Below are 121,896 nucleotides of genomic sequence, written 5' to 3' on the forward strand. Positions count from 1 at the left end.
AAAGGAATTTCCTCTGTTTAGCTTTCGGCTGATTTATGCAGTTTTGCTGTTAATTATTTTTCAATTAAAGGTATTATTGATACATTGGAGAGATTTTAAATTATGTCGTTTGGGAAATGCTCTTCTGCTTTGAAACTTCCCAGTACTTGTTTTATATCTTGAAAGACTGTTTCCTTGAAAATGAAAATGGTATTATGTGTCTGTGATGTTGCCCTAAATATTGTGATCTTTTTTGTGGCGCTGTGCTTACCTATTAGATATGTAGAGAGCTGCATTTCTGACATGTAAGACACACTAGAGTGAGAGCTATCTGTTAATGGCAGTATGGTGTACTTCTGTAGGGCATTTTTATCTGAGGCTTTAAAACAGTCTGTAGTTACACTACAGAAGTGTAGACATTTAACAAACACATACAGATACGAATGGCCTCTGTTCTATGGATGGGAACAGAGACTGTAACCTTGGTAAGATCTGACTGCAAACCAGTAGTGGCCTCAAAGCTTGGGTTTGCGTTTGTGTACTCTTAATCTCTTGTACAGTGTTGCCTGAAAAACAGCACATACGTAAGCGTCAAGACAGACTTGTTCCTGAAAGTTAAATGCTTTTTCTTTTCCTCAAGTAGTGACTTCAAAAGAGACAAGTAAAACAGTAACTTCAGAGTTTAATACATTTTATTTTGTTTTTCCATAAATTGCTGTTTTTTTTTTTTTATGAATTTACAGTGTTGATTTACCTAACTTAGAGTCTTATGTTCTGTAAAGTATCTGTGAAGACTGTGTATGTCTATAAAGATCCTCTCTGACCTTTTTTTGTTGTATTCTTTGTTGTTTAGAGAACGAAAGTATCTTTTGGGTTGTTTGGTTTTTGTTTTTTTTTTTTTTTTTCCCACTTCCTTTTGTAGATAGGAAAGGCAAGAGAGGTGTTACAGAAGAGCTACATCTTATAGGGAATACACAGTTTTTTGTCTCACTTCAAAAGGATGTTTGGACACAATACGTCATTCCTCTGGTTGTACCCTTGTAGTTTGTGACTTGTGGAGGTACGTTTTAGGCAGTAGCAAGGTGTTTGGTATTGAACAAGATGTGTATGGCAAGATGATATCTAATCTGTCTTCGTTGTAAAGAAATTTTTTTTTCCTTCATATGACACTTGTTGTGGAAAGGCCTGAAAAGGATCTCTGCCTCAATGGGCTTTGTTCCTAGTAGCTTTTCTAATTATGGTAACTTTTTTTGCAGACAAGAAAGAGCCATGGAATTTACATTTCACGGTTCTTAGAACTGAATTTGTGCATGATATTCTGTGGAAATTCACAGAAGAGAGTAAGGTTTGTTAAAATTAGGGAAATGGCCTTCATATTACTATTACTTTTTTCAAAACTCTTTATGGCTGTGTTTCTCATTTCTTCCAGATTATAAAAACTTCCAAGGCTTACATGTAATTCTTAGGGTGAGAGTTTCTCCCATTAAAGAGTACTTTGTGTAGCCTTTGCTTAAGTCAGCTAACTCTAGTCCTTGAGTATGCAGTGGCGTTATGCAGTGGTGAGGCAATTTCCTGGCAAGCTTATCTTATCTAATGAGGGATACAGATTTATTGTACCTCTTCCATCAGTGGTAGCTCCCTTTTCTCCTAGGTCAATCACTGCTGGACAAATATTTACCAAGAAGCAGACAAATTTTTTTGTAAAGGGGTTCACAAGTTTGGTGGGGAAATTCAGTATGACAACAGGAAGGAACCACGTGCATAGTAAGTTTAAAAGATCAGTCTTGAATAATAGAAGAGTATTACAAGGTTCTAGATAAAGAAAATGGTTACTTGTTGAGCAATTTGCTCTCAGCATCAACTTTTTTTTATTAAAAAAACCCAAATAAGTTAATATTTAGTAACTTCAGCTCCTGTTGGTTGCTACTGTTATTTGGCTTAGTGATGTAATTAAGTAGTCTATTGAGCAAACTACATGAGACTTTTTAGAGACTGAAATTGGATCTCCTTTCTGTTGAGATCTAGAATCCTCTAATGAGGAAACACTTAACTTCTCAAAGCTTCTTGGTCCTGATGTTTGTCTTCAGAAGCCCTACTGGAAAGATGGAAACTGGAAGTGGTTGTCCCAATCAACTCCTCAAGGTTTCTGAACAGCCATTGAAGAAATAGGAAAATCATGGCCTAAGCTGGGTAAACAAATTATCCCGATAGAACTTGTGCAGCTTGCACTCCATAGACCAAATGTTCTTAAAACATGAAGGTCATTAGACTGTGCTTATTTAATGCACATGAGAAACTATTCCTAATATTTTAGAAGAAGAACTGAGGGGGGGAATATAATTTGACTATTCTAGGAACAGAATAGCCTAAGCAAGAAGGGACTGTTTCTTCAGAACAAAAGTGAAGAAGGAACAATATGACTAGTGAGGAACCCATTGTATTAACCCGAAAAAATGAAACGCACCTGTCAAACCAAAAATGGTGGGAGTAAAAAAATCAATACAAGTGATGGATGACAGCTGAGGAAGAAAAAGTAAAAGGAAAAATCAATCTGAAAAGACATTCCAAAAAGGCAGTAAACCCAGAAAAATATGTGAAAATAAGAGCGGAAGCTTAACTGCTGTATTTCACATCTCATAGGACTATTGAGCTTCTTTGAAGTACTGTGGTATTACTGACCCAGTCATTCAAAGAGTGATCGTACACAATGAGGCAAAATTCCACATTTGTTTTCAAGAATAGAATTTCGGCAACAGCCCTATGCCAGTTTGCCTGTTGTCATTCTCTTGAAAACGAAGCTGATGTGTGGATCTATACTAAGGTCTTAGCAGTAGGAGTTCCCTTATTAGCGTGTTTCTCCAAGAGTCACTTCTCCTTCGACTTTCTCAGCATCTAACTCATTTGTTTTCTTTATGTTTATTTGCTGATTCCAAAAGCTTGTTGTTTCCTTCCCATTATCTGCTATCTAATCTCACTATACAGCCTCTCTTTTTGTTCCACAGAAGCCTTTCAGTTGTTCATATTGCTACGTAATTATCCCATATGAAGATCTTGCAAATTCTTTTGCAAGAAAAGAAAGGTCACTGATTTTGCTGTTGGTCAAGATATGGATTGAATAGTTTCTTGATATGACCTGGTTTTGTTCTCTGACAGACTGTTTGGCCCACTGAAAGAATGAGTCATGAAAATTATTTAATTTTTTACAAAGAGGGAAGAATGCTAGAGGAATACCTTTTTTTGACACAATCTACAATCCAGTAACACTTCATCATAGAATCACAGAATGGTTTGGGTCGTAAAGGACCTTAAGATCATGTAGTTCCAACCCCCTGCCATGGGCAGGGACACCTCGCCCTAGACCATGTTGCCCAAGGCTCTGTCCAACCTGGTCTTGAATATTGCCATGGATGGAACATTTACCAGTTCTCTGGGCAACCTGTTCTGGTGCCTCACTTCCCTCACAATAAAGAACTTCTTCCTTATATCTAACCTGAACTTCCCCCTGTGTAAGTTTAAACCCATTCCCCCTTGTCCTATTGCTACAGTTCCTGATGAAGAATCCCTGTCCGTCATCCTTGTAGGCCCCCATCAGATACTGGAAAGCTGCTTATGAGGTCTCCATGCAGCTTCTCTTCTGCAGGCTGAACAGCCCCAACTTTCTCAGCCTGTCTTCATAGGAGAGGTGCTCCAGCCCCCTTAATATCATCCTCTGGACATCCATGGCTGTCCTCTGGACTTAAAACTGGTTTTGAACAGCCATATGAGGGACTCATGCAACTTAGGGAAATCTTGGGAGTCTTGGGTCTGCTGCTGGCCTCTATAGGCAAATTCTATGCTTAATTGGCAATTACAAACTTTCAAAGATAATTTCACTTTTTAATTTTGGTTGTTATGGTTCACAAGTTTCTTTTTATGTCTCCTAGCAGGTGGCTGGGCAGAAATGTGTGTGCAGTACACATACACAGGTGCAGTCAGCCAGATAGAGAAACCCTTATTTTTACATCACTTTTTGCAGGCTTTTTGCATGTATGGAGAAGAGTTATGGCCACCTTAAGGTCACTTAGAGTCTAACAATGCATTGCCAGAATTAATGAATGTTAGCACTTGGCCAAATGGCCAACTTTTGTTAATGAATTCTATTTCCCCTAAATTTTGCTGTACTGAAAGCCTCTTTTTTTTTTTTTTTTCTTCCCTGTTCTGGGGAGCATTGATTTGTTTCTGTGCACTACGCTGTGATTTGCACTGTCTTGGTATATATAGCAGGTTAATAATTGTGTAATCCTCATTTCTTTCCATGAGTATACTGAAAAGAAAATAAGATCTTTTCAGCATAGGGTGATTTGTTGGATAACATCTTTAGCTTTTGATATATTGGTGCATTGACCAGCTGAAAAAAAACCCTTAGAATGTATCAGAGATCAAACCAGGTATGCAAACCAGAAGCAGGTTGTTCCAAGCTGTTAGAAGTGCACTTTGGATGAATGAGAGGGTTTTTTCCCATGCATATTTAGAGAACAAAAGAAGTGTTGTTTTGAAGTCTGCAATGTAAATGAGAATAGAAATAATTCAGTTCTTAATAGTGGATAAAACTTGACTTCTCTGGTCTAATTTGCTTTGTATCCAGCTGGTTCTGAAAAAGGAACAATCGTTTCAACTGAAAATCACTGTCATCTTCAATCAAATGTAAAACTTCACTCATTTCAGGGAAAAAAAAAGCATTTTTGAGCTGCTTTAGCAGATTAGGGATATATTAAACTCGATTTTGGACAAATGGATGCTGATCCCATTCCTTCTTTCAAAACACAGCTCCTAGGCTCTTGCTCTTCCCTCTCTGAAGATTTTAAGTTGAAGCACTTTAAGGATGTCAGCTGCTAAACTGTTTAATGGGAAGAAAGAAGGACAACATGTCTGTGTATTCACAGAAGGGATGTGTCCCCCTCCAGCTCTTTCAGAAATGACAAATGTCCGAGCTGCAGTTTTTGTTGTTGATTTTCTGTTTTTCCTGTTTTAAATAAAGTTTAAGTGCTGCCTTTTGGTACTCAGAAGAATAACCCCTCATGTAAAATGCCTTCTAACTTCATCTTGTCTTTTGCAAGCACCTATTAGTAGGATTTTTTTCCTTACTATTTTTTTCATTTCCTAGCAAGAGTTTTTTCTGATTGGGAGGCTTTTCCTCTAGTTTTGGCCTTTCATTTCATTTAAATAGTAGAACTTAAAATACAGGTTTTTTTTTTGTTTCTGTTTGGGGGGGGGGGGGGGTGTTGTTTTTTTTTTTTTGTCTCCTAGGTTGTGTTGGTTGGTTTTTGTTTTGTTTTGTTTGTTTGTAATTCCCCAACTTGGAATTTTGAGTTTGCAGTGATTTCTTGAACCAACACAATCAGGTTTTGGATGGAGGGTGGAGGTGAGGGCAGAACATTCCTAGCTTTATAGCTTTCATCATCACCACTTTAAAAATAGAACTTTTGATTTTGGTTTGGAATCTATGGCATTTGGAAATGTAAGCTTTTGTATCTACGTAGCAAGTTCCTGGGGAGCGTAAAGAGTTCCCTCCTTGCTGGGATGGCTCCCCGAGATGTGTATATTCTGAGTAGTGATAAAATTAATCTTCACTGGCTTTTAACCAGAATCCTACATGTGATCCAGAGGCTGAACAAAGTTATGTGCTTCATCGTCATCATGCAGAGGGAATTCTTTCCGAAGCAGCAAATGGGATGTTCCTGAAGTCAGCTTTAAATATGGAAATTTTTACGCCTGAGCTACTAACTGCATGAGGTTCTGAGTTGACTGTTGTAAGATACGGAGTGAGGAGAGCACAACTGTAAGCTGCATGTTACTGAGTTACTCCATTCATAAAATAATTGAACATAACCTTTTGCTGCCTTTTATCCCTATGATTAACTATTAAGTAATCCAATCACTGTGGTGTTTGTTAGCCAAGCTGAAAGATTGTACTGAAACTAAATATGTGAAGGATGATTTTCTTTTTTTTTTATTTCTTTCTGTCAAGAATGACAGAAATACAATAAAGACTGTTCATTAAAATCACTTAGTGAACAGTACCTATTTCTACTGCTTTAAATTTAAACAAGAAACTGCTGGAAATCTATTGAAACCTGGACTAAGTATTCCTTGAAATGCTAAATTACCTTTTAAAAATAGTAAGTTTTACTCTGCTTTGAAAATACTCCATTTATTTTATGCAGTGAGTATTACACTGTGGGTTGAGAAAGAGGGAGTAGGAGAAAACAATCCAGGTAACTACTTGTCTTCACCTGTGTACTAAGATGAACTTGCAAGGGCACATTCTCAGGCTGTATTTGTTCTAAAACAGTGACACAGGTAGACACAAACCAGTTATTCACTGGCAGCTTTGTTTCCTAACCTTTCTTATGGCTCCAGCATACTTTTAAAATGTAACTATTGAGAAATAACTTGAAAGGAGGGGTGTGCATTTAAACTAGTTTCCAGTGTACATACTAAGATGGTCATCATCACACTGCATTTTTTTCTGAATCATTCACCAATTGGTATTACAAACTAAGTGAAAGTTCAAAATGCAGGTAAACACGTGTCAGGTTTTATAAGCTGTAACTTTAATCAAAGCAAAGTCTTCCTTGCTGTGAAATTAATGCATTATGTATAATGGGGCCTATTGAATTGATGCCATCATGTTCTGTAAGTTACCTGTTCATTTACATAATGAATATAAATCAGCCTTTCTTTAGGAACATAGTTCAAGTACATGAGCAAAATGAAGTAAGAAAGAATTATTTAAATCAGCCTCTTTTTTGAGGTCTTTAGGCACGACTGCATAAAAATTACTTAATCATTATTTAAATAGGCTCAGACTGGTCATTGTTATCTTTTTGGCTCAGGCTGATCATAGTCACTTTTGTGGCCTGCCACTAATGTAGCTTCTGGATTAATATCTGAACATGTGTTATGCCGAGTCTCTCTAAACTGGTATGATGATTACACCATGCATGCTTTGCCTAAAGGGATACAGTGCAGACATGCATCCGTTCGGTCTTCCAGTTACCTCCTCAATCCTTGCTAGCCAGTGTTTGCCAGATTTAAGAAATGACTAATGTTTAATAAAGAGCTCAAGAGTCCATTCCTGTTTGATAGCAGAAATTAACATTAGGGATTAGATCCAGATTACTGTTATTTTTTTTATAATGGGATTCATGTCCAGTCTACATTTTGATTATAGGCATTAATATATATAATATATATATATTTTACATCTAAGCTTCGGTATGAGTCAGTCTCTAATGTATGGCCAGAGCTGTATAGATCAGTGGTGGGGATTATAAGTAACTGTTGAGGTTCTGGGAATGTCTCTGTGCTTGTTTGATGTTATGTGGAAATTGACATAGATAAACTTTAATATTTAGCTATTTGCCATCTGCTTTAACTACTCTCAGATGACTCCTGTAGCACTTCTCCCTGCCCCCAAACCTAACAAAACCCAACCCCCAAAGCGTGAGATAACCTACAGCTTCGTGTAGCATCTGGATGCTCCTTGACGCTAAGCCGGTGTCCCCCAGTTCAGACTTAGAGCACCCTCTGCTGTTCTGACCTTAGGGCTCTTCCCAGAAGAGACTGACACTTGTTTCAAGTTGTCTTTTCAAATGGAGAAACTTAAGTTGGTTATTTTGAGGCGGTGTGAACTTCTGTTTTTATTTGTGACTGAGCCCTGCTTTATGGAGATTAAACTAGAATCTTAATGGAAGAAAAATTGCTCCACTCTCCTTTCAATTTCTTTGTCAAGCTAATTTTACTAACAATCAATACAGGAAAGTAGTTTAATTACATTGGCACAGCTCCCATATGTGATTAACCTTAGTATAACTTGGCGATAGTTTAAGTAGGTAAGGAGTCATAAAGAAACAGAACTGAAATTACCCTTCAGGGTCACAGAGCCCACTCTCCTACTGTTGCAAGTAATCAGGTCATATACTCCCCTTCATAACCAATTTATCAATCACCATTTTTAAAAGTACTAAATTTCTCACTCACCAGCAACTCCTACTAGAAAGCTGTCCTAGAATGTCTCTCTTTGGTTAAAAATCTTGTAGTTTTTTCCAGTGTTAAGTGAGCATGTGTGTCAGTGTTGGTTTGTCCAAATAGCTTTCTGTAATTAAACTGATTCAAACCTTAATGCATGTGAAACATTTTCAAAAGAACCTGCAATCACTTGCAATATATTTAAGTGGGCAAGTGCTAAAGTAAGTGTCTGCTAATGTGACCTGCTCATTAGTTTTTGTATCTTTCTATCACAATGCTTATTGTAACTCAGATCCTCTATGTAATGTTAATGATACTTCCTAGGCCTTATGCACAGCACTGGATTCCCAACACATTAGGAACCTATTTAATCAACCAGTGTGAGAAGTAGGTTGAGAAATGTATTTATGGTTCTTTGTAGGCTTTTCCATTTTCTTTGCCCTGATTGTTTCTTCTCAGAAATGAGAAGTTGCAGCTTTCAGTGGAGCACCAGCTGACTTGATCAGACTGTGACCTTGATGAGATGTTTTTTTTTTTCCTGCTTGAGATACTCTTGATTGAAGCTGGTTTTCCTTGTCTGTGTCTTTCAATATTTGAGATTTGTTTTTTGCATTCACTGATGTGAACTCAAATGTATGCCTCTTAAAAATATACTGAGTCATTTTGATTTATTAAAGTGACAGTGAAGTACCACCGGTTACGAATTACAACTCCCAAAACTTTTGGTTAATCTCTTCAGAAAGTACCTTTAAGCTTGACATATTGCGCAACACTCCCGAGGCTTAAAGTCTTCAAAGCTCTTTCACTAAAAGTTCAAATAAACAGAAAACACTTTGCAGTACACCTTTGCTGACTCCATGTTACCTCAAAATAAGCAAGAGCAAGATCCAGGTTAGTAGGCTTCTTATGGAGGAACCTCTTTTGCTAACCTTACCTTGAAAATTCACAGATGAACACGTGAACAGTATAATGCATGAAAAATGGTCTTGGACAGGAGTATTTCAGCCCATGTAAAGGCCAAAGCATCTTTAAGCTAGAAAGTTACCAGCAATCTAAACGGACCAGAAAAGAATAGCTAATTTAAACAGAAATGCAATATTCTACAGAAGCTTAAGTTGTTTGGCTTTTAAAATTATTTTTTTTTAATTCCATATAACTTTAAATGTACTACACACAATCTAATTTCTGTTTCTTTTTTTCCCCTCCTTTTATTTTGTTATGCTTTGTTTTCTTCTCTTCCTTGTACCAGGCTTTTGCATTATGGTGACAAAGTGACTGGTTGTAATAAGAGACTGCTCCACTCATCCCAGTTTTCCTTGGAGAGAGGCACTCACTGTTTGCTGTGATTGTTGATTTAATGCCTGGGAAGAATGAGGTTTTTTGGACCACTTCCTCATCACTCTCTCGCTAAGGGAGCCTGCGTCATTGAGAAATGTTTAACCTTCTGGCCTTTAAGTGGGACTGGAAACTTTGCTGCAAAATCCAGAAGCTAAAACTAGATCTTGCAAATATTATTTATGCGGACTACTCTTTCCTTTGATTTAATTAGGACAGGAGATTGCAGAGCTTGATTTAGAGTTTTGAGTAGCTTATAATTTGGAGAGTAAGCAGGAGAGAAAAATAAGTTCTTTAGAGAAGAATGGCAAGTAACTGGTTGAGGAGAGGAGGAGGGAAGAGTTCGGGGTAGAAGATGGAAAAGTGTGGGAAGACTGTGTGGGGAAAGGCTGTCCTAACATCATAATCCTGGCATTGTCAAATGCTTATGTAGTCCTCTCTAATTTTTGTAAGGAGGCTTGCTGTGCATAATTTAATTCATATAGCACAATGGTTTCCAGATGCTGATAGCAGAAGCACATCCTAAAAAAGCATTGTAGAACGGGAGTTTTCAGACTTAACCTTCAAGCATGAGTTGCTTGTGGATAACCAGGGGCCTAAACTGTGGTGGGAGCTCTTATTTCTAGAGATTTGATGTATTAGCAGATACTGCCTTTCCCTGTAAACTTCGGTATGACTACTGTATGTCTGATTTTCCCAGACTGTCCACGTTTTTCCTTCCCCCTCCTCTCTACTCTGGACCATGGGGGTTTTCCTAAGACTTGCACAGAATTTCCAGATGTCTGGCTGCCCTGCTTGGAACTACGCTCCATTAACAGAGAGGGCAAGAAGACATTCAGAAATCCCAGACGCTTCTCCAGCATAATCATAATAAATCTGATATATCTTGAAAATGTTGTGCTTTTGCAACTTAAGTATAGTGTGCTTGTAGCACAAAGAGTAATCCTGACATGTCCACAGAGGGCTGGATTTATTGTGCATGGTCTGGCAATCTACACAGCATTTGCTTGTGTGTTTATCTTCAGGATATTCCAAACCAAACCATGGCAGCTCTGTCTCTTGGGGTCCAATCACTTGATGGTAAAGAGGTTGAAACTAAAATGAAGAAGCTTGACTCAAGGGTGAAACAACAGGAGCCGATTTGTCATGACAGTGGAAGGGAGGAAAAGGGGCTGTACTTTCTAAAAAGTTTTTTGCTGGATGACTGAGCTGAATTAAGTTGCTGCACTTCCATATGAAACCTGCAGCCATCAGAAGAAGGAATGATGAGAAGTGAAACAAGATGCTAGATTATTTCATCTATCTTGGGTAACATCCCTCAAACTGTACTGAATAGTGAAACTGAGGAAGGTAGAAAACCAATTTTAACTGTGAAGTCATTGGTAGGATGAGAAAACTGCTGAACACTAGATCATGAAGTCAGTAAACAGTGATAGTGTCTGGGCAGTAGGGCTAGGAGAGAAAAAAAGATCAGGCAGCAAGGAAGAATATATAATTAAGAAATGTATGAAATTAGAAGTGGGTGATTTTTTTTTTTTTAGGAGAATATTAAAATGTGTATTTTTCCAGTATGAAGTTTTCCATGTTGGAATTTTGCTTGGTTTTACTCAGAGGTTGCTACATATCTGTTAATGGACAAGGAAGCCACTGGAAAAAGGGTTGTTACTTACCTGTTACAGAATGGTTGAGGTTGGAATGGGTCTCTGGAAGTCATCTTCTCCAAATCCTCTGCTTAACTGGGGCCACGTAGAGCCAGTTATCTAGGACTATGTTCAGACAGCTTTTGAATATCTTCAAGGATGGAGACTCCACAACCTCTTTGGGCAACCTGTGCAAGTACCTAGTCATCCTCTGTTGTGGTTTAACCCTAGCCAACAACTAAGCACCGCACAGCCACTTGCTCACTGCCCACAAGCAGGCAGGTGTTCAGCCATCTCCAGGAAAGCAGGGCTCCATCACGTGTAGTTGTTACTTGGGAAGACAAATGCCATAATTAATGTCCCCCCTCTTTCCTTCTTCCCTCAGCTTTATATGCTGAGCATGACACCCTATAGTATCCCTTTAGTCGGTTGGGGTCAGCTGTCACAGCAGTGTCTCCTTACAATTTTTTGTGCACCCCCAGCCTACTCATTAGCAGAGCAATATGAAGAGCAGAAAAGGCCTTACCTCTGTGTAAGCACTGCTTAGCAATAATAAAACCATCCCTCTGTTATTAACACTGTCCAGTGCAAATCCAAAACATAGCCCAGTGCTAGGTTCTATGAAGAAAATGAACTCTATCCGAGCCAAAACCAGCACACCCTCACAGTAAAAAGTATTGTTTCCTGGTGTTTAGAGGGGACCTCCTGAGTTTCAGTTTGGTGAAGCACAAGCCCCTGGTCCTGTCACTGGGCACCACTTGAAGGAGCCTGGCTCCATCATGCTTTTACCCTCCCTTCATGTATTTGTATACGCTGATAAGATCCCCCTGAGCCTTCTCCAGGCTGAACAGTCCCAGCTCTCTCAGCCTCCTCTCATACAAAAGATGAGCCAGTGCACCTATTATCTTCATGACCCTTTGTGGGGCTTTCTTCAGTGTGTTCATGTCTGTTTTGTACTGGGGAGCTCAGTAATGGGCCCAGTGTTCAAGGTGCTCATCAGTGCTGAGTGGAGAAGGATCACCTCCTTCAGACTTGCTGAGAACATTTTTCCTAATGCTGGTGAGGATACCTTCCTTAGCCGCCTTTGTCCCAAGGGCACACTGCTGGCTCATGTTCAACTTGATGTCCACCAGGATTCTCAGGCCCTTTTCTGTCAAGCTGCTTTCCATCCATGCAGCCTCCAACATATGCTGGTGCACCCTCTGGGCCTGGCCACTTGGACAGTTTTCAGTCCATCTCGCCATCTCTTCATCTAGCTCATATTTCCATCAGCTTTTCTATGAGGATCTTATAGGAGACAGTGTCAAAAGCCTCACTAAATCAGGGTGGACAATAGCTCCTCTCCTCTCATCTGCATATCTATCCACATTGTAGTTTAAACCTAAAGACAGTTTTGCCCAATATCTGTCTTGCTCAGGCAAAAATATTTTCTGATAGGAGAGAATGGTGAGTTTATAGTAAACTCTGGACTGACTATAGCATAGTTGCCAAAAGTAAGCATATGGCAGTGTCTATAATGTTAAAATTGTTTTTGTTCTAAAGATTTGTTTGTAAGTGACTTCTGTTCAGCCAACTGTTAGGTCTGTGGGGAGTAAGCAGCCAAGTCCTGTCAGATCATAAGAACTGGCAGGCATATAAACCCCATATCTTTTTCAGTTGCATGTTTGTCTATCTAATTAAATCATCAACCTGTTTGCTTTTCTGTAGTCCCTCTTTAATGGTTCTTTTCTTGTGTCTGGATTCATAAAATAGATTCAGCAGCCAAGAAAGGATGCTAGGATTTCTAATTCCATTTCTGACACACAGACTCTGTGTTGCATATAAATCTTTCTACTTAATTTAACCTAGTTTATCAAACCAAAGGGGTTTTAATAGAATTAAATTGTTTAGAATCAATAAATGCACAGTTCTGACTGATGACTTCTTGTAGCTCATACCAAAGTGACAGAAAATCTTAAAGGGGTGCCAGGCAGCTGGAGAAAGACAGTGACCAAAGAGACTTCTCTTTTTTTCTCTTTTTTTTTTTCTCATACTGTTTCAGGTGAGCTCACAGATTTATGAGGAGGGAAGCAGAAACAGAAAGCTGAGGCCCGAATCAGAACATAATGTTCCAAGTACATTAGAGTTATAAGCACTTCAGCTCCATTCCTTTCAATGTATTTAAGCCAGTTGGGGATTAGAACTCCTAAGATTTGGCAGGTTTTGCTGGAGCAGCAGAAGGGGATAAACCCTCCCCATACCTTGTCATTTTTGTTTTGATTTCATAGCTGGGATTAGCAGAACTCTTGGATATGAGATAAAATTTGTTTTAGAAGTAATCATGCTCCTTGCAAAGGAGGCCTGTGTCTTTGTTTCCCCCATTCCCCTTCTTTTGGGTAACCACATAGGTCAGATCAAACCACATGCAGTATTTTATTGTGCTTTCCCTACCTCTAAAATCTTTTCTGCCTTAAACTTTTGCCAGTGATGGTAGTATCACAAACTCTTAACAAAATAGCTGTCTCACATATGTGAAAGGTCTTTGGCAGAGCTTTGTTACATGGCTACATGTAGGCCAAGTTTAGGGCATAAAGCTACGGTGTTACGTGTTGTAGCAATTCCCTGTGCATGTGAACTTACACTGAGGTACGAAGTAGTCAAAGCAAGGTAGCTCACCCTGGGTTTCACTGCAAGGACCTCTTGGCTTTATGGCTCTGTCTGTGCAAAGTAACTGTTTCTTGCTTAAGCCTGGGTTTTGGTGAGCTTTTTTCCCATCCAGACGTGGTTCTTTTCAAATGCTTAGAAAATGGGATTTATCATGAACTGTGTTTTAGGTCTGTTCAAGTTGTTTGGGAAAACCACTATCTTTGGTCTGGTTCCTATGAGTATTGTGACCAAAGCATTGGAGAGAGGTACAGATGATGTATGAACTGGGAGTTGTACATTCCATACCAAGAGATGTCTTCTGTTATAACTCTGAACAGCTTCAAGTAAAATAAACCTTTGGATTGGTTAATGCAGAATACGATTTACTTACAGATACACTCTATGGAGAAGGAATGGTAGTACTGTCAGAGCTTCATCCTGCTGAAGTGATAGGCAAGTGAGTCCCAAGAAGGAAGTGAATCCTATGAAAGCATTAAAGGACTCTCCTACAAAAGCATAACCAGGATATTTTTCCTGCTAATCAAAAGCTGACTAATTTAGTGGCATGCTGCAGGTAAAGACTATCCCCAGTCCAGCCTCTCCAGTGCTTTATGTTGCATTTAAGGTCTGAAATGTCTGTACATGTGGGCGGGGGATGAGTACATACTAGGTCCTTAAAGCACTTTAAAGAATCAGTACAGTCTGTTCAATGAGATTAAATGGTTGTGTTCCTTGACATTGTCTTGGGCTTATTTTATGTTGTAGCTAAAGATTAAAACTCAAACATCCTATACCTTTTATATTGGAAACATAAATTCAGTTGTTGAAGCTGCCATGAAAGCTTGAGATTGGCATCTACCCAGAGAGTAGTTGAGTTTCAGCACTAAATGAGGAGTTAGAGCATTTGACATTGGGGTGATTTATAGACCTTTGGCAATGCAAGAACTGAATTTTGCATTCCAAGGATGCAATTATTTCCTGTCTCAAATAATCCTGACAATAGCTGTTTCTTGCCATGGGGCGAGATGAGCATCTGTGACAATAGAAAAAGAGACTACCACTTTCAGTGACAGCTAAACACAGAATTGGCTTAGAAGTTGCGTACAACTTCCATCTCCTACTTGATGTCATCCAAGCCTTTATTACTGCCTGACTGTGACAAAGTACTTGAACCATTTTTAGAGAGAAATTAACAGTTAAAAAACCCCACATCTGAAATTAATAACATTGACTACTAACATTAAATGAATGGGATGCTTTATGGTCTTTTTAGAATTACACCTCCATTAGCACAGTTGAGAAGTCTTCTGCAACCATAAAGGGTAAATAGAGACTTTAATAAAAATCTAGATTTTGGGATTGCAGTTTTGTATCAGATTAACCAAGGATAATTGTCATATTGTGCCTCAACAATGTTGTTATTGTCCTATTACTGATGTATCTGGAGAAGCAACAGGAGCTTTCTGGGCAAAGTCGCAATCCTGTAGTGAGGGTATACTTGGTAGCTGTTCTGCTAGTATGAACTGAGAAGAAAATTAAGGGTTTGCTAATCCTTTCACAAGCAGTGCATGAACACTGAGTGCAGTCTGGCTGTTTCCTCGCTTGCTTAGGTAGTTTAAAAATAGACTGCATTTCCAAGTACTTGCAGGTAGCACATTTGTGCAGCAGGGGAGGGTTTGATAGAGACAAAACCTTTCATTGCCAGGAGCTGAAAAAGATGTGGGAGGGGGAAGTGTGGGATATCTTTGCTCCACAACCACAGGAATTAGTGATGTAACTTCTCAGACTCTTAGACATGCCTTAGCATGAGGGGAAGGGTTTCTTTCTCCCATCTTTTCCCAATTATCCCATTCTAAAAAGAAATGGGTGTTTTAAGGCAAATTCAGATTGCCTCCTTTTTCACCCTGCTCTGCTCACTACCCCACTTGATCTGGCCAGAACTTCGTCTTTTTTCATTCTCTTGATAGCGAAACCAAATGTTTTGGGTTTTGCTGTTTTCACTTGTTCATAGTGGTTTAAATTGAAGCCTTGAATACCTACAAGAAGAAATGTTTTGAGAAGTCTGTTCTCTTGCTTATTCTTCACTGGGCATAGTATATACTTACTTACATGTCAGTCTTCCTGCACTTCTGGATGTTCTGCCTGTGTGCAGTTGTGGGAGTGGGGAAATGCACATCTGCATGTGTTGAAGCACATCTGCCTACCCCTGGAGTCATTAAAGTTATTTGGGGTGCATGTGGGTGAATTAGCAGACCTAACTGTAGGTGGGAAGGCTGGTAAGATTCAGATTGTTGAATCTTGGGTGCCTGTCTCTGGCTTGAAGCCTTTGACTTTTTTTATAACAGGTAAGCTATGACTCTTAGGTAAGAGCAAGGAACTGTAACTCTTACTTCCTTTGGTCTTAAGTAATTATTTTAGAGCAAGATAGTTAATAGCTGAACAAAATGAATACAGGGGAATTCTGTTGCAATTCCAGCTGGAGCAGCTCTCAGTTAAGTCCTCTTGGAGATACCCGCTCCACGTTTGACTTGTCATACTTGATGTGTAAGTTCTCACTGTGAAGCTTGTTGGCTTAGCAAAGGTAATGTGAGATAATCTTTCTAACTTTGCACTGGAACAGAGTGAGAGCATTCATACAATCAACAACTGGGGGCTCAGCAGGGGATGGTAACTTGACGAAGGGCTAGTAACTTCGCACTATAGAGAGGTATGCAACAGTCTTTCCATCTAAACAGAATTTATCAAGCAAAATGGTAAAAATAAATGTGTTGGGGCATGGGTTTTTAACTTACTTGCTTGGTTTTTTTTGGGCTATATGCACAGTGGACTGTGGTTGTTCAGATATAAAACTTCCTTCTCTTAATTCCTCTGCTTTCATTCTGCCCTCTGTTGTGGGCAGAGTCCTTCCACTACATTAGCCAGAGAAATCCAGCAGCTAGTTGCATTTCTTATCTTGGATGGAAATCTCTTTAATAGGCAACACCATTTTGTAGTCAAGGGGTGTATGTGCAGCTTTCTAGAGGACCACACTGACAGAACTGTTGCCAGCAGTTTGCAAAAGAAAATCCAACTCAAAAAAAAACCCCAAGCTAAAACCAAAAGGTGAATTTAATTAACTTGTCTTTAAAAGCTGCACCGCTTTCTTTGGCTATGTAGATGATGTGTTCTGAGTGGGTGTACTGCCATATAGTAATGCTAGGAGCATGTGCTGCATAATGTTTTTTTTCATATGATCCTGAGTAGGAAGACTTCTGGACCATTTCCTTCTCTTTATCACCTCAGCTTCCCCAGTACCACAGGTCCTGAAAGGATGGAGGAGGAGGAGAGGCATGAACCATAAGTGGCCCAACATCTCTGCTTCCCTTCCTCTCTCTCCTTCCCCTCTTGTTTGCCCTTGTAGCAATATTTCTGTAGTTGTTTTGCAGATGATCTTTGGCCAACAACACTTGACCAAGTGAGTTTTTGCTTTGGGGAGAGGAGAGATCGGAAAAGCAAAGGTTTTGGCTTCGTTATTTTTCATCTCCTTCCTCCTCAGGTCTGCAGCCCGTGGATGAGTGGCAGGGCTGAGTGACTCGGTATGTTAGGAAGAAGGGTATGGGACATCATGGCTGCTGTCTCTCCACACCTCACTTATAATGTTGACTTGCCTTGCTGGTTGGAAACTGCTTATCTGCAGAGTTAATAAAATGCAGATCAGCATTGCATTCCTTGAGCTGAACTGATTTTTCTTGTGTGTTTTGCAGATAGGGATCATGGATTTCATGTGCATGTTTTCAGGGAAAGGCAAAGTGACATCTTGGCTGAGTCCCAAGGAATGGGGTGGGTGGCAGAGTTTATAGATGTACTGGGGGGTTGAATTGGCTCTAGCTGCTGTGTAAAGTTCATGCTGGCAGCTGAAAGATGCAGAGAGAAGCACTTTCAGAATTAGAGACAGTGAGGTAATGAGAAAGTGACATAGGAAAGGAAGTGGGGGGGGGGGGGGGGGGGGAGGGCTCAAAACGCGCCTTGACATCATCTGATAGGTTTTCCAGCCTGTGCAGCAGCTATTTTTGTGCTTTCAACTCACAGTACTTACAGCTCAATGACAGCCAACTTGCCAAAAGTGGGGGTGGTGGTATATCCCAGAGTGGGTTGGGGGACTGAAGAGCCGCTCAGAAGCTATGGCAAAGGTCCAGCTTCTCAGGCATCCCTGCTGCTGTTGCCTTTTTTTACATCTGCATGGTTGTTTACCTTTGGCTACCTGTCATGTCTAGGAGTTTTCTGAATGCTGACTGGCAGAGCAAGCTATCATCAGCTAGTTGAAGAGATAAGAGCAAGAATAAGCTTCAGCCTCTTTCTGAGAACTGGAGAACCAAGAATACACAGTGCTCCCAGCTTGAAGTTTCTACCCCTTTCTCAAGGTCACTGTTGGTGGGAGGCAGGATCCTGGGAATATGCAAAGCAAACTCACATTACATATAATGTGATCCTTAGCTGAGAAAAAGTAAGTGACACAAGTGTCAGTGTGCCATAAGTCTCTATTTGTTTTGAAGGATAAAATGAAGAGAGTCATAAGACATCAAAGGTTTACAGCGGTGTAGGTGCAGCATTCTGTTATTTTTCCAGCTTTTAGCTGCTTGCTAGAAATATCAGAGACAGATCTTAAATATAGTGGGTTCATATTTCTTCCTGAGGGTTCATCTGGCTTAGACCTCTACCGAGATCTTTCTTATATTGTCAGAGTGAGCATATATTCCAGCTGTTTGTCATTTTTTAGCAGTGCATTGTTTATATTTCATCACTACACTGTGTGCATGCAGATCCTTGCAGGCATTATGTCATCTGAGATTATTATTGGGGGAAGACAGGCACAGAACCTGAATTAAGCTGCAAGGAGGACTGGAGGTGGAAGGAGGAAAAACATACACATTGTAAGTTTGTGTGGGATGTTTTAAGCACATTTGCTCTCTGCTCATTAGCTTGAATGTAAAGAATACTTTATTTTTGTGGGGTAAAACTAATGATGCAATTCTGCGTTACAAAACATTAGCTGAGTTTATCCGAAGTCTAGCCTATGTCAAGACTTCTCTCTCTTTTCAGCTGTGTTCACCAGCCACCAGCTGTGGTGCTCATCCCACCTGTTGGTATTGGTGTTTGGTAGGTTGCATTGGCTCATTAAGATACCATATAAATGTCAGAATTGGTATTAAGGAGGATAATTGGTATTAGGGAGTTCCGAAGGAATTACAGACCAGTCAGTCCCACTTCTGTGCCTGGCAAAATCTTGGAGCAGATTCTCCTGGAAGGCATGCTAAGGAACATGAAAATCAACAAGGTGCTTGGGGACAGCCAGCATGGCTTCACTAGGGGGAAATCCTGCCTGACCAATGTGGTGGCCTTCTATGATGGGGCTACAGAACTGATGGACAGGGTAGAGCAGTTGATGTCATCCTCCTGGACTTGTGCAAAGTGTTTGACACTGACCCACACGACATCCTTGTCTCTAAATCGGTGAGACATCAATTTGATAGGTGAACCACTCAGTGGATAAAGAACTGGCTGGATGACTGCACGCAAAGAGTTGTGTTCAATGGCTCAATGTCCAGCTGGAGACCAGTAACGAGTGGTGTCCCTCAGGGATTGGTGTTGGGACCGGTCTTGTTTAACATCTTTGTCGCTGACATGGACAGTGGGATTGAGTGTGCCCTCAGCAAGTTTGCTGATGACACCAAGCTGTGTGGTTCAGTTGATAGGCTGAAGGGCAGGAATGCCATCCGTAGGGATGTGGACACACTTGTGAGGTGGGCAGATGCCAGCCTTACGAAGCTTAACCATGCCAAGTGCAAGGTCCTACGCCTGGGTCGGAGCAATCCCAGTCACAGCTACAGGTTGGGCAGAGAAGAGATTCAGAGCAGCCCTGCAGAGAAGGACTTGCAGGTATTGGTCGATGAAAAAACTGAACATGAGCCAGCTGCAGTGTGCGCTCACAGCCCAGAAAGCCAATCGTATCCTGGGCTGCATCAAAAGGAGCGTGACCAGCAGGTCTAAGGAGGTGATCCTGCCCCTCTACTCTGCTCTTGTGAGACCTCACTTGGAGTATTGCATGCAGTTCTGGTGTCCTCAACATAAAAAGGACATAGAACTGTTGGAACAAGTCCAGAGGAGGACCACGAGGATGATCAGGGGGCTTGAGCACCTCCCGTATGAAGACAGGCTGAGGAAGTTGGGGCTGTTCAGCCTGGAGAAGAGAAGGCTGCGTGGAGACCTCATAGCGGCCTTCCAGTATCTGAAGGGGGCCTACAAGGATGCTGGAGAGGGACTCTTCATTAGGAACTGTAGTGGTAGGACAAGGGGTAACAGGTTAAAACTTAAACAGGGGAAGTTTAGATTGGATATAAGGAGGAAACTCTTTACTGTGAGGGTGGTGAGGCACTGGAATGGGTTGCCCAGGGAAGTTGTGAATGCTCCATCCCTGGCGGTGTTCAAGGCCAGGTTGGACAAAGCCTTGGGTGACATGGTATAGTGAAAGGTGTCCCTGCCCATGGCAGGGGGGTTGGAACTAGATGATCTTAAGGTCCTTTTCAACCCTAACTATTCTGTGACTCTATGATTCTTTGGTAAGATAGAACTCCATGGCTGGCAGAAGGGAAAGAGAAGGTGAATTAGTAGTGATCCTTTTGATAGTACAAATCTTTAAGCTGTAGCATCTTACAGTTCTGATGCTAACTTTGCACACACAAATTTTTCTGTGCTCTTGGAATATGAAGGTCAAATACCTACAGCAGGGTTTTAGAACTTACGCAGGAGGTGGCTCACTCTTCCATATTTCTCTTCTAGCATAGAATGGGAATTTGAAAAAGCTGCTGCTTATATGCTGCCTTGGCTTTTGAGGATAGAAAAATGAGAGAAGAAAAAGTTAATGAATTCATTCACATTAGTTCAAAATAGTAACTAATTAGAACTGACATTAAAATGCAAGTATTGCATTCTGTGCGTACCAGGCCTCAGAACCACCAGCAGCATCTGCACACCTGATGTTTCTTTGTATTTCTGTATGAGGGTGTAAGTAGTAATGCAGCAACTGAAGGAAAAATACATCCCCATAGTCTGTATCTCATTTCATACTTGAAAGTCAAAGGATGTAAGACTCAGCGGGTGTCTCATGGACAGATTATAAATACAGGGCCCAATGTTTTCCAAACCAGAAATCTGTGGCAAATGTCTAGGTCCTGTTGGTAAAGGTGATCTTTCTGCCAATAGCACTGGTGCCAATTCCAGGGTGAATGTTGTGCAAGACATGGAATGTTGGACATTGCATTGGTGTGGGTTGATCCTATTTTCTGGAGTGGTTAAGCGTCTGAATCTGTTGTTGGAAATCCTACCTCAGCTGTGAAACAGATTTTCCCATCTCCCTTGCTGATTTCCAAAGTATCAAAGTTACTCATCAGGCCTTACTTCTTACAGTGCATTGCTATTTCTGCCCATGTGATCACTGATCAGACTTTCAGATCTCTTATCAGTACATCAGGATCCAACAAAACAAATTAAACTTTAGTTTAACTTTTTGATGCTCATCAACATCTGGCAGTAGTGTCAGTGTTTTTTGCAAGACAGTTTGCTCTTGCTGTTTACTCATCTATCAGAATCCATTTTTTGCAAGGAGGTATCCTGCAAGTGCTTGCTTGTCTGTTGAAGATACCCTCCAACGTGGGCCCCGTGGAGTTTGTCTTCATACAGCATGGAGGACATTATCCAAGTCCTTTTCGGAGTGTTCTGACCCAACTTTTTGGGGTTTAGAATAACTGCTACTTCTTTTAGACACCAGATAACACTGTAGGACAAATTTGATGCTGAAGGACAAGATTTTAGAATATCTTACTCAGCAAATAAAAGAGAGGATCAAATCTTCATCAAGTTGCAGTTGTCAGTTATAGCAGCAGAGGATTGGTTATATGATCAAATTGCCCAACTGGCAGTATATTTCATGTATTATTAGCTACTTGGTGCCTCTTTCAGGTTGGCAAAGTAATAGTAGTCTTTGACCTCTGTAGCTGAATCTTGTAATTTCTACCATCCAGATGGTGCATTGGTTGCCAGAAAAAGTAAGATTCAGTCTGGCACAGGGTAGTTGCTCTTTAGTCATTGTGGTAATTGTGGGACCTGTCTGCACAGAGTACCAGATCTGATCCAATGTGCAGTTTTGTGCTGCTACTGAAAGAGGAGATCTGGACAGTGTGTTTCTTTCTATTCTCCTTCATCCTGGCTTTAGCACCCTTGTGGTTTGCCAGGTCAGCTTCCGAAGGCAACTTTCCAGAGTCACAACTGCTAATGCTCACACAAAAATGAGCTCATCTATTTATACAGTAATTTGACCTTATTGGCCAAAGTTCATTGTGAAACTGAATCTTTACCTGACTTTTACAAATCCTAAATTTAAGCTTCAGAGTTTGTGTTGAGTATATGTTGGTAATTTAGGAATAACTTCATTACAGATCTTGTCACCCAAGGTATTTTTTTACCCTCAGGAACTTCAGAGTTTGGATTCTTTCCTGAGTGAAGGTTGAACACGTCGAAGTAAGAAGAGTACTGTTGAAGGTACTCAGAAATGTCGCTGGTGCCATCTAGCATCATTATTTAGTAAACATGTAAAATTCTGTATATTAGTTTTTAGTTTTTAACTTAAACACGTTAGATTGTTCTGTTCCACTAGTGCAACCTATGGCAGAGTTGAAGTCATGCTTTTAAGATTTGGTTGAACACCACTTTTCCTAGAGATTAGCTTCGTTATTAATGACTTTTTTTCCTTGTGGTTGTTATTCCAGCCTTGCTTTGTAAAGTGACTTGGATACCTCCCAAACTATTTGGGGATGAGAAATTTTTGTCTTGACTGGGGACAGGGGCACGGACAGAAGATGAAATGGAGACTGTTTCTATACTGTTTAGAGTATTCACCTTTTTTATTTTTGTGATGTCGATGTGGCTGTCTTTGTTTCCGGCTTGCAGGATGACAAAAATTTCTGTTCATCTTTTTTTTTTCTGTAAAGATGCCAGAATACATTTTTTCAGGTATGTGTATTCACTGGACAACTCTTTTATTTTTGCATCTTTTATGATACATGCTTAGCGACATTAAAAACCAACAATGCCATCAACTGTACTGGTGAAAGTATCTCCTGGCTGTTGCTCAGATAGAGCATGACATTTTTTCTGGCCACTTCCAATTCTAGTACTGTGCTGGGCAATATGTATAACCAAAGTTTGCCAACCCTATGGCATCTGTTTATGATACACATGAAATAAGCTCTACGTGAGACAAATGCCTCAATGCAAGTACAGATTTTGAAGTTGCAGTGCTTGTAGTAGAAGCTTGTTGATTGGGTGCTGCTGATTATCTTCAGGTAGGTGTTTCTACTAGGTAGAGAGAAAGGATTTAAGAAAAGGTGAGGCGAGAATGTGTGCTTGTACAGAAGTAGCCTGCTGTCACCTGTATATGTTCTCAGAGCAAATGCATGTAAGAATTCTGTTTCTCAGATTATTCGTTTAGTTTTCTCCACAGCTAGAATGCTATTTCCTGTTTAATCAGGAAGGGAGAAAAAGCAGCATGGCTTGTGCACCAGGAGTGGTGGTGTTCTCCTAGCTGTGTGTACGGCGTGCTTACAGTTGGGAGGTGCAGAGAGGGTAGTGCTCAATCACATGATAGTGCCTGTCTGGCAGGTGTCTGTAGTGTGAGCAGAGAAACCAACTGTTCACTATTTTGGGTAAATGAGGTTGGCTCTTACTGCAAGTGGCCCCATGAAGGAGTCCACGCATCTGTTGATAAGCACTGCTCTGCATACTGGGATCCTGAATGCTTATAGCCGCTTGCTGAAACAGTGGAGTTTCTGACTGAGCTTTGAGATAGTAGGAAGAAAAGTTTTGCCAAGAACCTTGCTGATTTTAATCTTTAGATGTTGGCTGTCAGGATTTGTCTGTGCCTCAAGTACCTCTCTGTTCCTATGCAATCACAGCCTTGGAATCTAGCAGTAAACTGATTTTTTTGGTTCACTTTACCACTTGGTGCAGTGACTGAAACCTGGTAGAGAGGGACTGTGGTAAGGGTTTCTTGTGAGGATTAAGCACCCCTTCCACTATCCTGGGACGCCTCCTGTGTTACAGCATCTGTCTTCAGGTCCAGGGATTTCCTCTAATATGTTGGATAAAGCCAAGACACTGCAGCCTGCCTATGTTGGGATTGTGCCGCTTGCAGAGACTGTGTCAAAGCAAGGGAAGAGCTATTCAAGCACGTATCAAGATTCATACCACAGTTTACGAGAAGGTTAGCAGGCTCTGCTTTCTTTGTTGTAGACATTGTATAATTAGTTTGTGGTTTATTTGTTTGCATATTGAACCTGCCTGCTTTTTCTTTTCTGGGCAGTAGTCCAGATTACGGGTTTCCCACTGACTCCTGTGACCCGTTGTCCCCGAGCGCGCTCATAAGCATGTCACTGGACAAGGTTGGAGCTCTGTATGTAGTGACTTGCAGTGCTGGACCTTGGGACAATTCCACTTGCATTTGGAAGTTTTAATTTCAGAATTTAAATTTCTTCCTCTCCTCTGTGTCTATAGGGCTCTTGTGAGCAATGTTTTAAGGCTGTTTCATTAAAGGTGTAAAGGCTTGTTCTGGAGTGGCAACTCTGCCTTGAAGGAAATAGAATATCATGTTTTAAGTTTCAGTGTGGTGGTGTTTGGAGAATGTGAAAGGAGTGGGGTGTGTGTATGTAAGTGTGATTCTGTTTTAGTTAATGGTATTCTCCTGCAGATACATGTGATTTTCAATGGGTGTATGACAATTCTGAAACATTATATGGATAGTTGGAGGTCAGATTTAAGGGAGTGATATCTATGAGGAAGAAGATCTGGAAGAATTGAAGAAGAAAGCGAAGATGAAAACAGACAGTGGTCCATTCATAGTGTGCAGCGTAATAAATAGCAACAAACAGGAACCTGGAAAAGATTGCAGAGAAGAATGGCAGAACATAATAAAATGCCAGTGGCAAATATAACAAGATTCATGTTTTGTCAGGAACACTGGGCCCATCTAGCTACAGGTGAAATTTGAATGGAAACTTGCAGGAGTGAACCAGGATCTTGAGCTCAGTGGCCTCAGAAATAAGGTGATAGGGAATTTCAGCTCCAAGTACTGTGAACTGAAACGAGTGGAAAATCGCTTTCAGTGGCATTTGGGACAGAAAAGTAAAGGGTGGTAGGAGTTGAGGACAGAAAGCCAGATAAAATAAGGCAGTGTTTGTTGTGGAAAGATAGCCAGTGTGTGGAAGATGATTGTGTTTAGAAGATTTTTCTCTCGTATGCAGCTCCAGGCCTGCTGAGGCTGCCAAACAAAACTGTTAAGTTTCTACCCGCTATTGTCACTTCCCCTACCAAGCCTCTTTAATATATATCAAGCATTAGTTTGTTACTAGATTTTTAAAATATACTTGCCTTTTTTCTTTTTTTCTTTTTCTCTTTTTTTTTTTTTCCATTGGAATGCTGTTTGTTGAACAAATATGGAAAAAGAAAAGAAAACTGAAGTCACAGTCCTCAAAGTCAAGTTTGGGAGTTATAAATCCATTGGTATAGGCAGTATTCCCAGATTATTTTGCTCGGGAGGCAAAGAACTGCAGCACATCAATCTTCAGAAGAAAAAAACAAACCAAATAAAAGAAGTCAGAACTTGCGTCTGTCTTGTATTTGCAAGGCATTAATTTTCACAGAAGGTGAGCACTCTGCATTTAGATGTGCCAGGATACAACTTTTATCCAGTCCCTACAGTCACTATCCACAGGCCCTACAGGGGGATAACATGTGGAACTACAAAAATGCAATTCTGTCATACTTTCATTATTATAAAAAATGTTTGTAGGTGTCTCAAGTTGAAGTGAATTAAGGTAATTGAATTCTTGTATAATTCTGAGTATTGAAAAAGCTGTGTTGACTCTGCAAAGTCTAGCAATATCATCAGCCTACCCTATGTCTAATGCATGGTACTCTATGTGATGAGGAAAGCGGCTTTATACCAGCTGCCAAATGAAAGGTAGGGAAGAGAAATAGATTCTTCCAGCGTCTTTCATTTCAGAAGAGAAAAGAATAACCCTTTGCTCCATTCAAGTCTCCTGCAGTCTTGGGGTGCCTGTTGTATTTGTGCTGTAGTGTGCACTGTGTTTTCCAGAGCCGAATCTTCAGGCAGTGGAGAAGCAGATGCAGTCGTGTGAAACCTTAAGGAAGCTCTTCAAGTCCAGAATTAGCATTCAGCTGAAACTATAATGATTGTAGTACCCTAAAAATGTGACGGTTTAGTTTTATTATCAGTTGGGACATCTTCCTCGCTCTTTACCACACACAGGTGAATTAGTGCTGGTCTGCTTTCTCCTTTTAATAAAGCCAGGCAAATAAGGGATGTTTGTATTACACCGACAGTGCTCATACCTTAATGAATCTCATGAGAAGCAGCTGCCTGGAACAGACTTTGTTTTATTTCCTTGCTTCTAGAAAACAGATGGCCTCCTAAATCTGATTTATAATTTTTTTTTTAAATTGGGACTGGACATTGAAGTTTGGGAACTGGTGATCTTTTCCACACAGAAATGGATTTAACATGGGGAAGTCAAAAAACATATGCTTGTATTTTTAAAAGTATGTGTTGGGGCAGTTATTTGTAAAATTCCTAGAATTCAGGAATCTATAAACATGTTTTCTATTCAAGAATGCCTTGAAATGATTTAGTTTTTAAATACCAGAGCCCAGTTTGCAGTTTCTAGACCAGTCAACACAACAGTATGATAGCCCCTCATAGGAGATACAAAGAGAGAATTGCAGAAAGCTGCTTAAAAACCAGTTAGCATTCATGTGAGTCTAGCTTAGAATTAAGTACTTCCGCAAGTAAATTTCAACAGTAAATTCCAACTTTTCCACTTCTGTCCTTCATTCATTGCTCTTAAATGAAACACTTTTTTGGGTCAAGTCCTCCCTTAAAAAATGTTCAGTGTGACTCAGGGGGTGACACTGAAACTCACCTGTCTTTTTCCAAGATTTGTGTCTCAGGGGCCAGACACACGAACAAGTTCCTGCATGCCATCCGATCTGCTGTAGCTGTGTGCACATTCTTAGTCCACAGCAAATGGCAGGTAATTTGAGTTAGCTTAGCCTTTGATTAAACTATTAATATCTGTTCAGTACTTTGAAGAGATCAAGAGTCATGCAAGTGTTGTTAACATACAGCTTTCTTCATGAGTGACCTAGACCTTATTGTCACAAATGCCACTGACCAGTTAGAGCTGGTCAGTGGCCATTCCTCTTCCAGTAGAGGGCAGAAGAACCTGCATGAGTAGACTTGGAAGCTTTCCACACCAAGGAGATCCCCAGCAAGAGAGCAGCCCCTGCCTCTGAGGCACCTGCACAGGAACGTAGGGTGACCTTTTCCTGTAAAGATTGGTCTGTGTCTTTCTACTTCAGAGTGGACAGGAAGGTACTGTGGGGGATGTCAAAGCAGTGTCTCGTGCAAATGCATGGGCAATGCAGGTCAGAAAACAGTCACAAAATGTAACAGACGCATCTCCGTATTATGGCCAGATATGACCCACAAATCAGAATTATTTATATAAATAGTGCTCTGATCTGGAAAGACATAAAAACCAATCTGCTGGCACTTCCTGTGGCAAATCCAGAGGTGCACCAGACATATGTAGCCTCGTGCTGCAGCTAGTGTTTGCAAATGTGTGGCACAGTGACTGTGACTATGCTTAAAAGTTAGGTGGTGCTATGAAGGAAAGATAATGATATATTAATGTGAGGTGGATCAAAGTTGGCAGTAAGATGGCAATTTAAATTTAGTTCTGCTTAATTCCCGGTGTGCCTTGTTCAACTGGGAAAAGTAGAGGTGTTTCAGGGTATTTGCTAACTTTATGACATGAGTGGGAAGCTTAGGAAAAGGGCTAACACTGAATGACCAGGGCTTTTATAAGTCAGTCCTTATCAGTGGAAGGAGAGTCATAGCATTATCCCTGGAGTCCTGCTGCCTTAATGTGTTTTTGGTTTTTTGGATATGACATGTTTTTCTCTCTTGGAGTTTACTGAACTATTCCTGTCAGTGTAATGATCCCCAGCTGTTGCTTTAGCCCTAGCTATTTTCATTCTGGGAACGGGAGGAGGAGGAGGAAGAGGAAGAGAGGGACAGAGAAAGGCTAGCTTATTTGCCACACTGTGATCTATTTGTCAAAAACCAATTACTATAATACTTTCTTTAGCACAAACTAATGCAGAAAGAGTTGTGGATTCAGGTCTGCAGGAGCAAGAAGATGTAAGGACTCAATACATGCAGAAAACAAAAAGAATAGAAACTGGGTGCGGTGTGATGAGTACAGCTGTCAATAGCATTTATGCAGGCAATGCTTTGAACTAGTAATGATACCAAGTAAAATCTGCAGTAAGTACTTTCCTGTTCTGCCAACTGAATTTTTTTCACAGTTGAGCTGAGCTTCATATTCAGTGGCAGTGATGCTTGGGTAGTGGTAATGCCAGCAACTGGGAAACATATTAATAAAGCTTGGAAAAACTTGTGTGGCTTTTTAATTATTCATTATTTGATAATTAGCTGCTGTTAATTTTTTTAGAAGAAAATATCTGTATTTATACTTTTAAACAACAAATGACTGATGTTTCCATGGAACTGAAAAGCAGATGCCTTTTTGAAAGCAGAACTAGGATAGTTAAGCTCAGATTGCCTGTTTTGCATCCAGAAACAACTTCTGCAGTTAACATGCTTGTTCAAAGTCTTTGCCAGACAGATGTCAGTGTGACTCTCCTGCCTAAAGAAGATAAGGGTCAATGACAGTTGTGGTTTCTGCTCATGTTTTTGGATCCACATCAGGTTGCCTGTGTAAATCTTATCTTGGTACTTCTATCATCTGTAAGGTCTGTCAGTAGTCACCTCAGATTTTTCAGTGTTCTGTCACACCTGCAAGTCATTGATCAACACTTATCGAATATCTGTACCAAAAATAAGTGCCTGCTTAGGTCTTTCCTTTCGTGAGTCAACTCCCATCTACCCAGTCTTTTCTGAGCATTGAATTACTGATTTTGTCACCTGCTGCATCAATAAATTTTGATCCAAAATGTTAAAGCAGCACATTTCTTGGCAAGAACCTCTGCAGCCTGTGGTAGAAAATGGGATATGGGTCCTGACATAGCTTAGGTTTACCAAATGAAAACATGCAGAGAGCCTATAGGGAAAATCGTCTTTTTTTTTTCTTGCAGTGGGCCTGTAAGTGGATGCATAATCTGCTGAATGGCATTAACCTGGAACAAAACTCATGGTTTTCTTTTATGTAGGCTAGTGGAAGTAGATACAGTATTTTTTCCTGGTGGTATGTAAAATTTACTTATCTATTATCTCTCCAAATGAAGAGCTTACCTACAATAGCTGAAGTACATTCCAAATGTCGATTACTAGTAAGAACTACAAAATGGTTTTTGCTTATCAGGTGGGTAGAAGAGCTGTGGAGGTGACCTACTGTCAAAGTTCATTATGTATGTAATATAGTAAGTGTTCTTCCAAGAAAACAAAGCCGATGAAGCTAACAAGAAATGTGAAAGAAAGTCAGTAATAAGGAAGGGGATATATTGCTTTCAGACATGGCTTCTTTCCAAAATTGACAGTGAAAATTAGTGAAATCCAGGCTTTCTGGGCAATCCTATTTTTATACCTTTCAGAAGTAAACAGCTGTAAAGAAAATATTTTGGAAAAAAAAAAACAACAAAACCCCAATCCTGTTTGAAAGTTTTCAGTAGAAGTGCCCATAATGGATTTTTCTCCATAGTAGGTCCAGGGATCATCTGTTGCAGCAATGCTTATAAAGATCTCATTCCATGGTCTCCATTCCCAAAGACAGCTCATGGGTCTGACACCATTCTGAGGGTATTTTCCATAACGTCTCTGCTGCACATTTAACATCTGTTTAGTAACCTTCTTCACTGAAACACTTGCCAGGGCACAAACATTGGAGGTGGGTCTAAGTGGTACTCTCTGGGTGACAGAAGGAAGAGATCTGCTTCAGCCTTTCTTTGTGTGAAGTTTCCCCAGCTTAATGCTGCTACGTGTTCCTCTAGTATTAACGGCATGGAGACTGTAGTGGTGTTTTTTTGTCGGACTTGAATGTGGCAGTGGCTCTGTTCTTTGATTACTCATCTCTGCAAATTTCACAGCAGTGCTGGAAACCAGGATGTACGCAATCCCTTTGAGTGTTTTGGGCAGTATTACAAGCAGCATGTTACCTGTCCTTGCAAACAGCTGTGGGGTTTTCTTGCTTATTTTAGTGAGTGCTATTTCTAATGCTCTTTTTCTTCACTTTCGCTTTCCTGCACTTTCATGCCTGTTTCTGTGTTATACTTACAGGTGAAAGCCCTTCTATGCCTGCTTGCAGTTCACACCATTTTTCATGCTCTGATGTCAGATTGTCCCTTTTCAGAAGTGGAAGACAACATTTTAGAAGTAGATGCTAAGCTAGTAGTACCTTTGTGCCTCACTAAGAGACTTCTTTTACTGCTGCTAATAATAGCTGTCACATTGACTGCAGGCAGTTTAAAACGAGGATTGTATCTTCAGGGCTGACATGTGACAGTGAATCTAACTACAGAGGTTGCAAACATAGTCACCACGTAGCTATCTCCCTTGTGTTTCTGCTGGAGGGAGCAACAGAAAGGAAATGAGTCTGCCCTTCACTTGCTTTTGTTCAGTATATTAGCAAAAGCCCACCTCTGTTAGCAGTTGGAGAGAACCACTGCATGCAGTGAGTATGGGAGTACCTGCTGCTGCCGGCGGTCTCCTCTGTGTCCTTCAGTTAGAGGAGTGAGCCAGCAGTAGCATTTTAAACATCTGCAGAATTTGTCCACCAGTCTGAAGTCAGTGGTCATGCAGGCCATTCTGGGCTTCTGGGTTTTTTTAGTTTGCTGATTGACCTGTTACACAGAATTATATTATTTAGATATTTATAGCTATGATAGCACTTAAGAACCACATTAAGCCTCATAGCTGAATTTGTTTTCAATGCTGTGGATCTTCCCTTGTGGAAAAACCCAAGAAAGTTCATCCTGGAGATCTTTAGTTCAGAGTTTTGAGAGAAAGTAAATATCCAAAGAGAAAGTAAAAAGTAGTAGGTCATTGTTGTATGATCAGAGTTTAAAAGAGTTTGAGGGGATTTGATGTGCGTTTTTGTATGTAATAGGAATTATGGGGATCAGAATTTTGTATGTAATAGGAATACTGGGCTGCTGTGAAAGAACTGTTTTTTAATGTACAGGGATATGATGGCCATAGCTTGTAAATTTTTTACAAGTAGAAATGGGATTGTAATAAAATTGTCCTTAAACTATAAAGAAGGTACCAAACTGTTGCAGTACCAAGGCTGGGATCTTTATTTGAACCTCAGATGCCATGACTGTGGCATGTGTTCTTCGCACTCTTTGGGAAAACAGCAAAGATGTTTCTCACTACCATGAATTAAAGAAATGTAATTCCTTGTCACATCCACCTGAAATGCTTGCTAAGAGAGGATGCTGGGGCTTGGACAGAAGCTCGTGGCAGGAATGCTAACTGGATAGACAATGCTGATTCTTTATTTTACATATAATATGCATGTTGGGCAAAACTACTTTTGTTCTGTGTCTCTTGAAATAACTGGCAGCACAATCAACTGGCTGAAGCTGGCTGATTCTCAAGCTAGCTAAATTAAAATGAGAAGGGCCAGCTTTCCAGGTTTCCTATATAACTGGTTAATTACTTCTTCTAAAGAACTTCTGGTTTTGTGTTTAAATTTGCATACTTCTGAGTCCTTTTTTCTACCATTTGTGGAAAACCACATTTGCTCCCATTTGCATTTAGTTTCAGTAAACCACATATCTTTAGATGGTTAAGAATCTGAAATGGTCTTGGAAATACAGAATTATTCCACGTTTAAGTGGGAAACCCAGAAACAGAGCTCATATGTCAAGGTGTCCCAGCTGTTACCACAGAAGTTCTGTGGTTTCTTGACCATTAGATGATTTCTGTGGAGGGAACTCTTCTATCTGCAGAGGGTGCAGTGTGGCAGAAGGAAGGCTGAATTACTGGGCCAACAACACAGTCTCTGAGAAATATTTGAGGAAGTTTTTGGCCTTGATGTGAGAGGCTGTTAGTACGCTGGAGCACTGTGCTGTAGCAGAAATTGCAGTATGGGAGGTGAGTTATGAAGGAAAAATATTAGGCCATGTCTCTTATTGATGGAAGAGGCATTCAAGGATTTCCACATCAATTTTAGTATTATAAACATGTCCAGTCATGTGTTTTATGGATGTATCTGGGCACTGTCTCAAGACTTGATATTTTTCTGCTTATCAGAAGCACACAAAAACATACTATCCCTTGAACTCAGAGGTTTAAATAAAATGAAAAATTGTTCAGATTCTGATGTATCTTCAAACATGGGTTTTTTTTTCTTTTTTTTCTATATAATTTTTCAGAACAAATATAAACAACTCTTATGTCTCATCTGTAATGAAAATTAAAAGGTTGGAGGTCTTTCTTATTACAGGCAGAGATACCTCTTTCTTTACTAGCAAAAAAATGAAAAAGGTTCAAACTTGTTTTTCGCTTGTATCTTGCCTTTTGTACTGTCACATTAGTAGACAGCTGTAGATCTGATTATTTGATTATATCTACCCATTCCTTCTTTTTCCTTCATTTGTTCCCATCTGCCACATCATATTAAATTATCTGGGAGCATTTCTTCCCAGGGGCTTCCCTGCAAAGTGGTTAAGGGCAGTGTTAGTTCCTCCTTGTTCATTGTTTCATGGAAATATATAAATCAGTAGTCTGTGACTCAAGTTTACACAGGGAGTTGGGAAATTTTCCCTGTTTCCCCCTCCCCTCAAAACTCCTCTTCCAGCTATAAGTAGTAACAATGGATATATAGATGGCATCAGCAAGTGCTGATTACAGCTAATATTTACTGTTATGATACTGGTGCATCAATTTTAGATAGACCTTTCCACCTAGGCATTTTGTTATAGGTCATCTTGTTGAATCATGCTTGGTAGCCAAATTCCATAGATATGGGTATGTGCCTAGTTATTCACGTGCTTAGTTTTCATCTAACCAGTATTACTGGGGCAAAATGGTTTTATAAGAATCAGTACCCTGCGCAGAAAGCAAACCAGCTTTTCCTGTTAACAAGCTTTTTTTCATGTTGCATATCTTACTAAATATACCAGGTTATAGATGTATTTCAGGTTAATTTCTTAAAGTCCTGTTTTAACAGTTTCAGTGACTGCTGAAATGAACTACTAGATGTAGTAAGATTTCATTATAAGAGTGGGCTTTTATGCATTCAATGGAAAGACCTGTGTACTAAGAGTAATACATTTATTTGATTTAAAAAGTTTGGTATTAAAGAAGACAAAACTGGTGTGAGCCAGCAACATTTTGGTAATATGTGAGGATGGAAGTAGATCCTTTGGCTTTTGATTGTGTATTTGCTTCTGATTCTATATTCTTTGGGGACCAGCCTCTTCTGTAGGTTGAGATCTTTGATTCAGCTAAATTACCCGTATCAAAGAATCTGTATTTATCTGTCTCCACTAAGCTATTTAATGCCTCATAATATTGGCTTGTTAAAAGATAATACATTCAACTATGGCATCATCCTTTGAGAACATTTAGAAAAAATAATTCCTATTTCACATTTCTCTTCCAGCAGCATTGTCCCAGCAAAAAGGTGCTATTGACCTGTACCTTGGGTTCTTTTTTGTTTCCAGTAGTCAAAACTAGTCTCCTGGAATACAGTCATATAGACAGTACATCTTGTCTGTCAGCGGGCGTGTGTCATGCCCGTGTCATAAGCTGTATGTCATGTCAATGATTTTACATGACCCAAGAGCATTCTGAGCTGTAGAAACTTTGAAGAGTGTGATTTTATCAAGAAACAAGCCCTTCGTGTCCTGAGGGTGAGAGTCAGTTAATTTTCTCTCTTCTTCCACTTTTTGTGTTCTTAAATCATAGAATCATAGAATAGTTAGGGTTGGAAAGGACCTTAAGATCATCTAGTTCCAACCCCCCCTGCCATGGGCAGGGACACCTCACACTAAACCATATCACCCAAGGCCTCATCCAACCTAGTCTTGAACACTGCCAGGGATGGAGCATTCACAACCTCCCTCGGCAACCTATTCCAGTGCCTCACCACCCTAACAGGAAAGAATTTCCTCCTTAGGTCCAATCTAAACTTCCCCTGAATGACCAGTTGCTCTGTATAGTTTTCTGTACTTTTCAGCTGCTCTTAAAAGCTTCTGGGCATTTGAGAGTCTAAAGGCTTTTGGAATTGCTGGATGGAGAAAAACAACCCTGGTATTATGTGATCACATGACAACCTGGAATTATTGCTAGCACATCTACTGTGAAATATTTTGAAAGTTGTTTTGGAGGTGAAGGATCTACTCAGTTTTTAAGGGTCTCTTGATAGAGGTTTTAGGCCTACATCAGGCAGAACTGTACCCCTGTTCTTGCATGTACAAACTGTTAATGCTCTCAAAAACTTACTAAGAAGATAAGAAATAAAAGGTGATCATGAAAAAGTTTCAAGTCCTCTCTGCTGGATCTGCCTTGGATGCAGCTGTGTGGCTTTTTCTATTAAACCTCCTGTTTGGCTTTGTACCTGCAGTCATCTCTGTTGGACATAGCTGGGTAAGGAGTTTATCAGTGCTCCTCAAACTGGTGTGAGACACCTGCACATCTAAACCTATTGCAGCAGAACATGCAAATTTCTGCTAAGATTTCTTTCAAGAAATTCACTTTCATCATTCATGTGACCTGCAGTAGGGAACCACTCCTGGTCCTGGTTTGTTTCCTGTTCAGGATCTGCTCCGCAGACCTCCTCTTTGGGTGTAGGGACAATCATCCCAATCCTACTTCTCACAAAGAGAAGACCACAGCATGAATATAATATAAGTGGCTTTTGCCTCTAGTGTGAAAGGTTCTTGTAAGAGTTTTAAGAGACCAAAACAAATTCTCTTTCTGTTCTTTACGCTCTCAAACTCCATTTTCTCTGTAGTATGGTTGCTAAGGAAGAGCTGGGGAAACTGCCTGCATTTTAATAGCAGCTGCAGTAGAGAAAAGAGGTAGTGGAATGTGAGATAGTCTCAAATAGTAAATAAATAAATTTCTGCTTAACTGTCCTTTTGCCCAGGCTTGCTCCAAGCTGTTCTGTAAAATGGATTGAGATGAATACAGCCGTATGGCTGCTATACAAACAATGCAGTGGATGCTTGCAAATTGTGAGGATCAGCAGTGTATCCGCTGCTTCTCCTTCATCCCACAGAGGGACATGATTTTTTGGCATCCCCTTCTCAGGGTAGCAAACTGTCGTATAATCCCTGCAGTTTGGGTGTCATTTACAGTCTGTTTCACTTAAATGCTTCTCTGTTAACTGCACAGTCTGCTTAAATGCAAAGCCAGCATGTATTCCCCATCAGCAGTTAGTGGATTAAAATGCTGTTAGGCTCAAAAAATTGCCTTTAAAAAGGGCACGAAAAGTTGGCTTTTCTTTGTTGGTAACCCCATTCTAGCACATTCTATGTGATATGGGGGGTGTTTTTGATGGCGCCATTAAAACGCAGCTCTGAAAAAAATATGTCATCCACCTCAGGAATTTGAGTTATTTTCAAAATTAATTTTGACCACTGTATACTCACTTGCTCATTGATCACAAATGATGAGAGCTGAATTTTTCTTACAGCATCTTGTATATGCTACAAAAGATTTGGTAATCCTAACCGCCTTTTGCTGCTTCTGTACAGAAAGGTGTTGCAACTGGAGTTTAGCAGATGTTGCCCTTGCTGGTGTATGAACTAGAATCTAATCTGGCTTCTTGCTGAAGCGTGAAATGGCTAATGGGAGTCAACATTTGTTTTGTAAGCAGGCATAGCTGAAAAATGCTCACAAACCAGTTTTAGTGTGAGGGAAGGGTTTTTACACCACGTCTCCAAGGAACTGAACTCAGTCATAAATGTAGGGTATAATTGAAACAATTAAAACAATGGCTGATGTGCTGCATATTCCAAAGCTGAATTTGGCATTGATACTGGTCAAATGTGACTATTTAATCAGAAACTAGGAAAAAATTACCTTCTCAATGTAATTGGAAGGGCTGCTGCTGGCCAAGTGGTAAGTGGAAAGGCGGCTTCACCCGTCAGAGCAGTAGTTACATGGCACTATGACATTTCAGTTAGAGGCCCCAGTTCTCCACAAACAGCTGTGATGATTTTGTTCAGCGATATCCCATGTTGTCAAAGTTGTCTTTTATGGCTGCATATTATAATTAAGTTGGTTCCATATAGGCTGTTGGTTTCATCTAATGGTGTTATACACACGTATGAAAGACTGAAAAATATGTGTGAGCTGCAAATGGTGGCCTAGTGCCATGTTTCCTTGGGCAGTGGTCTCTGACCTTCACAAAGTAAACCCAGTCAGACCTGCTCAGTGCTAGGCCAGTGAAAATTCTCTTAAAAAATCTGCATTGCTACTGAAAGGTAGAGGAGTTATGAACTAACTGGCAGGTTTCCATGCCAGCTTATACTGTATTCATGCTTTCTTGTGAAGTTAAGTGGATGCTGTAGCACAGGACTTTCAAATGGGTTATGCAGAGGTGCTGAACAGTGTACAAAGAAATGACCATGACCCCTTATATTCATAGAGTGCATAGTTTGCTTTTTGCTGATTTTACTTACGCTTGCACTTTCCTCAGCTTAGATAATGAAGTTAGGCTAATTTCACTTGTTCTTTGGTAGTTTCTCTTTCTAATCACATGGTTTATTGATCGGGTTGCAAGGATTAATGTCTCTGTCAAGCAGACTGCTTTCACTGAATTTACAAAATCGATAAATCATGTCTGAGCATACAGGCTAACTGGTTAATATGTGTTTTTTGTCTCGTGCTTGCCTTTTTGCATGGGTATCCCAGGCCAGATCCCAGGGAGTTCTGCCTCCCTCAGCTCCTCTATAGGGTTTCATTTGGCTACAACAGCCTTCCTCCCTTCCTGTTCTGCACTGCTGCTTATGCTGTCTCTGTTGTAATCCACCATATGGCTGTGCTTAATCATTACTTTGGCTGGGCAACCTTGAGTAGCACTTGGGATTCCTGAGAAAAAAAGGTTTTGTAGAGATGTGAGCAGAGTCCCTTTGGCAGTAAGTCTGTATTCAATATAACATGCATAGAGCCTCACCACAGGCTGCAGTTCAAAGCTGTTTGCTTCTTTTCATGAGCTTTCAAGAAACAAGAAATGCAGAATATTTAAGAATTTTTTTTGGTCATAAACTTGTCCTGGTATGTGACATAGTCATAAAATGAGATTGTATTTTGTTTTCTCTTAAAGTGCTGAGATGCAGAGGCTGTAGTCTAGGTTTTTTGTAGTAGGTCTAGTCACACTGTTGAACTCCAAGTGTGGTTTAGAAATAGAAGGGCTTTCAGAGATGTATGTGGAAGGGCAGGCATGCCAATGCAGATTTAGATGACGAGCTGCAAAAAACAACTTAGCTCATTGTAAATATTTGTTCTTGCTACTGCCTACTACTACTGCACCCCTGGACTACGACTAGAGTTAAGTGTCCTGAAAGCATTCATATGCATGCAGCCTCTGTATGTATTAAGCATACAGAGCTGCCACCAGCCATTAGTAGGCAGAAGTAAGCTCTGGTCTTGGAATAGATCTATGGTGTCTCTATTAAGGCAGTTTTATGACAAGAGAAAAAAAAATAAATCATGACTTGCTGTAGCTCACTGCCAGTGTAACTCTGTTGATAGTAGCTGTACCTTGATGTTATTTGTCTCTTAGAGCACTGCCCCTCTTCAGTTCTCTACCCCTCCTCTTAAACTGCTGACTGCAGCCCTTTATACCAGCTCCCACATTTCTCTGGAATATTTTATTAATTCTTGGAACAGTTTATTAGAGATACAAAAATGTTGTTCAAACTTTGTATTTCAGAATTTTTCTTATTTGTGAAATAAATAATGCTCAATTTCAAGTAGGAAAATCAGACAGGCATACAAAGCCCTCAGAATGTTACACAGACTGTGTCATAAGTTGAATGAAAGAGGTGAATAGAAGGGTACCAGTATGGAACTTACTTTCAAGCCTGCAGGCATATACTCTCCTTTGTGTGACCTGATTTATTCTTAATTTGAAAATTATTTTTAAGGTCAAATACAGGGAGAAAGGAGAAGAAAATTGTTGGTCTGTGACTGAAAGGCACTCCAGTCTGAGTAACTTTGAATTTCTCTGGTCATTCTAGACCTTGGCTGAGCTCCATGTACAGCAGCCTTGGATTGGCGCTTGGGACATCTGTTAATCTATATATAGGATTCACACACTTGCACACGTAAACAGGTGATCTCCTAAATATATGAAATGGCATTGGGAACTCCAAGTACTTATTTAAGCCAAAATGAATTCAGGAGTGAACTGAGGTAATCCTTGTTGCCCTCTTCTCTGCCACAAAAGTAAGCTGTATGGGAAAAAAAGTGCATCATGTGCTGATTATAATTTGTGCTTAATATATTTGTACATGTATTCAGAAATCCCAGGAATTACTTACTACTAATTAAAAGTATCCTGAAAATAACCTTTTTCCTATTCTCCAGCTTAGTTCTCTGGACAGTTGCTGGTTTCTTGCTGTGAAGAGACATGGTGTTTAAAAATAAAAGGTGCATATTATGGCTAGAGAAAAAAGGTAGTAAATGGTAACTGATACAGAAATAAGATATATTTAGAAAATTCATAAGGGAAGCTGAAGTCAGGAAGGGAATTTAAAGTCATTTGATGAAGTCTCTAGCTGCTAGTCTGGCTGAGACTGATTTCTGATAAATCTGGGAGCAGCTGGGAGAGACTTCAGAAGAGCTGAAGACCAGCAGTGTTTTGCATCACTACTGAAAAAGGGCATGTGAGTAAAGAGTGGCTCATCTGGTATCAGTTCCAGGAAAAATACTATGGAAAATTTGATAAATAATTTAGATGGCATAAGAATAGCAGTATAATCAGACTATTCAGCTTTTCAGTTTGTGAAAACAGGTCTGCTCAAATATGATTTTGTTGTTTGGATACATGAAAGTTGGTTGCTAGAGGTGTTGTCTGGGTGTTATAACACTTTATAACATCTTCAACTTAGTAACATGGTATATTTATTTTGGGTTTCAAAAGTACCTTTGAATTTAATGAAGGACTGCTGAAGTGGATTAAGAACTGACTGTAATCCAAGAAAGCAGAAAAGCGTTTCTAGTTGGGATCAGCCCAGTGGAGTTTGGAAACAAATTCAAGATGGTAACAGTGTGAATAGAGCAAAAATTAGTGGAGGCATAAATAATGACATTTAAAAAATGGAAAATTATATAGATAATTTAGGCAAACTATTGTCAGTTTGGGCAAAATGTGCATAAATACACGTGAAGGCAGAGTTATGTACCAAGGAACAAAAAATGTCAGTCACACCCGCGTTAGCAAGTTTTTAGTTGAAAATCCCTGACTCTGTGAGGTGAAAGGTAAAATAGTTGGTATAGTTGGAAATGGAAGGGAAAATAGATGGTCCTAGTGAGTAAATAGCAAAGTGGCAAAAAGGGCTAACATCTGTTGCTAGATGTGTAAATGGGAAGACACAAGTAAGAGTAATGATGACATTATCTCCACTTAAAGCTGGGGAGATGGGTCTGATGCTGTAGGTCTGTGCCTTGCCTGTATAAATTTAGCAAGATGTGCTAATTTAGGGTATGGAAATGAGTCCCTGAAATGGCTCACTAGTGGAAATAATGCCATACAGCCAGAGATTTAATGTGCCGTTACCTAATAGGGCTGAAATCACTTAGTGGCATACAGCTGCTGAAAGGATGATGTCTCACACCCACCTTATGTTAGTGTTAACAAATACCTGGATATACATACAGTCATCCTCTTCAACTCACTAATGAGACAGAAAGCTATTCCCTGTTTTGATTGGGCTGTGCTGTCTGTTGTGGCATTGAGTCCAGCCACCAGTCAGGGAACATGAGAGATGATGTGGTGAGTGAGAGATTTGACTCTTGCAGCAAGCTGTTAGATCAAGTGCTTTTGTAGATGTGTCATCACCTGATGAGGGTTTTGATCACCTCAAACAAATCGAGCAAATAAAGAGCTCTGTGAACAGGCCGACTATGAGACTGTATTAGCCCTCACACTTGCACAGAAGTAGGAGTGTGATCGCATGCTGGGTGAGAGGAAGAGTGTGGGACTGCCACTTCTGTTTGCAGGTTCATGGCCAAACAAAGGGCCTGTTCCTTCCCCTGTGTTCCCCTCCTCCTCATTCTGGCTCTTAGCTGATCCCACACAGAATTAGCATGGTGCTCTCTTCACATCCTCCCTCCCTCTCTCCTTTTCCCATACTAAAGGCAGTAGTTTTCTGCCCAGGATGCATATATTAAGAAATGTTAGTTTGGTTTAAGAAAGAGAAGAGAGGTGACTTGGTTGTACACTGTGCACACACAAGTCCCTCCACAGGTAGGAAGTATATTCTGTCATGAGCAGTACATCAAGAGCCAATGGAAGTGGAATCTAGAAAAATCCAAGTGAGAACTTGAGTGTGCATTTAAGTTAGGGTGGTTAGCTGCTGTGCAAACAACCAAGGAAGAGAATGGATCCCTTGTTAAGTTCATATGAAGACCAGAACCCTCACTCGAAGATGTATTGTAGTGAAATGGGAGGTTGAAAGAAACAGGTAAAACGTGATGATGTGTGTAAGTAGACAAAGTGGCATCTTCTCCTTAAATTTCTTTGATCCCTATGTTAGGGAGTGTCAGTATAAATTTGGATATAATGTATGAGATTAATGTATAGGACAAACAAAGTACTTGAGAAAGGAAGTATAAGGGTTATAATGAGATTGCATAGTTAGACCTTAGAGCAGTTTTGTGCTCTGGTGGTTCTGCTACTTTTGTGTGGACTTCTCTTATGCTGAGTGCACCACAGACATAAGAAAAATGAAAACAGGGAAGATGCCATGCCATTAATTTTATTTTATGTTGAGAATACTTAGGAGCTTGAGCTTGATTGCAAATGGTATTCAGTATCTATTGATGCTCACTCCGGTTCTCCTAAATTGTGTGTGTCTGCACATTCATGTAATGTTTTTTTTCTTCAGTTTTGAGAGGTCCCTTGCATATGGAAACTGTCTTTGGCTGTAAGAACAATCTCTAGAATGTTGCTTTGATTGTATAGTTTAAAGGGAAGCTGCTGTTATAATCTGAATATTAAAATGATGACTGTTCCAGAGATTTGCATTAGAGAAAAAAAAAATGCATTTCACACAGGTCATGTGTATGTTCTGTTATGCTAAAATAAATAGGAAAAATTCTAGTGGTGATGGATTCTTTTTGCTACAGAACAAGGGCACTTCTAGATACATCCATGATATTTCATGAGATGATTCTGAGTTGAGCAAGGAAATCAGCCTTGTAATTTCAAGTAATGACCAATAATTTTGTCATATCAATTTAATCTGCACATGGTAATTAGAGTTTTCAGGAGGCATTAGCAGCTGGGGTGTCACTTGTTTATTGGAGCACTGTCAGCCAGTGTTTCTCTTTGTTTGTTTTCTCATCTTAATGGTTTGGAAAGAAGTTGGTGCTCTAGAAAGAATTGAGAAACAGGCCCGGCTTTGTGGATTTTTATCACCCTGCCAAGACCCTGTGCAACTTCCTCTCTGTTACCCACAGCAGAATACGGAAACCTGACTGCTGACAGCCACTTCTGCAATTGCAGTGGGGCAGGGGAGCGGGCTGGGAGGTGGGCTCTTAATTTCTGCTGCTTGCTGTTGCCTTGGCATCCAAAGAGGAAAACAAGATGTGCCTGAAGATGTGTTTTCAGTTGTTTCTTGCACTGATGGGTTTCCTTCTTTTCCCTCTCTCTGCTGTCCTGCAGTGCTGCAGTTGAAGCTCCAGCAGCGACGCACACGGGAGGAGCTGGTGAGCCAAGGGATCATGCCGCGTAAGTGTCACTTAAACTCTTTGTCTTAGTGTTTTTATACATGTTTTTGAGAGGAGAATGGTTTCACATATGATTTGAAAGATCAGGTTCTCTGTTTCTGCATGAAAAACATCGTATGTAACAGCTCCACCCTGTCCCACCCAACTTGGTCCTTCTGAAGTGTTGGTGCACTAGGTACAGGGCCATCTCCAATACTGAGGAAGCTGTAAACATAACTGTACTTGAAAACAATATTTGTATTTGATTACAGTGCACAACAGTCCTATGATGAACATGCTATGTTAGAAGTGCCTTATATATTTGACACATGCTGGTAATCAGTCTTCTAACAGGCTTCCTGCTTCTGCAGTTTCTGTTCTTGTTTGCCAGCTCTGCAGACCTCTTCGCCAGTTTTAACTTAGTATGTACTTATTCCATAAACCAGCTGAAAACAGGCAGTGGTACAAGATGTTAACCTACAAGGGGCCCTGTTTACGTTTGCAGCTAGAAAACATACCTAGAAAGAGCCCTATGGGCATCAGCCATTCCCCTTTCTGCAGGGGAAGGCAAAATCTGTGGAGCCAAAGAACTTTTCTGGGTGGACACGTACCCTAATGTTAAGCTTTAATATATTCATTGTGAGGTTGGAGAAGGGGGCTTTGGTTTGGTTTGGTTTTTTTCCTCCTTCCCCCCAGAATGCAAAAGGATATCTGACATATAGTTTTGTTTTGCTGTGGTACCTCCAGACTAGATGACTTACAGGTAACAACTTGAAATATGACCAAAGAGCAAATGTTTTATTTCTGAGGTCCTCTTATTTTCACTGAACAGCTTTAATAAAAGGCAATGGATCAGGTATGTTTTCTTCTTTCAAAAACCTTTCCTCTTCCCCATTTCACAAGCCTTACTTGAAAACAGCATAGTAATGAGGCGTTTCTCATTGCTTCTATTTCTGGGGTGCACACTGTAATATGACACAGTGATGTGACTTAGGCTTTGCTGAAAGTGTAAGGTTAGGCTGTCAACTCCCTCTGAATGAAAAGAAACTGTCAACAGCGCTCTTGTCAGCTGAAGTGGCTCACTGGGAGGCAGTGAAATGCTCAAGATGTTTCTGAGACCCCTACTTAGAATTCTGTTAACAAATAAAAAAGAAAAGATTGTCTTGTCTGGATATAGTGCATCATGCCTGTCTTGTTTTTACCTGGGGAATTTCTATACGTGCTTCTACTGATTACACTTACTTTTGAATGAAAGACTAGTGTCCCAGGGCCTGTACCCTTTTAATAATACTTACCAGAAGAAAGTGTTCCTGACTTCTTTGTGGTCTCCTGCTTTAGGTGGGTATGTATGCAAATACTGTATATTCAGTACTGGCTTTCTTCAAAGTGTGGCTGGCCAAACTTGTGATTCCTGAGAGGGGTCTGTTTTACGGGTCCTTTGAAAACGGGGCCCTTGCAAGTAATTCAGGTAAGGCACCCAGAGTGATTAGTCAGTCTTAAATTTGCTTAAAATACAGCCTAAATAACTAGTCTTTGCAGACTTGTGCCCTTTGTTGCTTCATTTAAGTCTCTTATATGTAGGTTAAATGTTGGACCAAGGAAGAATGCTCAGTGAAATATCATTGTGAAAATACTGGTGACACATGAAAAGACCTTTTCTGCAGTGGAGAAAAAACACTTTAGTAGATCTATTCTAAACATGATTTGAAATTAGTTCTTCCAAGTCATGGTATCATTTCCCCATATCTGCCAATTGGAAATAACTACACATAGGGAAATGGTTACAATATTATTTGTCTGGGCCATTTTTAATGAGAAGATCAGATGTGAGAATGATTGTGATACTTAAAGCAGAAGTCCCTTTTTTAACCTGAGAAATGCATAGGGTGACTAGGGGCCATGTTCCTCCTGAAGGCATCTCAGAGCCACGACAGCTTTTCTTCTACTTTCAGCAGTTTAGAATAGACATTTTTACTTACTACTGGCAATATGCAAGTTGTTCATTTATCAGTCTGCCCTCTACCTGCATCTGTGGAAACACATAGGTACTTAATCTTGTTCTCTGCCATCTACTACTAAACATGGCTGTACTGAGCCCCGTGTCTACCCCTTGGGTACGTTAGGAACCAAGCCCCACACAGCCCTTCATGGTGACTGAGCAAAAAATATAAAAGCGGGAATCCAGAGGATGGTTTGGTGTTGAAATGAGCTGGATCACTTTTTCCATGTGAAATGCTGATTGGTTTCTAGGCTTAATTTTTCATCTGGAGATCCTTCACAGTCTTGAAAGAATTGTGGTAGTTGTGGCTGTATCTACATTAACATTATAGGTTGTGTCAGGAAGGTGCTTTTTAAGTGAAGCTCCTAATTGCACCTGCCTTCTGTGTGTTGCTTTGCACCATGAAATTAAGCTTGAGAGTTGGATTAAACTGGGATGAAAGTGAAGAGGAAAGTATTCTGCCTACAGCTAATAGGCTTTCAGTCCATGCATCGAGACTGTAACTTGCCGGACACCACACCTCCCGTTTCACCTTTACGTATAGAGTGTGGATGTCAGTTCCTCAGCATCAAATGTTTTTTCTATGCAGATTTGGACTTACTGTGCTATTCTACATGTTCATTTAGCTTTGCCTTTAATACAGATCAGTTCCTGGATCTCGTAACCAAACAGATGTGCAAAACTCTATTAACCAAGTGTGATAAGTTTTTGTATTACATTAAAAGCTACCTAGTGTGCAAACTCACTTTGGTACCTTTGGTTCCCCTGACTCCAGTATAAGTCTTACATGGTGTTTAGATTCAACTTGGTGTCCTGGAAGAGAAATTTTATTTTAGGCTTCCATCAACACAAGACTTTTGGACACTGTAAAGGAGTGGAAGGAGACACATTTGTGTCACATTAAAATGAGAGTTACACTACTTCTCTTTTGCTTGTTCAGAGCAGAGCTGGGAATTGCTTACTTTTTTCCCATGTGGAATTTTATTTATACGGTAGAGAGGAAAGGCAAATGTCTCAACATTTTTTTAACCAGTACACTTAATCTCGTTTGAATAACCTTTCCAACCCACCAGCCACCTACAGTAGAGCTTGCTTTACTAAAATATTAGTGTATTACTAAAAAATTAGTGTACTAAAAATAGTGTATTATAATAAGAAATGAAACATTTATAAGCAATGACAGAGGATTCAAAATAATTGGGTTTATACTTCAGTAATTCTTCTTGCTTTTCTGTTACTACTTTGTGTAACCTTTTACTAGTAGCAGGATTCATTAGTTGAAGATTAAAATTCTCAATTGCCTCTAGGAAAGAGGTGGGAAGCAAATCTTCTCTTGCATCTGACATACCTGTGATTTGAGCTAGAAGGACTGTACTTAGAAGCACAGAGAGCCGAGTTTTCATATGTATTCAGGTTTTGGCCTATTTTCTGATAGTGCAAACTGACAAGGTTTTTTGCTATATTTGCATTTTTTATAGCTATGCAGAGGTGATTTTCATCTTGTCCTTATAAAATGGGAGCTAAGCAAATTCTGCTGTCTGTGCTCAACTCTGTCATGCTGTAGAAGAACAGTCAGATGCTGTCAGTTTTTACAGTGTCAAATTTAAAAGTTACAGCTATTTGAAGTTTTTGTTGGGGGGTTATTAAATACCCAGTTTTCTGCCCTTGAAAGGAATGTCTAAAACAGTAGCAAATGTGCATCAGTGAAGAAAGATGTGTGGAAAGTATCTTGAACTAAAACAGCAAAAATTTTTAGGGGAGAGACGTTTACGAAATGAAGCACTCTTCTGCTTTGCAAAATCTGTTGTGCTTTTTCTCTTTTGCAAAGTTTAGGCTTCACATGCCCATTGTTTTATCCATTGGGATTGTGATCTGTGGCTTCTGGCTGCAAACATAAAATACAGGCAAGCATGAAAGGTTGTCGTGTGGCACAGTCCAGCGGGAAGGCTGTTGTTGTGACCATCAGATTCACCTAAGCAGGTGAAACGGTAGAATATAATTTCTGGGAGTGTGTCTTCTGTTGCTTTATAGCACTGCTTGGTGACTGTCTGAAAGGGCAGCCTTTGAAAAGGGCATCGTCTGGACTGAAAGCTAGGAGGGAGGCTGATACATGAAGAGAATTTGTAGGAGCTTCTTTTTCGCTCCAGTGGATCTGGTGTTTGCCAGTTTTTATGCTCACACAAAATATATATGTAGATATACTGCATCCTGGAAAACAAACACCACAGAATCCAAAAAGAATGGAGTTTGTGCTGTTTTCTAATGTGACTCTTTTTACAGATGCGGAGGTGTTCCCATGCTGTAGATCTGAATTACCAGCACTCTGATGCTGTTTTCTGCTTGGACATGCAGCCTGTTAGTTGCGTGAGCATATTTCGGAATATAAGATTTGTGAATCTTGTGCTGCTGGTTTCAGACCCTCCTGGGGAGTGTGTATTTTATCTCTGGACTACATGAGGGGAGTGTGCCATAGTTCAATTGCAACACATCATACAATTCAGAATGATTGTAATAGAGTAGGTGGCCTAATGATTACAATCTTATTAGGCTGCTCGTATCACTAGCTGCGTTTTTAGATTTGTTTTGTGGCAGTCAGGTTAATGGATAAAATTTAGTATTTGTTATAAAACTAAAATACAGTATTTGCTTTGGGGGGGGGGGGGCTCTGTGAGACATTGCTTATAATTAATTCAAAAGGAATTGCCATTTACTGCAAGTGATTTAAGGATACAGAACACAGTTTATGCATTGGCATATCAGTGTTGATCATCATCTAGGAAAAGCTTGTAACTGGTCTTCTGCATCCAGCACAGCTACCATCACAAGAAAACAAGGATCTTTGAGGTATTAATTTCAGGAAGTGAAGTGCTTACCACCTGTAAGTTATAAGTTAAAGTTTCTAAAGTTATATTTGTAGACTTTAACTTCAGGTGCAGTTCTTAATGTCTCAATAATATTTCATCTTCCACCTAAAGGCTAGGTTAGAAGGTGAACTGCTATGCTTATGTGGAGGTTTACTGATTCACAAGTGTGGCAGAGTGGCTGCACAGCTGATACTTAAAGATTGTTGTGTGTTATATTTGAATTGCAGATAAACCACTTGCATTAACACCCCAAAAGAGCTCTTCCTGCTCTCTGCTGCGTAACATGTGCCCATCATTCTCTCACTGCTTTACATATCAGGTCTTTATAATGATGTTCCCTATAGTTTTTGGAATATACTTACGGTAACAAAACAAAAATATGAATGTTTACTTCCCTGCCATCTAGTGCCTGCTCTTCAGCCCGTTGGTAATTGCTTTACTTTCATACCTTTTTTTTTGAAAAAACAAGTTGAAACTGTACTTTCATTTAGGATAGGCAGTTATGGACCATAAATATCATTACTCCCAGACTTGTTTAATAAAATGTCCAAACCTGTAAAGTCTTTTAGATCTAAAAATAATAACACTTTTTCTTTAATCTTCCATTTAACCTCTGAAACCTTGCTATTTCCTGGTTCATTGTGTATAAAATGGGACCTCAGATGTAGAGGCTGCAGTGAGACTTTTGATATACTTGATGTTATGCTCTGAGAGTAAGGCTGGAGCACTAAGCAGGTATTGTAAAACCTGCTTTTGTTTGTAAAATAGACAAGAGCTGTAGAGGGCACTTGCAGATGTATTTCTGTTTGTGGCATGTAGCACAAAGATTTGTAACTGGTTTTATTTTAATTGATCAGCTACCCGTAACTTGCCTCCCAGAAATTATTTGGTGCTTTTTTGACTTTGATCTCTTGAAGTACAATTTCAAAGCATTGAGGCTTGTGTGGAGAAGTCTGTTCATTTGAGCTGACAGCCTTATTGTCTGGAGCCTAACAACTGCACCTGGTTTGTTTATATTTTTAGGTAGCTGTCTGTGATTATTTTCCATGTGCTTATAACATCTGTGATTAATAAGACATGGTTGGAGTAGGAAAGTTCATTGTGTTAGTAATGAAGTGTGCTCTTTGTCCTTTGTGAAGTTGCAGAAAGAAAAGGCCGTGCTTAGGGGTTTGATAGGCTGCGTTTAGTCCTTGATCCCTGCAATGACAAAATATTTAACTCTGCCAGTTGCAAGAGAAACATAATAATTCAGGGGAGTAAAGTCTGGTATGTAATAGAGCTTTTTTCTCCCTTTGTGTTCCCACAGTTCATTCGTTGGCTGGGAATGGTCTTTCCTTTTTCTTCTCATGGCCCCACACTTCCCCCAGCCTGGGCACTCCATAAAGTTGTCAGAAAAGGTTGCAAAGGGTGATTATCCGTCCAAGAAGCAGACATGAAGTCTGTTTTAGGAATGCATGGATCAAACGGATCCTGGTAGAAGTTCCTTGTCTAGCTTGTCCTTTTCAGCTTGGAGGTGGCACAGTCCTGATTGTAATGAAGCTTTATCTTTTTTATTTTTCATTTCAGGATCTAAGTAATGTCTTCTGAATGCTAAGAGTTAATGGCAATGGACAGAGTGGGTTATACATTATCTGCACTTGCTGTAAATGTTCTTTGACACAAAGCTGTAGTCATCTGTAGATCTGATAACTGTTACCATAGGTGACAGTTTACATTTTGCTCCTGAAGAGGATGAACTTTCTGAGAAATTACACACCTGTTGGAGTTTAAATTAACTCAGTGTGGGCCCTGAAAAAATCTTAGCCCTTTCATGTTTGCTGTGACAAACCTACACTTGAGGCTTTTCACACAGTTAAATGAAAATCTTCAGCTGCATCGTAAGGGAGATACCGCTGTAATAAAGTTACTGACAGTTTTGCTGAGTTATGGATGTGGGCTGTGGAGAGGTGCTTGTTTCAGGTGTTGGAAGCACCTGACAGCTGAGCTGAGGCCGGGTACCACAGTCCTGCCTGTACATTTGCTTGTTCAGCCAGGTCAAGCCCAGTTCAGGGAGCTGGAAAAGTAGTAGTTTTGGGGAAGAGTTGCTCCGTGAGCCAGTACAGGTTGTACTGGCTGTACAGGCTCATGTAATAGAGAGGACTTGATAAAGTTGTAGCACTGTAACTGTAATGTCATGCTTTGCCAGGGCAAACATTTGCAACATGGTTGAGAAACTTTATCCAGCCTTCTTCTGTTTGAGACTAGATATACTTGTAATTTTTTAATCACAATGACACCGTTATTGAAGGGCATTACAGAAGTGCAAAGCTGCATTTGTTAGGGGGCCTTAATAATAATATTTGGATTGTTATTTTTAAGTCAATGTTAATTTTTAATTTTTCTGAGTTTATATATTGTGGAGTGTGAATAATCACAATTTACCAGTTATGGCTGCTTTTCATATCTTTAACTTGATACTCAGAACTTAGCCTTAATCCAAGGGGTGGGTTTACCAATGCCAGGGGTGTTACATCAGCAAGAATTTTCAAGTATGATCAGGTCTGTGTACCAGATGTGAAACTCCCTGGAGCTATGTAAGGAGAAAAAGGTGCTGGTGGAGCTCTCTCTTCTCTCACCTGTGTATTTTCACATTTCTATAGCATACTGCTTTCTGATACCCATTAGCAAGATGACAGATCCTTCTGTACATGTGACTGTTCTTTTGAATACTTTCTTCTTCCATGCTATGAGAAATGCTTTTTGAAAGTGGGGTGAAGATGAAGGGAAGAAGAAAGTGCCAACTGCCTTTCTCTGTGATTCAAGTTTTGTGTTTCTTACCAAATGTTACGCACCAAATGCCATAGGGTGGGAGCTCCACCCTGAACTGACAAGAGGAAGTTGTTCAGCCTATTTGTAGCATTTTATCTCATCTTTTTACGAAAGCATAGTAAACAAGAGAGAAACTAGAATGCTGTTTGGAGCTGGGGTGAATAGCTGCAGCAGAAGGCCTTCTGCCACTGAATTAACTCAGCGTGTCTGAGGTTGGGTTTGGACAGGACACGAGCTTCTCTTTGTCATAGCAAAGAAAGGTTTTACCTTTCCCTCAGACACTTATCTAACTGAAGAGCAGAATGCTTGACTCAGTATTTAGAATTTAGCTGTAGCCTTTCTGCAAATACTGTGTGTTATCTGACCAACTGCTTTGCAGTTCAAATGTCACCTTGTTGTCTGTGATGAGGTAGATAATATGGCCAAGAATGGCTCATGTGCTGTCTCTCCTCCATCAGCCTACATGTCTGATAGCCTACAATAATGATCTTACCCATTGCAGAAAGTTTTGTAGCTTCTCCTAAACTAGACGGTTGAGCTATGATGACCTGTGAAGATCCTTTTGCCTTCTTTTCTTCTCTTTATTTGGTTCCTTGCAAACCTTGGTGTCTTCTGTCAGCTGCATAAGCAAATGCAGGGACTACAGACAGACATTTTGACCTCTTTTTCACAGCAGTTTCATCAGTCCCCTGCCCTTGCTGTGTTTTGTTCTTAGAGTGACTGAATTCAGTTCTGATTCCACTTATTTCTCATGCTAGGTAACAGGAACTTGAAGATCTGCATATGAATATCTTTGAAAGCTTTGCAAGGCTAAAATTTGCTTTTGTACGTTGTAGGGTAACCGTGAACAGAAATGTCTGACCCATTTTGCCTGGCTCTTTGTTTCTGCTGTTAAACTGGAGATTTGGGGTTGATTCCTGGGCCTTGGTTCAGTCTGTTTATAGCAGCACCATTTTGAAGCTTTGCAGTATTTTCCTTCATTCACAGGTTGCCATCTTCAGAACATGGCTTGGACTGTGGAACACTGAACTCATGCATTGCAGTTTTGAACCCTGTTTTATAGGAATTAATAATACATTGCTTTGAAGTGAAGAGTAGCAACTTCCATCTCTGTGCTTTGCATGGAAAGGTGTGCATGATTGTAGACGGTCCTGTGTGCTGCTGCATAGCTTTTGGGGATTAGGTGGAAGGACAATAGTTGCAGTGTATAGCTGCAAACATTTTTGAAGCAGGGTGGAGGCACAAAACAGTTGCATCATTGATCTCCAGGGAGATTCTTCATGGTGGCTAAGGGTGTGACCACAAAGATACTAATGCTTCAGGAATTTTGGTGATGAAGCATCAAAATGGTCCACAAGCATCAGAGATATGAAAAAATAGGATATATGTGATACAAATTTCATGAGATCCTTGACAGACAGCCCATCTGTGGCAGGAAAATCACATCCTGCTGTCAGTCATCTAAAGGTGAGGGGTAAAGTTAATCCTCCTAACAGTAAATGCTGCAAATTGCCAGATGGTTGTCCAAGTGGGACAAAAATATGTACAACTCAGTGAAGGGCACCTTCTGGCCTGTGCTGTCCCAAACCCTGTTGATGATGCTGTCTTCCCTTCTATCACTATACCATTTTTAGTGCTTCTTCAGCCATTTGTAACAACGAGCTGTTTTCCTAAGGTGGATGGGGCAATCTGAAGACACAGGAGCTGTAGTTCAGTAACGTGGGCACTCCTGCTGCAGCACTGCCCTTAAACCTAGCCTCTTGTTTCTGACTTTGGCAGAGCAGTTGTGCTCAGCTTTGCTGACACCAGTATTTGTGGGACCGTGCTGTAAACCAGCATACCAATACAAGTTAAAATAACTTTCAAAACAATTGTGATCTCAGTTCACAGAAGGTTTTGTCAGCATAACTGAGGGCTGACATGCGTTGTCCCAGGCCTAGGTACAGCAACAAGGGCAGAAAGTATAACTGCAGTTCACTGATAATGAAAATACCATGCACATACAGTGTAGAAACAAAATCAGAAAGGCAGGCAAAAGGTGCACCTAACTGAAACTGGGCATTGCAGAATTTACTTCTGCATTCTCCAATATCTCAGTAGAAGAGAAACATAAAGGAATTGTTTTCTGCATACAGTGGAAAGCAAAAACTCTCAACAGCTAAGGCTGCTGTTGTAGTTTGGCAAGTTTTTTTTTTCTCTGGCAGCGCTCTGTTCTCATCAGGGGCTAGCCCAAAGTTTTGCTGGCAAAGCTGAACCAAGTTAACTAGAGGGGCAAGTGCCATGGGGAAATGCTGGAGATACTTCATGGTGACAGTTCCCTTTTATAGCTTCTTGTGCAGTATGAGTACAACTGGAGCATCAGTGGCAAGGCAGAAATGCTGGGACATGGGGGAGGGGGATGAAGAGCTCATTATTTACCTACCACCAGACTAAATATTCATTGAACTGCCTCCCCAGGAAGTCAGGGTGTTAAACGTCTTTTTGCACTTCTTGGGTTCAGTAGGTTGCTTAACAGAGGCTTGCTTGATGGTTTTGTAAGCAAGATGGGATAACTTGAAGCTGTGAGTGTAGCTGGTGAGAGAACAGCACTGAAATAAAGTCTTGGTGATATACTGGGAGGATGTCTTGAGTAGGGCTTTTGGGTGGGGTGGGGTGGGGTGAGAGAAGGTCAGTGTCTGATACTGTTCATTATTTTCAATATTTTGATTTAAACAAGAGAACTGTGCATATTTATTAAACTTGCAAGTTAGGGGGTTGTGAGGAGGACAGGTTTGGGACTCACAGTATTTGGAGAAGCTGAGAAGTACTGGACAAAACCAAAGAAAGAATGCAGAGTTCTACATTTTGGTATGTCTAGTCCATAGCATTAATTGAAGATGGAGGATGGCTGGCTAGATAGCAGCTCTGCAGAGGAGGACTGGAGACCTTTCATGGTTTGTGAGCCAAGCACAACTGAACATGTTAATGCACTTTATTTACACAAAAAAGACAAACTGGCTGGATCATATGCCTGAGAAGTGTTATTTAATAATCATTTACCTTTATAAAAGCTGATAAAGCCTAGGTTGGAATATGTACCAAATTTTGGACACTGTACTTCAAGAAAAATAGAAAACAAATGGAAGGAGTCCAAAAGTAAGTAAACAAGCAAAGGTCTGGGAAATGTTATCTGTAAGGGAAAGTGAAGCAACTGGCTTTGGTCATTTAATATAACAGAAGACTGTAAAAAAACCAAAGTTTTTAAATATATAGGGATAGATGCAAACAGTAAGAGAATAAATTGTTCTCTGTAATAATTGCAGGTAAGGCAGGGAATAATGAGTATAAATTAAGGGAAATGTAAGACAGTGTCCTGGTTTCAGCTGGGATAGTTTTTTTATTCCTAGTGGCTGGTACAATGCTGTGTACCTTCAGGAAGGTTTTTACATAGTAAAGAAATCTATGCACTGGGATAATTTCTTTGCAGTAATACCACATTTTTTCATGAGAAGTCTTCAAGAACAGGTTGGACGAACTACTGTAAGGAATAGTTCAGGATATTTTATCCAGCCTGAGAGGTCAAAGGCATTAGGTGATTGGAGTTCCTTCATCCCTATGTGATGGTTATAGCTGGTTGTATCTGTTGCTTTAGGTGCCAAATTCTGTGGACACAAATTCTGTGTTAGTGGTAGAAATGCTGCCCCTTTCCTACCTTTTTACTACTGCTTCTGCTCCACCAGCTAAGCTGCTCATTTGCATACACCATTAGAATGAGCTAGAAGAGCTGTTATAGCTGAGAACAGTAGAGCTTTGTCAGTATGGGTCATTTTGAACAGCACTTGGGTTGAGCAAGCCAGAAGGGTACAGGGGTAGGGACAGTTTTGCAGGGATCAGTGCCAAGTAGCTGGGAAGGGCAGTGGAAGGAGCTGGAGAAGGAGCATATTTGCACGTGGGTCTCCTGTAGAGTTTACCCAGAGCCCTACTGCTTGAGATTTCTTCATAGGATCATTATTTTCTTTTCCATTTACTATAATGCAGTTAACAGAATAGCTTGTTCCACAGCTCTGGGCTATATAGTAATTTCAAAGCCCGAAAAATGTGCAAGGCTTAGTTAACTCCTAAAGGATAATGATCTACAATAGACACTCTTCTAACATGTCAGCCCCATCCTAGACTGCTGAGGGAAGCAGCGAAGGATTATGCCCTCTTGACATTTTCAGAGGTCAAATATGAAGTCTTCTGTCATGTTGCCAGCCCAGATAGCTACAACCCAGTGTTTGTTTCCATAGGACTCATCATGAGAGACTGAAATTGTTCTTTACAAGATTCTTGCTGTGGCAGTTTTGCATTACTTACTATTAAATGTGTATGTGTTTGGAAGGAGGGGTTTTCTTTTTCTTTTTTTTTTGTTTGTTTTTTATTGCTCAGGGTTTCTTTTCTTCTTGCTTTGCTGTTCTGCAAGCAAGAATTTTCCTGGACTACCTGTCACATTGGCTGAACGCCTGCAGTGATTTTCCTGACCATTTGCTACGGTCAGGGAAATGTCACTTAAAGTTCATTGCTGCCTTTTAACTGATGGAATAGGTAAGCAGGAAAGGGAGAGTAAAGAATTACTGCCATGTCTGCACATTCTGGTGGTAGAGAGCTTTTGAAGACTCAAGATGAGGCCTGCTTCCCTTCTTTCCAGTGTAGATTTTTATACCAATTTATATATTGCATGGCATTTTTGCCCAAGTGTAACTGAACTTTTATTTCACTTTTCTATGATATGCATACAATGAAAGAAATGTGTATTTAAGTTCAAGCACATGCATATTCAGAAGCAGGTCATGCCACTTGAAAAGAATATTTCCCAGTACTATGTATTGTTTGCTCTTCATCGAAGTATGATGGTGAGGCTGCCCAGAAGCTGATGTCTCAGCTAGCCAGTGAAGGTTTTTGTATTATATTTGCAGTTATTGCAAAACCATATCTCTACCCTTACTCTGGTTTATCCCAAAGTGCAGTCAGTGCACTCCCATTTCACAGCTTGCATAACTTTCCCTGGTGATTTCTGTCCATAACCATACTGTATGAAACTATCTTTAATCTGAACAGGAACTGTTTACCCCATCATTGTAGGGGTCTGTGTACTCACTGTAGTTAGTTTTCAATTATTGTTATTCCATTCTACAGATTATTCTTCATTTCTGTAGTCTGAATCCCTTCTATGGTGCCCTGATGTGTTCAGAATTCCTGGTGTATGGGCTAAATTCTACTTTTTACCCCGTTAGAACTTAGAAGGACAGAACGTATGTCTTGTCTTTGACTATTCCATTTTATTCTCTAGGAAACAGTTTAGGAGTCTACATGTGCAATAGAAATAGTTTCATACATTGCAATTAAGCAAGGGCTTCTTTTTTTTTGTAGTCTTTTGAGATTTCATTGTGAAGTTACATTTGAGAAGTATTTAATCATTGGTCTTAAATGAAAAATAATGTGCAGAGTATGTTTCATAGGGCTTAGATGCAGTACTTTGGAGTTACTATCTGTACAAGTTTAGATTTGTGTCTTCGTAAGACTTGCAATTTATCGTTAAAGATGAGGCTTTTTTAATTTAGCTGTTTTAACTTGATGGTAATTTAGAAACTTCACAAGGCAATTGAATGAGTTGAGTGAGTATTTCAGAAATATGGAAAGAAGTTACTATGTTCCCTGCAGCTAGTTCTGAATGCAAACCAAAATGTACCCATTTTAAAAAGCAAGCTACTTGCGGATTCAGGAAGACCATGAGGAGCTACTGACACCATGGTCACCCTCTTTCTCCTGTTTTACTGTGGGACGTGAGCTTTGTGTGCTCCAGAAGAGCAGAGAGGCAGAGTGAGAGATTCCTCCAGGGTTAGTACGGTCCTGGACAGCAGAGGATCAGTTTCTCTAAAACATGATCCATTTTGGCTCTGGTTTTATACTGAGTCTGAGGGGGTAAGGAGGTCTGTTATATGGAGAGCTGCTGTTAATTCCTCACGTCTTGGTTTTCTGTCAACAGACAGATGTACTTTCCTGTCTAAATGTTCCTGTTCTCACTATAGTTCCTCTGACATGGAGCAATATGTATGTCCTGTGGACCTGTAGAATTTGAAACCAGCCCTTGCATGTACACAAAACACAGGTGCAGATTAAGGGAAGACTTGCAGCTTCATTAGGATTGTCCCCCATCCTTCTAACCATTTCATGTATTTCTTCAATGTTTCACTGCCATTCCCTTACTTAAAGGTCCTGATAATCTTACTCTGTGTTGAGGCTTTTAAAGGCATTTGTTGGGTACTGTTTCTGACTCAGGTTCTTGGACCCAACTTTGTCAATGGTGGTTAGTTCTACTAGAAGTGTACACATGTTAGTCTCTTCAGCAGCCCACATAAAGTCCAGGTCAGTTCCTGTAGCTCCTGTGCTGTCAAATGGAGTATGTTAATTGACATTGCTTTATACCAGCTGGAGACCTGGTTCAGTGTGTTGAAAGATGCAAGAGGCAGTTGCTGCTGTGTTTTTAACTTAGATGGCCCGAAAGGATGTGCAGTTCCGTCATTCTCACTAATTCTGTAAATGTTTTCCTCTCAACAGCTCTGAAAAGTCCAGCTGCATTTCATGAACAAAGAAGGAGTTTGGAGCGGGCCAGGGTAAGCTCCAGTATTGTCTTTAATGTTTTGGAGAGGTAAAGAGTAGTATTTTGGGCATCTTGTAGCTATAAATGAGATGCAGAAGGGAATCATTCATATTTTGGATGTGATACAGCACTATGTAGTCAGAGGTGTATTGGATGGGATGTTCTTTAGCTTGTATGTAATGGTGATTAACCCTGAGCTGTTCTTGAAAACCATTGAATATGATGTCTGGATTTCCCTTGGGAGTCTTATTTCTGAAAGTCACTGATACTATTCTTCTGCACTGTCCATATACTCTACATTTTTATTTTTATGGTGTCTGGTTTTGCCCTTAAATGCTCCTATCATGTGTAGCTCAGTTCCACCTTTGAGGAAGCTGTATAGTTTCTCTGTTACCTGCACATGCACTTGGGCCATCAGACATGGAAAATTTAATGGAGAGGATAACCCCGCCTGAAAAAAAAAATCACACAGACTTCTGGCTGTATGGAAAGAGGAAGCCAGGCATCACACTTCATGTGGTACCTTTGCTAACTGGGGGGTTTCTTGATGATTTCCTCAGAAAGCCTCTGGGGATAGTTTTACTTTTCTGATTAGCCTGCAGGGGAACAAAACCTGTTATGACTGCTGGGCTAAACTTTGTTTTAAAAGTGAAAGCAACATAAGTTAATAAATTACAGCTGGGATTAAGATCTGTAAAGGAGCGTTAACACTTTAAACAGTGGAAGGATTGGGACAGAGGACTTTGCATTAAGACCAGTGTCCCAAAGGCTTTTCCTTCTTCTTTCTCTTTTTTTTTTTTTTTCTAAAATCTTCTTATTAAGTTAATATTTTGGTGGGGGCAATTGAGCAAGTATGGTGCAGTTTCCTGGTTAATATTTATTTTCTCCAAAGGCCTATCCTGATGCCCAGTACTTACCAGTCAGTTACCCACTGCTCCCAGATTCCCATTCCTGGGCTCTGTAAAGGGTAATGTGCTCAGCCCAGGCAGGGTCATCAGGAACAGTGCTCTTCAGCATGTTCTCCAAAGACAGCTAAAAGTAGCTCTGTAAATTAAATGAGTCTTGCTGTAGCATTTAGATACTGCCTGCCAAGGGACTGAATAGGGTCTTTAACTTAACAACTAACATATCTTTAAACAAATAAAAAACTATATGTCCAAACCACAAGTCAGCCACCAGTATATGAAAGTATTTGCTGTGAGCAATGGAACCAGTGCATTTATCTTTAATGTAAAAAGAAATGTCTTGAATTTCACCCTGACAAGTATTGCATAAAGGGGGAAAAGAGAGCTTCAGCTCTTAAGAAAGTCCTTTACAGTTTCTGTTCTGCAGGCCAGCAGTGCACAGTTTAACTGAAGCGATTACAGTAGAAGGTCATCTTTAGAATAAGCTCATTCTCTGGGTGTTCTGGAACAGAAGATATGCCCCTTCTCTGTTCTGTGTTTGTTTAGATCTCAGCAACAACTAAAGATGCTTTTTTCTCTTCTTTGTGCTGTCCAAGATTACCTCACTCCTGAAATTGGTTCTTGCTTGTCTGTTTTTGCTGCAGACAGAGGACTATCTGAAACGGAAAATCCGGTCCCGTCCGGAGAGATCAGAGCTGGTTAGGATGCACATTCTGGAAGGTATAGCACGTGATATACAGGAAAACATGAACAATAAATTTTATCATAATTACTTATTAATCAGCTTTCTATTTCACCTCTGATCCCCAAGTCTTTCTTTCAGTTGAGAGCAGGCAGAAGATCATGCCTGTTGCATGATTTCTTGAGCGGGATTCAACTCTGCTTGCATGGAGATTCTTAGAAGAATCTGTTATGTGAACCCAACTTGTGCAGTTTTGTGTAGCTGAGCAACAATGTAAGAGAATGACCATGGATTGCTCTTCTGTTAAGGGAAGGCACTACAAAATATTCAAGAGGAAGTAAGACAGAATTGATGAAATTAGTAATAAGCACCTCAGTTTCTGAAAGGGGATACTGTGCTGCTGCTGGGTACCACATCTTTGGACTGGAACTGAGTTACATCAGTTTGAGAACAATGAATTTGTCCTATGCTAGAGTCACAAGGGCTACTATAGTTGTATTTATAACTTAAATACACATAATAACTATCATATCTTTATAGTGCATAGTTGTCTGTTGTTATCTGCAACTATTTTGCTGTAGTTAGCTACTGTTATCTACAGTAACCTTTCTGCATAGAAGTAAAATACAGTTGAAGTGCAATAGGTTGACCATTGCTGAATTGATACCATTTTATTTACTTTCCCCCAAACAGAGACCTCGGCTGAACCCTCCTTGCAGGCTAAGCAGCTGAAGCTAAAGAGAGCCAGACTGGCAGATGACCTCAATGAGAAGATAGCGCAGAGGCCAGGTCCCATGGAGCTGGTGGAGAAGAACATCTTGCCTGTGGAATCAAGCCTGAAGGAAGCCATTATCGGTAAGGCCTGAGGAGGATCTGTGTTGAGGGCATTTCCCACAGCGGCTGTGATTTCCTATCAGTTCTTCTGCCTGTCTAAGAGAGTGCAGCCCCTTGGTTGGTCTTATTTTCCTGCCTCAGAATCACAAGCTTTCAGCCCCAAGGATTCTGAAAAACAGAACTCCCTCCAGCCAGATGGTGCTATGAAGAGATTAAATTATAGGGGGTATAGACGTCCCAGAATAATGTGAAAGCAATTGCATACCCATAAGACTTGAAAGGCTGTTGAAGACTGCATTCCATAGATTCTCTCATTAGAGATCCTTCTCTCAGTCTGACATGTAAGCAGCCTTGGTCAGGGAGAACCTACTGACTTACTCAGATTAGGGAGAGGAGACAGAATATAAACAGGTGTGGTGAAACAAAAGCTGTCTGTGAACTTAAAAACTTCAGAGGATTCAACCCCTTTAAAAATAAACCAGAACAGATGTAAATCATGCCAGTGCCATTCCAAGGGCTGAAAGGAATGCTGAGGAATAGCCTTCCCACTGCCTCAGCAGTGCTCTTTTCCGTCTCCCCAGACTGAGCAGTCTGTGTGTGTCTGTGGTTATTCATCCCTTTAAACATGTACAGCTACTTTAAAGACAAATGGAACACAACTGTGAGCAAGATGGAATATTCTTCATGAAAAAGGAAAAGCACAGTATTCTGGGAGAGCCTGACTTCACCATTGCACAAGAAGTGGTTGAGGAAGAGAAAGAATGAACTTCTAAATTGGAGCATTGGAGATGTGGCTTCCTTCTGACTGAGCCAAGGACATTTCTGGATTTCTGTTGCTTCTGTGTTAGGTGCAAATGATAGTATTTTCATGCTTACCAGGATTAATTTGAGGTAACGTAATCTAAAAAAACACAAATGTACACTCACATGAATTTGTCTACTGGGCATGTAGATAGACAGAAATATTAATAACAGTCAGGGCCATCACTTAATCCATAGCCTTTGTTGCTTTGCTGGGAAGACTAAAGGACAGTTTGAGATGCTGTCTTGAAGAGGCATTCTGCCTTCCACCACACAGGATGAATATCAAAGAAATCATGACTCAAGCCTTACAGTGCGCATGCCACAGAACTGGGTTTGGTCAGAGTTAAGTAGCACTTGTCCTGAGCTTCTCTGGCTAAGAAGCAAGGGAAGTGATTCACCCCAGTCTGCATCATTTTATTCTCCTGGTAGTGGAGATGAATGTAAACACAACTGATTCAGTTTGGGATGTGTTCTGTCATTTTTAGTTGGTGCTTTAAGCACAGCTCAGACACATCTCTCTCCATGTCTTCATTAATCTTTATGAAACATCTAGTGTCAAGTGAAATAATTCCTTATTCCACTTCAAAGACTACAGTTGATGTTTGTGTTTTTAGTTGGACAGGTGAACTACCCAAAGGTTGCAGACAATTCCTCCTTTGATGAGGACAGCAGTGATGCCCTCTCCCCAGAACAGCCAGCCAGCCATGAGTCCCAGGGGTCTGTCCCATCACCGATGGACTCTCGGATTTGTGAGCCTCTCCCTAGCACCACTGGCACATCACTAGCTCAGGTGAGAATGTGGTGGCTTCCTGCAGTGCCCTGGAGCTTCACAGCTACTGCTGATTTCTGGCAAAGGATTCTAAAAAGTGAGACCAAGGGATCCTTAAAAGGTATAGTCTGTGAGATTTCACAAGGGGTCTTTGCTCTGTGTGGCATTCATGAAGTCCTCTGGTTATTCAGAAGCCCCCGTAGTAGTGCAGTGTGGGGAAGGGGAGCAACCATCACTTGGTGATACAGCCTGTGTGTGACTGATTCTGGCAGGCAAAGCTGGGAGATACAAGTGTGGAATTTTGATTCATTTTCTCCTCTGAGAAGATGTGCTGCTTCTCAGGGATAACTGGAGCAGTGAGTTAAAGGAGTCAGATTAATGACTTGAAACCTGTGCTGCTTCCCTGGAAGTGGACATTTCCTGCACTCTCTTTAAACTGTTTCCTTCCTTGTATGTGTATTCACCGTGCCTTCTTCTGTGTCTGCAGGGTACATCCCAATTGCAGATCAGCGCAGACTCCAGTGAAACACTTTTCCTACCTGAACAGCCACCCCCACCTCTGCCACCTCCGCCTCTTCTGCCCCCTAGTCTTACCAATGGAGCAGCTCTTACTGCTGCCAAGCCCCCACCAACACTCATTAAGGTACTATTTTGGCTGATTTCTTCATACTTGTAATCTGAAGACTACAATAAGATGGTTACTCTGAAAAAGGTTTGGAGCTGGAAATACTATGTTGGCAGATGCAAAGGAGGGAGAGCTGATTTTGTGTGGGCGTCTTCCTCTGACACTGGTTGCAACGTATTTAACATTCTGTAAAATGGGTCCTGAATGCAGAGTGTTTTGAAACAATCAGGAGTATCTGAATGAGTCTGCACTGGATGAGCAAGTGATCTGGTGTGCTGGAAAAGGTGACCTGCATTATGGTGCAGTGTAAGCTGCTGCAGGTGCTGTGACCATACTGTTGCCTAAGTTAGAGAGGCAAGGAAAGACACTGAGGTCAAATCTGGAGAATTTTGAAATGAAAATTCCAGTGTATGTTCTGGTTTACATGGGGTGTTATATTATTTCAGTGTTTCCATTCTTATTTGCTTCCTCCTTTTTTTCTAAATAGCAAAGCCAGCCCAAGTCTGCTAGTGAGAAGTCTCAGCGCAGTAAAAAAGCCAAGGAGTTGAAGCCAAAAGTCAAGAAGCTTAAATATCATCAGTATATTCCCCCGGACCAAAAGCAGGACAAGGGAGCTCCTCCCATGGATTCATCCTATGCCAAAATACTGCAGCAGCAGCAGCTCTTTCTCCAGCTTCAGATCCTCAACCAGCAGCAGCAGCACTACAACTATCAGACCATCCTGCCAGCCCCACCAAAGTATGGGTCCTAAATGGCAGCACTCTCTTAGGAAGCACTTGCTTTCCAGTACTGTTATTAGAAGCAATGTGTTCTGGGGTGAGGTGTGGTGATTGGGTGTAACACGTTTAAATTTTGTTAGGTTGCAACAGGCAAAAGGGCCTGAAGTGAATTGGTTGCCAGAGTAAGGGTCATGGATATTGTCAAAGGCATTGGTGTGGTTTAATGTCTAGGATGACACTAGTGACCCAGATGTTTCTGAACTATGTGATTGTTGACACTAAGGGCCTTCATTGCCTTTGTAGCTTGGTTTTGATGCCTGTGTTTTTTCTTTCCCTGCAGGCCTCCAGGAGAGCAGCAGAGTGGTGCCAGTGCCCCTGCTGTACGCAGTCTCTCTGCCACAGTCAGCAGCGCATCTTCGGTATCCTCTGGTTCCAGTGGGCTGATGCGACAAAACAGTAATGCTGCAGTGGGCAAGCCTGGCCCTCTCCCTGCCAACCTAGATGAGATGAAGGTAAATTCCTGTGAAGCTGCGTAGCCCCTTTTTTGCCGTCGTTGGAGGGCAGTACTGAACAGTGTTGCTGCCCCAGAGCAGGGCTGAAGTGGGCTGACAGGATTTAGTGACAGTAGCTGGTATTGCTACCCTGCAGTCTGTACCTGTGGTGTAGGTTTGTTGGCCTGCAGGAGGCCTTTGTCTCATGGCTCTGGTAACTGTTAAGAGTTGTTCTGGAGTCTATGTTCTCTTAATGTTGCCTCCCTTTTTTTCCCTGATTCAGGTAGCAGAGCTGAAGCAAGAGCTGAAGTTGAGGGCCTTGCCTGTCTCAGGCACAAAGACGGACCTGATTGAGCGTCTCAGAGCTTACCAAGAGCAGAACGGTGCAGCCGGCCAAACAACCCCCACTCCCAAGCCCAGCACAGCAGCCATGCTCCCAAAAGCTGCCGAAGTGGTGGTAGCCTTCCCTGCTGCCAGGCTGAGCACAGGGCCAGCCCTGGTCACCACTGGCATTGCACCAGCAGAAGTAGTTGTGGCCACAGTCACTGGTGGTGGTGTGATGAAGTTTGGCAGCACAGGCTCGACTCCTCCTGTTTCTCCAACTCCTTCTGAGCGCTCGCAGATGAGCACAGGGGATGAGAACTCAGCCACCGGAGACACCTTTGGAGAGATGGTGACCTCACCCCTGACCCAGCTCACCTTGCAAGCATCTCCAGTGCAGTTCCTGGTGAAGGAAGAAAGCTCCAAGTCTGCCTCCTGCAGTGTAAATGCAGCACCCAGGTCGGAGCGGTGTAACACTGGTAACAGCAAAGATGCAGAAGTTAGGGACAAGGACCAGATGCTGCAGGAGAAGGACAAGCAGATCGAGGAACTCACCCGCATGCTGAAGCAGAAGCAGCAGCTGGTTGAGATGCTTAGACTACAGCTAGAGCAGGAGAAGCGCTCTCAGCAGTCACTACCGGCCCTAGCGGCTGCAGGAGAAGGAACAGCCCTTGCCTCCAACCCAGCAGCATTTGGCATTCAGGTCAAGAGTGAAAATGGTTTCCTGAGTTGCCAGTCTGCAAAGCAATCCAGTGGCCAAACAGACCAGTTCAGCCCTGCACCAACTGCTAGCCAAATGGACACTTCGAATCCAAGCCCAGTGCCAAAGAAAGCCGTGATGGTGAAGCAGGAGGTGCCAGCCGCGGAAGCAGAGCCACCGTGCCAGTCCCACAGCCCTCGGCTTTTCCTTGGCCAGCAAGGGAGCTCCCTGAGCGACCTCATCAAGGGCAGTCCGCCCCCCACCCTCATCACTGACTCCACAGGGACCCACATCGTCCTCACCGTGACCAAGCAGAGCACCGAGAGGCAGGGCCTCTCGCCACATGGGAAGGCAGGGAGTAGCTGCCCGACCTTGCAGGTGGGCAAGGGTTAGATCATATCCCTGCTGCAGGCAGTTGGGTTTGTCTCTCCCTCTTCCTGATCCTGGTCAAGTCAAGCATATAGTGACTTAATATGGTGGAAATTCAGTGCAGTAAATACTAAAATGGCTGAGTTGCCCACTACGAGGGCTGGTAGATTATGGCTTTGTGAAACAAAGCAGTGTAAGCAGATCTTCAGCAGAAAGCCTGGAATTTGACAGTGATGAACTGTGTACAGCAATGCAGGACTGACTGTGTGCTTCACAGGCTGTTCAGCATTCTTCCAAACACAAACTCTTCTGCCTTTTGTCAGGCAGGATCTCAAGCTTGGAGGACAAGGGTTTGCTGCCACATTTCACTAGTGGCAGAACAACTATGCCTGTGATATAGTAAAAAAAGCAGAGTGTATTTCACCTCTTGTCCTTTACTGGGGAGCATAGTCAGAATGATAGATAGGTCACCTGATCTACTGAAAGCTGAAATCAGACCCTGGGAGCAGTCTGTTTGCTTTTTGACTGCTCTTTGCTTTAATGCATGTCAGTATTTCAGTGTTAACGGAGTCTTTCATCAGAGATGATCTACTATTCCCTGGCTGGCATGAGCTCAGCACTTAGCAGAATTGTTCCGAGCATTTCTTCCAGGAAGGAATAAATATGCTTAGGTTTTATGGCATAAGTCAACCCCCAGCATCTTTCATGGCAGAGATGATTTTGATTCTGTGCTGCTACATTTCTTGCACCTTCTGCAGAGCAAGTGGCAGTGTCTGCCACCAGGGACAGGCACTAAGCATTTGCTGTGTAGCAGGCAGCTGTCTAAATACCAGCATCCGGTGTCACTCTTGATACCCTGGGGTATCTCACCTGAACTCCAGCCGCTCCTCCAGAAGGGCCCAGGTCCTGTGTCAGGTCTGCTAGCCCTCGAGGGATGTCATGGATAGCCCAGGGATTTAGACTGGTACCACTTCCTCTTCTGGGACTCTGAATCCCATCCCAGTCTGATTTCTCTGCTTGGTGAAACAGAACGAATCACTGAATTCCCTAAAGAATAGTGAGTGGGGGAAAAACAAACTTCATAAATCCTTTGAGAAACACAAGCCTTGTTCCATGTTGTGTCTGGGGAATGGATACCCTTCTCATGGATACCCTTTTCTTTCCAGAAAGTACAATCATCGCCCGCTAAAACTTCCAGCCAACCACAGTGTCAGCTACCTGCAAGCACCCCTCAGCAGCCCACGCAGCAGCAGAAGCAGCTGCAGCAGCCCAGAGGACTAAACCAGTCTGTCAGAAAGGTAGCTCACTCCTTGCTCCCTTTTCTTCCTTGTTTTTCTTTGCCTGCTGCCAGGGTTTGTAGCAGTGCCAGGAAGGGAACACGTGCACAATCCTGGTCAGATACCATCATCACAGCAAGTGAGATCTCACAGCAGCTTCTGCCACAGCTTGCAGCTGCATGAGATGTTGGGTTTTGAGTTTGAACACGGCAGCAGAAAGGGTGTCTGGCACAGCCTCTCTGTTCCCCCCTCCTCCTCCTGAACTAGCTGTAAGGGAGATTGCTCCTCAGACATGAGGTTTCAGGAGCACTGAGTGTCCATGGGGATGCTTGGATGAGTTGTGGAGGCTTTACAGCGAAGAGCTTTGGACTAAACCATGACAATTTCCTAGCTTCTGCCTTTTGGTCTTACATTTGGGCAGAATACCAGCGGGTGTTTTAAATAAGCATTGTCTATCAGTTAAAAATGGTGAGAGGCCAGAATTGGTTCACAGTGGTGTTCCTGCTTCTTGAAGGACTGCTACTGAACTGAAAAGGTGGCTACATAGAGGGTGGTGTGGGCAGTATGTCTGCTGCTGAAGGTGGCATCTGAGCTCTGACAGGGATGAAAGGATGGGACCTATTACTCTCTGGTACTGATGAACATGCTGAGGTTTCCATTCCTGTATGTACCTTGAGCACATCTGTTAATCATCTCTTTGTGATTCAGGAAAGAGAGCACTTCTGGCTTTATCCCTTCTCAGGGGATAGTTGTGCATCTCCTCCCTTTCTAGCCGATTTTTAGCTGTCTCTAACATGTAATCAAAATACAGAAATATTATGAAGAGTTTTTAGAGCTTGTTAGGATCACTTCTGTGTGAGATCTTGGAAAGAATATGACAACTAAAACAGGAGAAGTTTAGATTGGATATAAGGGAGAAGTTCTTTACTGTGAGGGTGGTGAGGCACTGGAACAGGTTGCCCAAAGACATGATAAATGCTCCATCCCTGGCAGTGTTCAAGGCCAGGTTGGACAGAGCCTTGGGTGACATGGTCTACTGTGAGGTGTCCCTGCCCATGGCAGGGGGGTTGGAACTAGATGATCTTAAGGTCCTTTCCAACCCAAACCATTCTATGATTCTATGACAGGAGTAGTTTCTAGTGTGGTCAGAGTGGGATATCCACTTTGCAAAGGGCCAGTGCCTTGGTTTGCTTTGAGACCTTTGAGGAGATTCAAAAGTGATCAGTGGCACTCTCCTAATCCTTTTGCCTCCCTGTAGGGTCAGAAGGTAGGTCTGCAGATCGTCACAGGGCAGCCGTCTCACACCATATTCATACTGTCTTTCTCAGCACCTCCAAAGCAACAGCCCTTCTTCCCCAGTGGTTTCCACAAACGGTCCCTGAAAACTGGTGCTCCTGGCAAAGGAGTGTGTGTGGAAAAAGGTACCCTCCCAGCACATTCCAGGGGCCTGTGGCACAACACCAGATTCCAGCCCCTCTCGGGAAGAGAGCAGACCCCAGAGCAACTCTACCAGCCAGGGCCTGCGGTCACTCCTCTACCTGCAGGTCACAGAACAGATGATCAGCTTTCCAGGGAAAACAGGAGGGGGAAGAGCATCAACATGCATGAGTATTGGAACTGGCATTCATCTAATACCTGGGGATCACTGCTCCAGGGAGCAAGCTGCGCTGTGGATCACACATAGCTGCTGTAGAGGCAAAGACCTGATCCCTGTTTTAACTTTTCTTATGGGCAGTTGTGTGCTGATTCATCTGGTAAAGCTGAGTCATGAGCACCACTTCCTGCAACACTTGGGGTTTCCTTTGGAGGTCCCTGGTGCTGCTGAGTGCTCTGGGGCCCTCCACCCACCATCAGGCTCTGAAACTTGGCTGCTAGTGAAGCTGGCTTGTGTCCCCAAAGCAGGCACTGCAGGAAGAGGTGGGTAAAAGAGGAGTCCTGGATATATTGTGCAGAGTAGGCTGAACACAAAAAGGGAAGTGCCCTCTCTCTCCAAAGGGCTAGAGGAATTCCCCACTTGGACAGATGAGGCTTTCCCCATCCAGGAGCAGCCCCGTGGCGGTTTGTGGCATTGTGTTAGTGTTAGAAACGTCAGCAAAAGATTTCCAGCTGTGAGTTGGAGGGGAAATCTGTCTTCCACCCCTGCAGCCATAGTGCATAGAGTACACAGAAGAAGCCACACTGCTTGGAGCAGAGCAGAGCAGTGCAGACCTCTTGGCAGCACTCACCAAGAGAAAGGATGATAGTCTCTCAAAGCAGCTGTGAGGCAGGAGTTGGTGTGGTCTTTCCCCTGATCTCTCCCTCTGCTTTCTTTCTAAACAGCCCTCATCACAGCCTGGCTCTCCTGCTGCCCTTTCTCCATCCCAGATGGACCTGGAGCAGCAACAGCACACGCCGCTTTTTGGAACTTCTCCATCTCCTCTCTCTGTTCCCTCGGTCCCAATGAAAGAGCCACCAGGCTATGAGGAGGCCATGAAACAACAGCCAAAGGCCCAGGTGAGAGCAGTTCTTCTCCTTGGTTTCCTTGGAGAGCAGGTGAAACATTGCTGTTGTAAATCTGCTTAGATTCCTGATCTGGGCCAGTGACAGAGAATGGAGACACAACTGCAGCTTCCTAGCTGAGTTCCTTCTGAAGGATTTGAGGCAGACCCTAAACCATAGATAGAGTTCCCCAGCCACTCACTGTCTGCTGAGTGGTAGTACAGCAGATGCTGACTTTATCTTCCCATCCAGAAACAGCCTGGGGCTACAGAGGATTATGGTGTGCCTCCATGTGCTGGTTCTTGTTAGCTAACAGACCCATCTCGGGGTGAGGGAGGAGAGCCAGCAGCTGAGGGTGTTGCAGAAGGTGGAAGCTCCCCGGTAAATAGGAAGCTAACCCTGCACTCGCTCTCCCCAGGAGAACGGCTGTTCCAGCCAGCAGATGGATGACCTGTTTGACATTCTCATTGAAAGTGGAGGTAAGGAGGCAAAGCCAGCATTTCCCAGAGACTGGGTTTGAGCCTGGGAATTATAGAGCACTGAGGGGAGAGTCTGTCATGGCCTAGGTCTTTGCTCTTGCGTCCCTGCCAGTGCCTTCAGCATTGGCAGTCAGCAAGGCCCTGAGGGAGATGTCAGTCAGGCACTGGTATGATACAAAGGTGCTCAGTGGCTCTTCTACATCAGATCTGGGCACATCTCTTCTGCGATACTGGACAGAGCTTGAATTCCCTGAAGGCAGGCTGAAAACTCCCCATAGCAAGCCAAGCTTGGGTACAGGAGTTTCCTTACTGCAGTTGGTGGTCAGTGATGACTCGGTCTGGGAGGTCCCTGTTTCAGTGGTCCATGGAAAGGAAAGAAGGGAGGGAGGCACTGATCCTTCTGGTGTTTGGCCAAGCTTTTCCTCACCCCAGCCTGCCTGTTGTTTGTTTCCTGTACAGAGATTTCCGCTGACTTCAAGGATCAGTCATCCCCCGCTGGGAAAGACCCACCGGTGGCCCCAGCCTGCTCCCCACCGCCCAGCAGCCACCATTCCTCAGAGCTGGCGGTGCCAGTGTCCCTGGGGCAGCCGGTGCCCGTGGGCCGGCTGGAGGACTTCCTGGAGAGCAGCACCGGCCTCCCGCTGCTGACGGCAGGCCACGATGGGCCGGAGCCCCTGTCCTTGATTGATGACCTCCACAGTGAGATGCTGAGCAGCTCGGCCATCCTGGACCATCCGCCTTCACCTATGGACACCTCAGAATTGCACTTTGCTCACGAGCCATCTGGGGGCATAGCCCTGGACCTGGCTGAGGCTAATTTGGACAGCATGGACTGGCTGGAGTTGCCAGGGGGGCCCGTCATGAGCCTGGCTCCCCTTAGCACTGCAGCTCCCAGTCTCTTTTCCACAGACTTCCTTGATGGACATGATCTGCAGCTGCACTGGGATTCTTGCCTGTAACTCTGTGAGCAGAGACTGAAGGGAATGGGAGTGGGAGGGCAGGGGCATGCAGGGGGAAGAGGCCAGTCAACCAAAAAGAAAAAAAAGAGATGAGCTCCTAGTATTTGTACTCCTCCCCCAACAGTGTCCTTCCTGCACAGAGCCGGTAACGGTGGCAAAGGCAAATCTGCTGCTCAAGTCACAGCCAGACCAGAGTAGGGACAGCGGCTGCTGGGGGCAGAAGAGGCTGTAGGAGCTGTGGGGCTGGTGGCCTCCTACCTGCTCTGTGCAGCCTGACCCAACCAGGGTGAGAAGGGAGCCAGCAGCCCCTCTTCCTCCAGGCAGGAGCAGTGGTGGCAGCACATGGAGCACAGTGTTGCTGGGCAAGAGTTCCCTCACACCTTGCAGCGGGACAGGGCATGACCAGGCTGAGCTGTTTCCAGAAGCAAGCACCCCTCACCTTGCTGGATGGGCAGATAAAGGGGGTTGTGCTGCCCCTGCACAGTGGGTTTAACAGTTGCAGAAGGGGATTCTACCTCTGGAACAGGACACAAAGGCAGGAGTGCTGGCTGCAGTGGCTGTCCTCTGCACCACTGGCTGGCTGTCAGGCAGGGTCTGATCTGCCATGGGGCTGTGAGGAGCTGGGCAGAACAGGCACCTTTTCCAAACGTAGCCAAAGGGAACCGGGTTCCGCAACAACCTGGTAGTGTCTGAGCTGGTTTCCCAAATACTGCTGAGCTTGGCAGAGGCACACCTGCTTGCTTCACTCGCTTTGGGCTGCAAAGCAGATTTTTAAGGTGCTAAAATCCAGGTCCTTACATATTAAATCTGTCCTTTGCTGCCCCAGACCTCTGGCTGTGCCCAGTCTGCAGGCACCCCGCTACCCCCCAGCTTCCACAGCACTCATGGTGGGGGTTAGGGACAAAAAAGCATCCCAGTATCCTGTTGTGGTGCATGGGGCACAGCTGGCAACGAGCAACATATCATTAGGGGCCATGTGCAATCTCTCCTGCCTTCAGTTGTGCTGTTCCCTCCCTACAGCAGGTGCCCCAGTGGAAAGAGACAGCTGGGGATGTCAGCCCTGATGGGCAAGGAAGGGGAAGTGGTGCTGCAAAAGGGGTGTTGTGTGGCATGAGAGTCCTGGCTCAGTGGTGCAACTGCGAGGGCCCCTTTTGGGGGAGAAGTGGGAGCAGGTAACAGGCAGCTGACCTCTGCTCTTCCTTCCCTCTAGGCCCACAGAGGGGAAGAGGCAAGAGCAAATGGCTCTTTACTGTGAGCTGCTGCCATGGAGGGCCCTGGGCTGGTGCCTCAGGGCAGCGGCTGACTGCTGTGAGGGCAGATGAGTACTCCAAAGTGTCCAGAGCCATGGTGATGCTATTCATTGTGCAGGATTTTGCACTGGAAACCCGGACCTCTGGCTCTCTCTCATGCTGTTACACCTGTCACTTTGGAATTCCTCCGTTGGTTAGGAGTAACTCGCTGCCACATTTACCCGGGGAGACAGAGCCTAGCTTTGCCTCAGCAGGCAGCTGTCCCTGCTTGGGCCCTGAGCTGGGCCCAGGCTGGGGGAGCTGGGGAGGGCGAAGCTGGAAGTGGTGGCTATTGAAATCATACAGCCTAAGTTGCTGACCCCACTCAGGCAATGGAAGGATAAACCGCCATCCTTTCTAATGTCTCCCTGAGGATGCTGACTGTCCCCACCTTTCCCTCCTGCGGAGGAGTAGGTGTGAGCAGGCACATGCTGCACCCTTGCACCTTTAGTACCTGGCACTCTTCTCAGGGGGAGGCCTTGCCTGGAGAAACTCCTGCTTTCCTGAGCCCTATTTGCTTGTTAACTGCATGGGGAGCCACTTTCTTAATCATTTGCAGGGGGACCCTGATGGCAGCTTCCTTCCTTTCTGCCCCCTTCTGCTCCCTTCTCTCCCCAGTTGTAAGCAAGGCAGAGCCTCTTATCTGCCTCCCTCAGTGTCTGGGGAACACTGCCTGCTTTCTTTTGTCCAAGCTACAGTGTCATGTCCTAAAGACAGAATAACTGGGACTGGTGGACACCCCCTTGAGCCCTCTCTGAGCCTTCCCTCAGTTCTCTCCTGGTGTTCCCTGGGAGCAGTAGGTGCATTAGCAATTGCCTTACAGTGCTTTCCCCAGGGCATCTGCCCGGCCCTGGTTCCGGGTGAGCAAAGGAGGTAATCGGTTGCTTAAGGAGGAAAGTAGTGGGAGGACTCTTTCAAATGCTAAGGGAGAAAAGGGAGGCTACTATCTCATGCAAAATCAGCTGCTTCTGTAGCCCACAGTGAGCCGCAGCCACTACCACCACCCAGCTGTGGGGCTGCTTTGTGCAAACACTTGCAAAGCTGCAACCAGTAAACAAAGAATGAACTTAACCGAAATGCAGTGAGCTCCTAGAGGCGGAGGGTGCATGCCCAGCCTGACCCTGGCCTGTGGCAGAGGTGCCAGTGCCTGTCACTGATGTAGCCCTTCCCAGGGTTGCTGGGGCCAGGCTGAGCTCCTGGCTGCTCACACTCGCCTTCACCCACCCACTGTCATTTGTGAAACGCTGTAGGGATTTAATGGCACCAGTTTAATTACTTGAAATTGGCTGATGGGTTGAAGAGCCCCCAGGAAACCCAGATGACACAGAAGCAGCCCGACCCTCACCTCCTGAGGATCCCAGCCTACCTGCCAGAGCCCCTCTGCACAAGGGGCTTCTGCCAGGGGAGCGAACGCTGACCCTGTGCCCCGGGGCAGAGGGGCAAACGGTACCTCATCCCAGGAAAGATTAGAAAGCCTTTTCCCCAAGCAGTGCCCAGCGCAGGCCAGCCCAGTTCTCTGCTTTCTTACTATTATTTGTTTGAATAATAGTTCAATAGTTCTTTGTTGGAAGAGGTGTTCCCCCGGACATACGTTTTTGCACCCACTGGGAAAGAAAACCCACAAAGTCTGATGTTCTGCCTCTACCTTGAATGTAATCCTGAATCTTTCTGCTGTAACCACTACTTGTTTGTAACGTGTATTTGAGTAGCGCGCACTCTCCCTTCCACTATGCAGCACGCGGCGAGGGGTGGTCGGCACCGCTGGAGACGGGTGGTGCTGGGGCATCAGATCCAGAGCGAGTGTTCAACTGGAAACGGCTAAAAGTGACAAGTTAATGGGGGAGAGAATGGATCTTTAAATTGAATTATTTTTTCAGTTACAGATATTTGAAAAAAAAAAAAAAATCCATTTTATTAAAAAAATTCCAAACAGCCACGTGCTCAGAGGTGTCGCTGCTCTGCCTGGGGGGAGGACACAACTTGGGGCCTCTCCGCCTTTTCCAGCTAAGGGTGGATGAACTCTCTGGGCCTTTCTCAGACCTGAAGAAGAAGATGCTTGAGTGATGGTGCCTCATCCCTTCTGAGCTGCAGGGAGATTCCCCCGTGTATGGAAATTACCCACCCTGCAACTAGAAGTGGGTCTGATGGTAGGGGAAGCATGGGCAGCTGGTACAGCCTCCACCCCAGCCCAGCAGGCTGGTCTGGACCACAGCTGCTGTGGTGGTGACATGATGCTGCAGCCTTCCTTGGCCAGATGGCAAACTGGAATTACGGAGTCACAGAACGGTTTGGGTTGGAAGGGACTTTAAAGCTCATCCAGTTTCAAACCCCTGCCACGGGCAGGGACACCTTCCACTAGAGCAGGTTGCTCCGAGCCCCGTCTAACCTGGCCTTGAACAGTGCCAGGGATGGGGCAGCCACAGCTTCTCTGGGAAACCTGTGCTAGGGCCTCACCACCCCCATAAATGAAGAATTTCTTCCTGTTATCTAATCTAAATCTCCCCTCTTGTCAGTTTAAAGCCATCACCCTTGTCCTGTCACTACATTCTCTTGTAAAAAGCCCTTCTCCAGGTTTCTTGTAGGTCCCTTTAGGCACTGGGAGCTGCTCTAAGGTCTCCCTGGAGCCTTCTCTTCTCCAGGCTGAACAAGCCCAGCTCTCAGTCTGCCTTCACATGAGAGGTGTGCTCCAGCCCTCTGAGCAGCCAGTATCTGGCCCACTTCTCCAACCTGTCCAGGATCCTCTGGACGGCATCCCTTCCCTCCAGCTTGTCTACTACACCACACAATCACGCTTGGGGTGCACTGAATCCCACTATGTCACTGATGAAGATGTTGAACAGCACTGCCCCCAGTACCAGCTCCTGAGGGACACCACTCTTCACTAGTCTCCATTTGGACTCCTCCAGGCAATTCCTTATCTAGTGAGTGGCCCATCCATTGACTCCAATTGCCTTGACTGAAACCACTCATTTTCACATCAACAAACATGCTGCAACTTCCACCTTCCCATAAGCTTCTGCCCACAGTTCTCCCAGGCCCTGTGTCATTACCATCCCACAGTGCAGCCAAGACTCTGTTTTTTGTAGAGAAACTGGCTGTTGTACAGACAATGCTGCTATCCATGCCTGCCCAGCCCTGGTTCCTGCCAGCCCCGCTCCCTTCCCTCTGGGCCCTCCTCCTGCAGTGTCCCTACACCCTCTACTTGTGCTTTTCTGCTGCCCTTCAGGGAGGACGGGTGGCAGAGAGGCCACTGCTGGCAGCACAACTGCTCCTGCCCCAGCTGCTGGTCTGATGCAAGGCTGGTGAGGAGCCCCCCCAAAGTGCCAGTGCAGGCTGAATGGAGACCTCAGCTTGATGCTAACGGCAGCCAGCGCAGAAATGGGGTCCTAATTATCAAAGAACAGAAACGAAGAATTAAATCACATCCTGGCCCTGTCAGAAAACAAAAGCCAGAGCCCAGCACTCTCCCAAGATGCAGTTTATTTACAAACCCACCAAATAAAGTAAGAATCTAGTGTCATTCCATGAGTAGTTTGTGCTCACAGACAAGCGCTTTCAGTAGAAAGTCACAGACTCCATATCCAGAGCCACCACCACAAAGCAGCAATTCTCCACTCCCGACCTGCGTCCCCGCTGCCACCGCAGGGCGAGGAGGACGAGTTACATCTCCCTGAGCCAGCTCCAACCTGAACCTCATCCTGAGCTACAATGGTGCCAAATATACACACATTCCTGGAGTTCATTTACAGCTTTTTGGTTAACAGTAAAAATCACCTAGAGACTAAAATGACAGCAAGAAACACTTGTTTAGGGGAGAGGTGGTTTTTTGTCTGCTCCCAGAGGAGACACAGCCCATCCCCTAAGGCTGTCACACTGGTAACAGGCCAGTGCCATTAGGCACCTCTTGTCAACACCCCACACACCAGTGCCAGGGAGGTGGGATGAGGGTGATGCCAGTTGTCCCTTCTCAACCCTGGCTGCAGAGCAGAGGAACTTGTCCAAGTGCTTCAGGATTTGCCATCCCTCTCCCTAGCAAAGGCAAGCCCTTGGCTGGCAGGGGGAGGATTTGCCATCCCTGCTCCCACACAACCATGAGTCTTTCACCAGCCCAAATGCACCTGCAACCACAGTGCCACCTGCCTATGGCACCAGCTCTCATGGACCAAAGCCACCCCACAAGGGCTGTGTCTCTTCCCCATGGCTATAAGCCCGTGGGGCAGTGCACAAGGGCCCTGGGCCAGGCTGCTCCCCGGGCACTGGGGGGAGGCAGGGCTGAGGCAAACATGAGATGGGGGGTGTCAGAGATGGGGAAAGCTTGGAGGGAGGGAGAGAGGGGACACTTGTTTTTGTGGCGAGAACACACTTGTCCCTTTGCAGCGTTGCTCTTGAGCATCACCTCCCTCAGGTCTGCAGCTCAGCCTCTCGGTGCTGCTGCCATCTGTCCCGGCGGCCTGGCAGCCCTCCGAGGAGGATTCTGTCACAGATACAAGTGGGGGGGTTGGGGAGGGCAGGGGGTGAGATGATGGGGATGGGGGAGAGGAGTGTGCGCCATTGAGAAGGTTCCCCAGGATGGGGCAGGGCGGGCGTCACCCATCTATGTCCCAGCTGAAGAGATGGTGCTTCACGAGCATGTCCTGCACCCCTTCCTTCAGTGGCTTCTTCTCCTTCTCCTGCAGGACAACACAGAGACCCAGGTCAGTGCTCCGCACCCAGAAAAGGGAGGCTGTGTCAGCGGCCTGCTGGCTCTTCCCACCTCCGCACAGCTGAAACAGGGAGAGGTCCTGCGGTTTGGAGAGCACTGGGGAAGGGAGGAGCCTGCATTGCCCCATTTTCCCCTGTCCCCACTGCCAGCATCACAGGCAGAGCCTGCCCTGGCAGGGAAAACAGACCCATCCACAGCCTCTGTGCCGGCCCAAGAGGAGGCACAGGATAGGCTGGAGCACAGAGCTGGGAGAGGCAGAAAGTGAAACCCTTGGCTAAAGGAAAGAATGAGAGACGCCACCTACTCACCTCCCTCTTTACCGGCAGCTCCCAGTCCTGAGAGAGGCTGAAGGCGAATTTGCAAAGGACTCTGCAATGGGAAGAGAGTGATAGTAATGCACGCACCCACCCCAGATCACACCCCCAGCCTGGGCCTACAACTGCTGCCCTCAGGCATGTTTGTTGGTGTTGAAAAGGCATCACCAGCCCTTCATTCCCTGTTTCCCCCTCCTCTTTGGGCTTCACATCCTGTCAGGCCCAGGCTGGGAGGAGAAGCTGGAAGATGTGACTCAAGTGCAACCCCTACAGAGCCTGATGCAGCAGTGCAGGGAGGCACGGGCAGGCTCGGATGCTGCTACCCTGACTGCACTCAGCTGGAAAAAGGGGTGGCAGGTTCCTCTCCAGAAAGCAGATCCCTGCCAGTAGCACTTACGAGTTCATGCACTCCCCCTCTCTCTCTCGCTGGCCCCAGCTCTAAGCAGGGGTTGCAGGCACAGCCTCAACCCTGTCCTTAGGACAGGGATGCAGAGCTCAGACCTCCTGGCAACAAGCACATCAGCCCTTCCAGCTCAGGGGAAATCCTGCGTGGGGGTCTCCTCTGACTCCTGCAGCAGCGGTGGAGCCGAGGCTCTCCACAGGAAGCTGGCTGAGAGCAATGCAGTATCAGCCTCTGCTCTAGCTCCACACAAACCCAAGCCCATCCACAAACCAATCCCACTCGATCCTTTGGCTGTGCTGAACTAGCACTGCCCCCATGCTGCGAGAAGGCAGCCGCAGGATGTCCCTGACAGTAGAGGTGGAGGGGACTGGTCCCATTCAGCAGCAGCAGAGGGAGGACACAGCACCCTGAGGTGTGTGCATCCTGGCTACAGATGCTTCCACTGGGGCCAGAGGGTGGTGCGGACAAGAGACAGCTCCCGCAGGATGGCAGCAGTAACAGGGCTGGAATGGTGGGTGCTTTGCAGCTCCCTGGGACTGGATGTGGCTCCGCAGACGCAGGAGGGCCAGGAGCATGCCATGAGATGTCTGCCCTGGGCTCCACGTGATGTGCTTTATGCAAGCTCAGGCACTAAAGCCACAGTCAGCCCCTGACATCACTCCCTCGCTTAATCAGGGGTCAGCCAGTGACTTGACACCTTCCTGGCCAGTGACAACCACTGTCTCCCTAGCACATTCCCTGTTGCCTGCTTGCACTCACAGTGGCTGGTAGAGGACCTGGAGAGCAACAGGTAAAAAAGGCAGTCTCTCCATCAGAGTAGGTGCGGGGCACAGCAGCAGGTCGCTGGCAGGCAGGGGCTGCCTGCTTGTCAAGACAGCTACACAAAAGCCAAGCCCTTGGATAAGGCGGGCACCCTGCATCGCATTAAACTGTCAAGACAGTTGCTGCTGCCTCAGCACACAGAAGGAAATCTCTGCAGCAGGGATGTCTGGGCAGCACAAGCTGCTGCTCACTGGAGAGGGCCACCTCCTGCAGGGGAGGAGGAAATCCATGCCAGACCCCGGTGAGGCCCACGGGGACACTTACCTCAGCTCACATTTGATCTGCACCCAGCCGGGACTGCGCAGGAATGACCAGGGATGGAACCACTTCTCCACGGTCTGCAGGCTTGAGCACAGCACCTCCAGCCACAAATGCAGCACCTGCTCACTGCAGCAATGGGGTGGAGGTGTATTACTAAGCTGAAGGAGGGAAAGAAGCCCCATCCTTTTGGGACAGCCTGTTTTCAGCCCAAGTCTTGACCCCAACCCACAGTCCCAGTGGGACTGGATAACCCAAGTAAACTTGTGTGAGCCACTTCATGCAATAAGAGCTACTTCTTCCAGCCAAGAGTGAGACCAGCATGATGAACAAGGAGTAGATCTCACTCTTTGGCTGCAGTGAGATAAAGACCCTGTGGCCTAAGGGAGATTGAAACAGCTTCTGCCCTTTAGCCCACTCTGCCCCCTCCAGAGCTCCTTGCACCCACCATGCCAATGGTATCAGGACTAGATGACTCACTTGAGTCCAACACAGATGAGGGAACGAAGCTTCACATCCATCTGTGCATGTGCAGCATCGTGTGTCATGTTCACAGCCTGAACCGCCTGCAGGGAGGGAAGATGTGGTTACCACCTCCTCAGCTGAACCTTAGGCTGGGCAGGGCAGCCACTTCAGCAGCACAGCTGCCCACCCTCACCCAGTGCCACCAGCTAGCACCAGGGGAGCCGAGCCCTCCCAGTGGCTTCACTTTGTGCCTTCCCCCCAGCACCTGGAGTCTCTACTCCCTATCAGAGAAGGTCTAGGAGACTCTGGAGCATATCCCTAGAGATGGGCATTCAGCAGCCTCCATGGGGAACTTCCCCATATTAGGAGCTGGGCTCTGGCTGGGCTGAGGGCAGCGCTTACCCGGTAAAGCAGCTCCTCTGGGGTGAGGACTTTGCCATCTTCATCAAGCCTGCAAAGATCACAGCAGAGACCTAGCTAGATCTGGAGCAGATGCAGGCCTTTTTCTTCTGTACCCCAACAGCTTTCTTACTACTGCTAAGCCCACAGGTGATCATGCAGCCATGAAAGAGCAGAATAGAGATCCAGAAGCAAACACAGGAGTCCAGAGAAGGGGATGAGAGCCACTGCCTACCGCAAGTCAGCACCCGCACAGCAGCCTGATGATACTACACCCACAGGAGGATGGGGCAGCCCATGAGCCTTCCCAAAGTGGAGAACAGCAGTGGTTTGATGAGCATGCAGGAGCAGGGCACAGACCCAGCTACTTCGTGTGACTAAAGTGGCCTTACCTGTAAGTCTTGCAGAGCACAAGGCGAGAATACACAGAGTCAAAGTCACGTTCCACTTCTCGGCTTGCAGCCTAGTGGAGCGAAGGGACAGTCAGAAAACTCTGCGCTACAGCGCCCTCACCCCAGCCCTCCGGCAACACTGCCCCACAAAAGGGAACTGAGACATCTCACCTCTTCAATGAACAGCCAAGGGTGGCAGGGCCCCCCCAGCAGGGATGGCTTCTTTAATCCATGTTCAAGTATGGACTTCAAGGCTGGACAGAGTGTTCCTCGCACCAAGTCCGTCACCCCTTCTGTGACCGAGTCATCTCCAGCGATGGAGTACTGAGGAACATCAAGAAGGAGCTCTCAGCATGTTGCTGAGGGGCAGAGAATGGAGGTGCCACTCACCTACAGCTCCTATGCACAGAGCTCTTCCACTCCAGGTGCCCACCAGCCCCTCCTCCCTTAACCCCTTATGCTCTTGCTGGCTCTGGCATAAGGCACCACATTCAGTGCTAGTCCCTGGGTATTTGCTGGGACACCAGGACCTTTGTGCCTATGTGGTGCCCAGGAGACCACACAGGTGGCTGCAGCACCATCCTGGCAGCATTCAGCATGTAGGAACTGTTGTGGTTTGGTGTGATGCTGACTGAGCTAAGGTGAGGGACTTGACTTGCACTGAGGGTCTCTGGGACATTTTAAGACAAGGCAAATGGGGCTACAATAGGAGTTCCCTGGTCAGCTGGTACATCACTTCAAGGTATCACCCTGACACACTGTTCCATGAAAGATATTCCAAAATTAGGATGGGATCCTATTTCCACAGATGGGAGGAGAACTGTTCAGCAGTACAGGGTGTGTTTATACACACAGAAGTGATCTGCATCTAAGGAACTAGCCCTGAGAAGGGAGTGAGGTAGCAAGTGAAATGTCAATACTGAACTCTCTAGGGATGTGCCCTGGGGATCTCAAGTTACCCTTTAAGCCCTTCTTCACTCTCCAAATGCTGAGGAGAAGGAGGAACAGGGCTTTCTCCGCTTTCCCTGCATATTGCTTAGGCCAACAGCCAATGATGTTTGCTTCCTATCCATTACCCCGGTCTTGGGGCCATTCTGAAGTATCTGTTCTAGACAGGTGGCAAGGAACTGAGACACTGCCCCTTGGGCACAGCTGCTCAGAGAGAATTCACTGCAGTGACTGCAAAGCATGAGCAGGATCCACAGGCACAGCCTCAAAGGAGGAAGGAGGAGAGCACAGGCAGCGGGAAGCCAGCAGAAACACTGCCCACAGGATCCTCCTGCACACCTGCCTGCTGCTTTCTCAGCTTGCCCAAAGTTCATCTCTAGGGCTCTTGCAAGCCCAGGCATCACATTCAGCTACGCCCTGCAGCCCTGTGGGGCCCTCATTCTCCAACCATTCAGCTTGAGGAAGTTGTGCAAAGAGGCTTAGGAAGATAAGTTGCCTGATCACATCACCAAGTGCTCAACAGCCAAAGAGAGCAAACAGACTGAAGGAGGGAAACAGACAGCTCTTTTCAACTGTTTTGCAGTTATGACATTACAGGTGGTGTGGTTTGTTTTCATTACCTCTTTACTTCGCTCATCCAAGATCTCCACAAATTTTGCAGGAAACCAACCTGCAAAGAGTGACAAAGAGGTAAGCCTGACGCAGACACTGAAAACCCCTACACAGACAAGATCAGAGCCCAGTGGAAGTTGAGAATAAATCAGGGTTCAAACCCAAAGAAGGGTCCAATCCCAAAAGAAAGGTCCATCCCAAAGACATGAGCATCCTGAAAATCACAAGAATTAAGGCAACTGCATGAAGAAGCCAACTATAGGACTCTGCCTGCAAGCAGCAGAGATGACATGCACCCAACCACCTTGTGCCAGGAGGATGGAGCCTAAAGTTGCTGTTCGCAAGAAGCAGGCTGGCAGCTGCATGACCGCTCTCATACCCTGCTTTAACCTTTCCCTTGTCCCTGCCAGATGCTCTGGGTAATCAGCAGAGCCTTTGTTACAAACGTGCCAGAGCAGGTGCTGTGGATGAATGGATGCTCTGCATCCAGCCCCACTCTCCCCAGTGCAACCAATCCTGCTCTCACCTCTCAGTCCATTCAGCTCTCCCACCCAACAGTGCTCATCCTTCTGGGAAATGATCTGAAAAACAGGGAGTGGAAAACACTGGTTAAAAAGTGCAGTGCCTGGAGGGCTACAGCTACCTGGCTGTGTGTGCAGAATGAGGAACTGCTTTCTTAGCTGTTTTGTCAATGTTCTGTTCTCACATGGCCCAGGGCCTTCAAGGTCAAAAAGGTGCTGCAAACACTACATTACCCTGTTCTCCCCTGTTTTGGATGGGACACCCACAGCTAAAATGCAAACGCATTCTTTTACAGCCTTACCACAGCTCAGTGTGCAGTGTTAAACTGGGACTCAGGCTGGACCAAATCAATCTTCGACTCAGCTGCATGGCAGCCAGGAAAGGGACTTTGTGTTTGCATTGAGAATGAACACAAGCCAACTCTCACAGGAACACACTGCCTCATCCCCTGGCAGCTCCCAGAAACACCAACTGCTTCCCCTGGGCTCCTAACTGGGCTCTAAGCTGATCTCCTCCCTTCTTTCCCTGCAGAAGAGGCAGTGCAGCACCCCAACAGGCCGGCCCTGCCCTGGTCCCTGTCTCACAGGCTGATGTACCGTGATGATGTCGTTCTTGCGGAAGCCCAGCTCATCGTCGTCGTGTCGCTCAAAGTCCAGCAGTGCCTTGGCTCGCCGGCGGCGGTTGCGGGAACAGGCCACGTAGTTCTCGTGGTCCCGCTGGTGGCTCTCCATGCTGTAGTCTGGAGTCAGATCCTAGCACACGTGTGGGTGAAGAGCAAAGAGGAACGAAGAGCAACAGATGACTCCCAGCTGATGGGACAAAGCCTGCGTGCCCCTCTTCCCAAAGCTTTTCCTGCTCCTAGCTGGAAGACAACCTCCCCACACAGCCTTCCTCCACCAGGGATAGGTTGAGCAACCTTCCCTCTCCACCCATTACACCTGGCATGTTCTTCCTTGAGCCCATGCTCCAGAAGCCTGTGAACAGCCTGTCGTGGACACCCAACGCTCATGCCTGGAACGCACAGCAGTGCAGACCCGACTGTTCCCACTCACAATGCTGCAGTTCTTGGGATCCACGCACTGGAAATGCCGTGCCACCTGGAGAATGGCCTCACGCAGGTCAGCCACCAGCTCCGTCTGCTTGATGTTCTTGGCTTTCAGTGCCTCCAGATCATCATCCCCTGGGGGAGCCCACACAGCCAGAGGGAAGGCAAGGAAAGAAACCAAGCATAAGGCATTTATTTTTTTCGTTAACATTAGAAATCATCAATTCTGTAGAAATCAAAAAAGCCTGACATTAAAAGTGCCTGCACTAAGGCAGGTACTTACTGCCAATCTATAAAATGATGTAAATAGCTTATGCCAATTTGACTGTCTCCAATTTTAAGGAGCTGGTATTTCAAAAAAAAATCTGGAACTGGAAGATGTCATAGAATCATAGAACAGTTTGGGTTGGAAAGGACCATAAGATCATCCAGTCCCAACCCCTCTGCCGTGGGCAGGGACACCTCACACTAAACCATGTCACCCAAGGCTCTGTGCAACCTTGCCTTGAACAACACCAAGGATGGAGCATTCACAACTTCCCTGGGCAACCCATTCCAGTGCCTCACCACCCTTACAGTAAAGAACTTCCTTATATCCAATCTAAACTTCCCCTGTTTAAGTTTTAACCCATTACCCCTTGTCCTGTCACTACAGTTCCTAATGAAGAGTCCCTCTCCAGCATCCTTGTAGGCCCCCTTCAGATACTGGAAGGCTGCTATGAGGTCTCCATGCATAGAGATGTCATCTCTTGTCATCTGGGCAATTCAGTACATCAAGGAGCTGCGTGCTGCGTACCTCCTTTATACTGGGTAGACATTTCTCTATAGGCAGCTGAACGATGGGACACAAAACTTGGGAACTTTCAAAAATTCTCTTCAACTGAAATTGTCTCGAAGCTGAAACACATTTTAATTGAACTGCTTCTGATTTCTGTACACCTCACAGGCTGAGAGCATATTCTTCACTGAGTCTCAAAAAACATGTGAAAAGCCAAAACAGCCCACTTTGCTGAGTCAGCCTAGCAGTCAGAGCCACAAGAGAAAAGCTGTCACCTACTTAAGACCTTGACCTCCCTAACAGCCACATTTCAAAAGGGTTTGGGCATACAGAAATGGTCATGAGTACAGAGTAAAAATTACCAAAGCATCTTTCAACAGTCACTAATTCCTCCTAGGAGCTTTCACAGCCTACCTCTATCAATTTATGCAGATAGATACCTAATGGGATGGATTCTTTACAGACAGTTGATGTATCTGAATGCCTTGAAACCTGGGTACATGATGTTTGGTACATGATGTTTTGTTTAAACTCAAAAATGTTTTCATACATCTGTTTTTTCTCTCTCTCTAATATACTGAAGATGTGGTAGATTGAGTAACAAAAATCAACATTTAAACAATGTCTAATTTTTATACAAACACAGCTTTAATGCAAGACCCAAGTAAATCATTGGCTAGCAAATTAGTACTCTGCTTATCCCCTTAACAGCACTGTAGAAACCAATATGAATAGTGTGGCCCAAGCTATACAGCTACTGCAACAGCTATGTACACATGAAGCTTCTGCTTACTGAAAAGTGATTAATGTTATCTTTTAATCACAAGTAATCTTAATTAAATAGACCCAAACTTTAAGAATACAAATAGAAGCCCAAAATTAGATTTAAAATAATTTTTCAGAATTGTTTTCTATTTATTAAATCAAATGACTAGAGAATCAGACGCACAAAGCTTAAGAGAAAACAGAACTTTGTTTCTGGACTAGAAAAATTGCAGGGCATTGCAGGCAGGGGACTTACTTCCAGTCCAAGCAATGAAAATTAACAAAACCTCCCCCTCAGTGGCCAGGGGTAAGCAACAGAGCCTGTAAGATTCAACAGAGCCTCACTACAGATTCAAAGACTGTAAATACATAGGTGATCACGCAGACAGTGGGGATTTCCAGAAACTGCATGTTGCTAAAACAAACTGTGACTAAAGAAGAAACTACTCAACCACAGCTGCAGTAGCTCCATGGGCTGCCCTCATTTACATAGATCACTGATTCTTCCTGTACTCATTCAGTCCCTTCTGGCCAAAATACTGTGCTCCTCCATCTGTACTAAGGTCAATCCCACCCAAACACAAGCAGGAGATATGGGAAGCAAGTTCCACACCTTCCTACCTCAGAATATACATGACAGAGAAGAAAGGTTTCCTCCAGATTCACCCCACTGCACCTGACACGCCTGCATATACATTTCCAAAACAGGAAACCAGTGTGGGATCAGCAATGTGTGGGGAGGCTCTATTTTGAGTCTGCAGAGACCGATTAGCTGCACAGTTGTGAAGAGGAGGACTAGCTGTCCTGCATTTCCTTGTTGCAGTGACCATCCAACAGGAACAGAGCAAGACTGCACATCATGTTCTCTGCACACACCTTTCGCTGTTTCTTCTTTCTATTCCTTCATTAGAAATCTGGTCCAACTGCTTGCATATCAGCTAGAGAAAGGGGTGGCCAAACTCATGTAGCATGAGCAAGACTCTGGCCTTGAGCAGGAGAGGTTGCACCACAGGCTCCTAGAGGTCCCTTCCAAACAGTGCTCTGTGATTCTATGACTCCTGTTCAAGTCACTACTAGTATCTGCACTCACTCTAAGAAAGAACAACCAAGTTCTGGGCAAGCTGTTATTCCCACCCAGATGAGGTCTGTGTACCAGCTCTACACAGTAACTTATCACAGGCAGCAGACTTTACACTTAAGGTTGACGGGTAGTTCTAGTATAAGATGAATTTATCACATCCCAGCTTTCCTTCCCCTCTCTTAGGCTGAAGTTTTCCATTCTGGTTATCTGCTGCAGGATGACAACTTCTCTATTCTAACGAAGATTTTAAATACCAAGAAGAATACTATGTAAAAAACATGACAGTCACTGTTCAGAAACCCCACTAGAATGAGAAAGCACTATCAATCATCTCACTTCTACCACTCATACATTTTGAAGCTTGAATTTAAATTTTATCTTTGCGTGTGGTACAACTCACTATCATCTTCATAAAACTACTCAAACTTGGTCAAGGAGACTATTTGAGACACAAGAAAGATTTATCTGGCAGTTCAGTTCCCTGCTGGTTCAATCATCTGTCCTGGATGTACGATAACATTACATACAGGAGGTCTGAGATCAGGTTGCACAAGCAACTTCCTTGCATTTCTTCACTTCTGCAGCTTGACTTTACAGCATCGCTGGTCTTCTACCATAACTTTTATACGTAATGCTGTATGTCCTTGTAGTAAGCCTGTGACAATAGATCATGTTCCTGGAGAACATCAGAAAAGCTCTTCTCTGAAAATGCCAGTAAGCCCAAGTTTTAGATTTAGTCAGGCTATTTCAACCACAACAGGAACACTATCTGAACCCTGTAAATTCAGTATGGTGTCTTCCTCCGGAAAAAAAACATTTCTGTGGTGAAATGTGGCAATTTCAAGAACACTAACCAGTTGCAAGGAAGATGATGACAGTGAGGCCTAAAATAGAAAGGGTTATTATGGAGTCAAAGAAGCAAGTTACTATTAAAACCCATGCAAAACCTATTCTGGCTTTGTGTCTTCTGGATATATGCTGGCTTAGCTCATAAGCAAAGAAAATTAAGCCTCAAAAATGTTCACAACATTGAATTCTCAAGGTAAGTAAGGGGGCACACCAGTGATGTTTGCATTTATAAATTCCAGTGGTGACACACTAGACCATCTTTCCTTGTCTCAGATTTCCAAAGATGCTCCAGAGTAAGACTGGGAGAGAACAGCTTCCAGCCTGTGGACTGCATACAGTCTGCCAGAAAACGCTTTTGACCTGTTGGTCAGTGCAAGAAGGACATCACAGCTGGGCTGAGCTAGTCACCATTCAGGGACTAACCATGCAACCTAAAATTTACTTTCTGAGCTCAGACCAAAGCAAGCACCTAGAAAACTGCATTTCTTCACTCTCATCCTTCAGTTCTGGCTCCCTTCTACCCTCTTTTTCTGCCCCAGTGTTTCCCTGCTTTGCTTGCTCTCTTCCTTCCTAGGCTGCTACACCCATCAACACCACATGACAGGCACAGGATTGTCCTTACCAAAAAGCAGGGAGGTGATGCCAGATTTCCTGCGCTGAGTTCTGCGGCGCACAATCTGAGGGAGAGAGAAAAGAAAGAATGCAGCACGCACAGTAGGACAGATTTCAGAAATAAAATAAAGCAACCCTTCATATTGGGCAGCTTTGGGCAAGGGGTCCAGACAGCTACCACTGGACAGGGGAGGAAAGTGAACCAGCAATTTTAGATAGGAGTTATTCTGGTTCTGACGCAATGAATCACTTCTACTGCTTGACCTGCTTCATGTGCAACAGGTTACTTATAGCTCAACTGTTACAAAAGCGTAACTGAAGTTCAAGAATCAACCATGATTCAAGTAAATAATCTAATTGCACTTGTTGCCAAAACCAGGTCCCCATGTAATTATGTATAAATTTCTAAGTGGATGCCGATTATATTTTAGAATTACAGGCGTACTTTGTGATAAGCACGCAGATGAGCATCAAAAATACATCTCCCACACAGGCTTGACAAACAGAAGCTACATCATCTGTAACGGCAGACTGTAGTCCAAGATTAAAGACAGGTGCATTTTTTATTCAGCTTCTCATGCTGTTTTCTGACTCTGCCTTCCAGAGTTATTTTAGTGTACCAGATTCTTACAAATGGATTAACTCCAGGTCCTACTTTGCTCTGTGTGCTCCAAGCAAATTCTGCCAAAAGCAGTTGGTTCTTTTAGCTTCCATGAATGAAATGCATCACATTTCATCAGAACTGTCATTAATGATAACTACAATCAATGTCAACATCCCTTTCACCTGATGATTTATTAACCAGGACAGATCTGACAGCATCTCATTAGTACAGACCTTCCTCCAACTTCCCAATACCTTTTTCCTCTGGATGACAGTTATCCTGGAGCCATAATCCTCTCCTACAGGAGGACTACTTACTCACAAACAGCAACTGGGAGGGAATACATAAGGGAACGTATATGAGCAGCACTCACTTTGGATAAATTGTTGACAGTGGTGCTGGAGTTGAGCAGCTGCCCTTGGTCAGCAATGAGGTAGGCCAAGTGTTTGCGACGCTGAGTCTCCACTGCCACATCTGTCAGGGAGCCAGCCACGCGCATGGCCTCCTGCAGCAGCACATCTGCATCTTCAATCTGACTGGGGATGTCTGAGAGCGTGTTAAAGATTGAGGCAGAGTTCTCAGACTGGATTAGCTCATCCTCCTGCAACGAAACAGTCATTTTGCCACACAGAACAATGAACACTACAGCTATGCTCTTGGGCCTGCTAGATGTGATTTATATTCAGTGTAGAGCTTGGGTATGTGTAACTAGATGTAAAAGTCTAGTTCCATAAAAGACTTGAAAAATTCCATAAAAGAATTCAACAGGAAAAGTTCAAACTATGTTTGGGAGGTGAACAGCACCTTTTAATGCTCTACTGCACTGAGACCTGCCCTCAGAATTTTATCTGGCATGTTTTTGAATCACAGCATTCATCATTTAAAAGAAATCAAATCAGCAAGGAAAGACAAAATCAAAGCTATTCTGCACCCACCACTAGGACTGGGCACAGCAGGATCTAGCTGGGAATAAGAGAATGGAAGCTGCTCAGTCTCACACACTCTAGAGTGCCTACTATGTTCAGCTGTGCTCCACCTTCCCCCTACTCCCAGCGGGCTCACCCTTGCTCTTCAAACAACAAGCTGAACCACAAAATCATTTTTCACATAAAAAGGAAAAGATCATGTGGTTAAATCAGGTAGAGAGGCTAATCATATGTGGTCAGGACAATGCTAATCTCTTGGAGCATTCAACAGTGCCATCAAAAGCTTCCCAGATGACCATAATCTCTGCTTTAAATCTCTGCTCACAGATCGTGCAAAATCAGGAGGTGCCTTGGGTTAGCTAAGATGAACCCACAAGCTGGGATCTAAACTGAACAGAAGGGACAGCTAATGGGGCTTAATTATGAGAGAAAACCAGCAATCCCAGATTTCTGCATGGTGCCTTGGAGATTTTTCACAGCCTCCAGTTCTGAAGGCAGCAGGAAGTCATCTTCCCTAGCACACTTCCAAACCACATACAGGAAGCAGATACAAAACCTTCTTGCCCTAAAGGACTTTTCTAACTAACTAACTAAAACTCAGGATTAAACATCAAAGTACTATAAAGGAGGAAGAGGAAGTAGAAATTACCTTCATACTGAGCATGCCCAAAGTGAGTTGGAACAGCACCAGAGAGCCCTCATAGAAGAACAGGTCCCAGATACGCAGCAGCAGCTTGATGTGAACGACACTAGCGAAAGAGGTGAGGAACCAGTGCAAGGTGATCAAGGAGAGCTCTGTGAACAGAGGTACAGAAAAGAATCACAACATAAGAAGTCAACCAACCAGTGAACAGGGACTGTCCTAAGTGCTGTCCTCTCAGCTTAAAGATGACCATGCACTGCCTCCAGGGCCAGGAGGTTTGCTCCTGGCCCTGCTTCTCTCTCTTTGTGAAACAAGAACAATAATCTTTGTCTACATGTCACCCTGGCAATAAAAGCTATGGTTTCTAGGGCACACTTTTACCAATATCGTGCTCCTGGAGCAGCTTGTCCAGGCGAGGCAAGTATTGCACAATGAGCTGTCGCAGCACACGCTGGTCTGTCTGTACGCCCATCAGGGTGGTGCTGAAGTAGGAGGCAGGAACCAGTTCCTCGATGATAGCACACATCATCCAGAAGGCATCTTCCTCCTCCAAGAAGAGCAGCAGAGAGGCAGCCACCTAGGATTTTGAAAGAAGAAACACATGTCCTAAGAGGAGCAGAACTCTTTCCGCCCTTCCTCATGTGGAGATGGACCAGTGTCTAGGTGATGAACATCCTCCTTCGCAGCAGCTCTCTTGCAGTCTTCACCGAAGGGATTTCTTCTGAGTGTAATGCATGCACCTCCCTAACAAAGTGGACTGAGTTCCTCCACATCTTTGGATACACAGTGCTACTCCCTTACCGAAGGAAAATATTCCATGTAGAAAGGATTTCCTTTCAACTCATCTGGAGGCCATAGTGTCTGGCAGTATTGCCTCAAATCATTTGCACCAGCGTAGCAACCACAGACAAAACTATCGCTATCACAAAGACACTCTGAAAGCAGGTTACCATGCCAGTGCCCTGGCAATACCCAATCTCTGGGTAGAGCCAGGCAAGTCCACGTAGTATCCTGCGTAGCCGTGGCACACCAATACTGTTCATGTTGGAGAAGCAGGCGTTGCTGGGCATCGTGCGTAGCAGGTCCTTTTCAATCTGCCAGACAGTCATAAACAAGGACAGAGTCAGTTTGCAGTATCTGAACAACTGTCTTCTGCTCTATGCACTTCCCCACGACCCCTTGCCTCAGGGAACTCTGCTTCCCCACACCCATCCATATGTCCTTAGGCACCAAAGAAGGTGGCTTGCCCAAGCACCTGGAGTCAGTTTAACAGCCTTCAGTAACATGTGAGACAGAGTGACTTGGTGACTCCCAAGGAATACTTGCCTAAACTCAACCCCTAGTTTCACCACTAAGAATAGCAAGCATAGTAGTTAAGAATTTCATCTGCTTGGATTTCAAGGAAGGCTTTCCAACAAACCTATTCCAGAGAGAAACCAACAACCTAGCTGTATCTGACAGAGGACTTGGAGGTGAACAGCCCTGAGATCTCCCTTAGGCAGTGCTGTTCCTTCTTCCAACCATTTTGAATCTAGCTTCTTGGTGATGTGTGAACATACGCAGAGCAAGATTCAACCATGTATGTCCTCTCAACTGTCCCTGCTTCAGGTGTCAGACCCCTTCCTCCTCACACAGCAAATCTTCACTTTCTCCCCACTTCCCTGTGCCCAGTCAGCACTAGGCAGTGTCTCCTACCTGTTTGGCAGCAATGGTTTCATTGTTAGAGCTGTTTTTCACAATATCCCGATATGACATCTCTGAATTCCTCTTCTTGTGCAAGGCTCCAGACAGGCGCATCCACAGCTATAGGAACAGGGTGAACAAAGACAGGAGGAGTCACTAAGTCACTAAGAAAGTCAAAATCTGGCACCCTCTCAACCAAGAGAAAGTGGTCTTGCTCCACACTCTCTTACTCCAGGCAGGAGAGCCTGCCCAGAACAGGCAGCACCCTCACCTGTGGCCTCATGCTATGTGGGATGCCGGCTAGCACCAGGGAGCGCAGCTTGTCTGAATGAGGTAGGGTGACCTCAATTTTGTCCCAGGTGAGGTCACCCACGTCATGGTTATGTGTGAATTCCAGATGAGCCTGCCACTTGAGCCTCTGTTGTGGCTCCTCTGTCAGTGGGATCCCCAGAAGCTTGCTGGAGTTTGGCTCAGCACCATCTGCCTCAGCAAAGGGAAGGGAAAGAAACGGAAACACGTGAGTGAGGGAAACAGGAGAGGGAATGAACATAGGGCAGGGAGTAGGATGGCCATCCAAAGAAAGCACATTAAAAACATTCACGTCTTCCAGCCTGAGCATGGAAAGGAAAAGACTGGTTTCTGTCTTCTCCATGCAGCAAATTTTATGGTCATAAGCAAAAGGCAGTGGGGCCTTGAGAACTGAAGAAGCTGTCAGCAGGCTTCTAGTCCCTACTTAATCATGATTTAGAACAGAGTGTGGCTAGAATTAAACAAGATCCTGGCAGCAGTCATCCTACTGGGTTTTGTAAGGATCTGTAAATCAGGCTGACAAAAGCATAGCAAGCCTCAGAGGTGGCAAGCAGAAGGTATATGCTCATGCAGGTAATGAGGTGAAAAATTTTAACTTTGGGTCTATTGAATCACCAAAATAGCTTTAACAAGAACACTTCCAAATTCACAATGAGAGAGCAACTTAACCTGAGGCTGGCTTTCTAAAATAGATACTTCAGCACAAGCACAGGTTTGACGTAAGGCACTCTGTCCTTCACCATACAACACATTCTGACAATGCAGTCCAGATCTTTCTGCAGATTTTATAATGCACAAGTCAATCAAATGTTATGGCTGAAGAAAATCACTGTGTCCTGTCCTCATCTCCAGGTCATTGCTTCAAAGAAGATCCTCTATGACTCAAGGTGCCTCAGTGCTCACATGCAAACAACTTCTGCCTTTGCACCGTATGGCCTGAGCCCTAGAAATGTACTCTCAGAGCACATAAAGCCATTCCTATTCTCCTCACTCCTTTCTCTTCCTTTTTGCAAAGGCGGCCAGCTGTTGTAGTTCAATGCCCAGCTGCAATAGCTTTCCCTCTTACTCATGGCACAAGCATAACGGGGTTGGAAATGACTATGCTCCATAGCCTATGCTCCAGACCCCCATTAGACCAGCATGTCCAACACAGTCAGTCACAATGGTAGGATACAGAATGATGTCTACAGACGGGAAGATGAGACGGCACAGAATGGTTGAAAAATCACCCTGTCATACTCTGAATCATGGAAAGGGCTGGATGCAGGACACAATGGAAGGGGAAGGTATGGGACTGGCTTTACCTTCCTTATCAACTCGGAAACCAAATTCATCATAGTGGAACTCTGGCTGCTCGACAGATTCTTCTTTCTAGGAGATGTGAAGAAGGAGAACAGACACTTTAGCTCTGAACAACTGAACAGAGACATTTGGATATTGCCCCATCCCACCACTGTCCACATTGTGCCCTCTGAGTGACTAGACTAGAATTCCTTGCCCTTTTCATTTTCAATGCCTCCCACCACGATTCCCAGCTGGAAGTATGGCAAGTAAGTATGCCATTCCCATTTTGACTTCTCCATGGAAGCTGTGAAGCCCTGCCTTCACACCTGCACAGATTCTCCCAGCAATCCTTTTTCCAGCACCATATTAAGGTCAGAACTTCCCACCTGGAGAGGCATGCAGCCCTCTTTATGGACTGAGAAATCCACACACACCAGCTCAAGTGGTCTCTATTGTCTATGTCTATAATACACAGCAGTCCTGTATGTTACCTCTGCACACACACTGCAAATTCAGCTCCCTGCATTGCTCCATCTCCTGCCTGTTGCTTTCAGATTTTCTCTGAAATATGACAGGCAAAACTGGGATCTGCACCTGTGAAGCAAGCCCAAATTACAGGCCAAAAGAAATTAAGGTCCATGACCCAAATCTCAACTTTCCTCATCTGTGCTCATGGTTGGCATTGCAGGAGGTTACAACCAGGCTTTTTTGTGAAGTGAAAACCTACAGATACCTCCCCTTTTCCAGAAGGCCCCTGCCCCTCCTGTGTGGTCTCCCACAAGCATTACACCTAGGCAGCACCCAAGAAGCATGCTTCTAGCATTGCTCCACAGTAAACTTTACTCTGCTTTACAGGGCCTAACTGCTTTCAGGAAACACTGCGGGTAAGTTACAAAATTCCATGGCTGCTCCCTTCCTTCCTGCTCTGCCCACCTGGTGACAAGTGTTGAGGCTAGCATTTCCTGCCATGCACAAGCCGTCTTGAGTAGCTTAATGATGACAGAGATTCCCTGAGGCTGTCAACATTTTCAAAGTGGAGCAATAGTTGCAAAACAGCAAGGCAATAATTCACACAAGTTTCTTTGTGCTCTGAAAGATGCTCTTGCAAAAGCCAGGATGAAGCCGCAAAACATGTGAAGTTTAAATAGCAAACAAGCATCCACAACCAACCACTGGAGTAAAAGTGCACCCCTCCCTCCTTTCCCCTGTGGCTTTCAGAGACCATCAGAAATCACCAGGGTCCCAAAGGACACCCCGCTCCCTGCCCCACGCTGTACCTGTGTGTATTTTGCCAGGATGTCCTGAGGCCAAATGCTGGGAGTGAGCGCTGAAAAGGGGCCCCCAGCAGGGGGAGTATGATGGCCTAAACAGAAAGAGATCAACACACAACAGTGAAAACCTGGAAAGACTGCCTTGGAAGGCACATACTCAGTAAACGCTTGTTTCAGCAACGGAAGGACTCACTCGGCAGTTTATCACTACTGCTGTCCTAGACATTGAAACAGCTCCCGCTTCACCAGCAAAGTAAGTAAGCAGAAAAAAAAATTTTGGGTAATGGTTCCCCTGGCTTGGCATTGATCGTGAAGCTTTTCCAAGCAGTAGAAAGATCATATGATCACAGAATCACAGAACCACAGAATGGTTAGGGTTGAAAGAACTTTAAGATCATCTAGTTCCAACCCTCTTGCCATGGGCAGGGACACCTCACACTATACCATGTTGCCCAAGGCTCTGTCCAACCTGGCCTTGAACACTGCCAGGGATGGAGCATTTACCATTTCTTTGGACTGGCTGTGCCAGTGCCTCACCACCCTCACAATAAAGAACTTCTTCCTTATATCTAACCTGAACTTCCCCTGGTTTAGTTTAAAGCCATTACCCCTTGTCCTATCATTACAGTCCCGGATGAAGAATTCTTCTCCAGCATGCTTGTAGGTCCCCTTCAGATACTGGAAGGCTGCTATGAGGTCTCCACGCAGCCTTCTCTTCTCCGGGCTGAACAGCCCCAACTTCCTCAGCCTGTCTTCATACGGGAGGTGCTCCAGTCCCCTGATCATCCTCATGGCCTCTTCTGGACTTGTTCCAACAGTTCCATGTCCTTTTTATGTTGAGGACACCAGAACTGCACACAATACTCCAGGTGAGGTCTCACGAGAGCAGAGTAGAGGGGCAGGATCACCTCCTTAGACCTGCTGGTCACGCTCCTTTTGATGCAGCCCAGGATACCCTTGGCTTTCTGAGCTGCGAGTGCACACTGCAGCCAGCTCATGTTCAGTTTTTCATCAACCAGCACCCTCAAGTCCTTCTCTGCAGGGCTGCTCTGAATCTCTTCTCTGCCCAACCTGTAGCTGTGCCTGGGATTGCCCTAACCCAGGTGTAGGACCTTGCACTTGGCATGGTTAAACTTCATGAGGTTGGCATTGGCCATCTCTCAAGCGTGTCAAGGTCCCTCTGGATGGCATCCCTTCCCTCCAGGGTATCAACCGAACCACACAGCTTGGTGTCATCGGCAAACTTGCTGAGGGCGCACTCAATCCCACTGTCCATGTCAGCGTCGAAGATGTTGAACAGGATCAGCCCCAACACCAACCCCTGAGGGACACCACTTGTTACTGGTCTCCAGCTGGACATTGAGCCACTGACTGTAACTCTCTGCATGCGGCCACCCAGACAGTTCTTTATCCACTGGGTGGTTCACCCATCAAATCCATGTCTCTCCAGTTTAGAGACAAGGATGTTGTGCAGGACAGTGTTGAACGCTTTGCACAAGTCCAGGTAGATGTCAACTGCTCTGCCCCTATCCATCAGTTCTGTGGCCCCATCACAGAAGGCCACCAAATTGGTCAAGCAGGATTAGCCCTTAGCGAAGCCTTGTTGGCTGTCACCAAACACATCATTGCTTTTCATATGCCTGAAACTAAAACATGATGCCATGGAACTATTTCTCTTTCCTAAAAGTCCCTTTCTTAGAGGGACCATTTGGCCTTTCTGCTTCCTTTGCTCAGTAGTAAGAGATAAAAGCACCTATTTCACCTATACTGTGTCTATTTTTGTCTGCTCACCTGACATTGTGCTAGGTAAGGCTGAGTAGCAGAGGTTGTCAGCAGGTCCAGAAATGCCGTTATCACAGGTCAGATGTCAAGATCTTGTTACAAGAAGAAAAAAACAACAACAAACATATTGGTGATGACAGAATTTAGTCGGTATCTAAGCACATGGTGAAGAACAGATACACCCTTCACACACAACTTGCCCACAGGAAAACTAAATCCCTCAGTATTTAAGTTCTCCCACAGGAACTTTAAATTCGAGAGACTGGACTCTTGGTTTCATACCTACCCATTAGCTTGAAAAAGCACACTGTCATTCATCAAATTCCTTGTGACAGTAACAGCACTGCTGACTAAAAGAATGTCAAAACCCCAGTCAACTTCCATCACTTTTTCCATTACGTATTGTGAGTCCTGTATTTATTCACAAATACTATAAAACCCATACCATCATTCTCTGAATACACTGTCCAGGGAGAAAGGACTGGAATGGTGAAAAGGGTTAAGGATTAGCTGCAATAAGATTGAAAGGGATTTTAGGAATGGCATCACAAACCAGGAGCAAAGTGTATTACGCTGTGGAATACAGCTCCCTGAAGGGTGCTGGCAAAACTTCTGAAAATGATTTTCTGTGACTAACTGGGCTGGGATGTGGACAGCATGTTATCGAGTACCTCTGCAATGAGCCAGGCTCCTCTGAACTACATCAGGCAATAGACCTCAGATGATGAAACAGCCTGCACAGCTCCCCTGCTGACTTTCCTGATACCAGTTCACAGCAGAATTTTATAGGAGTTTTCCACAAAAACAGTGGAATGATTTAGTAATCAGAGGGAGAGATTTTGGACTTTAAGACCAACCTTATAACTCCATGTGGGAGCCAGCAGGAGCCACCTCTGTGAAGCAGATAAAGACAGTACTGGGATTTATCAGTCACTTGCGCTTACTTGGAAAAGAACCTAGTTAAAACTTACATTTGCATGACCGGGATGGGTTTTTCACCTTCCCCATTCCAGTAAAACTACTTAGGACTGCAAATGACTAAAAGAAGGAACCCCAGGGATTCATCCAGCAAGCCCTGTCCAGCTGTTTATAGTGCCCAATAGTACAAGGTGATACTGCCTTTGCATCTCTGTGAGCTTTCCAGTGAGCTCTTGCAGCCTGCAAGTGGCTTGCTACAGCACTCCAAGATAAGCAGCTGTAAAACACTACAAAAGCGTGAAAAGATCTATCTGAGAACACAAATGCTAAGGCGTCTTCCTCCCAGATTTGAACAGTTCTCTGCAAGGGAAAGGCTGGCATGGATAAACAGACACTCTGATTTTCTGACACCAACTCTGAAGGCAAAAAGAAAAACACAGAAAGAAACAAAAGTTCAGCTTTTATTTCTGAGAAGTAACATTGTCCACACAATGGTCAACTGCTCACCCATGAGTTCTGTAAACGTTTTTCTATACTTCCCATCACCATAGCCCCACTTGTTGTCTTAGCACCAACTCTTCCCTGAGTAGCTTTGGAGACATAAGAATTACAAAATGAGCACCTGCAGCTCATCAGACATGGGAACGCACACAGCATGCACGCCAAGCAGGTAAAACTGCTGACAATACTTATTCCCCTTTCAACATCATTGTGAACATATTCTGATGGGGTATTTTTCAGGCTTATCACCACCCTGCAACCACAGCTGCTCTGTTCCTGAGCCTGCAGTATGTCCTTCTCCCCTGCCTTCTCTCAGCCCAGGTTAACCTTGTTTCTAATGACTTTTATTAGGAATGCAGTCACAGTTTCAGCCATGTTGTATGTCTGCTTATGCTTCTCATTACCTGTGCTCTGAACCTGTCCTCAATGCCTCAAGTTTGTGAGCAGGGATCCCCTCGGTCATTAGCAACCTTCATCGCATCCACAGTCACTGCTGAACCAGCCTGCTAACAGAGGAGCCAGGCCCATGTGTTAGGCACGTAGACGAGAAAACACTCCATAACAAGGGAATTAACCATGGTGCTTGGGAAGCTGGGCAGGAGTGCTGAAGCTACAAGTGCCTCCTCATCCCAGGAGAGGTGTAGCAGAGGAAAACACCTTCCCTTGTCCACGTCATCACATGCTGGCCTTTGCCTTGCTGGAAATCACTCCCCTGCCTGCTGCCTGCATTAGAGCACTGAACTTGGTGGGCAGGTTTTTCCTGTCCCTGGTTCCTATAGAAACCTTCCTGTGAGCACACATCTGGGACCGGGCCCAGGGAAAGCTTGAAGCTCACCTTGCTGCTGGCACTGGGGTGTGCAGAAGGGCAGAGTATCAAGCATGAATCACACCAAGAGAAGGCTCCAGCTGTGGCACAAGGAGGTGGTGCACTGGGGACCACCCACGGAGCGAGATGTCTTCAAGAGAAGATGCCAAGCCCACTGTGCCAGCCCTGCAGGTCTCCATCACCCTGCCTTCTGCCCTTTCCCAGCTCTGCTTCCAGTACAGCACCGCAGGAACTGGTGGAACCACAGGTGGAAGAAGGCTCCCTGACGCAACCATGCAACACCCAGTGCAAGCCAAGGAGGAGGATATCTGGCATGTGGGATTGATACAGGAAGTTCTTTCCTTTGACAGATATAAACCTAAAAGAACTCTCAAAATCTCCTAAGCAAGGAGACAGCAAATAACAAAAGGTGTTTCCATGAAGCCTGTGAAATTGCATGCATGAAATTGCCACAGCTTACTTAGCTGTGTTATTTGCACAGTACCTACTTCTGAAATGAACAACAGTAAGGGATACAAAAGAAAAAATAGATCAGATTCAACAAATACTCATGGCAACCTGCAAACCATCAGAACTCTAGAATCAAACCCAGTTTTCACCCAGGAATTGAGAGGCATTTCCCATTTTTAATGGCAACTTGAGTTTCCAGTACAAAGCGATTTTGGTCACACAACAGGGAGTCCTCACACTTTGAAAGAAGTGTATATTTTGTTAAAATGCAAATGGTACCCGTTATTTGCAGCTTTACCTTTTAAGCTGAGCCTGTAAAACAAATCACACCACCATTGATTCCAGCCTGCTAGAAGACAGCTGTAATGTCAGCGTGCGTCCCTGAAAAAGATGGCTGTGAGCTATTTGAAGTGTTCCAGCTGCAACACCTTTGTTGGAGCTGCAAATACACACAGTGAAGGATTATATCCAATTAGTTTCTTTTCCAGTGTAGGTGTCCTTTAGAAATTGATGTTTGCAAAGGAGACCCGCAAATTTACTTCCACTTAGTGATACCGAGCCTCCTCTGGACACACTTGCTCTTCCACACAGCTGTGATATGAGAGATTTCAATTACCTGGCTTCTTGCTAACACCAGATAACAATCTCCTACTGCCTATGTTTTGCTTGCCTGGCCTCTTTTGGCACGTGATCTCCGCTTCAACTCGCTGTGGTAGCACCTGAATGAGCTAGGCATGAAATGACACTGTCCAAAGCCTTTCAGTAGGATCTTTATTTTGAGACACAAACTCAGGACTGTTCTTCCCTGCTGCTTTTAGCAACAAAAAAATAAAGAATCCACTAAAAAGCCACCAAAAAGCAACAAATCTCTAGCACACTCTGCAGAAAATTACCATTTTGTAAAGCAATGTTTCTGTATGCTGAAAACATTACAATTAGTACAATATTACAACTATGTAAGAGCAGCCAGTGAACATCATCAGAGGGAGCAGAACAAGCATAACAATTCTTCCTAGAATGATTTTCATCCACTATCATAGGGACAGCATATACAGCACTTCCTCTGACAGTGAGCTAGCACAGGGAAAAACTGCTTTCCACTATGCTTAACATGAACATGAACATGAAGCAATACTGCATGCAGTAAATCCCACTGCCACCTCTGGCCTGTCAACTGGTTTCCACTGCTCTATTCTCTTCCTTTGTCAAATAAAAGTTTTGGAAGAGAGAAAAGCAAAAGCCACAGTACCCATCAAGAGGCCATGCACTTAGGTGTAGTTCTAGAATCCTCTTCCAGCTCAGCTTTTAAAACCTGAGTAGATTGAATCCAATTCAACAACTCCCTCCCTCAAAAATCAGACAAAAATTAGACTGTGCACCAAATCTGACAGTTCATTTTTCTCCTCTCACACTTGAAAAGCTTTGCTTTCCTCATTAAAATCCTGACTTGCTCAATGAAATGCACAAGGGGCGTTCTTAGCAGAAAACCCTTCACTTTCCCTTCCCCCACTGGTTTCTCCCTTAGGTCAGGCAAACGCATATCCTGAAGCTGCAAATACCATTAGTCCCACGAGTCAATATTTGCTTTGCACGTATATAGTCAGAAGAAAACTCCAGTTTTACAAACAGGTAGGTAAGCAAACAAACCACAGCCACAAACCTGAACAAGGGGTGCACAAGATGCCCCTCACACCCTGACTTTTTAAATGATGCGGAATCCCACACACATACTGACACTCACAAACCTCTGGTTAAGGAGTCAGTACATTGTTGGTGAACCTCGGTCATTCCAGGAACTATCTGCTTAAGGCTTACAAGCCACAACCAGCCTTACATTGTTTTGAGCACTGAGCAACACACTACAAATGCAGGACGGAGGTGCTGAGGTAGCCTTCATGCTTGCTTTCTACCACATGAGCTGGAATTAAAAGTTGGGGGACTTTAACTGCCCTCAGCCCACTTTCTCATAGCAGACAAAGTGAATCAGAGATAAAACAACCTACAGAGCCAGGTAGGCAGGCAGGATGTCAAGTGTTTGACAGCATCATGTCACTGAGAGACATGTTGCAGAGACTTCACTCAGAGACACCCAGTGCTGCCCAGTCACCAACTGGGATCACATACTCACTGCAGCAGCCTCCTCCCAGCTGCCTGAAGGCACTATTAGAGTGACACACAACAGAGACAAGAAAAAGTAAACTGGACCTCTGCGTCTCCTGCCATAAAGCACCCTGTAGACTCCTGGCTACACTGGAAATGTAATTTCATGCAGAAATGTACTAAAAGGTACTTCCATGCATGGTATCTGCTCCCTGCACTGATCAGTGTCCAGCAAGTCTGCCTGCTGTAATGACAGAGAGCCCTGCTGGAGACAATTGTGCTGAACCATTTTCAGTTTATACAAAAGGAACAGAACAAGTAACTTCCAGTTTCATATCCATGTAATCTCAGTTTTGAAAATAAGGATGTGAAAAAGCAGAATCCTGTTTCCTCCTGCACTGGACAGACAGACCACAGATGGACTTCCTGATTGTAGTTCAATGTGTCAAGCTTGCCTCCAAAAAAACCCCTACACAACACCTACTCATGTAGAATGCAGCTATCCTACATATTAACAGATATTTTCTTCTCAGAGCAGAGCTACCTTCTATTTATCTGGCTCTAAAGCAAAGAACTGATCCTTTGTGCAGGACCCAGCCTGAAAAGACTGAATCTCCTACTTCTAAAATCTGGAGATAACAAAGGCTTCCCCCATGTGGTTCACGAAAAAAATCAAACCAAACCCAAACCAAACTTATCTATGGCTCTGCTGATTCCCTGTGTTGCTAAGACAAGCTACCACACTTTTAGCACTGGAAAGCAGAAGGTGTGTGCCTCCCACCTCACACAGGAGGATGACAACAGGCTGAGCGCTGGAACAACAGTTGTCTTTTTTAATCTGCATCGAATGAGGTTGGAGAAAAAGGCCAGGATACAACATAGCAAGGTGTCCACTCTCACTACATAGCAAGATTTCCCTTGTGTCCAACAGAGGCGAAAATAGCCCTGCGTGCTAAAAGGCAGGTCCACAATTGCCGTAGTCATCAAGGCTTAGGGTAAAGGCAATTCCACATTAAACACTGCTACACAAATATAATTCAAAGGTTTCTGATTAGTGTCTAAGGTGCCCCCAAACATCTCTTCCATGAGAGTCAATTTCTGCACAATAAACAGACGCTTTCACCAAAATAAGCATGGTGCAGGACCAGGGGACTTCTGCAGAGCTCTACAGAAACTCATTTTCGCCAAAATTCTCCAGAAGTGGTTTTTACCTTCTGATCCACAAACTTCTGCAAGTCTGCAAACCGTTAATGAGATGTCTGTGGAAGGTAATGACAACTGTTCAGTTTCATTTGTTATATAGAAGTTTGAAAGGAAATATTTCTGTTACAGATGCAGGGTTATACCAACCAAAGAAATATTGGAAGGCACTACTGACAGTTATTGAAAGACAGGTATCTTTTATATGACATTCCTATCCTGGGCAGTGACAAGCGGTGCCATCTGAGGTGTTCTCCATCACCTCCAGAGCCAGTCCTGTATGCTCACCCCAGGTGAATGTTTGATTCTCAACCTGGTCTCATCCTACTGCTCCCAGTGACAAAGGAACAACAGCCTGTAGAATGGCTCTTCCTTGACATGGTCTCTGATGGATTTGCAGAGGTATAGCTGTCAAGGTTTGCCATTCCCTTGGTGAGGCGCAAGAAAGGTTAGATTCAGGTCACTCTCCCGTAGCTCTGTTGTATTACTATTTGGCCTAGTATTAGCAAAAACCCATCCAATTCACCCAGCAGGACTCTAAGCTAGGGCTCACTTCATTTGTCTCCAGAAAATAGCTTTTTAAGGAGAGTATATCCCACAGCACTCAAGATCCTTCTCTTTCAGAGCTCTGTCTTTCCAATGCCCAGTGTTTCCAGCACTCAAACTTTCTGAAGAGGCTAAAAGTACCCAAAACACCTCTCAGGACCGTTTGCAAAGCTCTTACCTAGCATGTCACGTTAAGACTACTTAGATCTTGCTCAAGCAGAAATTTATAGGCACAGATAACTCAGAGGAAAAAGCAAAATATATAACAACCATTAACATGGACAACAAACCAACACCCCCTCCAATATTTCCTGTTTCTGGGGATCACGAAGATCTTCTCCAGAATAAAAGGCCCGTCGGGTTATGGACATCTTCTCTCAACTCTGAATCGTCAGGTACTTCCCAGTCAAGAAATACTGCACTGACTGGGCAGTGACAGGAGTTCTCATAGTCATACTACCATTATGCTATCTCCTTTTCTCCTATCTCATAAAACAAAGTGTGTTTTCATTTCTCCTAGCTTTTGTTTTGTTCTGCTACCAATATAACTTGTTGCAGTCCAGTTTAGAAAACAGATGGGCCTTCCTCAGAGACAAAACAAGTGTGGCAGAACAACATCCTCCTCTTCCCTACCTGGTGTCAACAGTACCACAGCTAAAAGCTTTTCCCACAGAAGTGCGATTTTTCTCAATACTCCCAGACACTTACCCTGTGTAAGCTCTATGTATCTAAAACCTTAACTGTGTGATGAAAGGTGGCATAGAAAGAAGTTTAAGCAAGTCTTTGTGTTGCTGAGGATACAAACCTGAAGTGCCAACATCTTTCTATCTCTTGAGGGATGTTTGTGGCACTGTACTCATGACAGAATGAAGCTATTTGTCTGCCTCTTCCCACTTGACAACTGTGAAATCTCCACATCCTATCAATAGGATCTAGGATAACCACTGTGATACAGATCACCAACTAGGATCACCACTGAGTTAGACAGAAGAGCTGTAGGACCACATACACCAAAACACACATACGCCTCACCATTACCACTGAAGACAAAGTTGCATTACTCTTAGGTTTTATTTTTTAAAGTCTTCTTTCCTTCTCATGTTTTGATGATAAATTTGCAATTAACAGCCAGGAAGTCAGACATCATCCCAGCCATTTCCAAAACAGTTACAATCTCAAATGCAGTATCACCTGGGAGGGGCAAACTCACCAGTACCTTTGCTAAAGCATCCCAAACACCAAACATGGTAAGCAATTTTGCAACCAACTAAGAATGAGACTGAGACTGGCAGCTCATTTTGTACAGGTCCCTTAACCAATAATCTCTACTGCTACCACGCACCTTGGTAAGTAATGTCGATTTTTGAAAGTTAAATATTTTGATTCCTGCCTGTCTTTTTAGATCACCAAGGTCCTTTAGAACACTGGCATTTGCAAAAGATACCATCTTGCAGAAAAGCAAGCAACAGGTTAAAAGAAGGAAAACCTAAATGACATTTAGCTGAGACCCCAGCATTGAAGAATCATTTCAATCCTGAGCAGTTATGCAGGATTTCCCTCACCTCATTAGCTGATATTAACTCTGTCATCCCCTGACCAGTACACTTCATCCAGAAATATGCCCCTCAGGGATCCCCTTGGCCCTTCATCAGAGAAAAAGTCCCTGTGAATGACACCTTCCTGAGATTACCAAGACAAGACACATTATCAAAACACTGCCATAAACAGGAATTGAGAAAGGTGGCACCTGTTATTTCAATCAATTAAATACAGAATTAACATAACTTTATATTACTAATACACCACCAGTCCCACCCTGACCTCTTTAGTTAATGTCATGCCTCTTCTACCCTTCCTTTGCAAATACTTTGTGAATTCTCCAGGGTAGAAATCCAACCTTTCTTTCTGCATAGGGACCCCCACCACATGCAGATCCAATATATAATGAAATGGATCTTTTTTTCAGTGACTGTTTATTCCACGATGCCACTCCAGACCCTGTAGCAGCTGAAAAGCTAACTCCAGAATTCAGATTATCCAGCAAGCAACTGTATTCCTATCAACATTTTAGCAAAAGCACAGCAGTACCCCACTCCTGCTAGGCTGGTAGTTCATTCTCAAGTGAGTTTAAGATTCAGCCTCCCTCTACCAAACACCTACTGTTCTTAATTCTGGCAAAACTGCTTCTCTCCCCTATCTATAAGGACTAAAAGATGCTCCATTCCTCAAGGCACTTATATGACTTTATTCCCACCACTCACCCCTCAAACAGCACAGCACGCCATGCAGAGTAAGGCTGAGACATCACGAAGTAGGCAGCTATAACACCACATAACCCCCCCCCCCCCCCATCTATTAATTTAGAAGGAAAGTACCTGCCCAAATTCAGAAATTAGGAAGGAAACAAGGCAGACACTGAGAAGACATTTCTCCTGTCCCACCTTTACCAGCTTTGCAAAGAGACACCAGCTGTCCCGGAGCACATAGCCATGGCCTGCGAAGAGATTTCAATCTGTGCCACAGGGGTTCTTCACTCCTTCCAATTTACATTACCAGATACAAGAAATTACATTTGCCTCCCAACTTGCTTCTAACATTTATTACAGCTGACAATCACAGGGCCTTGCAGTATGTCCATTCATGCCCACTGACTACAGGATACTGCCATGTTTCCATCTCAGGTTCGCGACTGCTACTGCCCCCCCCCGCCTGACAGGAAACAGATTGTGCCTCCTCTGGGGCGCCTCCGAAAAGACCCTGTCACAGAAGGCAAGTAAGGACGGCAGAGCTCGAAGGAGGAGACCAGCGGAGGGTCACAGCCACAGAGAGAACAAGCAACCTACGGGAGCAGGAGGGAGCAGGCAGAGGATGCCCGCAGGCACAGCGCGCCCCACCGAGCCTGACCAACGCGCTCCGCACAACATGAGTCACCCGTCGGAGCCCAGACCCTGCGTCAGCGCCGTGGGGGAGCCAGGCGAAGCCGGCCCAGGGGCGCCCGCCCTTCATGGCCCCAGCAGCGTTAGTTCCCCCCCGCCCCACCGTGCCCAAGGAGCACCTCAGCGGAGAGGGGAGCGGGGCGGCAGCGGGCGGTGAGTGAGGCGCCTCACAGGTGGTTGAGCCCACTGCCGGGATGCCGGCCGTCGCGGGAGAAGGAGCGGGGCTGAGAGGACAAGGGGTGGCGGGCCGAGCGCGGCTGCCCGCGGACAGGGACACCTCCCGGCTCGGCTCGGCGACCCCGCCGGCACTCACCTGCTCCCGTCTGCGCCGCGTCCCCCGCCGCGCCGTCCCCACAGCGCAGGCGACCGACCCCGACCCGGCGGCCACACACGCCGCTCCGGAGGGCGGCGCGGCGCGCATGCGCGGCATCCGGGCGGCGGCGCGGGGCGCTGTAGGCCGCGGCGGGGCCGGCACTGCCCGGTACGCGGCGGGCCCGGGAGCAGCGCTAGGCGCCGGCCCCCGGCGCGGACGAGGTGCACGAAGCCGAGGGAAGCGCAGGTGGGGTGGCGGCAGCCGGCTCTGCACCGGCCTCGCAGGAGGCAGGGGCAGTCGTGACCGCCGCGCTCACTGTTACGGTGAGTGGGGCGGCAGCGACGGGGTGACAAACCTGGTTGTGCCCGTAGGATGCTGAGAACCTCCTCAGTTCTTTTCCGTCATTCAGGTCTAGGTTAATACCTAGGTTAATACCAAGGAGAAGGGGAGCTACATCTCTGGCCGGCGCCGCTGCTGGAAAAAAGAGAGTGAGGTTGCAAACCAGGCTCTTCTAAAGAAGAGAAGTCTCCAAAAGGATTTGTGTATTGCGCCACAGGTTTCTAGGAGGGTGACATTTTCCCGTGCATTGCTGTTACACTTTTTAAACTGCCCAGGAAAACAAGTGCAGTGCCTCACTGGAGCTGGCAGCCTCTACCTTGCATAAAGGTGTATTTCCCGATGATGAGAAAAAGATACGTGAGCTGTTCCTCTTCTCTGCACAGGGTTGTTTTTGTGTTTGTTTGGGGTTTTTTAATCCCACCAAGGCTGACGAAAGAGGACCAAAAAAGGAGGAATATCCACATTTATCTGTTTTCTTTCTTGGCTACCCGTTTGAGTAATAGTTTGAAAATTGCCAATGTTCAATTAAGAGTTACCCTTTCCAAACAGATGGCTAATTAAATGTTAATAGCATGAACAGGCAAAATGTTTTAAACACCATAAACCTCACAAATGTGCGAGACATTTTGAATGCTATAGTGGAGAGGTGAGGTAAAGCCAGAGCAATCTAGATGAGAGGACATCATGGTCAATAAGACCAAAGCTCTTGAATTTCTCTGGCATCCAATGAATTCCAACAGTATTATTATTTTTTTGAATCAGACAAAACTCTCTTACAGTAGGAATGACTTTGACATGCCAGGGTCCACCTGCCATTCAGTGTCAAGCACCTACAGCCAAAGACCTGGAAAAGTAAATCACAATGGCTGTTTCCTAACCCACACCTGTAAATATGATTTTCAGAAGCTACAGAGGCACAGGTGTAGTATCAAACCACGAAGGCAGTACTGAATGACCCTAAGTTTGATAAACCAAGTTCCACGGCCTCTCTATTATTCCTAGGTGTTTTTTTCCTATTTGCTCCCCAAATCACAGAACCCTGAAAACCAGGGCAACCTTTTATTGTCTTTGAGGTACCTGGGGAGGAAGTTTCAGAGCAGATAAATAAGATAGAAATGGGAGTGGGCTCTGTTCCCCTTACCCCTGCTCTTCAACAAGTCATTCACACATGAATTTCATGCAGCACCTGGCATTGCTTTTTAAACAGCTGTCAGTGCTTTGTAAGGGGCCATTGAAAGGGACTGTGATAAAGTTACCTTGTCACAGTCAAGCGTTTCTCAGTAACTCAGCACACAATAGATGGAGGCTTGATTAAACAGCAGGCAAAGAATGAGAAGCCCATCTAGAATTAAAGTGGCTGTAAGCTCTGGGGGTTAAATGTACTGTAGAGAACCAAAATTACATGACACAGCAAACAGACCTGGTTCAATAAGGCTTTTATTATCTTTCTGTATCCACACACCTTTGCAGAATATATCTAAAGTGCCAGCTCAATTTTCCCACCCATCTTGCTTTGGTATGGAATCAGCACTGGTCGAACCTCCTCCTTCAGGAACTTTGCCACCTGTTCAAGAAAGACAGAGAAAAGAAAATGAGCAAAACAAGTGACCTGCCTTCTCCTCCTCATTCAGCCCTTTTTTTCTCACTAGGGTCTCTTTCACAAAGCCACCTAGCAGTCTGATATGTCCAGGGTCAAAAGTGTGAAGCCCACAGGGAAGAAAGTCAAGAAAGCCAAGGAAAATAAAAGAGGGAAATGTGTCTGCCTTAGTAGTATGCAGAGGTACATAATATGCACATTCTCTGGCATGAAACAAGACACAGCATTAAACAACATGTTGCTGTGTTATAACCAGCAGGACCTGTAGCTTCTTTCCACTACTTACCTGTTGAGGAGCACGTCCAGTGAAAGAGGAAGGATCCAACAAGCTTTCAAGTTGCTTATGGATAGGGCTGAAGTAAGAATCAGCACGGACACGGTCAATGAAGTCATTATCACCCCCCTCCTGTTTCACAACAGCAGCTGCTTGCTGGGAGAGAACACGAATCTTCTCATGGCAATCCTGTAGGAGCAGGGAGAAGAGGAGGGGGAAAGAAAGAGGTCATTCCATTGCTACTGATAGCACATGTTCATCCCTTGTGCGGGAGGGAGAAACATCAAGAGGTGCTGCACTGGACAGCACATAAATGAGGCCCAGCTTGGACTGCAGTGTCTCATAGACCACTATATTAAAACTAGATTTTCTTTATTCTTCCACATCTTCTTTGTGAGACTAAACCAGTCTGAATGTCACATATGTTCCCTGTTCAATTATGCCACAAAATTATGACACTGGAATCCTCTACACTTTTTCACGTTTCGCAAGTCCTCATAAGTGTCACTATAGGGTTGTTTTTTTTCCAGTTGTAAACAATGTAAAACATCTACAGATTGGAAAAGAAAAAAGAAAAGAACGTGTCCAAATTAACAAGCAGTGAGACTTGGTTTACATTAAGGACAGACTGATGGAAAAGAATCCCACCTCACAGACCTGAAGGCTTTAAGACATTCTCTCCCAAAGAACTCTTACATGACACTAAGACTGGCAAAAACCCTTACAATAACTGTTCTGAAAGACTTTCTTGACTTCCTGTGGAATCAATCGCTAAAAACAAGGGAACCAAACTGCAAAATCAGATGCTCCATGATGGCCCTAGAATAGTCATGTGGTTGCATTTACAGCCATGTATGAATGTTCTCCTCTTACGTATTATCCTTGATCTATCTTCAGTTAAGAGGAAAATAATCCTTTTTCCTGCTTCCAAATGCTATCTCGCTCCAGCACTGACCTGTGTCATGTGAACAGATCTGTCTTCTGAATGTTTAGGAAAGGGTGCTGTTCACTAGTGGGGAAAGGAAGTAAGCTTCTGTGCTATGAGGTCGGAAAGCACAGAAAATGTCCTGTTCCAGAGTTCTCAGCACATAAAAATGGAACATATGAACATGAACAACTTTTATAAATGTACTAAACTCTATAGACTTGTAATTAAACAGCACAAGAAAGAAGGCAGGCCAATAATAAACACAAATGAAATTCACTCTTCAATCTAATCAAAAGAGAGAGGACTGTTCAAGTAACTATGGGATAATTTAGAAAGGGAACCAGCTGAAAAGATAATGAAACTTATCCACATGGTGTGACCTTTAATATGTTTAGTTAGGAAGCTTACTGAGTGATCCAGTGACAAACATGGGAGACACGGGAAAAACAAACAAACAAACAAAAAATATGTTCCCTGACTAGCATCATGGGTGAGTTGCCACAAGTGTTTCAGAGAACTAGAACCACATATTCTACACAAAGCTTCTAGCAAACACTGCCGCTATTGCTATCTTGCAAGTTTAACCTCTGTCCCTTATGTGGAAATAATCATTAATGGAAAAAATTGCTATCTTAAGGTAAGTGAAAATAAGCTGTTTTATTAAGATGTAAATTTGATTATCAGTTTTAAGTTGAATTATGAAATTAAATGATATGGAAATATAATCTAGTTGTGCCTGGATTTATTTACCAAGGAAAACATTTAATTTCAATTTGCTTGAACACAGAAAAGTGAACGAAGGACCATAAACAAAGTTAATAATAAAAAGCACTATACTGAATTAGGGAAGAGTGTCATGTGAGTGAATGATCTGGAATGGTCTTACTTGATTTTTCGTTAACATCACTGATTCATTCTTTTAATTTATAAGGTAGCCAAGTGCCAACATATTCCATTTAAAGAAGCCTGGTCTGTGTTCCAAGTTCCTTCAAACATTTACAGAAAGAAAATGTCTACTAGTATCTAGTATAAAAATAGGTCTCTTTCTTCTCCAGTACAGCCAGCCAGATTAGCTCAAAGACACAGTGTTCCTAACAGAAAACATGGATCTCCACAATTGCTCTCCTGGTGGCTTTGCAGCACCAGTGTGATATTAAATAACTCTTTGGGAGTAGGTGGAGAACAAAGAAAGGTGAGACAGTCAGGGCAAGAACCCAGATACTTTGGTTTCTCAGGACTCAAATGCCAGGCAGTGAACAAAGGTATTTTGGACTGCATTTGTACCTGACGATTGCCCCCTGCTTTCACCATCGCCATGATTATATTCTCTGTGGCCATAAACGGCAGCTCCTGACGGATCCTCCTCTCAATCACCTTGAACAAAACAAAAACAAAACAGAAATAAGAAACAGCATTATAGAAATTCTGTAGACTGGGACTCCTGGCAAAGTTTTCTTCTCCCTTTCAATCTCCAGGACTTAGCTCTGGAATTCCAGGTATTGAAGCTGATAACACTTAGAAGCTCTATCTTGTAAGGGACGTTACTATGGAAAAGATGTACAATTGTTCACGTTGTGTTTTGTTTTTTTTTTTTTTAACCTGTAGGTTAAGTGACAGGACTGTACGAGATCTGTCTTTTGATGCTGAGTTCTACAGATCCGTGTTGTAGCTCAGGGAAAAAATATCCTCTGTGAGAAGTTTTGAATTTACTATCTTTTAGCTTCAGCAAGTACCCTTTGCATGTCTGCCCTGCAAACAGGGAGAGTGTAGCAAGAATAGAGAGAAAATTCAGAAACTATTTGGACTAACAGATAAAAAAGGAATCCTTTGAGTAGAATGATTTTCATACACTTTGGCATAGTTGCAGCCTTATCAAGGCAGCAGCAGCACTGCATACATTATCTCCTCCTTTACCTTTGGATATACCACAAGTCCCTCGGAGATATTCTGCAGTGTACTCAGAATGATGTCAGCTGTGAGGAAAGCCTCAGCCAGACACACGCGCCTATGAAACACACATACCCAGGGCCCCAGTTAGCAAGAAAGGCCATGTTCCAGCCTACCTCAGATCCAGCTCTTCAGTTTCTGTAAATAATTCTCTAAATAGCACTACTGTGGCCTTAAAGCTGGAACTGTTCTCCTTATGGGTGATGCTTGGTGCTTAAATGTCACAACCAGGAAAACTAAAGAACATCTTATAGCGGTACCTCTCAAGCTGGGGAGAAAGGAGGGGGGGTTGGTTTGTATTATTACTATTGTTGTTGTTATTGTCAGTAGAGGGAGAGAGAGGAAGAGAAAGGGTGAAGGCACACATATAAAGCTCCAAGATAATTCAGAAATTACACAGGTAGGAAACAGGGAAGAAAGTTAGAGAGCTAGCACACTTGTGAGTATCTTCCTGTGTTCTATCCTTCCCTCCAGGAGTAAGACTGCTGCACGCTCATGCTGTGCCTGGCTGTGCCCAGTCGGGAACTTTCATAGCAATCCATGCATTTAGTGGGGGCTTCCTCCAACAGACCAGCTCCTGGTCATAGAGGAGGCTCCTGACAAAAAGAAAAGGAAGGAAAGGAGTAGTGGGGACTGAGCTGTATCAGGCAAAAGGCCCTACGTCACAGTGCAGCAATGACAGCATGATCCATCTGTGATAACAGTGCCATTCACCAGTGATAGCCCATTCTAAACTGTCATCTTTTAAAATATACTAGTACTTGAACCTTGTGTTACATTTAAGTAACAGTTCTATCTCACTGTCTTAAAAAGGATTTTGCTGTTTTGTAGGCTGATGGCATTTTCTCCTTTCAAAACACTGTAGCTTTAACAAGAAAAATCCAAGGCACAGGATTTTTTAATTGGATTATGAAGTAGACAAATGACCCTTTCTATTAGATGAGATGAAAGTAAAATCTGAAGCACCCCACAGCATCTCTCAACACTTGGCAGTGAATGGGAAATAAACACACCATATCAACCAGTATCAAATTTCTTAGATTGTTTGTTGCTGCCTGTGCAGCTCTTTTGTTAACAATATTAGCAACTGTGGAGTAAAGTCCTTTTGGAAAAAGATCTTCTATGTTTTCATGACATTTTAGGCAGACGTTATGTTTGCGGAGACATTTTTAAAATAACGTTCTCATCAACAATCTTAACACTGGTTTATAGCCAAAACTGTTGCTCATTCTTCCAAAAGCCTCATACCTTAGGAATCTAAAGACTTCTAAGATTCTAGGAGATCAAATTCTGCAACAAAAGACTACTTTGAAACTAAAACATTTCAAATGTAAATATGAGCTTTATGCAAATATAATACTAAGCAGAAAGTGGAAGCACTGAATTTAATTGCTGCAATTTACTTGACAATACTTACATATAACTTTTGCTCCTCTAAAAATAGTCATAATGAAGAGTCAGAAAGCAATGTTTGCTGAGCAATAGCTGAAAGATCTGCACAGGTTTTCCTGAAGCATTACTTAAAAATAATGTTTGTGCTCTTTCTTTAGGATCTGAACTTGTTTACTCACTGTTCTTGTAAAGGATAACACTTTCTAAAGAGATTGGAATAAGTTTCTTTAGAGTATTTAGAGGGTTAAGGGTTTACTAATCAAATGTTGCATTGTTCTTTAAGAACTGAAGAAGAGCAGGGTCAAAACTCACATTCAAAGCAGGGCAGAAAATTTGAGAAATGTGAATACTGTTATACTACACCACTTTTGCTTTTATTAAGCATGGCTTCTGCATCCCTTCCTCTCTCTACTGGTTTACTCTGCAGAGAATCATGACAAGAAAAAAAACCAACAGCTTTAATCTGATCTTGTAGAGGAAACAAGTTTGTAGTCTCTAGAGTCTATTGAGACTGCTTTTCATCAAGATGGTAACTTGTAGTTTTAGTTCAAAAATAGTATTTTTTAAATACATCAAAGGGCCTTCCTGCCCAAGACCTGCAGAAATTGCTGCGCTGCATGATCTAAACAAACCTGTTGGCACTGTCATCCAACGTTCGCTCAAACCACTGCACAGAGGCTGTTTGGAGGGGATCCAGCACCAGAGTCATTAGGTGTCGAGCCAGGCTGCAGCAGCGTTCTGAACGCATTGGATTCCTCTTGTAAGGCATAGCACTTGAACCTGTGAAAGGAGAAAGAACGATGGCATCAGGGCGACAGAAGTAGTACACTCGGACTGAAGAGATGAAGGTCCTCCCGCAGAAAAGAAAAATGTGTCAGGAATCGTGTTTTCACTACAGCCTCCAAATACGATTTTGTAAGGACAAGATGGAATAAAGAAAAGTACACCACCATGTTTCTCCCCTTCAGTTTAGAAACACCCAAATGTGGGGAGAAAAAGGTGAGAAGACATTTTGCAGTTCTGCAAGACAGAAGAAGTACTACCTCACAAAAAGAACAAATGGCCTTAACTTTCAATGCAGTACTTAGCACCATCTCTCTAGGCTACCCATGGCAATGTTGAAGACCTCATCTGCTCAATAATATTGTTCTTCAAAGTCAGATACTTACACTCTGCCTATTGAATAGGTATCAAAACCATCCACAGAATGTAGAATGGTTCAATGACTAAGGCTTCATTTGCCAATTCAATCCTATGCAACTATTTAAGGGACCTGAACTTTTTTCCAGCCAAAAGTCAAATCTCTTCCTCCTGCTAATGTCAGAAACACATCACAGGTATTCTTCCGGCAAGGGTCCAGCCTAATTTCATTGTTCCAAACTTGCCTGTTTATAAAGACCAAAATGCTGAGTCAATCTGAAAACCTACAGCTCCAGTCAGCTTCAAGAAGAATGGAAAACACTAAGTACTCCTCAGACCCAAGTCTTCCTCTGTGGGGAATGGGGCATGCATGACTGCTTCTGCTCTCCCCCCAGACTCAGGAAGTGCATGAATACAAATCTGATTTTAATTCCTTACTATCCAAAAACTTTTGGGTAGAGTTCCCTTTTTTTTTCTGTTTTGTCCTTCTTTTTCTTTAAGAAGAACTTAAAATACTAATAATGTCAAACCCCAGTTAATTTAAAGCAACCACTGCAGTGACATCTCTAAGTATCATTAAAAGGCTGCAGCAACGTAAATGGAAAAATACATGCACTGGTCTAAGAAATGCCTCCCATCTCTTACCAATCTGGTCTTTCTCAAAAGGTTCCTCTATCTCCTTCAGGTTGGCCAAAAGACGAATGTCAGTACAGATCTAGAAAAAGAAAAACCCAGAAATTAACAAACAGAACCAAACTAACACACACCAGTATATGTATACTTCTGTTATTGTTCTTGGAGAAGTATTTTCATGTGTGTCTGAGAACTAAACCAGGGGGCACTGAAAAATTTGACCAGAAGACTGACAGTGCAATCATACTTCCTGGCCTAAAAATCCCAGTCAAGAAAACATAAGGAGGAATGCATGAGAATATAACAGGACTCCAAGAAGGACAAATATTTGCAGGGAATGGAAGACAGACCAGGAGGGAACACTGAAAATGCATAACGAAATTACACAGTGATTTGCAAACACAAATAATGTGTGTTCACTGGGAAAGCCAGCCTACAAAATAAAACAGAAGAATACCGCAGCCCAAGAGAATGAGGGAGGGAACAGAGATAAATCGATGAAAAGCATCCACAAGGACAGAATAACACCATTATCAGAGAAGCAATTAACAAGGAACAAATGGTGAAATATAAAAACTCCATATACCACTAGGAAAGACATTTAGTTTAATTGGATCAATTTAGCATAGATTAAGTTAACATCTGGTGTGGGATTTGTTAACCCATCTTAGAATCTGCTCAGTAAACTTGCTTTATTTGCCACTGGTCTTAAGATCTTTGAGGTCTGATTACTAGATATGTACCCAGCGGTGAATTTCCATGATCACAAAGAGAACAGCTAAACAAGGAATAACAATATTTCTTGAGAAGAGCATCCTCCACTATAAGCACCTTCTCTTCACAATCTAAAATGCTTTTCCCTCTTCCCAGTGTATACAAAGAGAGTGCTCACCTTGTGTATAGATGCCCCCAGACTGGCCAGCACAGACAGGACTTCAATATCCACCTTGCGACTATAGGTCTGCCCTGTGACCATATAAGCCCTAGAAATAAGCACAGAAGGTGAGTTCTCCAGACAGATACAATGGTAGTGCAAGACTTTGAACAAGGAGTGAGATGGTTCTTAAAGTGGAGGGCTGTCACTCTGCCCTGATGAGAACAACTCTGGATTCAGGCTGTCAGTTTCTTGGGGCAGCATGCACATGGCAGAGAGAAAAACAGAGGAAGAACTGACAGCCATGCTTTGATGGGGAGACAAGTAGAAGCAGCCTGTTTAGAACGTGAAGTTTCCTGCAGGAAGCTGCAACTGGGAATGGAAGATGGCAAGGGGAGATAAGTCAACGGCAGCACAGATGTCAATTTGGCAGCGAGGGGAAGATAGGTCAACAGAGACAGTAGGAGTCACGCTTTGCTAACACCAGATATAGGTGACTAAGTATGCTTGTTACATACCGTTTAAATCCTGCCTTTGCAGTCACTAATCTGTCCAGCTCTTCAACCTCAGGGTGAGAGAAAAAACCAAAACAAACAGAGCTCAGAATGCAACAACTCAGGAAGGTCAGCAACAGTCAAAAGGATCCTCTGCTTTTCTCAGCTGTCAACAGAAGTTGTACTTGCTGGGAAGCCCCCCCCTCCCCAAATTCTGCTCACTTTCACACAGGGCCTTGTCAGTGGGCCCCAGAGGGATCACAGTGAATTTGATGCCAGAATCTCCATGTTCTGCCAAAGAGGCCAGCATTTGGCAGAATTGCCAAAACTGCAAGTGTATGCCCTGGGCTGTCTGACTTACTTTACTATGGTCTCCCTCAAAGAGCTGCAAAAAGCTGGCTTGAGTGCCAGTGGTGCCTTTGACACCCCGAAAGCGCAGGTCATCCCGAGCCCGCTCCAGGTTCCGCAGGTCCATGCACAAGTCCTGAATCCACAAGCAGCAGCGCTTCCCCACAGTGGTGAGCTGCGCAGGCCTGAAAACAACCAAGAACAGAACGCGATGCATTGATAATTTGCACAGCAACTCCACGAGGACCACAGTTTGCTTCTGAGTCTGCTGTTAAGACCTCCTTGTTGGTTGGTGTCTCTGACTCCTTTAAGCAGAAATTGGAAAGACGCGGCTTACAGCAGTAAATGTACTGAAGATATGATCATTCTTTTGAGAAATTAAAAGCACAGAACCATAGAACAGTTTAGGTTGGAAAGGACCTTAAAGCTCACCCAGTTCCATCCCTCTGCCATATGCAAGGACACCTTCCACTAGAGCAGGTTGCTCCAAGCCCCCTCCAACCTGGCTTTGAGCACTGCCAGGGATGGGGCAGCCACAGCTTCTCTGGGCACCCTGTGCCAGTGCATGGGGGTTGGAACTGGACGATCTTAAGGTCCCTTCCAACCCAAACCATTCTGTGTTGAGACTTCCCGGGAACCTGTCCGTCTTCCCGCGCCTCCGCTGGCGGAGGGCGCCCCCTGCCGGCCCGCGCGGAGAGAAAACGGATGGGAGAAACGCGGGGGGCTGCATCTATCTGTCCCCCTATCCTCCCCCCAAAGTTCTGTGCGTCCAGGGCACAGGGGATATCCAGGCTAACTTACAGCACCCGTGTGAATTTCGCAGTGCAGAAACATCTGCATCCACGTTGTGATTTTAAATGATTCCTCTTAAAGGACTGCTCCTTCTTATTTATAAAACAGGATTCCTCAGCATCTGGCCAAACATACAGTAATTAACATTTTCTGGCAAGACTTCCGCTCTGAAATAAGTATCTGCAAGCTTCAACCACACTGTACCCTTGCAAATGCTTTGAGGAGAAAAATGGGGAGATTACAGAATCATAGAATAGTTAGGGTTGGAAAGGACCTTAAGATCATCAAGTTCCAACCCCCCTGCCATGGGCAGGGACACCTCACACTAAACCGTATCACTCAAGGCCTCGTCCAACCTGGTCTTGAACACTGCCAGGGATGGAGCATTCACAACCTCCCTGGGCAACCTATTCCAGTGCCTCACCACCCTAACAGGTGTACTGAGTTGAAATACTTCAAATTATCCACACAAGCTTCAAAGACAACCTCCACACTATTTCAGAAAAAGTATATGCACATAAACAAAGTGCTCCTGATTAAGCTCAGGCATAAAAAGGAAGCACACAAGATGTGGAAGCACAGATTGGTGAGTCAGGAAGAACACAAAGTAACTGCTCATCACTGCAGGGCTGGGGCTAGAAAAACCGAAACCCACCAGGATCTGTTTGATGTGGGATGTGAAAGGCAACAAGGCCTTTCCAAATAGGTAAGCAGGAAAAAGGAAATCCAGGGAAAACATGGACCTGCTCATAAATGGGGTAGAGACCTTGATGACAAAGTACACAAAAAAGGCTGAGGTATCAGTGCTTCCTTTACCTTAGTTTTTATGGCTTTGCCTTGCATACACTTCTTGAATACTCCTTTGCTCTCTTTCCAAAAGCCAAGGTAAAACTCAGCCCAGAGAACACTCCTCCAAAAAGCTGTACATGAAGAGGGACCTAGGACTAGAGCTGATGGAGCTGACATGGCATATAAAGCAAAAAAATTAACTGGATACCTGACTCAAAGCTCTCACTTCCCTTTGGCAGAAATTCTGAAGTGCCAGGCACAGTCTGACATGACCTGTGCTTAACTTCCCTGCCTCTCATGTTCCATATCACCAAGGTAGAAGATCCAGGCTTACTTCAAGGTGTATAGTTTAATGCCTCTGAAAGCAAACTATCTTCATGAAGCAGCAGATTAATCTACCCCAACAACAGACCAGTCTAGATCTTGTGGTCCTTTGACTCACTAGTCTGCCTTAATCCTGTCTATTCCATTCCAGTCTAGTCTATTTTCCTATTTATTGTTCTATTCTATTCTATCCTATCCTAAAAGCAGTCAATGTCAGAAGTGCTGCACAAGATGTCAGTTTCCCAAAAACCAGAAAACAGTATCATCCTGTTAAGCAGAAGAAATTCTTCCTGATTCTTCCCAGGGAGCCTTATAGGGATATATGAAAACAGATGGATTTTCATCCCTTTAGAAGAAAGCTTCAGCTATAGAGACACAGTAGCTGTAGTAAAAAGTAGCCAGGAACAAACCTGTCTAAGCTGCAGATAAAACTAACTTAATCGACAGAAAAACATAAAAAAAATGTGACTGGAAGACAGGCTTACTGCAACTCCCAGCCATGCTTTCTGAAACAGCACAGAACATCTGTGTTGGCCAGGAAGTCGTTCTTTATGAAGCTGTGTTAAGACAACTGCTGACAGCTAATCAAAGCAACAGTTCAATTTCTGAGACAAGTCTGGAGTTAGGAGCATACTTCTTTTCTGAACCACTAGCAATGTCTTAATGATGTCCAGCAGTACCAGCTGCCAGTGGTAAGAGACAGGAAAAAGAAGGATGAAAGAAAGCCATACCAGGTCAATTTAGGCAAAGCACAGTCAACAAAATGAAAGCAAAGGCTGATGGCTACTTACTGGTAGTGAGTGAAGCCCAAAGTAGGTAGGTCAGCATACTTCTCAGCAAAGTCGGCCAGCCGGCTGATCACCCTTGCAAGCTGGTGGGTGCAGAGGGGATAGATAAGAGGTGGAATGAGAGAAAAAACACACAGAAGAAGCTAGCATGCTTAAGCATAACAGCCTTGTGAGAGAAAGGGGAGGGAAACAACTGTGCAGCCCTTGTATACTCCTCTAATTGTTGAATATCATGTGTTTCATTTTTTCAGGGCGTGCGCATAATTTCTGCTTGCTACAAAACTCAAGCAAGAGACAATACAAGTGGCTGGACTGCAGCTCAAACTAGTCTAGTCCTCATGCCCAACCTAATACTGCAGTTGGTTTGTCCCTCGGTACCTTCTGTACTCCTGGAATTGGTCAGAAGTAAAGCTGCTTTGTGGATAATTGACACAGGGAAAAATGGGTTCTAAAACATTCAGGTAATAGACAACACTACACACCCACTATATTTGACCTCAGAAAACTGTATTAGATAGCTTCTTGAATGCTGACACACTCCTAGGAATACAGTCAAGAGGATGCCTAAGCTGACCCTGAAAGCAATGCAGTTGTTTTATAAAACTAGTACCCATGGCACAGATAAACAAGGAGTTGCTTATAATTCCCATGGTGGGCAAAGACACATTTGGGAAAAACTTGAGAAAAGACAGGCAGGTAACTGTTCACTTGAGAATAACCCAAACAGACAAGCTCCTCCTAGCTTCCCAGCAAGGCTTAGGAAAACCAAAGTTAAACACAGTCTATTCACTGGACATCAGTGCTGCCCACTTCTGAGACACTGCACAACCGCCTTCTCACCTTGGGTAGCAGCAGGTCAAACCCGTCACGGAGGACAATCAGATCCTGAAGAAAAGCAAAGAAAGGAAGTTTGGGCCTCGTCTGAAGGACCAGACACAATGGCTTATCTCAGAGAGGACACGTAATTAAAATGGACACGTAATTAAAATGTACTTTGCCCACTCAAACATCTTAAAATGAAAGCTCTGTTTTCCTTCTTGTACCAAATCTTGATGCGAACTTGCTTATGACAAAAATGGTGGCTCCATCATTGCTCCTTCTTTACTATCCATAGAAAGTCATACTGGGCAGCAAAAAACCCACTTCTACTGACTGGGTCAGGACACCCATGGAATGACAGACTAAATCATTCATCCTGAGTGGAAAAAGCAGGCACCATAGGCTAAAGACAACAGGAAAGTAAGTGGACTGATCATGCAGCAGTCATCTCTACTCCTGCTTTAGAGACTGAGATACAGCTAGGTGAAAATGTCACAAGGAAGGTGGCATTACCTAAAAGCCAAACAGGCTTGCAAAGGAGTAGGGTGAAAATAATCACACAGCAGTTTCTTGTAGGACAAAAGTGGTAAAGTGGTTGTGAAGTTGCAATGACTGAGACACAGGGGAATAGCAAATAAATACTGAGAAAATTAGTTTTCATTAAATTAGGTTTTTCATCAACATTTTAACAGTTCTGTAGAGCAGTGGTACTTCCTTTTTCACTTAACACACTCATCCAGTGAAATAATTTTCCAGTTCTTATTTCACATATTCTAAGTGGATTACTTGAAAATTTCTCTTGTAAGCAGGGTGATCATTGAAACTAATTACCTGGCCCTATTCTTCACCTAAAACTTTTAACACACTCATCCATTCTAATCTTGATTTACTACAAGATGCTTTCCAAATTTTTATTTACTAATTGAAAAGCTTTGAAAAGCTTTATTTTAATACCCTAAATTAATATAGTAGTTCCACGCAGCTCACAGGCTGCATGTATCAAAAGTGGCCTTGTTTCCTAAGTCAGTGAACTCTTGTCCTGATGGCGTAACTGACACTTTCCACGTTTCTGCATGCATTTGCAACTCACCATCTCTTATCTCCTTGAATATTTAACATACAAGCAGAGCTTAGGGAACAGTTATTTTCCAGACAGACTTTCCTTCATCACAAAAGAAAGAAGGTAAGAGAAATTAGCCTTTCTAGGGTAGCTAGGATAAAGAGGAATTAACTTCAATGGTAAACCTAATAAAAATGTCTGAAAAAATCTATTTAATGTTATTTCATAACAAAAAGTTTTTAAAGAGCTATCAAGTAAGCAGCTGTAGCTTTGTTTTGCCCAGCTCTGCAGGTGGGAAACAGAATGCATTTTATTACCGTATTATCCCCTACATAACAGGAAGTTGCTCCAAGGTGAATGATTGCTGCAGCTTTTGGACAGCAGTGGGCAAAGGTGTGAACATGGGCCATCACATCGTGACGCAGCTTCTTCTCTTCCTCTGCTGCCATCTTGAAGTCAATGTTGTCCAGATTGGCTTCCATCTCCTTTATCTGCTCATCTGTGATAGGAAGCCCAAGTGACTGCAAGAGGAAAAGAGCTTTCTATTTCTTTCTGTTTTTAAGAGACAACCCAAATTGAGACAGAAGCTGTTTAGGTAATTTGCTCCCATATGACATCTCAGGGAAGCATGGCAATTTAGCATAATCAAGAGCTGTAACATTCTAGGGTTTACATTCAATGTAACATTCAATGCTTTCATTCTCGGGTTCTCCAATGGGATAGGATGGTATTCAGATGGTCCTCTTGGGCTTCATACCTTCCTCAGTCATGTATCATCCCTGTGACAACTATAAAAATTAGACATGTGGGGAAAGGTGACATAAAAATAATATAGCTTTAACTTCTTCTAATGAAATTTATCATTAATCCAGCTACCATGTGTCTAGATAGCTTGTGTCAGGAAGAACTCTTTGGACCACAACTAAACGTACAGAACTGTGAACAGCTGGATTAGAACATATGGAAAGGTACAAATATTTGTACCTTCCCAAAAGTCCTGAAGAACTTCACCTCAGTCTGAATCTGGAAGGCTGGGAAATCAGTCACTTGATCTGGAAGCAGGAGATAAATGCTCCTAGTTCGCATTCAAAAATATCTGCTAAACCTTTTCAGCAAGTTGACTTAGAATAAGATATCAAAGCACAGAATTACACACTGGTATAACTTTTGCACAGCTCTATACTTGCATTTGCTAGTTAAACTGAGAAAAAAATGGCTGTTCCTGATACTGAGAGTTTAAAAGTCCCACAGTGAACTTGGCATTATTTCCTTTTCCTAGTTAAAATGCTATTGCCTTGTGCATTAGTAATTAGAATTCACTAGCCAGAAAGCTTCAAGGATAAAAAGTATTTCAAAAGCTGGTTCTGTTTAGAACCAAACTGACTGACATCATGGTTTGCAGATGTGGAAACTGGAACTAGAGAAGACAAAGTATGCAAAGCAGATGTGTCTTCAAGGTCTTCATCAGATAATTGGTACTCATACAACTTAAAATGTAACGTTGCAAGTGTATATACAACCAGGAACAAAAGGAACAAAATACCAACTGTAAAGGTTTTCTGCCTGATCCAGTTTCCAGTGAAACAATTTTCCATTTCTAAGTGGATTACTTGAAAATTTCTCTTGTAAGCAGGGTGATCATTGAAACTAATTACCTGGCCCTATTCTTCACCTAAAACTTTATCACTGAACTGCACATTCCCTCTCTTACTACTTTCCTGCAGCTTTTGGAAAACCTACAGTCAGATATTCCTAATACTCTGATTTACTACAAGAGTAAGCACTATCCAAAGTTCATTCATTACTTTTATTTTCTTTTAATGCATCCAAAAAGAAATATTGTGTACCTTCAATAATGAAACTAAGGAAACTGCTTCTATCTGTAACTAACTGACCACTGACAGAGCTGACAGGTGCTGAGAGTAACTGACTCTTCTTTCTGCAGTCCAGAGCTGACATCAGAAGACAAACTCATCTGGAATGAGGAGACAGATAAAAATAGTCATCGCCTTCCCACTACAAAAAGGTGCAAGATCTGTCTCTGGTTTCTGGGAACAAAACTCAAAGGTGGGAATGGGAGAGAAAGCAAGGGTCAAGAGACAGGGGAACCCCAAGTTCAAGACTTGGAAGTTGGGTATCTGGCAGTCTCAGCAGCTTGCTTTTCTCTTCTTGGGCATGTTGTGTAAAGTATTGTGTTCTTGAACAGAAAAAAAAGTGGTGATTACCTGCTAGAATTGATATGACAGTGTTTAGGTAATCATGCTTTGAAAAGGCAAAGCTTCTTAAGCATATATTCTTGGTACTGACACTTTCTACCTTAGGTGAGATTTGCAGCAACTCACTCCAGCAGTTCAGCTGTGACAATACTGAGCATGTGGCATTTCAGAGGGCAATTCCTATTTAACACAACTGTATAATTACATCTTCAGCCTGGCAGTCTTCAAGGCCAGGCTCGACGAAGCCTTGGGTGGCATGCTTTAGTGTGAGGTGTCCCTGCCCATGGCAGGGGGTTAGAACTAGATGATCTTAAGGTCCTTTCTAACCCTAACTATTCTATGATTTGCTGCAGCATACTATTGATAAGGCCACTGTAGTGGTATGGTCATTGAAGAACAAACACAATAATAGCCCTGTGAACCCTTGTTCATTCTCCGGCACGATGCTTCTCTGCCCTTACACTAACAGCCATATCTATTGCTTGGATTGCTTCCGGACAGAATGGAAACTGAAGGACTGTACAAAACAAATGAGCAACTACTGAGTCTGAAAGCTAAAGATGCCAGAAGAAAGGGTGGGTTTGTGTTGTTTTCTTCTTTTTTTTTGGAATGTATTACAGCTTTTTCACGGTCAAAAACCTAATATGAGATTTCCTCTCAGTCACAAGGACTCAAGTTAAGGCATCTTTACGATTGACTGTCTCAGCTAGAAAGGCTGTACTCATATCCCTCATTGAGACCAAAGTCAAGAAAGTTTATCTTAAACTGCATTTTAAAAATGTTAACTCTGCAGCCTCTGTTAACAGTTTACAGTCATATGGACATACTCTCAGTTGCTGATCCCTACTAGCTGAATTGATACTGATCTTTTGTGCTTTCAGAGGTTCTTTTGTGGCATTTGGCCTGTCAGAAACGTCATAAGCATTTCTGGGTAACTGTTCTGCTCACTTCAGCCAAAAGAAAACTTATCTCAGAAATCAGGGCTAGCTACAAACAGCTGGCTGCAGGTGAATGGGGTGGTCCAGTTGGCACGGACTGACAGCAACGGGATTGCACGAGAGAGTTCACACCAGGCACACCTCCTGAAAAGCAAACAGCCTAGTGCTCCAGCAGGTCACCAGTGTTCTCTCAGACCACTGAACACCTCCCACAAAAACTGCTTAGCAAAGCTTTTACAAAGCTAATTTCACAAAAAAAGGACAAAATTGCAAGAGGGAGGGCATGAGATAAGAAAAGGTGATTTGCAGATGGGTAGATGACAGGATTGCGTAGGAACGGTTGTGTAAAACTGTGCTTGCAAACACACCCACCCACACCCCCCGACTTCGTCCCCCAAGGGCAGCCAGAGCCCGAAAGCTGCTCTGGACAATGCTCTCCCGCTCACCCCGGGCAGACCCGGGCCGCTGCTCGCTCCCATTTCCCGGGGAGACACGCCGGCCGGTTCCCGTGGGTTCCGGCCCCTCAGACACCCCGAGCACCCACCTGCCACAACCTGAAGGGAAGACGCTCCTCCATGGCAGTCCCCGCTTTCCCCCTAGGGCCAGCCCTTATCCTCCACCAGCTAACGGGGGTGTCCCCGTCCCGCCGTTACCTTCTCGGCCTGGGCGAGGTAGAGCCAGAGGCGCCGCCAGGTGCCGAACTTCTTCCTCTCGCTGAAGTTGAAGCCCATCTCAGGGCTGGCGTACCGCGACACCAAGGGCGAGCGGTACCGCGCCAGCCCGTCCTCCTCAGCACCGCAGGTCGCCATCACCGCGAGGGAGCTGCCGCGGCCGCGAAGAGAGCGAGGGCCCTCAGGCAGCGCGGGGTAAGGGCGAGCAGCGGCTCCGCCCCGGAGTCGTGAGGAGGGCCCGCCCACGGCGCGGAAGGCGCCCCCTGACGGCTGGAGGCCACGCGTGGGGCGACGGCCGTAAAGATGGCGGCGAGGGCACAGCGTAAATAAACGAGCAGCAAACGCGGGTATTAAATGCTTAGCAGCCAAACACATTTATTAGTCTTTTTCTTTTTTTTTCTTTTTTTTTTTTTTTCCAGGAACCCAAAAATATTTTGTAGTTATAATGTAAGCAACTGAGTTGCACATAATACAATCATATCTTTCAAAAAAAAAAAAAAAAACATAAAATAAAAACAAAACAACGAAAAAAAGCTGTTTAAAAGCCAAAAAAAAAAAACAAACCTTCAGAAAACTTATATAAGTATTACACCATCTCTCAGTATGAATGAAATGACGACGACTTAATTCCTTATAACTCTTGTCACACTCCAATAAAACATCACCCTTTTGT

The 121,896-nt window shown here is 43.8% G+C and overlaps 3 protein-coding genes across 5 annotated transcripts; 1 reads left to right on the forward strand and 2 right to left on the reverse strand.

The window, feature by feature from the left end:
• Positions 1–23,290: 23,290 nt before the first annotated feature.
• MRTFA (myocardin related transcription factor A) lies at positions 23,291–71,533 on the forward strand. 2 transcript variants are annotated; one of them, XM_062620456.1, is made up of 14 exons: positions 23,291–23,883; positions 41,567–41,632; positions 55,858–55,913; positions 57,450–57,525; positions 58,181–58,342; positions 59,740–59,915; positions 60,382–60,537; positions 61,007–61,257; positions 61,579–61,750; positions 62,013–63,128; positions 64,286–64,417; positions 66,716–66,889; positions 67,293–67,353; positions 67,813–71,533. In XM_062620456.1, the coding sequence occupies exons 1-14, from the start codon at positions 23,757–23,759 to the stop codon at positions 68,310–68,312; spliced, it is 3,225 nt and encodes a 1,074-aa protein (XP_062476440.1). In that variant the 5' UTR covers positions 23,291–23,756; the 3' UTR covers positions 68,313–71,533. The 2 variants fall into 2 exon arrangements, with proteins under 2 accessions (XP_062476440.1, XP_062476441.1); XM_062620457.1 differs by lacking the exon at positions 23,291–23,883 and adding an exon at positions 41,413–41,431.
• A 1,528-nt stretch (positions 71,534–73,061) lies between these two features.
• On the reverse strand, positions 73,062–102,319 carry SGSM3 (small G protein signaling modulator 3). 2 transcript variants are annotated; one of them, XM_062620482.1, is made up of 22 exons: positions 102,053–102,319; positions 93,080–93,162; positions 91,295–91,380; positions 90,038–90,104; positions 88,696–88,904; positions 88,437–88,544; positions 87,692–87,835; positions 87,123–87,318; positions 86,748–86,893; positions 85,546–85,773; positions 84,579–84,633; positions 80,491–80,618; positions 80,035–80,190; positions 79,443–79,497; positions 78,925–78,974; positions 77,528–77,680; positions 77,357–77,427; positions 76,968–77,016; positions 76,581–76,666; positions 76,107–76,229; positions 74,612–74,672; positions 73,062–74,271 (listed from the first exon to the last, which is right to left on the reverse strand). In XM_062620482.1, exons 2-22 carry the CDS (start codon positions 93,084–93,086, stop codon positions 74,188–74,190), a joined length of 2,262 nt encoding a protein of 753 aa, XP_062476466.1. In that variant the 5' UTR covers positions 93,087–93,162; positions 102,053–102,319; the 3' UTR covers positions 73,062–74,187. The 2 variants fall into 2 exon arrangements, with proteins under 2 accessions (XP_062476466.1, XP_062476468.1); XM_062620484.1 differs by lacking the exon at positions 102,053–102,319 and adding an exon at positions 101,987–102,001.
• Positions 102,320–104,620: 2,301 nt separating this feature from the next.
• On the reverse strand, positions 104,621–121,403 carry ADSL (adenylosuccinate lyase). Its single transcript, XM_062620485.1, has 13 exons — positions 121,206–121,403; positions 117,716–117,919; positions 116,360–116,404; positions 115,523–115,602; positions 112,840–113,011; positions 112,503–112,549; positions 112,003–112,093; positions 111,123–111,192; positions 109,970–110,117; positions 107,913–108,003; positions 107,283–107,372; positions 105,083–105,259; positions 104,621–104,763 (listed from the first exon to the last, which is right to left on the reverse strand). Exons 1-13 carry the CDS (start codon positions 121,359–121,361, stop codon positions 104,677–104,679), a joined length of 1,458 nt encoding a protein of 485 aa, XP_062476469.1. The 5' UTR covers positions 121,362–121,403; the 3' UTR covers positions 104,621–104,676.
• Between the last annotated feature and the right edge of the window lie 493 nt (positions 121,404–121,896).

The sequence above is a fragment of the Pezoporus occidentalis genome, unplaced genomic scaffold, assembly GCF_034315485.1.
Source record: "Pezoporus occidentalis ecotype Australia unplaced genomic scaffold, CSIRO_AGI_Poc_V1 ctg221, whole genome shotgun sequence".
NCBI lineage: Eukaryota > Metazoa > Chordata > Aves > Psittaciformes > Psittacidae > Pezoporus > Pezoporus occidentalis.

Excerpts from the sequence above, each read along its gene's own strand:
- MRTFA (XM_062620456.1), top strand. The coding sequence starts at position 23,757 with ATGTTGGATAAAGCCAAGACACTGCAGCCTGCCTATGTTGGGATTGTG. Across the intron at positions 59,916-60,381 it reads CTGGCACATCACTAGCTCAG|GGTACATCCCAATTGCAGAT; the intron begins GTGAGAATGTGG and ends CTGTGTCTGCAG. Across the intron at positions 60,538-61,006 it reads CCCCACCAACACTCATTAAG|CAAAGCCAGCCCAAGTCTGC; the intron begins GTACTATTTTGG and ends TTTTCTAAATAG.
- SGSM3 (XM_062620482.1), bottom strand. Across the intron at positions 76,230-76,580 it reads CTCATCTGTGTTGGACTCAA|TGAGCAGGTGCTGCATTTGT; the intron begins GTGAGTCATCTA and ends CCATTGCTGCAG. Across the intron at positions 74,272-74,611 it reads AGCTGCCGGTAAAGAGGGAG|GAGAAGGAGAAGAAGCCACT; the intron begins GTGAGTAGGTGG and ends GTTGTCCTGCAG.
- ADSL (XM_062620485.1), bottom strand. The coding sequence starts at position 121,361 with ATGGCGACCTGCGGTGCTGAGGAGGACGGGCTGGCGCGGTACCGCTCG. Across the intron at positions 117,920-121,205 it reads ACCTCGCCCAGGCCGAGAAG|TCACTTGGGCTTCCTATCAC; the intron begins GTAACGGCGGGA and ends TTCCTCTTGCAG. Across the intron at positions 105,260-107,282 it reads AAGCAGGGGGCAATCGTCAG|GATTGCCATGAGAAGATTCG; the intron begins GTACAAATGCAG and ends CTGCTCCTACAG.